At 43.3% G+C, this 129,385-nt stretch overlaps 2 long non-coding RNA genes across 2 annotated transcripts; one reads left to right on the top strand and one right to left on the bottom strand.

The window, feature by feature from the left end:
• Positions 1-9,704: 9,704 nt before the first annotated feature.
• Positions 9,705-19,301, bottom strand: LOC311581371. Its single transcript, XR_014773759.1, has 3 exons — positions 19,014-19,301; positions 18,387-18,552; positions 9,705-10,152 (listed from the first exon to the last, which is right to left on the bottom strand). It is a non-coding gene; the product is annotated as an uncharacterized lncRNA (long non-coding RNA).
• On the top strand, positions 18,485-67,849 carry LOC311581373. The gene is made up of 3 exons (XR_014773761.1): positions 18,485-18,540; positions 20,088-20,248; positions 67,735-67,849. It is a non-coding gene; the product is annotated as an uncharacterized lncRNA (long non-coding RNA).
• Positions 67,850-129,385: the final 61,536 nt, after the last annotated feature.

Below are 129,385 nucleotides of genomic sequence, written 5' to 3'. Positions count from 1 at the left end.
TTCCTAAATTCCCCATATGGTCCATTTCATTCTGGCTGCTGGACGGATATGTAGCCAACGGACACATGGAGTGGTCAGAACTTTGTCTTTACGAACGTGACCTGGGAGCCCTCACTCCTGATTCAGATGATTGTCCACTGACTTATAAAAGGACCAGAGCCCTCTTCTTAACCATGTGCACTGCTTTTTTTTTTTTTTTACAGCAAATATGGAGCTCCCAGGATGCCATGATCCTGTCTTCTCCCATCACTTAGCTCTGAGTTCAGGTGCAGGCTCTGTTTTTGTCCTATGATTATTTTTTTACTCCCTTCAGATCCAGCTAGGGGAAAAAGAGAGGAAAGCTTCTTGCAAAAGCATCCACACACATTAAGGCTTTGGATGAATGCAACAAGGAAAAGGACAATGGGAGATCATTGGGAAGGTTAGAGAAGAAACTGCTGACTAGGGCAAAGTGGAGACACTCAAGGAAGGATTGGTTCTTACTGTCCAGTGAGTTGGACCCTAAGCCTCAACTTCCTCATCTAAACTAAGATAACAGGGATGGTAGACTCACGATGAACTTTTTGTAAGCATTTAATATCTAGTCAAACATGACTTGATATTATTATTATTGTCATCATCATCATCACTACATCATCATCTATATCATCACCATCATCATTACCATAACATCATCAACCTTACAGTCATCAGTCACCACCATCAACATAGTCATTGCCACCACCATCACCATCATCACCATTTTTGTCATCAACCTCAACACCGCTGTCATCGCTGCCATCATCTGCATTTGCTGTATGATTTTTGTAATTAGTTTGAGTTGGGCTGTTAATTATAGCCAAATACTATATACATAAATAGTACTTCAAATACATCTGTTGTACCACCCTAAAACTGTTAGTAGTTCCTGTGTGGGGAGCAAAGAAATGGTGCCTGTTTGAAGTTTCCTGCAAATAAAGTAAATTCATCTTTTGGATTTCGATCTGTTAGCATGCAATTAGCAGTTAGTTGGATATAGTATGCCCTCTTGCAGGTTCTGTGTTTAAGAGATGTAGGATCGAGTTCACCGTGGTCTTTTTTGCTCATCAGAAAATGTGCGGTATATGCTATTTCCAACACCAGTGCCTGCAATTCCTGCATCGTAGAGGCCATGCTGTTCTCATGGCCAGAACTTTGGGTTTGGGGTCCATGGACGTACCTTCTGAAAATACTTTTTTTCCCTTGAAAAGCATTTAGTTAGTGTGTGTGTGTGTGTGTGTGTGTGTGTGTGTGTGTGTTTTCACATGAACATGCATGAGCATGGGTGCATGAGTACCATGGCACATATATGGAGGTCAGAGGGCAACTTGCAAGAGCCAGTTCTCTCTGTTTACAGAGTGGGTCCCTGGGATGGCACGCAGGTCATCAGGCTTGGTGGTGAGAGCCTTTCCCCCACTGAACCTTCTTGTTGGTTCCGGTTTCTTTTCTTATTTGATATCTTCTAGAATAGAAGCCTCATGATGTTGTCTCCTTTTCATGTGTCCTTGATGCTTAAGTGTTCAAGTGACAGGAAGTGCTTATTAAATGAGTGAGTGGATGATTGAAAGAAACATCAGCATTGGAGAGGAGCTAGTGAAAAACAATCTGTAGAGGGAGAAAAAGCAACACCGGAATTCCTTTAGATGGATTTGTATTAAAGTGACTTCAAATGCCTTGTAGTTATCCCTATAGATTAGTGGACTTCTTAATGCTCATTGGAGGTGCTTCCTTTGCAGTAGGTGATTAACCCAGAGATGCTCCACTGGTCATGGTGAATGACAGAACAAAAGACTAGAGTCCTCATCCCTAACTAGGACACATATACCACATCCCTCCTTCCAAGGCTCAGAGATCCCTGTGGAAGAGAGGGCAGAAACAGTACAAGAGCCAGAGGCAGTGGATGACTATAAGGAAACAGTATTTTCCAGACACAGCAGGGCGTTTGCACATGTGAATTCATAGTGCTTGTAACAGCATGTGCAAGACTTGTGCAAATTCAAGCCAGACCAAAATCTCGGTGTGGATAGGGGCGGTGGCTACAGAGTCCCATGCCTACTGAGGAGCTATTGGCAATTGAGAGTTGCTGGGGCAGAGGGTGTCTACTTTCTTAGGGACTGTGCCCTCCTGTTGGCCAACCACCCTCCTGGGGAAGGGCGTACATCTAAGAGTATAGCAACAGCACACATTGGTGTTGGTGGGTTAAGAAAAGAGATCACAAAGTGGAGTGGGTGGGGGAGGGGCAGGTCTGGGAGGAGTGGGGGAGGGGCAGGTCTGGGAGGAGTGGGGGAGGGGAGCGAGTATGATCAGAACACACTGTATGAGATTCTCAAACAACTGATAGAAATGAGAAAAGGGGGAACAAAATCGAGCCCAGAGAGATGGATTATTTGTCTAAGCCCAGTTTCTATGGAGCAGGAAACCACTGTCTGTTCCATTGCTCATCAGTCTCAATGGTTGTCACTCTATTCACCTCCACGGTATGACAAAATGACCAACCACATGAGCTTTTTCTCCCGGTTTCAAAATTACTATGTTGCTATGTAAAATGGATATTTTTCCAAATAATAGTTTTATTCTCATTTAATCAGGATTCAAAGAGAATGCTAAGAATATCAAAATAATCTAAGATTCCACTCCCATTTGGTAGTACCTATTGTTATTTTGATAAATGTCCTTTTAGAAAACACATGTACATAGGGATATATTTAAAACTTATATTTACTTATATTTACCAAGAAGGACCTCGGGGCATTAATCATTTTGTTACTTCCCTTTCCTTTAATATTATATCTTAGACATAGCTTTGTGTCCATTTTATATGTATATATACATACATATATATACATTCGTATATCATCTTTTAAAGCTTGTTTGTGTTCTGCTATATGGATACATCATAATTTATATATGAAATACCACTTATGCTTTTTGCTGGGAACTGTTAGGGATAAAGAGCAAATTCATGATATCTTTTGTCCCTAGATAGCATGGTAAGTGCTGTTGGACAGGCTTAGAGAGCAGGTGTCACTGTATATGAGGTTTCTGGAAGCAGGCAGGCATTACGACGTCTTCGGTAGGGTTGGTTAGGTGCAGAGGGTGGACTCTTGCTTTGGCGTACAGTAGGGATGTAAAGACATTGAGACTGTGAGAATTCTTCATGGCATGGCTCGAGAGCACGTGAGGATGACAGCTATGCCAAGTGAGAAGGACTTGGGGGAGGCTCTGGTGGAATTTGAGAGACGGATTTGATTTCAGTGGAAGGATAAAGGGAAGCAGAATTTTATGCAGAGCACATAGTATTGATGTTCACATAGAGATACATGAGTTCAGCTTGTTCAGATTTGTCTTAATTAGGGATTTTATTGCTGTGAAGAGATGTCGTGACCACAGCAAATCTTATAAAGGAAAGCATTCCATTGGAGCTTAGAGTTCAGAGGTTTAGTGTTACATGGCAGCATGCAGGCAGACATGGTGTTGGAGAGGTAGCTGAGAGTTCTATGTCTGGATCCTCAGGCAGCAGGAAGAGACACTGACACTGGGCCTGGCTTGAGCATTTGAAACCTCAAAGCCCACCCTCAATGACACAATTCCTCCAACAATGCCACACACGCTAATAGTGCGACTCTGTAAGCTAATGGGGGCTATTTTCAAGTTTTTTCCTTCTTTCTGTCTCTTTCTCTCCCATTGCTCTCTCTTTTCCTTTTTCCCCCTTCTTTCTTCCCTCCCTCCCTCCCTTCCTCCCTGACTTACTCTCTTCTTCTTCTTCTTTTCTTCTTCTTCTTCTTCTTCTTCTTCTTCTTCTTCTTCTTCTTCTTCTTCTTCTTCTTCTTCTCCCTCTCTGTGTCTGTGTCTCTGTCTCTGTCTGTCTGTCTGTCTGTCTGTCTGTCTGTCTGTCTCTCTCTCTCTCTCTTTCTGTCTCTCTTTCTTTGTGTCCATGAGTCTGTATGTGTTCATGTACATGTGTATGGAAGTCACAGATTAACCTCATTTTTGTTGAGACAGGATCTCTCACTGTTCCAGGACTTCTGAAGTAGTATAGGCTGGCTGGCCACCAAGTCTCATAGATTGGGCTCTACAGCACTGGGTATACAGGCTAGTGCTACATGTCCAGAATTTTACATGGGCTCTGGGGGGTCCTCATGATTGCATAGTGAGCACTTTACCCTCTGGATTGTTTCTCTAGCCCTTTTCTTATGAGCAAAATCAACAAGTCAAGTCACATTGGATACAGAGAGAGAGAGAGGGAAAAAGAGAGAGAGAGAGAGAGACAGAGACAGAGACAGATACAGAGAGAGACAGAGACAGAAACACAGAGAGAGATAGAAACACAGAGAGAGACAGACAGAGACAGAGAGACAGATTGAGAAACACAGAGGGAGGCTTCTTAGAACTGAGGGTGTTCTAACAATAGTTTTAAGTAATTCCACAGTCTTCGGGAGGAAACTTGGACTCAGTGGGCCTAAAGGCTGTCTTTATTATAACTAGTACAGGACTGAGGGAAAGCAAACATGTCAGAGGGATTTCTGGAGAGCTATGTGGGTCACAGAGTAAGAGAAAGCCAGATGCCAGGAAGAACACAGACTGTCCAGTCTGCCCGAAGAGTAGTGTGGCCCTCATCAAGGCATGAATCCATTTCATGCATGGGGCTAGGAACTCACCCACACAAATAACTGAGCTCATTTACAACCTCTAAGAGATTATGAATATTTGATGGCTCTTGAAGGATGTCCTCAGAAGTGAGCAGAAAGGCTGATCTTCAGAAACTAAAAGGCGTTCCAGCAAAATCGATCAGTGTTGTAGTGCTGCTCTTTACCCACAAAGCCTTGAACTCACTATGAAATGTGCTTCTGAACACCTGTAGAATTGTGCCTGGAGCCAACGGCCATCAAAAATTCTGCTATTATGTTTCTTGGATGGGTCTTCATGGCTGCTTTGTCTTTCTGCCTCCCCTGACCCTCAACATTCTTTCAAGTGCCCACTTGGCAGCCATGAGCCATCCATCAAGCCCTTGACAATTGGCCTGGAAAAGATGACTCAGGGCTTAAGCCTTAAATGCCAACTCTCTTCTCTCCACAGCAGAAGCAAACTTACCCATAAGGGACTGTATTTAAAAACATTCCTCTATTTCATCTGCCCTTTGTCTTGCAGAGTTGGCTGAAAGAATGGGAAACTTTTTATCCCCCTTAAACATTAATAAAAATAGTTTGATAGTTAGTAATCATAACTTGTCAGAATCAGGTGGAGTGAGAACTTTAACCACTAGGGCCAACGCTCAGAATGACCTCCAGACATGGTTGGGATTGCCTTGTTTCTTCTCTGAAATGAACACTGCCTAAATGCCAGAGAGTCTACCAACTAAATAGCTAGAGCTTCATTGAGCTATTAATGTTTGAATTGTGAAAACTACCCCTATTTTAAATAAGTTTCTGTCTTAATTCACCATTTTCTTCAACACATTAGAAGAGTTTTTTTTTTTTAACTCTTTGTGTGGTTCTAAGATACTAAGAGTAGAGTAACATAAGGAAGAGAATTCTAAGCATATGAAACCTCTGTGTCATTGGCTGGTGGATCAAAAGTTGTTGATGCCTGCTGTCCACCAGACATGTTCACTAGTTCTAAGAACATCGAAAAGGGTGGACACAAATAATGTCCATGGATATGAAGACAAGGGTGGGGGAATCTCGTGCTGAGATGGCTCAGGGAAAGTTCATCAAAGAGAACAGCGACGGGTTTCTCAAAATTCCCCAGGTGAAGGAGTGAGCCATCCCACACTTTAAGGTTGGTGCTCATCCATGCCTGTTCTTTCTTGTGGTGTGTTGTGGAAGATTTTACTTGTAATTATTACTTTGGGAGGTAGCAAAGTGACCCAGTGGCAAGCTAATGAGACCATGTTGTCACATCAGTCTTTGCAAATCCCTTCTCATTTTAACTTATGTAATTAACTGTCCCAAATTCACCCTAACCTTCACTTGAAATTTCTCCCCTTTCCTGATATTTACCATAATTTATAAAGTCTCAGATGCGTATGCGTATTTGAGAAATATGTAGAGTTAATTAGTGTGTATAAGTGTTTGAAATTGCATAAAACATATTGTGCTTTGGCACAGTTCCCTTTGTAACTTATTTCAGGAAACTGAATATGATTTTGACAACAGCATTAGAAGTAAAGTATGGGAAGATTATTTAGAATCCACAGATATCCACATTGCTGAGTATAATTTTTTTACTGTTGCAGAGTTCTCTCTGCCTCTGTAAGCAACTATTCACCCACACCATTTTAAAGTAACACTAATAAACTCAGTTGTTCACCAAGTTGGACTTGGTGGTTCCATACTTTTGTCTGTTGCCCATTCCCTGTCTGGGGGGTCAATAGATAATCTTTCTCATCTCCCTAGGAATAGTGTCACACAGCAAACATGTAAGAAGGTGTAAGCATCTCTGTGGTCCAGTCAAGCAAGTGGCATCCTCCCAGCTTCCTGCTAAGTAAGGTCCTTGCTCAGAGGTGACATTGTATAGAATAACAAATAGGCTTGCCTAAAAGTTCCTTCCTGACTTCCCTCAAGGATGGACTGTGATCTGAAATTGTACAGTGAAATAAACCCTTTTTTGCCCCCAAAACGTTCTTTTGGAAGCAGTATTTTATCACAGCCCCAGAAAGGAACCAGAACAACATGTAAGCATGGATTAACAGTTCCATTCTTTATCTTAGTAAATGATGAAGTCATTATTATTAATTTCACATTATCCTTCATTTGTATTTTTGATGACTAATAAAACAAAAGGCCATGTTATGTGATTATTGGTCACTTAAATGCTGCTACCGAATGAAAGAAACAGGCATTAGCTAAGAGTGGGGGTACATGCTTGTAACCCAGCACTCTGGACATTGAGATCATGAGCTTATGAAAAACAAATGGAGCCACAGCTTTCTTTTCTTTTTAAAAATAATTTATTCAGATTACCTCTTGATTGTTAGCCCCTCACTTGTATCTTCCTGTTCCACCTTCCTTTCATCCTATTCCCCTACCCTAGACCTCTGACAGAAGGGGACCTCCTCGCCCACATATGACCACAGCCTATCAGGTCTCATCCAGATAGTCTGCTTGCCTTTCCTCTGAGTGCCACCAGGTTTCTCCATCAAGGGGAAGTGGTCGAATAGGGGGCATCAGAGTTCATGTCAGAGTCTGTTCCCGCTCTCACCACAACCATGGAGAATGTGTTGTCGATTGGCAAGATCTGAATAGGGGGTCTAGGTTTACTGCATGCATTGTCCTTGGTTGGTACAGTAGCTTGTGAAGCCCCCCCCCACCCCGGGTCCAGATCTGCCAGCCTAGATGGTCTTCGTGTGGGTTCCTGAACCCTCTGGGTCCTTCTATCTCCCAATTCTTCCATACTCCTCTCACCTGGAGTCCAATAGCAAGTCCCAGCATCTGTCCCAATCCCCGACTGAGTGAAGATAATCAGAGGACATTGATGTTGGGCTAATATCCACTTATAAGTGAATACTGAGGACCTTCCCCATTGTGTCAGTGGAGAGCTCTTGGGAGAGTGGCTGGTCATCTTCATCTTGCAGTGATAGAGACCCCGTCCATGGCCATATGGATTTCATCTTCCACTTGACAATAGTGATGTGATACTTATTCCCTTTACCTAAAACACACAAGACAGCTTAGAACTGGGAGGTCTTGGCTCCCAAAGGGTAGACACAAGGAGAACCAAATGGAAATTTGAATTAGAGAGAGACAATATGAATAAAAAGTCTCCAACACTTCAATGACAGAAAGAACTGACAGAAGGAGGAATCAGTGAACAGGAAATTGCAACAATTGGAATTACACAATCTGAAGAGCAGACAGAAGAATAGGTGGAAAATTGCACAAAGCCTGAGGGGCTTGTGGGACTGTAACAAGGTTAATGCTTACGTCACCGGAACCCTGGGGAAAGAGGAATAACGGGGAACTAAAGAATATGTTCAAGGAGATGGTGGCTGAAAACTTGCCGCATTTTCCCAGAGACATAAACTCAAAGGCTTAAAATGATAAAGTGTCAAAATTCAGTAATAAAGCCCAAGTTAAAAATATAGTTAAAATTTTTAAATAAAGGCAGAGACAAAACAAATCTGAAAAATGAATCCTGAAAGAAAGAAAGAAAGAAAGAAAGAAAGGAAGGAAGGAGGGAGGGAAGGAAGGAAGGGAGACCCCTCTACTTCTACTCACAGGAGAAACAAAACCAAGAGATCATTTCTTGGCAGAAACCACTGAATTTAAAAGCAGTATGGTGTCCTAAGTCCTGGAAGGTCATGGCTAGCATCCCACAATCCCATGACAAAAACTACCTTCAGAAAACAAAGTGGGGAGTCAAGATATTGCCAGATGTCTTGAGCACAGTTAAGTGTCATGGGCGGTTCCCATTGTCAACTTGACCAGACTTGAAACCACCATAGAAACATGCCTCGGTATCTATGAGAAAGTTTCCCACAAAAGTTTGACTGGGCAGGAAAGACCAATCTTGCAAATGGGCAGCACTGTCCCCAGAGGCTGCTGTCCCAGATCAATGACAAAGGATTAAAGCAAGCTGGGCATAAGCTCTCATCTCTTGCTGCTTCCTGACAGCAGATACCATGTGACCAGCTGCCACCTTACCCTGCTGCCATGCCTTCTCTGCTGGGATGGACTGAACTTCTTCAAACTTCAAGCCAAAGAAAAACCCTCTTTCGTTGAGTTTCATCAGAGATTTGGTCACAGGAAGAGAATGGTAGCTGATGTAGAAACCAAGAGAATGTGTCTTTGGCATAGGATTTAGTAATGGCCAGGGGAAGGCAACAGGAAGATCTGTAATAGAAAGAGCCTGAAATGGGGGGAGGGGAGCAAGGGGAGAGAGGTGGGTGGCGGGGGGTGGGGTGGAGTGGGGAAAAGAAAAAAGAAAGAAAGAGAAGTATGGGCAAATATACTAGACTCTTACTGTCCCATAAAAGTTTTTGGGGGCTGTTTTATTATTTGTTTGAAACAGGAACCGTGCATCCCAGGCTGTCGTAGAACTTGGTTTGTAGTTTAGGATTACCTTGAACTTCCAATCCTCTTGCCCACCCCCCATGTAAATGCTAGGATTATAGGCATGAGCCATCACGACATCTTTCTTCTGAAAATTTCCAAGTCATATCTGCTGTAAAAGTCAATACCCTAACACTGTATGATGTGGTTTTAATTGAAGACATATCTATTACATGTGGAAATGGGTAAAAGAAGAAAAAGTTATTTTTACCTTTATTTTCATTTACCTTTATTTTCAAAGTAAAGACAATATGCGGCCTATAGGAGACCTACATAGTAGAATACTTGACTTCCCAAAAGGCTATGAGAAGAGATGCATGTAAAATTGCTATGGCAAACATCAATGAGACTTTTGACAGCATCAAAAGCCTGATCCACGGGTTGGAGCAGGATCGTCACTTAAAAGCATTTGCTGCTCTTCCAAAGGAGCTGGGTTTGATTCCCAGCACCCATGTGGTGGGTTCACAACTATCTATAACTGTAGTTCCAGGGGGATCTGACACATCTTGCCCTCTGTGGGCAAAACATGTGCATGGTGCATGTGCATGCATTCAGATAAAACACCCATTCACATGCAATACAGTGCAAAACCAGAAAACATAAAAGGAAAACCTGGTTAACTAATTTCATCACAGCCAGAACTTTTATTTTGTGGAAGAGCCTCTGGAGAACTGACGAAGGAAATAATTATAATCAATGTATCTGACAAATGAGAATCTGGAATTTATGATTATAATTTTATTCTCAAAATTCAGCACTGTGATCTTGCTTTGTTTCTGTGTGTCCTGTAATTTCATCCAAAGTATTTCACAGGTATGCAGAAAATGTGGCAAACTCTGTGGCCTAGGACTGATTTTCAACACTCTGCATTAAGGTTCTAGAAGTTGGTGTCAGCTTCTACTCATAGTTAAGTCTTGCTGTCATTACAGGAATGTCTTCACTTTTTCTCATTTTAAAAATCGTTTTGGATTTAGGAAACATTGGACCACTCCCAATGCACCACATGACCAGAAGATCCAGCAGAGACCAAACACTGTGCTATATCCTGTATTCTGCTGTCATTGCCTTCCTCTTTCACCTTTCCCTGAAGAAAAATATAAAATAAAATAACCAAAGCAGTAAAAAGAAATAAAAAGAAATTTCAGCAGTCGTAAAACAGCACCAAAAAAAAAATTCCAATTAGGATTGGGACAAATGACACGAAGCACCCATTGACAGTGGAGTACAGCAGATAAGCAGCACACAAGCAGCTTAAAACACCAATGAGGATTAAAATCTCAGTGAGGTGCTAGGACATACCCAAGAGTCTTAGGAAAATAGTGACAGTCTTATAAAAAAAAAAATAGGGACAGGAATGGTGAAGAAGAGGAGAGACTAGATCAGTCAGATTTCCTTCGTGAGAACATGAGATACGAGTTAGTTTGGGTGAGGGTAAGGTCATTGAACCCGAGCCTGGGAGCAAGCCAGCAAGCATGATTCCTTCATGGTTTCTGCTTCAGTTCCGGCGTGAGCTCCTGCCCTGGCTTCCCCAGGGATGGGTTTTGTAAGCCAAATGTCTTCGTGCCTTTAAGTTGCTGTTGGTCATGGTGCTTACTGCACCAACAGAAAGCAGAGTAGAACACATGCTCATAACAGCCCCAAATTTGAAACAGTCCAACTGCCCTTCAGCAGTCATACGGATAGATAATAGGAATGTTCATGCTACCATATATTAATCAGCAACAAAAAAATGAGTTATTGATGGGTTTGTTGATCAACAGTGGGGTTCTAGGCAATGCGTTCATGTCATGTTTGTGAAATTAATAAAACAATTATAATAGCGAAGAGCTGATTAATTGGTTGCCCAGAGTTCAGGAAGGAATGAAGGGTTGGGGGCATGGTCAGACCAAAGGGGTGTGGCTATACAGCGACAGGATAAGGAAACCCTTTGCATCTTGACTATATCAAGGCCAATGTTCTGTATGGTTTAATAAGACTTTACCAATGGAAGGCATTCACGGGATCTCTGTAGCATACATTAAAAGCTGTGCGTGAATCTGTAAATATTTCACCATCAAAAATATAAATGAAAAAAAAATCCACAAGAGATGTAAAATTCATCAATAGATAAGAGCATCTAGAAAATTTCAGAGCTTGCTCCTTGTGTACTTTTGGTCGCTAAAACAAAACAACAACAACAAAAAAAAAATCAAAGGAAATAATGTGGCCACTTTGATCCATGTGCTCTGTTGAGAGAAGAAGAATCATCTTTTATCTCCAGGGAGAGCAAGGAAATCCACACTCTCACACTAATTGCCTCAGCTTCTGAGAAATTGCATGTTGCAACAGCTATTTAGATGAATAATTCAATTGTATAATACTCCCTCACTTTGGGGGATTAATCATATCCTACTCAGGAAATGAGTCTAGAGTGAGCAAGAAAGAAGGTATCGATCCTTTCTTTATATTCCTTTTATCCGCAGTGTTTACATATAACCTTTGGGTAGTTGCATCACCTATGGTGGACTCATCCTGAAAGTGATGTGTGAAAAACAGGTATGGAAGAGATTACAAACACGAGCTTTCTGGCTTCAGCTTGGGTATGTAAAAAAAAGCTACATATTTTTGTCCTACCAAGAAACAGACAAACAAACAAACGTTAGGCCAGGGCAAAGACAACAGTCTTTCCTTAGACTTAGTAGAGATTTCAATCTAGGCTACAGACCACGGGGGAGATGTGGAGAGGGATGTGTATGCAGAGACACAGATGAGCTCCTTTCGATAGAGTTCCTGGAAGAAGAATCCACTGAGAAGGATTTTCTATGAATTGCTGATGGCCGAGGGAAACAGGCTTGAGGGTAAGAAACTCTCGGGGGGCCTGGCCTAAGGGTGAGTAGATGCTTGACACTTCCCTGGGTTTTATTTCTGAAAACATCTCCAGATACTTAGAGCCTCAACTATAGAGAGCTTCCCTTTTGGTTGGGGTAGGGTGACGGAATAAATGAGCAGTTCCCACGGGCACAAAGTAACTGCAACAGCAGAAGGGAATGCTATAAAAGAAACCTTTTAGAATCTTGTTTGATCTTGCTGGAGGACCATTGACAATCCCCAAGCTCCCGTAGCCTACCTGACAGGGTGAGAAATGTTTACCAATGCCATGTCCTAGGAGCATGAGCCCACTATTACATGGTTGTGACAACATCCTGACCTCACAGAGTGTTTCCTTTCCTCATATACGTTACCACCAGCCAGTAGCATCCCATGGGAGAACACTGTGTTAGGCCAGATAGAACTGTCAAGCTCAGACTCAAGGAATCTGTAGAAATAACTAAAATCAACAGGAATACAGGAATCAGAAATGAAGTCATCAGAATAGTTTGAAACCAGGTCCACCTACACCAAACATTAAACACAGCCCAACTACTTGTCAGATTAATACTTAAAATTCATAATAAAGGCCTATTTGTTTCAGCTCCTGTTATAAAATATCCTATCAGCCCTTCAACAAGGACAAGAATTAACAAGGCATGCCCAAACTCTGGAAGAAAACTGAATTCAATACGAGGAGGCAATATAAGCATTACGGACCAGATTCAAACATGGCACTCATGTCGGAGCAAGGAATTGAAAGGTGACTGTTGAATGCATCGAGGACTCCAGAAGACAGGAAGTACATAGTATGTGAGCACAGTTGGGTGACATCTTCACAGAGAAAGAAATGTCCGGAAATAAGTGCAGCATACAACAAGCTGAGAGCCAGCGTAATTCTAAGTGGAGAAAAACTTCAAAGCATTTCCACAAAAATCAAGAACACAAGACTGTCCATTCTCCATTCCTTTTCAAAATAGAGCTTAACAGCTTAGCTAGATCAATAACGCAGGAGGCATATGTAAAGGGAATGCAAATAGGAAAAGCAGAAGTCAAACTGCTTATTTGCAGCTATGAATTCTACATGTAAAAGGCCCTAACCATTACACCAGAAAACTCCTGCAGATGACTAACTTTGGCAAGGTGGCAGGATATGAGCTTAACACACAGAACCAGCAGCCTTTCTGTAGAGCAAACATACCAAGAAAGCAATCTCATTCATACAAATGCAAAGGAAGCAATCCCATTCGCAATAACCTTAAAAAAAAAATACCTTGGCATAAACCTAAGCAAGGAGGTGAATGACCTGTACAATGTAAACTTGTAAACACTGGATAAAAGAATAGAGGAAGACATGATGGAAGTGTCTGTAGAACAGAAGATGAAAAGATCTCCCATGCTCACGTCTGAGCAAAATGAATATTGTCAAAGTGGCCATCCAACCCAAAGTGGTCTGCCAGATTCAATGCGATCTCAATCAAAACTGCAGTCCCATTCTGCATAGAAATAGGAATAGAATACAGCAATCCAAAACTATCTCTGGAAGGACGGAAGATAGTCAGCGATGTCCTGGGCAATGTGAATGCTGGTGGCGGTATCTCACCTGGCTTCAAGTCAGATGGACCCATTATCCAGCTTCTGTGTATGTTTCCAAATCAGTTCATACCCCCTTTACTTTGAACTCTAATCTCACACCCAAAAGATTTTGGTACTTTTCCTCATCTTGAACGGTTGTTCACTCTTAAAAGTCCAAGTTAATAAAAAAAAACCATCTTATAACCATCTTGGCTTATAGTCCTCTAACAAATATTTGGCAATATTTTTAACACGGTCAGCGATATATTTTACTTGTTTGCTGCTATTTTTCATTGATAGGTGAGGAGAATGAATTAATAAATAATGAAAAATAGCAACAAACAAGTAAAATATATTACCTGCCATGGCAAGATATTGCCAAATATGTTGTTAGATTCCCAGAGGGCTTAGGATATAGTGTGAGGTTATAAATGTGAGAAAAATCCCTTATAATACGACATGGAACATGGTAGCTTGGGGACAATATGGGGCATTGCGACCCTATCATTAGAAATGAAGAACTGGACTCATCCAACACATAGCCCAGGAAGAATTTTCCAGATGAAGGGAGGCCTCCGTTGAGTCTAGAAAGCAGCTTGAAGGACGATGGCGAGTGTGAGTGGGCAGGCGCTGCTGAGGGGGACTCATTTATATCTGAGAATAGTATTTATGGAGACACAGCCCTGAGGGGCTGCGGTTCGCCTTACTTTGGTTTATTTACATGACGTCAGCATTGCTGCAGAATAGGGATTTCTGTGAATATTGCAAGATGAGTAAGTGAGCAGTTTCCAACCTCAAGCTTTGCTTTTTTTTTTCCCTGAATCAGTGAGTATAAGGGCCTAACAAGAAAGGATGCTGTGTTACTTGGGATCTCATGGCTACTTATTTTCAACTGTCTATTAACCATCATATGTCTGTCTAGTTATCATCATATGTCTTGTATTTTTTTTGAAGCAAACTTTTCCATTTCTTCTTTTTGAATACAAAGCATGGGAGAGAAACAATACAGAAATTTCAGCTGAGAAATCACAAGAGACATGTAGTGCTGCTTTGTCTGCCCCAAGTTCTCTCAAACTGAGCCTAGTGAGATGGTACCTGCTTCCAGGGCCCTGCCTGGGACAGCTCAGGAGCGCATGGTTTCTCAGGCTATAGCTAGGAGTCTTACCTCAGCATCAGCCACCCATATGTCTTATATTAATCATCCATCTACATACTGTCTATCAACTACTGACATGCCATTAATCTACCTCTACCTATTATCTCTATTTTATCAATCATCCATTAACTATCTGTTTGTCTATCCATCCATCCATCCATCCATCCATCTATCCACCCATCCATCCATCCTTGGTGGTTTGAATAAGTTTGGCCCTCATAGACTCATGTTTGAATGCTTGGCCCATAGGGAGTGGCACTACTAGGTTACGCCCTTGTCAGAGTGGGTGCGGCCTTGCTGGAGGAAGAGTGTCACTGTGGGGGCAGGCTTGGAGGAGGTCTCCTATGCTCAAGATGCGCAAGCTCTGCCTAGTGCGGGCCAGCCTCCTCCTGGCTGCCTTCAGATCAAGATGTAGATGTTTCAGCTCCTCCAGCACCATATCTGCCTGCAAACTGCCCTGCTTCCTGCCATGACGATACTGGATTAACCTCCGAAACTGTAAGCCAGGCCCAAATACATGGTAGTCTTTTAAAGAGCTGCCTTGGTCATGGTGTCTCTTCACGATGGAAAGCCTAGCGAAGACACCATCCCTGTCTTTTGGTCACCTATCTTTTATTATTTATCTCTGACTTCTGCATCTATCTTCCTACCCATCTACCATGGAGCCATACATGTGTTTCGTCATCTTTCAATTGGCTCATCCAGGTTAATCTGTCTTCCTGCTGCAGATGATTAACTCTTACTAAAAGGAGAAATACAGTTTTCAGATGGGAAGGATGGCACCTCTCTGTTCTTATATTCTTTCCTTTTTATTCTTTCTTGGGGGAACATTTTATCAATTCCTTTTAGGAATCTAACATAATGCATGGTCCTGTCTTCATCAATGAGACAACTGAGCAGACATTTAAGCAACTCAGGGTCTCCAACTCAACCTTCCAGCCTCGCCTTTGCTGTAGATGGCCTCTCTGGCCTTTATAGTGTGGCCCCTTGTCAGCTTTTAGGTACTGCCCCTCAGCCTTCTAAGCCCTTATTGTAATAAATAAAAGGAAGATGCTCCTGAAGCCAATACCTGTTAAGAGGGTGAGAAATTAAGAGTCTGCCTTGTGTCTGTCTTTAGAGTCTTGCTTCATAAGGTTTGCCAGAGGCAGTGTCACACTTTTTGTATGCTGAGTACGTGCAACCTCCCCAGGAAGTGTCACGGAGGGTCCTCAGCTACCCACGTGGCAACTCACCCACCTGTCACATTTCAGCTAACACATCTAGGCTAAACTATTCTCATTCTCCAGGCAACTATAATCAAACACAACTGTGTTTTGTGGGCGGTGGAACTAACTGACTTAGGTAATATGATCTTTAATTCTCATGATACTGGAGTTATGAATGTCAAAGTAGGAATAGTATTATTTTAGATTTTTATTTATCTTTTAAGTTTTGTACAAGTATATTGTGTGTTTGCTGAGCATATCGGTCATATTTGAGTCTTTCAAAGTTTTATTTATTTTTTTCTTCATGGGGCTTTCTATTAAAAAAATTTTTTTACAACTATTTATTTATTTACTTGCTTGCTTCCTTCCTTACTTAGTGGGGGAGGTTCATAGATGCATGAAGCAAGATGCCATGTGCAGGTCAGGGGATGTTCTGCTACAGTTAGTTCCTTCCTTCTGCTACGTGGGTTTCAAAATACAAGCTTAGGTCCTCATGCTTGGTAGCAAGTGCCTTTATTTTCTGAGCCATCTTAGATGCTCAGAAACAGAACCAAAAGACAAACCAGGGTTACCTCAAGTCTCAAAGAATTCCTGTGTGTGTGTGTGTGTGTGTGTGTGTGTGTGTGTGTGTGTGTATTTAAAGGAATTTTACCTGATTTGACTTTTAGTGTGTGTGTGTGTGCATTGTGTGTACATGTATGTGATGCGTGTGTTTGTATAAGTGAGGGCATTCACATGTCCAAGTGCATGTGTGGAGGTCAGAAGACAGCCATGGAGGTTGGTCCCCACCTTCCACTTTGAGGTATGATGGTTTGACATTGCATATACGAGGCTAGCTTGCCCTTGAACATCCATGGGTTCTCCTGCCTCTGCCCCCCATCTTCTTAAGAGGGAGCTGTCATTAGAAGTACTTGCTACCATACCTGGCTTTGCCTGGGTTCTAGGGACCTAGACTCAGCTCCTAAGGCTTTTAGTATGTAACCCACTGAGCAATCTTTCCACATGATTTCAAATCTGAGGTTAAAGACTGCTTCAGTGGCTTTGTTCCCCAAACAGAAGAAGTAACACTTTAGTGACAATGCTCAACGGCAAATGTGGAAACTCGGGGTTACTCTCCTTATGAGATCTCGCAGAAGAAAACACAAGCCTTTTGCAGCTCACCAGTGGAGCAAAGGCCCAGCAGAGCATTTTTTCCTTTGGAGTTTCTTGACTATAGCCAGACATGCCCTGAACTGCAGTAAAGACAAGCGGCTTGGGCCAGAGGGAAATTCACAGGCTTCGTTCGTTACAGATTATAATATGGTACTACCATGAGTCACCATGCCTTAAAGACATGACTCCATTGTTTAAAAATCCCTATGGCTATTAATAACCATAGGCCACAGTCATGGAGTTTTCCCAAAGCTCCAAGGCAATTTCTTTGTGTCTTTCTCATTGGACAATAAATCATCTTCCTCGCCAGTAATTTCTGGCCAGCGTTCTTATCCCTACAGACAGACTGAGCTATTGAACAGGGACAATCAATGATGGATGGACTTTGTCACCAGCTTCCCTGATCATTACTTGTACTGAGTGCGGGACATGTTCTCGCCAGTGCCAACCCAGCGCTCTCCTGGGCATTAACGGTATCAAGTCCTCTTGGCAGATGAGGGCGCAGAGATTGGCAAAACTTGCCCGAGAGCTCAAAGCTATTCTGAGCAGTGCTCTTGTACCATTTGACCTCCCAGCAGTGCCCTGCTCGGCTGAGAAATACAAGTGGGAAATTCAGACCGGTTCTGGTGACTTAAGCTCTTTATCGCTCATTTGCAGACACACACAATTACAACCGTGGTATAAAGTGGTTCAAACAAATTGGAGGGATTGATGTTGCAAGTGTAAATAAGATTCTCATTGGAAATCTCTCACATGTGTTGTCTTTGTGGCTGGCAGTTTGGTGTTTGGAGCCTCACACATGTTCCTGTGCTCATATATTAGCTTACAATGGGACTCAGACTGAAGGTCCTATAATACTGAGAAATAGGCACGGACTAGCCCTCTCTGAAGAAGGTGCTTTTGTTCATGGACCTGGGAGGAGCAACATGCTACCTTGAGCAAAGCTTGGCAGTGAATTAGGTTTTGCCTTGGGGAGACTGATGGGAGCTGGGAGGAGTCAGGTTGTATCAGCACAGAACTCATTGGAAAAGGAGGCATTGTAGGCATGGGGTGGGGTTCAGTGGCGAGCCCTGGTGGGGTTTACCTTGTCCATTAGCTTTGCTCAACTTGTGACTTCAGCTGTAAGGTCACCACTCAGCTACTAGAGAATGCTTAGAGTTGCTTGATACAAATTCAGTCTAACTTATTGAAAAGGAAGGTTCGTGTAGTTTCTTAATTTTGCCCCACCAGCGTTGAATTTTAGTTTTCAGAAAATTAATTCTGTTGGGTTTGATGTTCAAGATAGAGAAGTGGGAGAAAAAATCTGAACCATTTACCATGTATTACTACCCACCCCCCCACAGGCCATTATTAACCATTATATTCTTCCTGTTAGCTACTTACGTATTCTTTCCCTATGTTTCTTCTAAGAGTGATGGGTGAGGAAGATGACGTCATAGAGAACAGGAAAGTCAGCTGCCAAGGCTTTGCTGAACAGGGCGGTAGGCAAGACAGAGGGGAAGGAAGCTGCAAGAACAGGGAGCCAGCTTTCTTTAAGGTAGTGGTTACCCTTCAAGAAGCCAGATCCAGAAATCAGGCTATGTCCCATCCCCTCACCCCCAGCCCCACCCTGACCACTCTCTCCAGGACAGAGTGAGAAGCTTCCCCTGCTGTGACATCCCATGCAGGCATCCAGTAGTTCTCAATTCATGATATCTGACTTCTCCATGAACTTTGTCACTTAAAATTACAACAAATGTTGTAATAAAGCAGGTGACAGGGAACTTCCCACCAGTTGTCCTTATAAAAGCCTGATGCTCCCTCTTTGCACTCTGAAGAGGTCCCTCCTGCCTCCCCCCCCCCCCGTCCCCCCCCAGCTCACTCATGGTTTCTCTCTTCCTTCACCCCTCTCTTGCTCTCCCTCTAATGAAGTGTCTCTGCAGGTTATAACGGGATGCTTCTCCTTCCGCTTAAGGCTCCATCATGTTAGGTCTCCAATTATTACATTGTTTCTAATGTTCTTCCTCTCACCTGGAGGGCTGGTGATGGCCTTGAGCCCCATCTCCTGGGAAAAGGCATCTTCTCGGGAATGGTGCTCACCTTCCTTTCTCCACCAACTGCTACAGCTTTTATGATATTAACAGAGGAGAACGAGAGTGGGAAGGAAGGAGAGAAGGGAGGGACGCCATGGAAGATGCACATGGAGAGAAAGAGAATGGGGATAAAAGGGAGGAAGAGGGGGAGGAAGAGAGAGGTGAGAGGAGGAAAGAGGAAGGAAAAGCTGAATTTTAGGGGGAAAATATCAAAACCAGAGGGTATCACCAAATAACACTTAGAAACAGCTAGATACGTTTAAAAGAGAAAACAGACTAGGGGTGTGGCTTAGTTGGTTTTGGGAAACCAAATGTGGTGTCTGCCTGTAATGTATTTGAGGCCAGCAGGGCTGCATGAGACTATGTCCCCCAAATAAACACAAATAACAAAAGCCAAATATACAACAAAAACCCCACTGTGGCTGGAGCACACATGGCACACACAATGTCCTGCTTGTTCAGCCCTGACCTCTGGCTTATTAAATTCTGGGTGCAAGGGCATAACGAATTCTGAGCAAACATTCAGCCTCTAACAGGTTCCCAATGTCTTGGACACTATGCTAAAAACTGAATATGTGTTATTTATTTAACATGTCTTTTTTTTACAATCTTGTTCAACATGCATTTATTCTAGAAGCATGAGCTTGTTGTTCTATAGTGTATGACAGAAGAATAGTTTTTTAAAAGGAGAAGAAGCAATGACGTAAATGAACAAAAATTCATTACCTGTTCAGCATGGAAAATGTTCTAGCGAGCTCTTGGATACAAACCAGAAACTTGGAACAGGTCGTTTGGGACTATCAAATTATGAAGTTACTTTCCCCTGCTTACGTTTAAGGGTGTTGTGACAACTTTTGTTGACTGCTATGTAGGCTACAGATTTCATTAAGGATTTTTGAATATTTATCTTAAACGTAATTAATGTTTAATTAATTAGTCTCTTCCAGTGTTTTGCTCAAATTTGCAGTACATTCTGCCAGACAAGAACAATCTTTTCTAAAATGTATTTTAGGTTTTGAAACACGAACCCGAGTAGCCGGGATGAACCTTGTTTCATCAGAAATGGCTTCGAAGGAGGCTAAAGACTGAGACGCAAATAACCACGGAACTCAGATATCCAGCTTTCCTCCGTCTTGCGCTGTCACGGCGGAAATGGCAACACTGTCACAAACGGTGAGTCCGTCTAAGCGGGAGAGCCAGTGGGTCAAAGGTTTAAAGCTACATCTGCTTCCGAGGAAGAGGGCGTTTAACACATAAAAATGAAGTAGGCTTAGTAACCAGAAACAGAGTGTAAACTGTAAAGCCCTGCCGTGGACATTGCTGTCGGCGTCTTACCGCTCGGGTCTAAGCGGAGAGGAACTCATCGTTTGATAACTTTTCAGAGGTTTGGTGGGATGCTGCTGGCCAGGGGCCAGAGGAAGGTGCATCTTGTGCTGGGGGAAGACATGAATGTTCAACCGCACTGGTGAATTAAACGTTTCCACACAGCTAGGAATGCGAGGGAAAGAAATAACGAGGGGCTTCGGGTGACAGACGGGTTTTAGGTTGTCAGGTGAGTGTAGACACTGGCTGGGCTGCCATGTCCAGGTCCATGCAATTAATGTTTTCCTTGGTTTAGATTTAGTAGTGGCTGATGGGAATTTTTTTTTTTCCTGAGAATGCCTCAAAGAGACTGATGAGACATCTCTTGTTTCCTTGACAAAAGGGAACAGGACATCAGCCGCTGGGAAGGGACGGAGGAGGGGATCAATGGCCTTGATGTTTGTTATTGTTTTCTTTGCTCTTTGCTCGATTAAGGAGAGGAGCTCAAGGTCTGAGAGGATACAGCCCAGCGTGCATGAGGGGCACCAGTAGTGGGAGCTGAGGTGGCTGGTATGAGAGCCCAGAGCACCCACATTCACGGTCCAGCATCCCTCCCTGGTTAAATCTCTCTAGAAACCTGCCACCTTAAGTGATGCGAAATCCATTCACGTTGACAATCGAGATTAGCCAGGAGAACCATGCTAGCCTAGCAAGGCAGCCTGAGTCTCACTCAGGCTCTCTTCCCAAATCTAAAACTTTCCATGCCAGAGATGAGAGGCACGTTCAAAGAGATGAGGAAAATCGTCCCAAATCATCGAAGCATTATTATTTTTCTATAACACAGCACCTCAACACGTTGGTATTAGGACCCCAAGCATTAGTTCTGCTCCGAGGTCTGTGGTTATGGCCTGGGTTAGCTAGGTAGCATGGCTGCTAGTCTCTCTGGGTGTGTTCACATGCCGGAGATCGTCCACCGGGCGTCATAATTCCGTTTCCTCCAGCAGGCTAGCCTGGACCTACTCACAGGGCGACCTCAGATTTCCCAGAATGCAGCAAAAAGAAAGCCCCGCCCCCCGCCCCCGCCCCGCCCCATTAATGCTTAAACACACACCAAGCTTTTGCTTGTTTGCGGTACAGATGACTGAGCAAAGAGTAGATTCCAGGGGCAAGAAAACAGAGTCTACCTGCAGACTGGACGTGTGCAAGGGTGGTATTTAAAGGAGAGCACCAGGACCTAGGCTAATTCTGTATCTATCCGAAAAGCAACGAAGCTAGTGTAAAGTTATTTTTTACATTTATTTATTTCTAGGGCTAGAGAGGGTTGGGGGGGGGGTCAAAGGACAGTTTCAGGGAGTCTGTTCTTGTCTGTTGTGTGGGTTCTGGAGATCAACTCGGGTCATGAGGCTTGGTGACAAGTGCCTCTAACCCCTAAGAAATCTCACCAGCCTCTGGAAAGATGATATTCTAAAGAATGTTTATGGCCTTCCCTTTGGATATGAGATTATGGATATAATAGTTCCTAAGTAAGTCGGGTCTCTCTCCAGGAGTCTCTTGCTGGGAGAAGGAAAGGCTGAAGCCTGGTGTCGGCCAGGGACTGGGGTGGTCCCAGGGAAGGGAATCACAGTTTTGACAATCTGCCTGAGCACCTTGCATGTTAGCTTGGAGCAGAGACGAGATGGGCTCGGTGGAGATGGGCATTCAACCTCTTCGCTTGCTCCCCTTCCCAGCGTGGCCACATTGAATATGTCTCTTGTCTCTCCTTTTATATCACCTGTCTGTTTAATTGGCATATTGAGGACCGGGTGCCAAGCTCAGCTTGTTAGTGTTGACAGATTCCAGGCTCTGACTCTTAACTCCGGTCACACCTTTTGAAGCCCCATCTGTCACCGTGTGGTAGAGCCAGGCTTTGAACACTAACTCCAAATCCATGCCCCGCCCCCCTCCCCCCCACCCCCCCACCCCCAGGCTGGCCTCACAGTGCATCTCAGAAACAGGTTCCTTCACGGTGTTCAAGAATACCATCGCAGTTTTGGAGTGATCTTCAGCCATTTTATCCCATGATCCCTCACTCATCCTAATTCTCATAGGTCTTAGGGTGGGCTAGGATTTATGCTAGAAAAAATTGCTCATTGGAGAAAACCATGGTCACCTCTTGGCCTTTCAGGCTTGTAACCAATGATGTAGCAGGAACAGCTGCGAGAGCTTATTGCTGCTGCCTCCATCAAATACCCTCACCTCCTTTGACTGGAGCAATGACAAACTTTTTATTTTTAACCTCTGAATTATAGAAGAGGCCCTTTATTTCTATGGTTTTTGTTGTTTTGGTTTTTTATGTCTCCTACAATGTCTGCATGTGTGTGTGTGTGTGTGTGTGTGTGTGTGTGTGTGTGTGTGTGTGTTTAAGGAGAACTAAGTTACATGCGCTGAGGAAGAAATACGTTTTGTGCTGCCTTGATTATTTTCAGCAGTATTGGGGAAGGGCTGTGGCGGGCTGACTTGTCCTTGAACATGCACAGTTGGGCCAGGTCTCACTCACTCCCTATAACGTCAATTGCTTTGCAGTTTAAAAGGCTTTAATTTATGCATTTTTCCTAGAGCAGTAATCTTGGAAGATTATAATAGTAAGATATTCATCATGATTTGCGTATTTTTATTTTACATTATTGGTGTTTTGCTTGCATGCATGTATGTAAACCATATGTGTGTCTGGTACCTATGGAGCCCGGAAGAGGGCATCGGATCCCCTCGAAGTAGAGTTACAAACAGTTGTGAGCCTCCACGTGGGCGTAGGGAATTGAATCCAGGTCTCCTGGAAGAGCAGCCAGTGCTCTTAACCACTGAGCCACCTCTCTGTCTCCGTCAGTCACAGTTTTGAGAGTTTATGGTCATCTTTTCTTCCTGTTTTATTCATTCTTTTTTACTTCTTCTTCTTCTTTTTTTTTTTTCACTTCCGTCCATTTGCTCCTGGATCCAAGATGACACACTTTTCCGTCCCTGGTTTCCCATCTCCCCAGAGGCATAGCACGTGTGCTTAAGAGCTGCTTAGCATATGCATGCTGTCAAGCAAGCACTAGGCACTGAGCTCAGGTCCCAGCACCCACACAAATGTGGGGTGTAGTAGTGGGGCATGTCCAAAATCCCAGACATCCCTTATGTTTACATAAAGACAAACATTTGTTCTGACTTCCTAAGTTACTGTGCCCACCTCCCACCAAATTGCTGCCACTACTGGTGCGTTTGGTTCTCCCCATGGCTGTACCTGAGCTGGAACCTGAGTCAAGCATGTGCTATGGTGCTGTGTAATCTCCATTTGGGTTTTCTTCACCTGGAGAATTTAAAGGCTTGCTTCGGCAACGTGTTTCGGATATTGCCTATTCTTGCGAAAGGATCAATTGATGTTACCTGTTATAGATTTTGTAGTCCCTGATCTCTCTGCCTCTGTCAGTCTGTCTGTTTCTCTCTTTGTGTGTGCGTCCCCCCCCTTTTTAAAATCACTTTTCATGTTTTTTTTTCAGTGAAATTTCTCACTGAACCTAGCTCTTTCCTCAGCTAGGCTGGTTGATCAGTGGGCTTTAGCAATCTGCCTGTGTACACATGCACTCCTGCTCCCAGAGCAGGTGTTACATGCACATGCAACCATACCCTCCATGTATGTGGATGCTGGGGATCCTGGCTTATTGAAGCCCTGTCCCCTATCTTTTATGTCAGCTTGGTTCTACTGATTAAATCAAACAATAGAGGCCAGTAGAAAATCAAAGGAGAATTTCATATTTCTTCATATAAAGAAAAGTGCTCTGAATTTTGGAAGTGTTTACATGGGGCGGTTTTCTTTATCCTGCCAACACAACATCTATTGTCACTAGTTCAGGCGCCTTCCTTCAGGTACAGTAATTTTCTCTGGCTTTACTGCAAAGCTAGGGCTTTCATCATCCATTCTAGACGTAGATTTAGAGCAGTGAGAGCCATTTCCACAAAGCCAAGGGGAATTTGCCAATGGAGAACCTGATGTGACCTATCCCTGATTCTCTAGGCCTCTGTATCCCTTTGGACAAGTCAGTCCTCACAATGGGATGCTCTTTAGCTTTTTCCTTGCACCCTCACTGTCATGTGAGTCTATTCTGGTTTCCTGATATATTTTTCCAGCCCACTGCCACCTACTTTGCCAATTGTCTTCCTGGAGGCTTTAGAAACCCCATAAGTGTTATCATAAAGAAATTTCCTTGTGTGCATCCTGTGTGCTTGTTCTTTATTAATACGATGACATTAAAGTGTTAGTGACGCTCTGTAAACTTTCTGTGGGGGGTGACTGAATAATGTTACTCATTCACCGAACAAATAAAGTAAATAGCAACCCAGCTAAAATTATAGACATCTTGACTAATGCTACAGGAATGTATGTTAAAATAGTGTGCATTCAAGCGATAGACGTAACCTCCAAAGTTGAAGCAAAAATACTGATAGTCTGCGACCTTTTAATTTTTACCTTATCATCCTTGCAGACTGTGGAAATTAGAATATATCTTTTTTTTGGAAAACCCCTGGACTCAAAAGAGATTTTGGTTATTAAGCTCATCAGATTTATAAGCTTATTAATTTGGGAAGAATCATGTTGAACAGTTCAGTTGCTTTATAGTAATAGAATATAGTGGTAAATTAAAATGATGCATTGTTCTGTAATAACTCTCTTGATGACGCTTAGAAGAAGTTATTTTTTGCTTTATATCCTTCAGCTCTAGACTTACCCCAAACCATACAGTTTATGCAACATAAGCCCCATATTAAAATTTAGAAAATAGCCTGTCATCCTAGCCCTGAGGCATGAGGATCCAAGACTGAAGGGTGAGACCCTGCCTCAAATGGGAGGAAAAAGAGAAAAGGAAAGGAAGGAAGGAAAAGAAGGAAGGAAAAAGAAAGAGACAGAGAGAGAAAGAAAGCTTGGGACATTGAGAGTGAGAGACTCAACACCACATTGTGAATTAACAGCAAAAGTTAGCTCAGTTTTTTTCATTGTTAACTAGTATTTTTTAAAACACGCTATGTAATTAAATGGTCATATTTTATTTCATTTTTTTTTGTAGTTATATTCCTCCACTCCCTGTCCCCCCGCTTGTAGAAATACAAAAAAGCCACATAACACTGTTAACACAAAACTTGGGGCCAGTGGAAGAGACAGACTTTTCCCAGGCAGAGTTGGAGTTTGGGTTCTGTGTGTGCAGTATGCAAGGGCCGCAGCCAGAACCCAGATGAGTCTTTTCCTCTGGTGTCGTGGTGGAGGAGGGGGAGGAGGAGGAGCAGGCGGCAATGACATGGGCCTCCTGGAAGGGAAGGGTGTAAGAGTTTAAGATGTGACAGTGGCACTGTGTGGCCTATTGGGTAGGGTCAGGAGAAAATGATGCCAGATGACTTTGGGGATTGGAGAAAGGAGCCCGGAGCAAGGCTTCGCAAACGATTGATTGGGAAAGCCAAGGCCCGGGGTTTATAGCGGGATAAGGAATGGAGTCAGAGTATGGAGCAGAAAGAGAAAAGATTGAACGTGCACAGTAGTACTACTGGGAAGTGGAGCCGGGGTATCAGGAAAAGAGCTGGGAGTGTGGGGTACAGAAGGGAGTTTGTTATTGGGGCTGAGAGGTTCGGAGCAGGGGACTCGGGAGTGAGGTCCTGAGAGGATGGAGGAAAAGGCCACTTCAGAGGGAGTTGGAGCTGAAAGGATGTGGTGGTGATGGTGGTGGTGGTGGTGGTGAGGGGTGCTGGGGGCATGGGGATGGTATAGGGGGTGGAGGCTGGGGGCGGGGGATGGAGGATGGTAGTGGGGAGGTGAGTGAGCAGCAGGGTCAGAGGCAGGGGAGGAGTCTCTTGATGGAGTTGGATTGTGTAACAGAATTTGGAAAGTGACACAGGATTGAAGGGAAGGGAAGGCACCTCTGGCCACGTACCACCTTACTGTATGTGTAATTGATATATAAGGAGTGAAATGTAACAGAACATGTTATTACATGTCTGATGCACGTAGTAGGTGCTTAGTTCAATGGTCAAATCGACATATGGAAGAAAAGCTTGCCCTCTGTGGTGGCATTTTTAGATGGGATGATGTGTCACAAGCATAATGTTCTCTGACTTAAAATAATCATTTTTACATGTGCGGATGCCTGCATGTTTGTGTATGTGTGGCGCCCACAGCAGCTAGAAGAGGGCATCAGGTCCCCTGAGACTGGAGTTACAGAGGGTTGTGTGCCATCATGTATCTGCTCAGACTCACACCTGGGTCCTCTGCAAGAGCAGCAAGTGCTCTGGACCTGGAGCCATCTTTCCTGCCCCAATTTTAAAGTTTTTCTCACTCTGATGTTTGATATCCTAGCAAGCTTGCAACTGGCAAGCCGAGTCACTCTTCGTTGTTTTAATTTCTTCATCATTAGAAATTATGTCACCCAGGAGGGCAATCAAAATGACCAACTAACAAAACTGTCTCTGGAATCTTTCTGCACCATGTAGATCCTGTAGACACAGTTTCACGGTAGGATTTGTGTCTTAAAGGGTCATGTCTCAGGGAAGAGCACTTGGACAGGGCTAACCTTGACAACTCACTAGTCACTATTGGGGCGCCAGCACAGCACACATGGGGACCCAGTTTCCACAGAAACAAGCAGAGGTGACACCTGATACTGCCTAGAGTGACTTTGGCATGACACAGGGGTTCAATTTAAAGACTGCCTCAAGGATCTCAGTATCTCTGCAGTGATGAGTGTGACCTCAGCAGTCAACAGCAGTGACACTGGACAGGCAGTCGACTCCATCCCAAGCCCTTTATAAAGAAAACACGAGCACACGAAATCAGTGTGCATATCAGGAAGCTCAGAGGAGTGTGGTTTTATAGACAAATACTTTAGACCTCCGCATGCGAGAAAGTGGGGCGGAACAGTTGATAATACTGTACACCAAGTCTGAACTGTGCTAGCCCCACTTCACCTCCCGTCCCAGTTCCTGCCTTCAGGAACTGGGCATTTTCTTAGCGTTCTACAAAATGCAGTGGTCCCTGGAGGAGGGAAAAATGGGACCCATGAAATGGCTGAATGCTCAGAATTCATCTTGAGGTTCAGTGCTGTTGATGTAAATTGCCTCTGTAGGACCACCTAAGGGGAGCTTTCTTTGGAAAGTCTATTTTTAGCTGAGAGCCTGGGAGAAACAAAGAGTCAGCAGAGTGTGCTCTTGCTTGACAAATGACAGAATGCAAACACCCTGGAGTAGGCTTTTACCTCTTGCCTTCAACCCCACACTTAAGGGGATTAAGGTAGAGGCTGAATATTAAGGCAGGTTCCCCGGAGATGACTGTACAGTCTCAGTGTGTGACATGCTTGAGAGCCCAGTGCTTCTCAACTCCAGCTCAGATTTCTCAATTGTAAGAGGTTGGAAGAGATCAGGGAATTTAGACAAAGCAGGATCCTCTAAGCACAGCGCATCAATCCAGTGACAGTTATCTGCACAGCAGCTACCCACTTCTGCGCTTTAGCTCTGTCCCTCATCAGCAGGCAAAAGGCCATTAAAATCTTTAACCCTACCCATTAAGCCTTCTTTCTGCCCTCTCTTGTCCTTAAAGGAATGACAAACAAAGCCACAAAGGAAAAAGAACAACAACAAGAACAAGAAAAAGCAAAACAAAACAGGGTGCCATCTCTTGTCTGGATTATGAAACTCTATTCCCAGACAACTGTCTTTTTTTTTTTTTTTTTCTATCTCTCTTCTCTCTTGCCCTGCCTATTCTTCTGAAAATTGCCGAAGGGGTATTTCCAAAACAAACTGATCCTGGATCTCTTGCAAGTCTTCAATATCCTCAAAGAAAGAAACCAGTTTTTGCACTCATGGCTCTGGACCCATGCCTGACACAAATTTAACTAATTGGGAAAGGACTGTCATTCATTAATACGCATGACGGCACTTTCCCATAGACCTAGGTGGAGGTCTGTGTGTGAGTCCCTCACCAAGCTCTCTCCTGTGAACGTTCACAACCCATGTGACCTCACAGTTCACCGAGCACTCTACTCTTCAAGTGTATGCCTTGGAGGTTAGGATTTCAATACTCAACAAGGTTTAAGATGAGTAGAAATGGCTAAGCTTTACCCACAGGTCCCCTCACCTCTATGGTCTACTAGCCAAGCTACCTGTCAAAGATGTCCTCACAGGTTGCTCTTTGAGATCACTGATATCAGACATCTATGACCAAGAAGATAGCCATCTCATGTGACCCCAGGCTGTGCTCACTATGAACCAACATTCCACCCCCCTCCCAGTCTCTCTCTCTCTCTCTCTTTGATTTTTCAAGGCAGAGTTTCTCTGTGTTAGCCTTGGCTGTCCTGGACTCACTTTGTAGACCAGGCTGGCCTCGAACTCACAGTGATCCCCCTGCCTCTGCCTCTGCCTCTGCCTCTGCCTCTGCCTTCCAAGTGCTGGGATTAAAAGTATGTGCCACCACGCCAGCTCTCTCTCATTTCTTATAGTCAGTCATGGCTCTATGATTTGGACATGTTGTTGTAGTAAATATAAAAATATCTAATAATGTTTATTATAAAATTAGCCTATAATTATTACAGTATTATCTAACCCACTATCATAGTCAATAAAGACATGGACACCTGTTGTATTTTAGAATAGCCTCATTTAACCTGGGACTGGGCAGATGTTAACCCTCTAAACTAACCTCATCACTTCCCAGCCCCCATCCCAGGCCATCTGCTTTAATCATTCCTGTCTGGACTACTTCCTATCCACAATCCCAAAACACTTGCTAATGGTCTTCATCTGGGCTGCTTGCCTCCATCCATGCAGATCAAGCCACGTGCTTCTCTCCATGCTAACCCATCAACAACAAGACCTCTTGTTTCTTTCTTCCTCCTCCTGTACCTGTCTCCTCTCCCTCCCTCCCTCCCTCCCTCTCTCTCTCTCTCTCTCTCTCTCTCTCTCTCTCTCTCTCTCTCATGGTTTCCTGACCCTAGGCCTACTAACCTCGAACTCCACCTCTCTCTCTTCTGCCAAATCCCAAGCTTCAGAAGTTTTCTTGTTTTGTTTTGTTTTGGCTTTTGTTTTTGTTTTGTTTGTTTTACCAATCAATTTTAAACAGGTAGAGCAAGGTTTACGCAACAAAGACAGGTGTACACAAGAATGTGCTCCTTTGAGGAGCAACTAGGTTTTGGGGGCCAGTAATTAGTATCAGGATACATAGCACCAGACTAACCCCCAACACCTGTCTTAGTTACTTTTCTACTTCTGTGAAGAGACACCATGAGCAAGGCAACTCCTAAAGGAAGGCATTTAATGGGGGCTTGCTTACAGCTTTGGAGGGATGAGTCCATGGCCATCATGTGGGGAGCATGGCAGCAGGCAGTCAGCTGTGGTGCTGGAACAGCAGTTAGAAGCTCGCATCCAGATCTGCAAGTCGGAGGCAGAGAAAGGGTTAACTAGGAATGGCATTGGGCTTTGAGACCTCAAAGCCCACCCCCAGTGATACACCTCCTTCAACAAGGCCACACCTCCCAATCCTTCCTAAACAGCTCCACCAACTGAAGATCAAGCTTTCAAATATATGAGCCTATGGGGCCATTCTTATCCAAACCATCCCAAGGGAGTCCGTAGGATTCAAGAAGATGTGATAGATAATAATATATTTGGTCTTGTAAGTATTTCCCCATGCTCATAACCTGATCTAACTGACTGGGGTGGAGGCATTTGTGATTATTTCAGAACTATGTGTTAAAGATGTCCAAGACTACATAAGCCTATATCCCAGATGACCCTGCTTTGTGCTCACACATAAGTGAGACAGAGACTTCTATAACATTTAAGCCATTTTTTGAAGTCTCTTTGCTACAGGTGCTAGCTGTATTCTAACACAGGAGGCCACTTACTTGGTGGCTGGTGGTGAGAAGACACCAGTGGAAAGAAGATCTGAGTTAAGACCTAAAAAGAGTTAAGGGTCTTTTGACATTCCCAGCAAGCAAAATGCGCAGGGTGGAGGATCACCTGTATTGAGGCCAAAGGTCCATTTTAGGAATGAAAAGGACCCAAGAAGGTAAAGAAATGGGCCACTTCACACACACACACACACACACACACACACACACATTGATGACTAAAGCTGGTTCCTACAGAACCTTTTAATACTACTGGGAACCCGAGTCTCTTTTCCTGAGGGCCACTGGGGAATCTTTGAGGGAATTCTAACCAACAGAAGCAACTGAATGCCTAGAGCTACTTTCTCTCCATGGACACAACACAGATCTTTGAACACATTTGCGTAATCCACAGAATGGAGGTGCCTAAGAAAATTAAACACAGTCAAATTCCCTTATTCCCTTTTCTTCCTGGGCCAACACCTTGGAGTTGGGGATTTGTAAGATTTCAGAGCCAGGGCATAGGGCTGACGAGATTGCGCAGTTGGAGTCCTCTTCCTGATGCAGAGGAATGAAGCCCCTGTCGTCTTAGCCCCTAAGTTCTGCTTACCCCGCTTCTCCATAGAGCCCCCTTCTCCACCTCCAGTGAGGAGTTTGAGGAATCAGTGCATGCTCCTCATTAATCTCCTCATATATTTATGGGACAAAATCTGCTGAGATCCTACGTTGTGCAAAGGCATGTCTTATGTTCTAGGATGTTCTAGGATCTAATAACATAATAGTGAATGTGGCAAAGACTATTCCTAAAGATGACTGTGCTGAGGATGGAACCCAGGACTTTGTGCATAAAAGGAAGTCACTTTTCCCCCAGCCACATCCATAGACTCCATTTTAATTAAATTATATATAGTAGTAGTAGTAGTAGTAATTGTTAGTGTCTCTCTCTCTCTCTCTCTCTCTCTCTCTCTCTCTCTCTCTCTCTCTCTCTGTGTGTGTGTGTGTGTGTGTGTGTGTGTGTGCGCGCTAGAGAAAGAGAGAGAGAAAACACTGACCTAAGACCTGAGTAAAATGTGAAATAAGTTCTGATCCTACCAGAGGAGGAGTCTTCCAGGAAGAGAGAGACACAGAGGGAAGCACTGAGTGACAAAAGTGTGTGGCATTCTTTATGTACAGTGTGACATAAGAGAGGACAGTAGCTGCCTAAACCATTTGTACCCAGAGGACTGTGGTCTGACTCAATACTGTGCTCACTGAGAATTAAGCTAAGAACCTTAGCACTGGAAGATGAGACAGAGTTTTCTAAAGTAACCCAGCCAGTTACCACACAAACAAGTAAATAACAGTGATACCATGAAGAAAGTCCCGGTACCCAGAGCTGTGATAATATATATTTTTAAATATCTAATTTCCAAGAAAAAGAAGAGATAAAAATAAAAACACAAAGGGATAGGAATGTATGAGCTGCACACTATAAAGGAAAACAGGTAGCAGAACAGTCTTTAAGGGAGATTAGATTTCAGATATATTTTCTTTAGAGTATCAATTATGTTTTAAAAGTAAACAAGCAACAATTAAAGCATCAAGGGAAGATACTATATCAATCAGTTCACTGGACAGAATATGTCAGTTAAAAAGTGGAAGTTATATTAAAGGTTAAGCATAAGTAATTGAGTTTAAAAGTAGAATAAGTGAAATAAAGATGTAATAAAAGGAATTAATGGTAAATATAAAATTATAGAGTAAATAATAAGTGTGAAAATAGATAAGTAGGGGTTATAGAGTCCAAAAAAGATACAATCCAATGAATGAAGGAAAATAGACAGAGGCTAAAAGAAACATGAGACACCAGTAGGTGTCCGTAGCCCTGTGATGGTAATGCCAGACTGGAGAAAGAGAAATGAGTAAGACTTGACTAAGAAATAATGAGTGAGCACTCCCCACCTCTGTTAAGTAACAAATCCAGGAAGCTCAACATGCCCATGTAGGATAAATGTATAGAAATACTCATAAATAGATACATTATAATAAAAGTGCAAGAAGTAAAAGTTGGAAAAAGGAAGAAACCGGCAAGAGAAGAATGACTCATTGAAGAGGAAACCTATGATTTTTACACAAGCTAACCTATGACTTTCCCATAGAGATGATGGAAGTCAGAAGACATTGGGATAATATGTTTAAAAGTGCTGACCATGAGGAAATTACTGTCAGTTAAGAATACCATATATTCCATTATTTTCTGGAGGCAAGTCCTTGTTTGCAGAGTCTGGTGGCAGTCACATGCTGGTGGTTTCCAAAGCTACTGTATGAAGAGGATGCTGAAGGCCATCACTAGACAGCATATGGCAACATAAGGACTCTTGCGTTCACCTATTCGGGCACAGAAGAGATAGCTGCTGCCATCCTATGAAAAAGAGGATCTTAAGATGAAGAAAGCAAATAGAACAGCAATAGAGCAGTGATCTTACATTGTCTCATTCTCTTTAATGTTAAGTCTTCTAAATAGAACATTCATCTTAGTTAAAAAAAAAAAAGAATACCATATATTCAACAAAGATGCCTTGTTAAAATAAGGGTGAAATAGAATGAATATTCACAAACTGAATTAGTTTCCAGTAAATTTAGCTGATAAGAAAAATTAACAGTCTTCTGGCTGAAAGCAACCGATAAATTGACACCCACTGGACAGGCATCCAAATCCCCATGAAAAAGCAAGGAGTACCAGTGACCTGGAGGTTCCTGTTCTTCCAGAGAACCCCACATAATTTCCCAGTACTCTGGTTGGGCTGCTCACAACCACTGGTTAACTGCAGATCTAGGAAATCAGGTGCCCTCTACTGTCCTCTGCAGGTATGTGCACTCACATGAACATAGCCCCTCCCCTCAACACACACACACACACACACACACACACACACACACACACACACACACATAAGTAGTAAAGTACATCTTTAAAAAATTACAATAAGTGGTAATTTATGTAATTATGTAACACTATAGGGCTGGCAACATTTTAAAGTATAACTATGTCATAGTTCAACAAAAAGGGGAAGGAAAACAGAATTCTAGAAGTTATTATTTCTGTGTCTAATTTCTATGTCTAATTCATGTGAGCTGAAATGTTTATTGTATGTCCCAAAGTAATCACTATGGATGGCTAATAAGTCAGCTAAAATTATCAAACATCATAAAATGCTATATTGAAAAATATCCATTTAAGCTGGGCAGCGGTGGTGCACATGCCTTTAATCCCAGCACTCGGGAGGCAGAGGCAGGTGGATCACTGTGAGTTCGAGGCCAGCCTGGTCTACAAAGTGAGTCCAGGACAGTCAAGGCTACACAGAGAAACCCTGTCTCAAAAAACCAAAACCAAATATATATATAAATGGATATATATATATATATATATATATATATCCATTTAATGCAAAAGAAAGAATAAAGAAAAAGTATAGCAATGATAAGAACAACAAAGCACCCAAACCATAAGATGCAGATGACATAAAACCAAATATCAGATATAAATCCAACTATATCAGTAAAAACACTGAGTGAGTGTGAACAACTCAATGGACAGGGGTTATGAAAGTGGAAAAAATCACCTAAATGCAACTATATGTCCTCCACAAGGACACACTTTTGATTGAAAGATACAACTTGAAGATAGAGAAAGGATATGTCACATAAAGAGCAGCTACAAGAAAGCCAAACACACTAATATCAGATAAAATATGCTTCAAGCAAACTTTGTTACTTGAGACAAAGAAGGACATTTTGCAGTAGTGAAAGGATCAATTTAAAAACATTATCTATTATAAACACATAGTCACTAATAACAGGGAACAAAAATACATAAAGCTAACCTGACATAAATCTCTGGACATATGGCAACTCAACCATAGATATTTCAAGACTCCACTTCCAAAGACAAATGGAACAAATACAAAGAAGGTATGGGAGCTGTATCCCGGTAGGGCCATTTAAAGATTAGATTTTTCTCTCACTGCGTGAGTTTATATTTAAACTTGATAACAGAAACTACTGGGACTACCTTGGGCAGATGGCAACCGGGTGATAGATCTTCTGGGTGGTGAAAAGACCAATATTTATCACTAAGCAATGACTCCTACTCCTGTGGACTTCTGTGTTATTGTTTTCGCCATTGTCCTTGTTACTTGAGATAGTATCACTGTGTATCTCATGCCAGTCTGGAACTCAGGCTGTAGCTCAGGCTGACCCTTAAGTGTGTGGTCCAGCTCTTCAGCTTCTGGAGTGCTGGGATTTAGACATCATCAAATAGGCTATTTGCTATCCTTGAAGGCACTTCAAGTGTACATTTCTTTCCTATATTTCAGAAAGTTTTCTAACCAATGCACTGTGGGTATATACTACTAAAGAAACTTTTACTGAATATATGTGTGTGTGTTGCATATTATTAATAGAGGAGAATAATGGAAAACTCAAAAAGAAACAATCAGAAAACTCAAAATAAAATGAGCATAGAGTCAAAAGACTTGAATCAAGCCAGCTCTCTTTAAAATATTAGATATGTAATCTTTCCTTTACCTAAAAGTGGAATGAAATGATCCCAAAATTTTCAAAGGACTAAATATAACAATGTAAATGAAATGGAAATGTGAGGATTTATGATGAATGCTTTCATTACTCCATGAATTATTCAGTTTATCTGTGAGCCTAGGACAGTTTCACCCGTCACTTAGCGGCATGCAATTTGGTGTAGCTGTCCTAATTGATTATTCCGAAACTGAGGGATTGGAAAAAAGAAATGATTAACAGATTGTGTGACTGAGAGAAGCGTCTCTACAATTCTGTTTCAATTTTGAAAAACCATGGAGAAAACCTTCCTTGGTTGTTAGTCTTGCATACCATGGGATAGTTTCTCTTTCTTTTAAAAACATCCTTTCTGGACTCACATGTAGCCTGTGGCTGATAGTCCTTTCCCTCTAAAGCTAAGAAGTTCCATGTTCAGTTTGCGTCCACTCATCTCCAGCCAAAGCTTCCGATCCCAGGGCGCCAACTGCCACTCAAACTTTCCGTAACTAGACTTTATGTTCCTTTGCCCGCTTCTCTGATCTATTTGATCCCATTGTTTATATCGCTCTCACTCTTCTCAGAGGAGCAGGAACGGGGTAAGGATAGGTTGCCTAACACATCATTGAGTCGTTGTTTTCATTTTTTTCACCTCCTCTGGGTTGGCTAAAGGAACCACCCCATCGCAGACTTCCTATCCCTCTGACCTGGTCTCGCTTACACTTGTCATCAGGAGCACAGTGACACATCTCTTACACAAAGGTCCTCCTGTGCTCATCATGGTGGAAGGATACTGGGGAGCGCAGTGTGCCTATGGAGCCACGTCATCTTTCCTGATTTAGATCAAAGTCCATGGGGCCAGCTGCACCAAGGGTGGTGCCTGAAGGAAGGGCACAGCGAGGCATGATTTTTGTTTGTTCGATGTGCCAACACTGGGTGGAAGGAGATGGGAGGAAATTGCTAAAGTAGGGAATTTGAATTTAAAACTGGGTGTCAGCTTAGAACTTGAATTAGACCTAAAGGAGACAATGGAGTAAATGTTGTGGACATTTTGGCAGATATTCCTGGTCAGAGAAAAAGAAATGGAGCAAAAAAAAGAAAACTGAAGGTGCATAAGAGTGTTGTCTAGTGGCAGTCCCTTTTGTAGCATCACCAATTGCATTATGGGGCAGCAGGATTTGTAACTTTACGATGGCTTCAGTTATTGCTCTCATTGCAGTGACAATATACCTGACAGGAAAGGAAGGATTTGTTTTATCCAACAGCTTTGGGATGAGCCATTATGTCCACGATGTCCACTGTGGTAGGGAGGAATGGTGGTGAAGTGGCTCTTGACACTGGTGGCAGGATCATTAGGTTGGCTGCTCACATCTTGGTGGCTCAGAAAGAGGCTGTGCAGCAAAGCTTAAGGTCCTCTGCCCAGCTGTCCCCCTTCGCCACCTAGGTCCTACATTCCCAAGGTTCCCCACGCTTTCAAAACAGCACCACTACCCAAGACAAGTTTTCAAACACATGAGCCTATGGGGGACATTTTACATTTAAACCATAATCATCCAGAGAAGCTGCCTCCTCAGCCCACTGGCCTTGAAGATAACATTCTGATGTGAGTCTTGTCAAGAACGCCATCAGATCATAGCCAGAGTTCACTTTCTTCAGGGAAGAGAAGAAATAAGAAGGAAGGAAGAGAGGCCCAGATGGAGCCAGCGAGGGGAAACGTAAGGCACATGAGAAGTATGTGGACCCATGTGAGCCCATTGTGGGGTGGCTCCTGGCTTTTCAGCTCCTCTTTGCCAGAGGCAGGAGATGAGCCCTGTTCTAACTTGCTGACTGGAACCAGCAACAAGTCATTCTGGCTCCCTGGCTCCCAAGCAGCACATCATGGTCTCCCCAGGGAAGCGTTCCTATTCAGAATGAGGTGTGTGGTGTTTTATTCTGGTGACCAGCCGAAGTTGAGACTTCTTGAGGAGAGAGCTCAGAGGAGCCTTGCCAGAGGTTGTGGATGGAGAGAGTCTGTCTGTCTTTCTGTCTGTCTGTCTGTCTGTCTGTCTGTCTGTCTGTCTGTCTATTTATCTACCTATCTATCTATCTATCTATCTATCTAACTACCTATCATCTATCTACCCTTATCCTCTTTCTCATTCTTCCTCATCCATCCTCTTCCTCCTCCTCTGCCTTCTCTCTGTGTGAGAGAACTGGCCGTGTTTATCTGGCATATGGCGGCTCACCCTCAGACTGCCTTTACTAATGCTGCTGCTGCCAGCTGGGGTCCTGCCATCAGTTCCTGTCAACAAGCCATGAGGAAGTAATAGGTGCAAGTGTTTTCATTCATATTCTCAGGGGTGAAACCCCCTGCCCCTTGACCCCTGATAATTAGAATGTAGATGTGACAGATATACGCCTTGTGACTTAGGAAACAACAGAGTGGATTAAGAGCTATATAAAAGTTTCAAGGTGACCCAAGGAGGCACATGCCTATTTGGCTTAGACACCTTGCCTTCGGGCTGCGTGATAGATTAAAATATGGTTCTGATGAGATGGCTCAGTGGGCGAAGGCTCTTGCTCCTGAGATTGGTGGCCTGAGTGTGATTCATGGGAGCCACATGGTGGAAGGAGAGAACTAACTCCTTTAAGTTGTCCTCTGACCTTTACATGCACTATGGCACCCACGTGTACACACACACACACACACACACACACACACACACACACACACACACACAAATATAATTTAAAAAAAACCCCAAAACAAACATGCCTGAAATACAAGGAATAATTACTGAGAACATACAGACTTCATAATCTAGAAGGACAACACAAATTAAGATAGTTAATTTATTGTTTTATTATAGTTCACTATACACAACCATATTGGAAACAAGAAGAACTAGAGTTTTAATAACTATATTGAAACACACACACACACACACACACACACACACACACACAAACACACACACAAACACACACTTTACAAAGAAGGTTCAGAAAAGAAGTAGCTTGTTACTAAAAAAAAAATAAAATAAAATATTGGATTATTATCTAACCAAACTCCAATATCTCTGAATGTTATTTTTCCCAAATCCAATTAATGTCCAATGTAATTGCTATAATTTGTAGTCTCAGGGCCCAAGTTTGATGCCTGTAAAGAGAAAGAGAATGTGTAAGGTAACTGATTGAAGTCTTAACTAAAATTACCTTTAGCTCTGACACAATCAGTATATATTCATTCTAAGTTTTCGATAAATGGTGGTTGTGTAGTTTATAGACAGTAATTAGTAGGTATTCCAAGTGCTGTAGTAGATACTGTTTGACAAATGTAAGCAACATCTATGAAGGAGACAGAGTATTTTCCCTCTTAGAAAGGTCTCTCTTGCTCCTTAAAGCCTCATATGGAGTCCTTAGAGTTATTGGGATAGCAGGTGATGCATGTGACATCCAATGATACAGGTTCGGTTTTTCTGGTAAGCCGCCCCTGTCACCTGCACCTCCATCAGTGATTCAGAGGACCCTTGAACATGCTGCGGTGCCCTGCTACCTTGTGCCCCTGTTGAGCATCCCTGTGTGCCTTGTAGAGGTGGCTCCTCTGGCCTCCAAAGCCCAGCTCCCTCTACTGGACCAGACTGTTTCCTTAGCCTCACTTCATCTTCTCTGAGTGTCCTCTATGCCACTACCACTGAACTGCCACTCCCTCAGGGTCAACTCAATTTAGCAGCATCTGATCTTCACATACGCCAGGTGCCTCTGTCTTTTCTGACACCTGGCAGGGTGGGTGATGGCTTGGATGTTGCCTCCACCTCCTACCATCATGGCCTCCCTGCTGTTCCTTCTCTTCTGTACTCTTAGACTCTTGGTTGGTTTGGCATAGCCCCTCACTAATCAATGTGGTCCCTGCCCTTCTCCAGTTAGAAAGTATCATGGTCAGACGTGGTGGCTAAGTTTCTGTGACCACACATCTCTTCCCAGGATTGTTTTTTTTTTCTTTTGTCTTGAGTCTCATTGTGGCTTAACCCTGCAAAAGGGTCATATTTTTCTTTATACCAACTTTGATTCTCTTCTCTCTCTCTCTCTCTCTCTCTCTCTCTCTCTCTCTCTCTCTCTGCATTTCTTCTCTCCTCTCTCCTCCCTGTCTGCGTGGTGACTTCTTGAATTGGCTATTTCATTGGCGGAGAATACCTGTCACTAATCTTCCTGTTTCAACATCCCAAGAGCTGGGGTTACAGGCTCGTGTGTGTGTGTGTGTGTGTGTGTGTGTGTGTGTGTGTGTGTGTGTGTGTGTATGTGTGTGTGGTCTACTTGTCTGATCTTTATTCTCCGTTCTTTTGCAATGGAGGCTGCGAGACGACCTTGCGCCTGTTTGCAATGCCCTCCAGTCCATCGTGCTGGGATACTGAAGACTGACACTTATTACATGATACCTGTGTGGTAGGCACAGGACAAGAGCCACAGAGGACTGAGTTAATCAGCAGATAAGGGCACTAAGAATGGGAAGGCTCCTGTGGCTTTATCCAAGGACACACACTTCATGAAGGGAGTATAGGTGCATCTCCAACCCAAAGCCCCCAGCATTTTACTAAACCACATGCCTTCTATTGATAAAAGTAAAACGGAGAGGCTAAGTGAGTTTGCTGGGGGGGGGGGGGGGAGCCGGGAGTGTCAGCTTCATTGAATATTTATGGGCTTTTGTTTGTTTGTTTTTCTTGTTGTTGTTTTTGCTTTTTGTTTTTATTAAAACACATTGTCTTAAAGTATGAACAGATGGAGGTAGGGGTCAGCACACATTCTTTTAAAGAGTCAAATACCAAATATTTTTGTCCTTTTGTCCTTGTCTCCATCCCACTCATTCTGTCTAGAGACGCTGTGTCAACGAATAGGTGTGGCCAGAGACACTGTGCCAACACAGATGTGGCTGTCCTGCAAGAAACCATGATAGGAATGTTGTATAATTTTCAGGGAAATACTCCTCCCCTTTCCCAGAGCCATTAAAAATGTAAAAAACTATGCCAATTACCCTGGCTGTGTGAAAATTGGGCAGGGGAGGGAGGGGAGAGGGCAGGAGGGGGGGGGAGGAGAGCGAGAGAGAGAAAGAGAGAGAGAGAGAGAGAGAGAGAGAGAGAGAGAGAGAGAGAGAGGGAGACAGAATATGCTGTGATGGTACTTTGAACATTATACTCATCGACTCTATCCTTGGTTTCAAAACCCTGCTTGAGTTCCTGCCTCGACTTCCCTCAGTGCTGAACTATGACCTTAGGTGTGAGCCCAGTAAAGCCTTGCCTCCTTTTCCCCCCCTCTGAGTTGCTTTGCTTTTAGTCACAGAAACAAAACTAGAGCAGTAGGGCCTTCTGTCCCTTATTTTGCTATTTAGATTTTCTTCTTCTTTTTTTTTTTTTTTTTTTTTTTTTGCCATGAACAAAATGGTACTGGGGAAGTTCAGTATTCAGTGTTGCAGCTCATGTCACATACATGCATTGTTTGCCAGTTTTTGTTGGCTTATTTGTATGTTTGTTTGTTTTTGTCTTATGGCTTTCTGGTAATTCCACTTTGCTATGACCCATGCTACTGAACTTTCCAGAAAAATAAAGGACTATAGTCTCTTAAGTCTACTTTAAATAACAGACCCCAGCTCCCCAGAGGATAAATGGTCAAGTCTTTATAGCAAAGAGTGGGTATCATGATCTGCCACAGGTAGTGAGAGTCAGGAAGCAGCGTCATCCACATCACATGCCTGCTATATCAGGGATCCACAGAGAAACAGAGTTAGTGGCGCTTGGGAAGAGTCAGAAGCCCTAGAGTCCAGAAGTCTGAGGAGCAGAGCCTCTGCGGCCAGTGGGGCAAGGGTAATATGGTGTCTCAGCTCCAGAAGGCGGACATTCCTTTCCCTAGAATACCACCCAGGCCTCAGTAGACCAGATGACTGACCCTTGTCCATGTTGTGAGGGCCATCTTCTTCATGCCTTACCATACCACTGAGGGAAACTGCTCTGGAAACAGCCTTAAGGAGACACTGAGAAGTGATGCTTTACCCAGTTGTCAGGGTATCTCTCAGCCCAGTCAAGCTGACAGAGAATATCAGCTGTCACACCAGCCTTCTATTAATGATACTAATCTATCTTTCTGTTGATATTAATTATGACTATTATTATGTGACCATGAAAGACTTAATTCCTTCCCAAGGGAAAGAAGGCTCCAAACCCTGTAATTTATTGAGCACATCTACCGTCCTGATCTTCTTAGCGAGATGGAGACATGTTGGCAGGAAGAATAGGGGAGACTGGTGTTTTAGTTGCCAACACATCCATCAATGATGCAGCAACTGTTTATTATGGACCAAGTTTAACTACACCTGCGTGGAAGTGGTTGCTGCTAGAAATTAGAACAAGATGGCTGGGGTGACAAGGCCAAGAACAGAGTAATTAAGATCTTGTATCTCATGTCACCTCGGGTATGAGGTAAGATGGGGTGGGAAAAAAGTACTTAAAACTTTCTAAGTCCATGTGTGCTTATCTGTAAATAATAACACTGGCAACTTTGTTGCTGCGTGGTGTGGGGGTTAAATGGGCTGCTACATTTGGAGCTGTATCTACTGCACATGATTGCTGAGTTTCATAGCTTTGTCCTGAGCCTGCATGCATTTCAGATAGATGCCAGTCTTTTTAAAACATGAGGAAAGTATTCAGAACTGTGAAATTATTTTTCTCAGGGCTATGCAGGCGCAAAAGATAGAGGAATGGAGGAAAAGAGAGGGGAGAGAGAGAGAGAGAGAGAGAGAGAGAGAGAGAGAGAGAGAGAGAGAGGGAAAGGCACAGAACAAGAGAAATAATTCAAACTTGAATCTGTTAAAAATTTTTAATATGAAAATGCCTGCAACCACCACAACAAAAGCCCACTACTGGCAAAAGCAAAAACCACACACCAAAATTAACCAGATTCAAAATCTCTACAACTCAGTGAACTTCTGTACAGTTAGAATAGTGTCTCTGAAACTGCGGATAAGGGCATAAAACAAATGTTCTGTAGTAAAAGTGTAAAATACAATACAAAGTATTCGTGGGGTTTACTATGTATTTTATGTGTCTGCCTGTTGGCATGCATATGTGTATAGGTATACGTGTGCAGTGCTGGAGGTGGCCACAAGAGGGAGTCAGGTCACCTAGAATTGGAGTTAGAGTTGCAAGCCATCATCCGGGTGTTCAGAACCCAACCCTGGTCCTCTGTGAGAGCAGCAAGTGTTCTTAACAGCTGAGCCATCCCTCCAGCCACACAAATGTCCAATGATGTTGGGTCGTTTATCTGCACAAGAACAGTGAAATTCAATATCTGTGTCAGTCTTAAAGTCCAAATGAAGAGTAGAAGATCCTGAACCGTGCCAGGATTTCTGGATTTCAAACACCTTCTGACTATCTGTCAGTGCAGGCTGGCTTCTGTTGCTCTTAACTTGCCTGGAGGATGCAGCTTCTATGGAGATTGATTTGTGACTCCCGGCATCACTAAACCACTCATCTCAATGTAACCGTGTGATTCGGGAGAGCTGGAACTAAGCCATTTTGCCAGAAAATGATTAAGACAAACTCCAGGAATATTGTGAGCTTATCAGGAAAATCAATTCCTTTAACAAGGAAGTGAGTCACTATTGATTTTTTTTTCTCTCTCTCTAATTAGACTCTGAGCCCTGATAGCTTTTAGTGAGTGATGGCAGTTTGCTTTCACCAAATGTATTTTTCACTTTGCAGTAGAGTAGAACACGCTTTCAAAAGCCTGTGCCTCCCCCGTGTCTCCTCTTGTTTCTTTCAGTTCTTGAAGGTTAGCATGGAAGCTTTCAAGACACCTGCCATGCTGGGGCCAGGACACAATGGAGCAATCTCTGGGCGTCCTGTGATGTGCTGGTGCATGGAGGTGGAGAGGGGGTTGGTACACATGGCAGATGGTACACGGCAATCACTAAGAACAGCTCCTATGTGACCACGGGAGTCAGTAAAGTAGCAAGCAAGCGGCTTTCAATCCAAGATGTCGGCATGCACGTGCCACGAAGTGTACAGCTAAGGTAGGAACCAGTCTGCTTCCTGGCAGCTCCTAGCTTCCCACATCCTAGTAGACGTGCTGTGGTTTGAAAATGAAATGACCCCCCCCCCCCCCGTAGGATCATGTGTGCAAACAAACACCTGGAGCCCAGCTGTTGTGGATGTGTGGGCAGGTGATATAGCCTTTAGGAGGTGGGGCCTTGCTGGAGGAAGTAGATCGTTTGTGGCAGCACTTTGAGGTTGAATAGCCTGGGCCCCACTTCCGGTTCTTTGCCTCTGCTTCCTGACTTCCAGGCCAGCCTCAGGGTTCCTGACACTATTCCTTTCCCACCGTCATGGACTATACATCTGCCCTGGAGTTGTAAACCAAAATTTCTCTCTTACCTTGCAGACAAGGAATCACTGATGCAACAGGACTGACAGGATCAGATCCTGCCTGTTTGCAAGGAAAGCCTGTTGCCAGGGTTGGTTCTCAGGGTCCCTTCTGGAAGAAGGGCTCTGAGTGTTGGCATGGTTGCCTGGACAGGGCAGAGGCATGGGACGTGGCATGACACCAATGTGACTCTTGCTGTGTGCCGGTTCCTGTGCCCGGGGCCTTGGCACATGCTGAGTTGGTCATTACCTGTTGAACCACGGTGACATTGCAAATCAAGGTTTGGATTTCATTCTGAATTTATCCCATAGCAAACGTTTGCACTCACAGGGACAGGAGACAGCTTGGATGACTCCCATGGCAGGACCGTGAATATGGACTTGAGGCATCCAGGTCATGAAAACTCTGTGTTTCTCTTTCAGATGTGGCCACATTGAATAGATGACCCTTTTCTTCTTTTCTCTGTTTTTCTCTCTCTTTAATCAGTCTATCAAAGGTGGTGGCTGAGCTTGCCTGTCCCTAACACCTCTGGTGACAACTTGGATGGAGTGTGTGGCTGGTAGCTGATGCTCACTGACTCGCAGAACAAGTGTGCCATGCTAGTGTCATATGACATGGACATGTGAGGACCCTGAAACCCTTGACAACCTTTCTGTAAATCTAAGATTGTTCTAAAGCAAAGCTCAATTAAAAATTAAATGAGAGCTGATTAGGTCCAAAATGTCTAGAGAGACTCCTGGCAAGCTTGGTGGAATGCCACCGTGAAAGGAAGAGAGCAGAGCTGGTTCATGAGGACAAGCCAGTGACTCTATTATTATTGTTTAGACAGTTTATTCAGATTATATCTTAATTGTTATCCCCTCACTTCCCATTGCCCCCCTCTCCCTCTTTCATCCTATTCCCCTCCCCTAGGCCTATGACAGAAGGGGACCTCCTCCCCCACCATAATGATCACACCCTATCAGGTCTCATCTGGATAGCCTGCTTCCCCTTCCTCTGAGTGCCACCAGGCCTCCCCACCAAGGGGAAGTGGTCAAATAGGGGGCACCAGAGTTCAGGTCAGAGGCAGTCCCTGCTCTCCCCACAGTCATGGATAATGTGCTGCCTATTGGCTAGATCTGAATAGGGGGGGGTCTATATTTACTGCATGCATTGTCCTTGGTTGGTACAGCAGTTTGTGCAGGCTCTGCTGGGTCCAGATCCACCAGCCTTGAAGGAAATCTTGAAATTTGCAGGCAAAATGGATGGAACTAGAAATGATCACCCTGAGTGAGGTAACCCAGACCCAGAAAGACACTCATGGTATATACTCACTCATAATTGGATATGAGCCCAACATGGAAGTCCTTTGAGTGTCTTCACTCAGCAGTGGATCAGGACAGATGCTGGGACTCGCTATTGGACTCCAGGTGAGAGTGGTATGGAAGAATGGGGAGATAGAAAGATCCAGAGGGTCCAGGAGCCCCACAAGAAGCCGGTGACTCTTAATGATGACCTTGCAGGTGTCAACAGCCAACTTTTAGTCTCCCGCATCTCCCTCACTGAGGAAACACATATTATCACTAATTTCACTGGGTGGTTTCTTTTTTTTCACCACTTAAGATATCATAATATTTATATTTAACTTTTAGTTAATGATACATTTTGTTAGCTATCAAATATTCAATAATTTTTTCATTAAAAGAAATCACTTCTAGATTATATTTGTTAACATTTTTGTGAATGTTTCTGCACCAATACTAAGAAAGTTGCTTACATTGTTATATCATAGGGTGGTTTTTACAGGTGCTGCTTATATTGTGGAAATATTTCTTCTTTCCTTATCTTTCTCAATTTCTAATTACCTATAGCTGGCACTATAGTGGCTTTTAACTTACATTTTCTGTTGCAGTAACATTTCTAGGACTGGGCATGGTGGCTCACACCTTTAGTCCCAGCACTCAGAAAACAGAGGCAGGGGGATCTCTATGAGCTCAAGGCCAACCTGGTCTACACAAAGATTTCCAGGCCAGCCAGAGCCACATATAAAGCCCTACTTAAAAAAAAAAATAAAGAGAATGCCATTAAAATTAACATCTATGTAGTCAGAACTCAGATGAGCCCATCATTAGATTTAGAAACTTGGCTTATGTCTGTCCCCAGTTTTACCCTATTCCTTCCTCTTTTGTCTACGAGTCCTTAAAATTTACCATAATCGCTTTATTATGATTTTGAACACATGTATTTCTGTGTTTAAGTTAAACATTGGTCAGTTTTTGCCTGCCTTTGTTTCATGTGCCTAGAACGTCACTGAATATATTGTTGTGAAGTTGTCTTACTATAATTTTGCCTTTGCTGATGTGTTCATTATTTTTGACATATCCCACGACTTGCTAATCTTCCTGACTCTTGAGGGATATTTAGGCGACTTGCGGTCTTCTTTTCTCATGTCCCTGTGTGGGTGTACACACACCTTCATATATGTGCATGTGGAGGCCAGAAGCCAATGGCAGGTCTATTTCCTAGGTACTCTCGGCTTTATTTTATTTTATTTTATTTTATTTTATTTTATTTTATTTTATTTTATTTTATTTTGAGACAGGGTCTCTTATTGAATCTGTAGCACTGTGATTCAGGAAGAGTGGCTGGCCAGCAAGCCCCAGGGATCCACTTGTCTCTGCCTCCCTAGCATGGGGATTAGAAGCATGGGGGCACTGTGCTCACCTTCTCACGTGAGTTCTGTGGGGTTGGAGTCTGCTCCTCAGGCTTGTGTGGCAGGCAGTACACGAGTTGAGCCAACTTTCCAACCCCAAATGCCCATTTTAAAGATCTGTATGTACATATACATACACATGTATGTGTGTACATGTATGTGTGTACATGTATGTGTGTACATGTATGTGTGTACATACTAACTTCTTTTGATATCCCATCTTCTAACACTCACAAGTTAGAGCTCCATCACACACTTTAGGGATCTGAGGTCAATCCTCATGCTGGATCAGTAAGGGCTCCGAGCCATCTCCTCAGCTCCCATGACTGTGTGCGTGTTCTTAGTTGGCTACAGGAGAAATGTAGATTTACATTTACAGAGTAAAGTGTCTCGCTCACACTCAGGGTGACATGGCTGGCATCAGCTGTGCCGCGCTGACCTGTGCTGGTAGAGCAGATGCAGCAAGTTCTCGCTGATCTCCCGCAGCTGTGTGGCAGCATGTTCCTGCAAAGCCAATGCGAGAAAATAAATCTCGTCTATAAGACTTAAAAGAAAAAAAAAATCATTGTCAGTGTGGTCTGCCCAGTGAGAGCATATCTGTTTATGAAGATGATGGGGGAAAGTTTTGCTTTCGCAAGAGGGAATCGCTCCTCTGTGTGCCTGAAGGATGTTGTGAAGGACCGTGTGTGGTTTTATAGAACGTGGGAAATAAGGGTCATGAATTAACAGAGGAAACCTGCAACTGTAAAGGGACCTGCAACTGCAGGTAAAGGCACGTGCCGCTAAGGCTGATGATCTGAGTTTAATCCCTGGAGCCCACGTGGTAGAAGGAGAGAACAGATCCCGTTAGTTGTTGCCTGCCTTCCAGACACACAATGTGGGCATGCACACACCTACACATGTACATATACGTATGCTTAAGGAAAAGCGTGTGTACAGTGTAAGGGTACAGATTGTCAATTTTTCAAAAACTGAGCATGCCTGCACGCACAGATGAGAGAGCAGAGCGCTATGCATCCAAGCCCTTCTTAGGCTCCTGTTCAGATGGCACTCCCTCCCCCCCCTCATCCTCCACACCCCACCACCCTCCTGACTTTTAACAGCACACATTAGTACTGGCTCTTGGCCCTTTCTATAAACTGTACATGCCTTTTGTGTCTGGTTTCTCTCATATTTCTTCAGGGGCGCTGTTCATAACGTTTCACGTAGCTAACAACCCTGGCAGCACTATTGGCACACGCACAAGCATCTTAGAAGGCGTTATATATTGAGATATGTTTCACGTTATTGAGGTGTCTGACTGCTTTATTTTTATTTCTGTTGTTGTGATGAAATATTCTAACGAAAAGCAATTTACTGGAGAAAAGGTTTAACTTCGCTTACATTTTTCAGGTTATGGTCTATTACTATGGGGAAACCACAGTGGCAGGGGTGTGGAACAGTTCGTCACATGACATCCACAGTCAAGGTCTTGAAGAAAGACACGGATGCATTGCATTCTGGTTTCCTGGGTAGTGCTCATCTGTATTTCTCCATTTCTGTGCAGTTCCAGAGCCCCTGCGTAGGGAATGGGGCCACTCACCCTGGGCTAGATCTTCTCACAACTGTTAATTTAGCTAAGCTAATGCCTTACAGACATACCCACTGGCTAGCCCAATGTAGAGAGTCTGTCATTGAGACCCTCTTCTCAGGTGATCCTAGATCAGTGGTTCTCAATCTGTAGGTCATGACCCCCTTGGAGGGTCAAATGACCCTGTCATAGGGGTTACATATCAGGTATCCTGCATACCAGATGTTTACGTTACAATTCACAACAGTACCAGCATTACAGTTATGATGTTATAATGAAGCGATTTTATGGTTGGAGGTCACCAGAGCGTGAGGGGCCATAGTACGGGGTTGCAGCGTTAAGATGGTTGAGAACCACAGCTGTAGATGATGTCCAGGTGACAACGACAGCTAGCCATCACAATGACAGTGACTTCTTCCTTTAAACTGTTCCTCAGTTTGTACTGATTTTTCAATCCAGACAACTTCCTTGCTCCACAAACTGCTCTCAGTGGGCAGGGTCACTGACAAGCTCTTAGTTTTAACATGCTTCTAATCTGCAAATGTGAACATGTTTGTAACCGTTGATGAAATCCTGTCTGGAAAAGTAGTGTAACCGTCATTTTAATGCATTAAAAAAAAACATGAAGACAACAAAAAATGGAGAACCCGTGTGTGTGTGTGTGTGTGTGTGTGTGTGTGTGTGTGTGTGTGTGTGTCCCCGTCCAGGTGTGTGCACCTATGTGCTGCCAGCTCCCCAATTCTTGGATTACAAGCTGGGGCTGCCTCGCCTGGCTATTTACGTGGGTCCTTGGGATCAAACTCAGGTTCGTCGGGTTATGCAGGAACTACCGTACCCACAGAGATATCTTCTCAGGCCCCTTAACTGACTTTTTAGCAAAATGAAGACATGTTTGAAAGTTTTGCATGGTTTGCAAAGCGATCATGGTAAAACAGTAGAATAAGGGGACTGCTGACAAGAAGTCAGAAAATCTGAGCAAGATCGCTCCCTGGAACTGTCTCAACCCAGAGGCCCGGCTGGCAGCCCCCATGGCAGCCCCCATCTGCAGCAGCAGTCACTGGGGCGTGGCCAGCAGTGGGAACACCTCATGCTGCCAAGAGAGAACACAGGAGTCAGTTAATGAAGCAGTTTTAAAAAGCATCCCATGATGCGAGCAGGTCACAGGTGCCGGTGCTGGTTGACTTGGGAATAAATTAAAGCTAAAAATTGGCACTTACAGGACAAAACCCCAATTCACGGGAACTGTGAGAGGCAGGTAAGTGGCTTTGGCAACAAAGCAGCTGCTTTTAGCTGTTCTAGGCAAAATTTAACCTCTTCAAGTGAGGCCGGCAAATAAAAAGAGTCTTTCGTGAAATTCTACAAGTGAAATAAAGGAAACAGAACAGCAGCAGTAGATGAGTAAAAAAATTACAAAGCTGGGACCACCTCACCTGGCTTTGTACCTGGGTCTCCAGGATCGAACTCAGGTCATAAACAGATGTTTATGGCTGGAAAACACATCTGTTTGTAAAGTCCTTTCGTGAAAATTTCAAGGCTTGAGTTAGATCCTCACAACAGCAAGACATGGAATAAAAAAGTGAATTCATTGCATGGGAAAGTTAAATCCAGTGCAGGTGAGCTTTTAGTCACCACAAGTCGCCTAAGGAGCTTGGGCATCCTTAGTTTGTTTATTCCAGTGGCAAAGGGGAAGCGATGGGTATTGATGATTCATTGCAAAGAGCCTTCCTTCTGGCTTTGCTGGGTCTGAATCCAAGTGTATGGCCAGTGTGCCAGTGTTTCTGTGTGTTTGATTGCTCACCTTTACTATTCAGGCTTGTCTTCAGACTTGGGGATGCCCTGACGATTACAGAACCATACCTTTTTTTCTTCTTTTTAAAAATTCAATTGTGAGTAACTATGGCCACCAAGTATGTAGCTTTTCCCACCCAAGAGGAAGCCTGTGTCTGTCCCTTCAATCTATCTGGCATGGACTTTTTGATTTATAGAAAGTGGGGACAGTGGCATTGTACCAGGCCAGGCCCTAGTTCTCCAGGGACCTTGCAATGTCCATCAGTTGGTTGACGGTTGGATATGTTACCTGACGGAGTTGGCACTATAGAGAGAGCATGGAGTCAAAGCCAGGGCCAGAGGCGAGGAGCATGCCAGGCCCACTCCAGGCATTTCCCCAGCCGTATGGCATTCTGCGTGGGAATGATGAGCACTTTTCCAAATTACCTGGTATTCTTCAACGTGCCTAGTCACAGCCAAGGCAGGAGGCTGGCGTCCTCCTGTGAGCAGTTCTCAGCGGGACTGATGCGTAGGAAAGGAATGAGTCAGGAACGTGCTTCCTGTGCCGATGGATGTGGCGATGGCTTTGGGTTCCAGGGCACTAGTCTGACCATCACAAAGGGACACAGTGTCTCCAGGGTCCCCATGAATATGGTGGGGTCCACTCCCGGAATCTCCTTTTGAAGCTCGCTGTCTGATTCCACTGCTTGCCAGTCAGCAGGCTTCTCTGTTGCAGTGAGAAGTGATTTCTATCTCCATATTTACATAGTTTCACTTGGCTTTAATTACACTAGTTGCTCCTATACCAGTAATTTACCATTAGTACACAAAGAAAAGTTCAGATTATAAAAATCACTTATATTCCAGTATTTGAAATAACACATATCATTAACTGTTATCATCTGTGCATGTGTGTGCCCATGTCTGTGTGCATGTGTGTGTAGGTGCATGTGTGTGTGTGTGTGTGTGTGTGTGTGTGTATGTGTGTATATATGAGATGGGGTCTCATATGTCTCATTAGTACTTACTCTGTAGATAAGGATGGCCTTAAAGTTCTGTTCCTCCTGCCTCCAGCTTTTAAGTGCAGGCATAACAGGCATGAGGCACCTCCATGCCAGGTACAATGTGCTGCTGGCGAGAAAGCCCAGGTCTCCTGTCTTTCAGGCAGTCACTCTACCAGCTGACCCTCATCCTCAGCCCTCATCCGTAGCTGCATATCTTCAAAACTAGAGCTGTAACGAGCTTCTTGCTCTACCTACAGATTCCTTCTATGACAGTGTATCCACGTCTGCGAGCTACATTGGCCCTGCATAGAAATCTATGCATGCCCATGATTTGTAGACTTTTTCGTCTCTCATGACACAAATGGGTGACTGCTAACTCAAATTTCCTAAATCTTAGAAATAACGTGTTTGAAAAGTGGATCACTGAGCTCTCTAATGAGAAATATTGCCCAGCAAACAACAACAGCAAAAACCAGACTGTACTTTTAGATGCTTCATTTTGGAGTCATTTGTTAGTCACCATTTCCTAAATTCATGGGACACTGGAAAAATTTAAAAGACACGAACAGCCTCTGGACCCCCTACTGAAACTAATTAAAGCAAGGGTCTCCAGGGCAATCTCCAGATGCACTGCTTGGTAGAAGCTTGCAGAGCTAGTTTCTGACTGGTGGATTTGTTTATTGACCCAATTAGGAAAGCGCCAGAAATAAAGCAGTTTCCAAACCCTGTTCCCATTAGCTGCAGACAATTAGCATTTGCAACTCTAAAGCATGTTCTAAGATGAGCAGAAATGGATGTCTAGAGACATAACCTCCTGTTTTATTTCCAGACAAGGCATCAGAATTTTATTTCAGCCTTAAGACAAAATTCAAAAGCCCCTAATAAACAAATGCAGGTTTGTGGAGAGATAGCTCAGCAGTTAAGTGCGCTCACTGCTGTTACAGGTGACCTGGGTTCAGTCCCCAGCACACACTGCAACTCACAACCACTTGTAGTTCCAGATACAAAGGATCTAGTGCCCTCTTCTGGCCTGCTTGGGCACTGCATGTTTGTGGTGTACTTCTGTACACAAAGGCGAAACAATCATATACAAGAAAGAGAGAAAGGAAGGAAAGGAAAGAAAGAAAGGCAGAGGTACACTAGAGGGAAAGCAGAGAATCTGAGCACTCACAGGCCAGTGATATGAACAACACACAGCACACACATTTCTCCCGCGGTTGCAAGTGCTCTCCTGCCATGCCTTAAACACATTTCTTCCTGACTCCAAAGAGCTGTGTCTGTCTCACACACATCAGGCCAAAGATATTAAGCCTTTGGATCAGTTCTGCTAAAATAAACATAATCACGTCTCTTCTTGCCTGTCTTTCTCATGGGCTTGTGGGGGTCTTTGTGGTAAAGATCTGTGTTGCGTAGCTTTAACTGCACTGGACACATAGGAAGAATTGTCACTGTTAGCTATGCATTGTGTATTGAATTAAATATATGTGGTTCAATAGTTAGACTCTTTATTCTTGCTGCCTATCTTTTCTTGGTTATTGACAGGGAAACAAGCTGTGTTTCTCTGCTCAGGGTTGTTTGCTATGTAGGGAACACACATTAAGCCGTCATTTTTTTCTTCTGGGTGATCATATGGAGGCCAAGTGTTGGTACTTTAGATGCTGAAGCATGGGACAACAGTCATGTGTCAGTTTCCTAGCCTGCAGTTGGTGAGGACAGGTCACAGGTCTGGGATTTGGAGTGTAGGATACTTAATTTTGCTATCAGGAAATTGCTGAGCCCTCATGAGTTGAAAGGCAATGGTCCTAGATGACGGTGCTCGCAGAGGTAGGGAGACACCTCCTGGGGAGAATTGAATTTAGGAGTTGAGGTGGTCTGAGCACACCTGGAGGGAAGGTGACTCCAAACTTGTCAAAGACGATCACGTTCCAAGTGCATCCGTACACAGCAGAGAACCAGACCTGAATATGCCACTCTTTCTGGGACTGTAGTCATCTTGGTAGAAAGTCATACTGCAGGATAGAGAACTCCTGATGTCTGGGACACGCTAGCTACTTATGGATCCAGGTTCTGTGTGCTAAGCTCGGGGTAGATGGATGGTAAGAAGCCAGTGAGCTTGAACGACCGAGGAAGACACAGTTCACACCACAACAAAAGTTGCTGTGCCAGGAAAGAGAAGCACTGAGGGACCGAGGGGGCACTCCATGGGAGAAAGAGGCACCAGACGCCATCTTGGGTAGCGTAGTACCATTGAGCAGATGAGGAGTCACTGCACGTATTGAGTTATATGTGAGGAAGAAAGGGAACAAGGGCGTGATCAAGAGTTCTTCAAGGAATTGCTGTCATAATAAAAATAACACAAAAAACCACATCAACGTCCCTACTTAGAGTATCAACACGGCAGTAGACTAATTTCAAAATGAAGCACTTTAAAAAGAACAGAAGTCCATAAGGCACCAGAGAGAGCCATGGAGGCAGGATGGAGCGACTGCGTGTCTATATAGGGGAGTTTTAGAGCCATACATGGATCAAGAGCCAGAGTTTTCTAGAGCAAATGAAAACGGATGAACAACTCTCACAAGCGGTATCGGCCTTCCCTTCTGAGCGTGGACAGGACGGATCATGTCTGGAGAGAATGACCTGACTGTCCTGTCAGGAGGATACTTCATGTCACTATAATGAGTGCTCTTCAAGTCTTGTCCTTAAATTTGGGCAGCATCTTCGTCCGCACTCTCTGGGCCTTTGTCCTATCAACTTCATTCTGATGACGGTGGCTCCAGGGTTGACCTTTTCCCTTCAGTGGGAACTACCATTCTCTGTCTTGTTTTCTAGATTTCAGTCAGTCTAGATTTTAGGGAGATTCCAATAAGATGTTTGGAATCCATTAAAGAGGCTGGAAAGCCACCACAAGAGTTAAAAAGGTCATACAGTCCTCGAAGGCAGATGACACTGCTGGTCACTGTTATTGTTGAGCCCAGAGCTCATTCAAGGATGTGTTCAGTAACCAGTACCGTGATTTGGGCAGCCAGGGCACATGCCACTCTGTGAGAAGTCAGACACAAGGAAGCTTGGCTTCTGTCAGCTGCTGTGAAAGGACCGGTCATGCCTCTCTAAATGCCCAATAAAGTGCATCAACTTTCTTCTGTCAGATGGAGAGAACATAGTATACATGAGGCTGTCACTCAAATTCACTTTCTCCTCAGGGATTACCAGCAGGGATGACCTTCCTTCCTACAGGGCACTCTCTAAATCTGACAGGGTCTAACGGTGCATCAGGAGGTTTCTTTCTACAATACTTTAACCATGTTGTATTTGTTCAAGGAAAATTTACCAAGATTCACCGAGCTGGGCCCCACACCTCCACGAATCTTAGAACTGGCGTCTTCTCTGCCCCTACACACAAGTTCTCCCTTAAACATGACAAATAACATCTATGTATTAGTTGGATTGTTTAAAAAAAAGATATTAATGAGGCTCCTACAATGATATTCTTATAGGTCTGTCCCAGGCAGAGTGAACTAGTCTCATATTTGTTTATTTTACAGTGAAACGCTTCTTACCATGTGGTGGTTATCAGGCAGGTTGGTGTTGTCACATTACCTCCTGGGCTACCTTAAGGCAAGACCAGGTTGGAAATATTTAATCATTATCTACAGAAATAGGTGAGTTCTCAGGTTGACCTATTTACCACAGTTTATTTATGTTCCTTAAGAAGTTAGTGCTACTTGTAGCTTTTTGTTTGTTTGGATTTTGGTTTTTTGAGACAGAGTTGCTCTGTGTAACCTTGTCTGTCCTGGACTCACTTTGTAGACCAGGCTGGTCTGGAACCCACGGGAGATCCACTCGCCTCTGCCTCCTGAGTGCTGTGATTACAGGCATGCGCCACTGTGCCCGGCTGTTGCAGCTCTTTCTGAGTCCAGCTTATTAAAGATCTTGAGCAGTGGGGCAGAGCATGCCTGGCTGGAAGCCCTGTGAGCTCCCACCTTTCCCAACACAGCCTGATTTTCCATTTGCAGTTTCCAATAGATGCCACCTAGGGGTTCTTGTGGTGCAGAAACTTGTGGAAAAAATGACAGTGCAGGGTGTTCACGTCCAAACCGGCTGAGTACACAGCCAGGTCTCTGCTCTTCTGGAAATCATCAGTCCATAGCTATAGTTGAAGTCCTAGAACTCTGTTTCTGAGGTCACCTAGGTAAAAGACACACACACACACACACACACACACACACACACACACACACACACACACACAAGCACTGTAATAGGACTCTCTAGATGAGCAGAATATATATATATATATATATATATATATATATATATATATATATATAACGGTTTTTTTTTAATTAGATTGGATTACATAGGGTTGAATAACCCAGCAATGTCTGTCTTCATGGCGGAGAGGCTTAGAGTAAGGTAGTTGCTCAGTCTGCCATGCTGGGTGCCTTGGAGTCGTACCTTGGTGCTGAAAGCCTGTAGCATGTCTAGAGATTGGTTTTGATCTTCAGTCCCTGATGGAAACCAGGACAGGCTGGGTTCTCACAGCCAAAGGAATGTGACAGCACCAGTTGCAGTGATGGAGTAAATCAACTTGCCAGAGAGATATGGGAGCAATGAGGCAAAAAAGCAGAAGACTTTCTCCCAGACTTCCTTTGACCTGGGCTACTATTGGAAGGGGAAATTCACATTTACACTGGGTCTTCTAATTTGAAGAAAAGAGATCATGAAAATGCCTCACAGATGAGTCCAGCTGCTTATCTTTCAGTTTGCTGTAGATCCAGTCAGGCCGACAGCCAAGGCGAACCAGCAGACACCGTCTAAGCTAGGCTTCTACTGCTGTGAAGACACCATGACCAAGGCAACTTAGAGAAGAAAGTTTATTTGGACCTTACAGTTTCTGAGGGTTATAGTTCATATCCATCATAACAAGGAGCATGGAGGGAGGGAGGGAGGGAAGGAGGAAGGCAAGCAGGTAGGTAGTCATGGCAGGTAGGCAGGCAGGCAGGCAAGGCAGGCAAGGCAGGCAGGCATGACAGTGGTGTAGTTGCTACAAATTTACACATTGATTCATTATCACAAGACAGAGAGACATAGACACTGGGGATAGTGTGGGCTTTGAAACCTCAAAGCCCACCCCCAGTGACACACCTCCTCAAACAAGGTCATACCTCCTCTCACAAGGACACACCCCCTAATCTTTCTTGAAACAGGTCCACCAACTGGGGGCCAAATATTCAAATATATTAACCATTCTCATTCAAACTACAACATAGGCATACAAACATGTGATGTAAAGCTTATGACTTCTACCCACGCTATCCCTCTGCTTCTCTGTGCCATTAGGACAATTTGATTCTAAAACAAGCAAGCCTTGAGTATGTTTGACTGTTTTAAAGCTTTGAGAAAAATCTCCACTTAAGCTATATTTTAAAATACCAAATTCTGTACTTCATTTCCTGCCTGAATCTAAGCAGAACATTTGCACTTCTGTGCGCATTTTCAGAGTTTTTAACGAATCACTTACAGGCCCTGCTCTCTATAGTTGTTTTAACGTCTTATAAATGAATAAATCTTTTTTTTTTACTGATTTGCTTTCATTATTATTTATGCAGAAGTGTGTGCCTGTGTGGGGATATGCACAACAACTCAGTGCAATACACATAGAAGGCAGAAGGCAGAGCAGGCTCCCGTGGAGCTAGAGTTAGAGACATGAGTCTAGGAACCATCTCTGGTCATCCAGAGGAACGGGGAAACACTGTTAACCACTGAGCCATCGCTCAGCCCTGGGTCTTGGCATCAGTGCCTCGCCTCCTAGATTTAAGTCCAGAACAATTCCCTCTGTCCTACCACCGTCTTCTTCCTTCCGGCTTCTGCACCTGAGTCTCTGCCTTAGCAACATCCAGAAACTTAATGGGTTCGCTATGCCCAGTGCCATCCAAGGGACATAAGAAGTCCTTACTTCAGTCATGTCATGCATTCATTCTATCCCTGCTGGGAGAATTCCACCTCACCAGATGCTCTGAGTTGACTCCTATGGGAGTGTGAGCTGAAGCCATTCAACCTTTTCTCTCTGTAAGTGCATCATCTTGGTCGTTTGTTGCAGTAGCGGGAAGCTGACTGATAGACGCTTTGGCTTCTGGTTATGGATCTTTAGCACTGAGTTGGTGTTCCTATCTGGTTTTGTACCTTTAGAAGCAGTGTTGTGAAGAATTCCATCTTCGCAATGCTGAGCTCTCTCACTGTCCTTCATTCATCCCCATCTATTCATTGCTTCCTACAGTAGCATCTGGCGACTTCTCTGTAACAGTCACACTTAGCTTTTATTAGACCCCCACCCCCAAAGTATCTCATATTTCATGTCCTTACTGTGAATGAGAGCTTAAAATACATATTGTTGGTTACTGTTGGCCAATAGAAATCCTATTAGTAGTCATATTGCAGCCAGAAATGCATTCCCTGCTTCTTGTACTCCATGTAGGTGAATGTGTCTTTGCACAGCTGCTCAGTCTTGATGTACCTAACCTTTGTACCATCTGCCTCCTCCACCTCACAGTCTCTTCTTTCACAGTGTATTAGTGTGTTTCCAAATCCCTTCTTTCCTTCCCATCTTTAACACTGGTGCCTTCCATTTTTTGTTGTTGTTGTTGTTGTTGTTCCCTTTTTGTCATGATCCCATTTTTAGCAGGAATCCTTTTCTGTCTTAGCTCATTTCTAGTACATGGTGATATCCAGGCAGTCTCTGGGCTGCGCCTCCTCTATCCTTTGTGGTTTACAAGTTTTCTTTTCTTTTCTTTTCTTTTTTTCAGTTTCCTGTGTTTTCACATCATGAAAATACAGTCCAAACCCTAAGGGTGCTACCATATAGAAGTTTCCATTTCTTGGCATTTGCTGTCTATCTTTCTGTCCATTTCCCCAGGGCTCTCACATGTACAGGGTCCTGGCTTTGGGCTGACTGTGTTAGCTCTTACTGGCAGGCACAGGTGGCTGTGACTCCCAGAGCTATGCAGAAAGCTTAGTCAGACAGCTCTCTATGTTGCAGGATGTTTGATCTCATCATGAAACCCGAGAATGTGAACTGGGAAAACCTGTTTCTACTCCTAGAGTGGCTCAGCCTAGCACTCACTGTTAACCAAAGAACGATCTGTTTATTGTAAACAAATATTTGTGACGTGGCTCAGCCTTAGCACGTGACTTTAATTCAAAGCTTTCTATAAACAGAATTAAATAAAGTTAACCCTAGGTCAAGAGGTGGAGCAAGTAATGAGCTGACAAGGATTAAATAGAAAGGAGGGACTTTGAGTTGGAGGGTATTTAAAGTAGCATGCAGAAGAAGATAGGGCTTTTGGCATTGGCTTTTGACATCTTCCTTCTGAGACATGAGCTGTTAAGAAGGTCAGCTGAGTGCTTTCTCTACCTCTCTGAGCTAGTAAGTTCTTACCCCAACATCTGGCTTCCGAGTCTTTCTTAGTAAAATTGAATGTTGGGATTTTCTTTCTTTATAACAGTAATCTAGATAGTCATAGCCTTCCAGCTTTCTGAGGTTTTCTGTTGTTGTAATAGTTTTTGTTTTTTAAATAAAGATGTAGTCTCTTGGAAATCATACCATGCTTGGTTATTGCCCTAAAGACAAACAATTTCAGTTTCACCTAGAGCTAAGAGGATTCAAATGTAGACTTCCAATGTTAGCAAAATGTGCTTTCTTCATTTTTAGCATGTACTATGTACATTAGCATGAACTATGTGCATGTAGCATGTACTATGAATTTTTAAAACATATTTCATTTTTATCTCTGCATATTGTTTTGGAGAAAGAATCTCCTCAAGCATCAGTTCCCTTGAGTTATCTGCGCATATCTGTGTATTCAGAAGAAACTACGAAGTGCAAAATAGAAAATGATAATTGGTCTCAGGCAAACAGATCCTATGACGTGCTTCAGGACACTGGGAAGGAAGTCCGCTGAGTACTTGGCACTTCCTCTCTCGTTTTCTCCAAGGAACTGCTCTCTCCAGCATCTGTACAGGAGGAAGTGACACATTGTACCTTTTGGTTGCATGGAAATTCATACCCATATTTCTTACTTTTCTTATTGCTGACAAAAGCCCCTGACAGAGTAGCTTAACAAAATAAAATAAAGTAAAATAAAATAAAATAAAATAAAAGGGGTTGGTTTGCCTTACTGTGTGCACAGTCGGCCATGGTGGGGAGTTAGGAGCAGGGACAGGAGCTACCTGGTCACATTGCCCCTGCAGTCAGGAAGCAGCACAGAGAGATCGATGTTGGGGCTCCTCTTACTTCCTTTTAATTGAAGCCAGGACCTCAGGAAATGGGAGGTGATTCCCATATTTATGGGGGGCCCATCTACCCTCAGTTAAATCTTTCTGAAAACGTCCTTATAGACACACCCACAAGTATTGCCATGATGATTCTAAATCCAGCCACACTTACAAGGGAGGTCAGCCATCACAGGGCTGCATCCTAGGATTCTTCCTGACGTTAGACACCTCAGAGAGCAGTTGGAGAATGGTGCGTGTGTGTGTGTGTGTGTGTGTGTGTTGTCCTCAAAAATAAATAAATAAATAAATAAATAAATAAATAAATAAATAAATAAATAAATACAAGACTTGTAATACTAAATTGAGGAAGCTGAGACGGCAGTGGCAGAATGCAGCCGGGGTGGGAGGGCAATGGTGATGATTCTAGAAGGCTGCGGGTTTGGTTGGACAAGTCTTTTTAGATTAAAAAAAAGAAAAAAGTTTTCTCTTGGGCTAAGGAGGCAGTTCCATGGGTAAAGACTCTTGCCTAGCATGCAAGAGGTGCTAGGTTCAAGTCCCACTACTGCAAACCAAACAAACCAACCAGCCACTGTAGAGCTGATGACTGTAATTTTGCGGGGAAAAGATCACAGTGGTGAAGGAGGTCTGGCTGCGTCTCTCCTTCTTAGGACTTCCTGGTTATTTTCAGGTTCCTGTGTGTATTGTTTTCTAACACTTGAGGGAAAATAAATGCTTTTTATTTTTATATTTTACTAAAATAAGAACAGTGTCATACCCTGTGACAGCTGGCCCCTTCTGGCACCCAACACCAGGACCTTAGTGCTAGTTTCCCATGCTAGGAATCACCCTCTCTGGCTGGCTCCACCCTGGACAGGCGATCAAAGGTCCTCTGACCCCTGCTGACCCCTGCTCTGACCCCTGCTGACCTCTGTTCTGACCTCTGCTCTGACCCCTGCTCTGACCCCTGCTGACCCCTGCTCTGACCCCATTCCTTAGGATTCCGTTGCCATTCTGTCGTTCTATAAGAGGAGAAGCCTCAACATTTAACACATACAGGAAATATTATACTGACTGATATGTTGTAGTTCTGTGTTTAGGAGTACATATGCATATACACATACATGCATGTAACAATTAATAAAAAAAGAGGCCATTAATTTGAAAAAGAGCAAGGAGGGATACGTGGGAGGGCTTGGAGGCAGAAAAGGAAAGGAAATGATATAATTATATTATAATCTCAAAAAATACAGGAAACAACTTTTAAAAATGTAACACCAGCACTCTTTCACAACCTGTAATGGTGCCCCAGGAACATGTTTCCCCAGCGATGTTGTGATATTATTTCCGTGCTGGTTTGATACAAAATAGAATTGTGGAAAGGCAGCTATGCAAATGGAACAAAAGGGCTGAAGACGCAATGGAGTTTGTTCCGGGAGGTCTCCCTGCCCTGCTTGGCCATTCACAGGTGCAGCCACTCCATGCTTTGTAATGCAGTGCGGCAAGTCGGGAGGGTGGGTCCTAGACAGGAAGTCACTTTGTAACGCAGTACGGCAAGTCAGGAGGATGAGTCCTAGACAGGAAGTCTCGAACTTGCCGGAAGACTCACCAAGTCATCACATCCAGCCTTGCACAGTCTCCATTAGCCTTGAGCTAATGTGTGTTTAATATAAAGCGCACTGTGCGTTCTCAACTGAGATTAGCTCCGTCTCTGTTATCTCTGGTGTTTCCAGAGAGAGAGAGGCAGGCTAGTGAGGCAAATATTCAGACCCCCCCCCCAAAAAAAACAACATAAAATAAAAGAACAGCACCCACTCTGCAGAATGCATAGCACGTTCTAACCTGGGAATTATTTTAGACAGAAGGAAAATAAGCCACCTCCAGAGACAGGACCATTTCTATTATTAAAAAATCCCAAACAACTTTCCTAATAGTTCTGGCTCTGAATCTTACAAATCTCCATCGTATAAACATAAGCAAAACAATCCAAGTGTTGCTTTCTTTAGCAAGGTCCTTTTCTCTTTGTTTTTATTGGAGGGAGGTGTATTTTTTTTTTTTTGATACAGATTCTCATCACATAACCCCTGCTGGCCTCGAACTCATGACCTCTGGCCTTGACTTTCTAAACACTACGGCTGTAGCCTATTTAAGAAACAAAAAGAAACAAAGAGTTTTTCCTTGGGTAAAGTTTCGGGAGAAGAAGGAGGCCAGGTCTTTAAAGAGTCCATGCATAACTGATGTGCAAGGCTGTTGGTGCAGTGGCGGAGGAGATGGGGAGACGCCCACAGCATCAAGTGAGCACAGAGCTTGGATCCTTCTTCCTACACGTTCCACAGGGAAACCCCATCAACTCCACTCTTCTTCCCTCATGGCTTGTTTAGAGGTGATGCAGAGTGGGTGGCCAGGAAAGTCCAACATGACGTATTTCCTCTTCAGATGAGATTGCTGTGGACACCAATCTTTCTGCAGCTGTCAGTTCTCCACAGTCTGGAGCCGGGGACATTGAAGCTTTGCTCTAAGGGCCAAAGTTTCACCAGTGCCTCACACTGGTTATGTGCAGCACCACACGTAACCTGTTGGTGACTGATGATAGTAAACATTCGTTTTTGGAAAGTTCGAATGACAGAAATCTTTGAGTACAGTAAGGTAAAAGTGAGCATTACAATTGAGTTCTGAATTAATGTTCTTATGCAGTATTTGGTGTGTGTCAGTTTCTGTTCTAGGTTTTGGGCATTGTTCAGAGAGAGAGGGAAGAAAAAAGCCCTTGTTCTCTGGGCCCTGTATGCCAGCCAGGAAGGGCGACCATAACCAAGACAACCTCGCTCTAAGGAAGGCAGCTTTATGAGGGGGTGTTTACATATTGCCATTAAACCCCAGTCACAAGATAGATGAAGGCAAGATAAGGTGAGCGGCTGAGGTCAGGTCCTCAGAGAGGGCTTCTGAGAGGAAGTGGCAGGTGAGCTGAGCTCTGCCACAGGCCAAGGGAAGAGAGAGTTGGAAAGACTCCACACAGCAATTTTCTGACCAGAGCAAGTGTGGCAGTCACTGCGCATGGAGAGCCGACCCTTTGCCCCTAAAGCACATCAGAGAAGCATCCAAGAGGACACGCATGTGCCTGTCTGAGCAGTGCAAGCCTGGACCAGAAGGGGGATGGGCGTTTTACCCGTTATCTACCTGGGGGATGATGGGCTGGGCTTTATATGGCAGTGTCCTGTTTAGTTGAGTGGGACACTGCTATTAAATTATGTTAATGCCCACCAATGACAGTTTTGTTCAGATTTTCCAGATTCCCCTTATTTTCCCAGGTGAATACTGCCAGGTACTGAGACATCTGAGGTAAATCTCAGGGCAGACACAAAACCAGATCACACCGACAGCCCCAGCCGCTGTCATTCTCTTGGAGAATGACTTCTTGTTCTCAGCTTCTCTGTATGACTGTATAGGTGTGCTGCTGTTTTTAAACTGTTACTTCAAGGGCAGAGTTAGAGGAGCTGTTTGCAACAGCCTCTCGTTTCCAGTGCAGAGTCTCTTAACATATTACAACTTCAAAATGTATTTTAAAAATGTGTAATAGTAGGTATCCAAAGAAGCAACAAGCAACCTTCTAGGCTAAAGTCAGAGAGGCTTGGTCTCTTTAAAAGGTCATTTATTGGAGCTGGAGAGGTGGCTCAGTGGTTAAGAGCTCTTACTGCTCTTGCAGAGGACTAGGATTCAGTTCCCTGTGCCCACAGCTGCCTGTGTCTCCAGCTCCGGGGGATCCGACACAGCTTTCTGAACTATGCAAGCACTGCATGCAGGGGTACATGGACATACATGCAAAGACACACCCATCCACATAACAGTAAGTCTTTTAAACATTCACCCATGCTCAAACCAGCGTTGGGTGCTGGCTGACGTGGTCGCATGCTGCTGACATCACATGCTGCTGACGTGTCGTATGCTGCTGATGTCACATGCTGCCGCCGTGGTCGCATGCTGCTGACGTCATGTGCTGCTGATGTCGCAGGCTGCTGACGTGCTGCATGCTGCTTGTGAGTACAGTTGGTGTTAGAAACCAGCTGACACTTCATCCCATCTTAGTAGTTCTAAAAATGTTGCCCCATCCAACTCATGGATTTTACCCAGAGAAATGTGAAAGAAGAAGAAGAGGAGGAGGAGGAGGAGGAAGAAGGAGGAAGAAGGAGGGAGGAGGAGGAGAAGGAAGAGGAAGAGGAAGAAGAAGAAAGAAGAAGAAGAAGAAGAAGAAGAAGAAGAAGAAGAAGGAGAAATTAAAGCGTGGAAAGATATTCCCTGACATGAAGATATATCCCTTGTGACATTATCTACAAGGCAGGGGGATAAAATAAAACGGAGGCTCTTCAGCAGGGACCAATGGCAGATCATTGTTTGGAAGCAGCTCTTGATAAACCATTACGCTGACATTTAAATTAATGCTTAGATGGTGATGGGGCTTCGTGGGAAAAATCTAAATGAGAACATTTAAGCCAATAAAGCAGGAAGGAGTCAGGCTAACCATAATAGCTTTTATAGTAATGTACTAACCTTGACAGCCCTTTAAAAGTCCTATCAACACATTTGAAGTTGGCCCAGTGTTGCTCTGTTGTCATATTAAATGTTTCCTTTTGATGTGTTTTCATCTGCAGCATTCTCGTAATAAACAAAACACACCTCAGCAGACACTGTATCTGGTGGCCTGCTTTGATGTTGGCGTTGACCATGTCCTCCCTGAGGTCCCTCCTCCTGTTCAGGAGATAACCTTACTTTGAAATGGGGAAGAGCCGAGGCAGCCAGGAAGGGGATGAGATGGGAACTTCCTATAGTGTTTGCTTTGCTTCCACATGTGGACCCTGGTGACCCACTCCTAGTATGTGCTCCCCCCCATTTCTATAGGAGAACCCCCTTTCTGAGTCTGCAAGGCTGCAGATGGCCTGAAGTGGGAAGCCTCCATTTGTAGCACTTGGGGAAATGCGACAGATGCCACCACTGTAAGAGAACGTTTCCAGGCACCAGCCAAAAGGCCATGGGAGAGGTTTGATTCTTCCGCATAGAGACACCAAAAATAATTCTACTTCCTTTCTATCTAGCCCATGGTTGTCAGTCCCAGTGGGATGAAAGATTAAAAATTAAAAATAAGGAAGAATCCCTGCAGCTCTGATTGTCTAGTTGGCCATTGCTACCAGGACTGGCTTCAAAACGGTCTTCCTGCCAGACTGCCAGCCGCATGCACACACCAACACAGCATATGGCAGTGAGGCTGGTAATAAAGGATACGGGTCAGCAATGGATTACACGTGTGTACACATGTGTGCATGTTTCTGTGTGCTAATATGCACATATGTGGACTCATGATGCCAAGGCTTCATGTCTGATTCAAAACTATCCTTATTTGTTTTTAAGTTGGAATTACTGTTTTATGTACTAACCTTAATAATATGACCCTATTTTTTTAAACAAAGCAATTTTTATATATGTTAAGTTTTCTCCAAAGATGAAACAGAACTCCAAATATTAGTGGACTCTAGGTGAATTCGAGGAAGGAAAAAAGGGATATGATTTTTATACTGTGCCTGCATTATTTAATGTTTATTATGGATATCTATGTTACATTATATAAAGCAAGTTGCAAATTCATTATAAGAATTTACTACCCTAAATAGTACAAATCAAATAAAACAAAAAGTAAGAGCAGGTTTGGAGAAACAGCTGGTTGGTGAAGTCCTTCCCTTAGAAGCCTAAGAACTTGGATTTGGATCCTGCATCCACATTAAACAAACAAACAAACAAAACAAAATAAATAGGTGTAACAGAACATGCTCTTAACACCAGAGATGAGGAGCAGGTTCCTGGGGCTCCCTGGCCCATCAGCCTAGCCACTCAGTGAGTTGCCAGGCCAGGAAGAGACCTTGGCTCAAAATAAAGGTAGATGGCACCTGAGGAATGACACCTGAGGTTTGTCCTGTGACCTCCCCATCATGCCCACAGATGTAAGCATCCATGCAAACATGTCTGCCTGTGTGTGTGTGTGTGTGTGTGTATGTGTGTGTGTATGTGTGTGTGTGTGTGTGTGTGTGTGTGTGTATATAAGACAGAGACAGAGAGACAGAGAGACAGAGACAGAGCAGGGGAGGGAGGAGGAAGGCAAAATTAGAACTTTATTTTTTTTTTTTTATCAGTGGGCCTGGGATTCTAAACCCAAACCCTGCTAATAAAATAGCTTGGTTGCTCTAGTCATAGCTTCGGCATAGAGGTATGGGCTTATGATTTAGTTTTTGAAACACATCTGGGAACAGTTACTGATATTCAGGATACGACAGAGTAACTTGCTTGGCTCCCAAGTTAGTCCTTCCCCATCCAACCCAACTTTCTACCGTGTCCCATCAAGTTGTCTTTGTATTATGCGGACAGTAGCCACTCTAGTCGCCCGGATTAGTGTTTTATCTCACTGGCTAGCAAAGCTATTTTTCAGGCATGTTCCATTACAACACAGCCCATGAGAGTCAGAAGCTATTTCCGGGCTGGGTTTGTGCTTAATTGATGGGCTTCCATCCTTCAGTTGGGCATTTTGTCCTGTGTCAGGACTTTGGGGTCAAATTTTGCTACTTCAAAATATAGCACTCCTTTGGGAGTTGGGGGTCAGGAGAGTAAAAGCAAGTGGGACACAAATATTTTCAAAGCACACATGAGAAAAATCTATAAATTTTTTTTTGAGTGCCAGAGTTTTGCTCTATGAAGTCATCCCATGTGGCCACTTCCTCCCCTCAGTTGTCAAATGTTCTTTGGCATTTAACAGTTTATGAAATACTTTTAAGGTAATTTATTCTTGGGTTTTCTATCACCTTGACATATTGTAAGTAACTATTGTAAAGATTTTCAGATAGATTTTTTTTTTTAAACTTCATTGTCATTGAAGGGTCCTATGTAAGTGTTTGTGTGGTATATGTAGGTATTCTTATGGACGTGTTCATGTGTGCATATGGTGCATGTGTACATGTGGGATGTGTGTGGATCAGATGCACATGGAGGCCAGAGAATGACTTCGACCGTCTTTTTTTTTTTTTTTTTTTTTTTTTTTTTGGTTTTTCGAGGCAAGGTTTCTCTGTGTAGCCTTGGCTGTCCTGGACTCACTTTGTAGACCAGGCTGGCCTCGAACTCACAGCAATCCACCTGCCTCTGCCTCCCGAGTGGTGGGATTAAAGGCGTGCGCCACCACCACCCAGCTTCAGCCGTCTTTCTTGATCACTTTCCACCTTATATATTTTTTTGAAATGGGGGTTTCTCAGTGAACCCAGAACTCATCAGTCAGGCTAGCTGGCTCGCCAGTGAGCTTCGGGGTTCTATCTGTCTGTACCCCCTGCCCCATACAGAGATTATAGGTGCTAGCAGTTGCTCCTGACTTTGTATGTTGGTGATGGAGTTCTGAACTGAAGCCCCATGCTTGTGCAGCAACTGGGCCATCTCCCTAGCCTTCTCTCCTGTGGTTTTTAAGGATGAAATTCACAGAACTATGAATTACATACGTGCTTCCTGGTGACGGGAGCCTCTGCCATGCGCTCCTCAGGGTTGATGGTAGTTTTGAGGCTTCGGTGTTTTTCTCTGTTTTCAAGGAGAGAGGTTGGGCTGTTGTGTGCATTAGGCCACAGCAGGTCTCCACAAGCACAGTTTTAAACCCCATTAAGGTCCTGCAACACAAATGCTTAGCTCCCCGCTTTTTAATTGCCAATTTCAACTTCTTTATTGCCACTTACCTGGAGCCTCACATTTCATTTCCCAAATGGCCCTCGAGGTCACTTATTTTCCAAACACAGGGACAACGCCAAAGGAGGACTGCTAGCATGGAGAGAGAGAGAGAGAGAGAGAGAGAGAGAGAGAGAGAGAGAGAGAGAGAGAGAGAGAGAGAGAAAGCAAAGACATCTGAATACCTACTTGTTCCATGCAGCATTAGAAACTCATTGTGTCTACAGGGCCCACAGGGCTTACTGGGGTATTTAGGGCAGCTAGCTAATGCCATCTTCAATGCATTAAAGCAGCGCTTGGAGCTGGCCCCTGCGTGCATTCATACGCTAGTGTCTGGATATTCCTGTGGGTACATTTGCAAGCCTGTTATTTGCATACGTGAATCTACATGTTCATAAAATCAGACCAGGGCAGGAGAGGCTGATCGATAGTTGTAACATGGGAGAAGAGGCTGGGGGAGGCAGGAGAGGTTGATTGACAGCTGTAACATGGGAGAAGGGGCTGGGGGAGACAGGAGAAGTTGATTGACAGCTGTAACATGGGAGAAGAGGCTGGGGGAGGCAGGAGAGGTTGATTGACAGCTGTAACGTGGGAGAAGAGGCTGGGGGAGGCAGGAGAGGTTGATTGACAGCTGTAACGTGGGAGAAGGGGCTGGGGGAGGCAGGAGAGGTTGATTGACAGCTGTAACGTGGGAGAAGGGGCTGGGGGAGGCAGGAGAGGTTGATTGACAGCTGTAACATGGGAGAAGAGGCTGGGGGAGGCAGGAGAGGTTGATTGACAGCTGTAACATGGGAGAAGGGGCTGGGGGAGGCAGGAGAAGTTGATTGACAGCTGTAACGTGGGAGAAGGGGCTGGGGGAGGCAGGAGAGGTTGATTGACAGCTGTAACGTGGGAGAAGGGGCTGGGGGAGGCAGGAGAAGTTGATTGACAGCTGTAACATGGGAGAAGAGGCTGGGGGAGGCAGGAGAGGTTGATTGACAGCTGTAACATGGGAGAAGGGGCTGGGGGAGGCAGGAGAAGTTGATTGACAGCTGTAACATGGGAGAAGAGGCTGGGGGAGGCAGGAGAGGTTGATTGACAGCTGTAACGTGGGAGAAGGGGCTGGGGGAGGCAGGAGAGGTTGATTGACAGCTGTAACGTGGGAGAAGAGGCTGGGGGAGGCAGGAGAGGTTGATTGACAGCTGTAACATGGGAGAAGAGGCTGGGGGAGGCAGGAGAGGTTGATTGACAGCTGTAACGTGGGAGAAGGGGCTGGGGGAGGCAGGAGAGGTTGATTGACAGCTGTAACGTGGGAGAAGGGGCTGGGGGAGGCAGGAGAGGTTGATTGACAGCTGTAACGTGGGAGAAGGGGCTGGGGGAGGCAGGAGAGGTTGATTGACAGCTGTAACGTGGGAGAAGGGGCTGGGGGAGGCAGGAGAGGTTGATTGACAGCTGTAACATGGGAGAAGGGGCTGGGGGAGGCAGGAGGTCCTCTGCTCTTGGGACCTGATCTGCATTTTCTGCAGGAAAGGCTGACTTCAGACTCCACTGATCAAGACGTAATGGCTTACAGAGAGAATGTGTGTTTTCCAAAAGGCTTCTTGTCCAAGGCAGTAAGTACATCGCTCTCACTTAGAGCTGGGTGATGTGTTCCCAGAGAGAGCTCAACTAAGGGTGCCATTAGCCAGTACTTACTCAGGGCAACATGCTGTACACCTTCGTCTCCCTGCCCTTCCTCTCAGGGGCCGAGATGACGGTGCGCCTGAAAGCCGCCTCATCACTTTGTTTACTGAGACTCACTCTTCCCCTCTTAATCCTGTGACAAATTACAGTTTGGTAGCAGTCTTTAGTGTCACCAAGATCCCATGTATACCGACTGTGAGGAAACCCACTTGTGACTCTCTGGTAGGGAAGAGCACACACTTGTCCTATCAGTGTGTTCACCTTTTCCCCCTCGGGAAGCATCTTTCTTTCTGTTTTTATAAACTGCTTCACTTTAGAATGACTTTGAAATTTGTTTCTTTTGTCAAAGGCCTGAATCCTGGATGGAGTCTTCTAAAAAGAAATCTCCAGGTGGCAGCAGCTGGTGGGGGGTGGGGGGCGGGGGTGAAGGGGGTAGCTGTGCTCCTTCTGCTGGTGACAAAATAGTGTAACAGGTATACCTGCAAGTGAGTGAGGAAACGCACTCTTGGCAGGACTCGCGCTGACTGGTGATTTGAATTCTGTGTCTCCTCTGGTGATTTATTTAACTTTTGATGCAAAGCAGCGCAGACACAAGGAAGATTTACGCTCAGTGAACATCGACAGGGGCTATTATTAAACTGCTTGGCATGAAACTGGTGCAAAATGGAAAATCACGAATTTTTGAATGTCCGGTTAGCTGGCGTTAAAGCTAGCACCCAAAATGTAAAATTTATATCCACACAACTGACCGGTGGCTTTGTGCATGGAAAATATTTAAAACCAACTCTAGCTGGGCAGTGGTGGCACATGCCCTTAATCCCACACTCAGGAGGCAGAGGCAGGCGGATCGCTGTGAGTTAGAGAACAGCCTGGTCTACAAAGTGAGTCCAAGACAGTCAAGGCTACACAGAGAAACCCTGTCTCAAAAAACCAAAACCAACCAACCAACCAACCAAACAAACAAAAACAAAACAACAACAACAAAACCCAACAACAACAAACCCCAGATCTATCCTCACACTTGAATTCCTGGTTACCTTCCCAGTTTGTCTCTCAGGATTTGAGCTGCAGCTAGCCTCTTGTTATCCTCCTGCAGCAAGCCCTCACGCCTGGGACTGGTTCTAACTGTCAACTTGACTCAACCTAGAACCATCTAGGAAGAGGGTCTCGGGGAGGGCTGGACAGTCTGTGGGAAATGGTCTCAGTTGTCTTGGTTACTGCGGTAAAACTCGGGCTAAAAGTGGCTTGGCGTCCCGGGCTGTAAGGACAGAGAAAGTGAGTTGTGTACTACGCATGTGTGCATTCATTTCTCTAAGTCTTGACTGCGGGTGTGATCTGCCTGCCTTCTTCAAGTGCCCATTGCTTTGATTTCCCCACAGTAATGGACTTAAAACCTGCAACTGTGTGCTAAAATAAACCCTCGCTCTCTTAAGTGGATTTTTGTCAGAATATTTTTCTTTTCTTTTGTTTTGTTTTTCAAGAGAGGGTTTCTCTGTGAAGTACTGCCCGTCCTGGAACTGGTTTTGTAGTCTAGGTTGGTCTCAAATTCACAGAGATCCTCCTGGGTCTGCCTCCTGGGTGCTGGGATTAAAGGTGTATTTCTGTTTGTAAAGATGCACTTGGAAGCTTTATGGCCCGACAGCTCTTATGCTGGAATGGTTTAAGATACTGTCAATCACTGTGAGGTTTTGGTTGACTGGTTTGGTTTTGTTCCGTTGTTTTTGGTTTTGAGACAGGGTGTTATTCCAGGTTAATCTGGCCTGACCCTCACTAATGTTGCTCAGACCCAAATTCATGGAATCCTCCTATCTCCGCCTCTCATGTTCAGGAGGTACAGTCATGAGCCGCTGTGCCCAGCTTTGTTCATACAGAGTTCCCAGAACTCAGGGCTGATCAGTTGGCTCAGCGGATAAACGTTTTTGCCCCTAAACGATGACAGCTCGAGTTTGATGTCTCCAGAAGCCAAGTAAAGATGAAACTCAAGAATCAGCCCTACAAAATTGTTCTCTGACCTCCACACACACCCTGTGCCATGTATGTGCCACCCCACCCATGTAACACACACTTACACACACCTACACACCTATACACACACCTACACACACACACAACTAAATTCGTGTCTAAAGCTTAGACATTGTTTGAGGCCTGCTGATGATGGGAGGTCAAATATTTTGCATCTATACCTTGGTAAGACATTTCATTCATGCACTTATTAAATTAACGCTGCATGTTTGATGGTGTGCTAGGTGACAGTTTTCAGTGGTGATCCAGCCAAACTGCAAGTACAGATCGTCACACTGTCTGTGGTGTCTTTTCTACTTCCCTGACCCCATTCTGATTGAGGTATTTCCTAGCAATGTGACCTTCACAAGACATTTATTTTCCTCCTTTAAAAAAAAATCCCATTTTTAACATTTGTTTTTGAGACAGAGTCTTAGCCTAGGCTGGCTTGCGACTTACCACCTTTCTTCCTGAGCTACCGAGGTGCTGAGATTATAGGCACGCTCCATCATGCTGGATTCTCTTTAATGTCCTGAGTCTATTTTTCATCTGAAAAAATGTACTTGCTTTACAGCCCTGATGGAGAATTGAGCCACTTAGCCTGCCATTTAAAACTGCTGATTAGCAGCTAGCAATTAGTGGTGCCTTAAGTGTATTTACCTCTGAAAGACGCAATTCTTCTGCCAGCACGGTGGTCTCTCCTAGTTTCTGACAAATTGATAATTTGGTCAGAGGACTGAGTATCGGGGCCCTTGGAGGAATAAGATGAAATGTCGCTACATTAAGCTTCAAGTACCAAATACATAAATTTACTCAAAACCAGAACCATTATGCACTGGTAGTAACAACTCTGGGGTGGGTGTTGACATTTAACAAAAAATTATGACATGAAAATAAGTATGATCACAAAATAAGTATCTTTATTTATTCTCTGAAAAATTGAAACAAAAAAAAATCAACCTCTACACTTCTTAGCAGTGACTCTCAGAAAAAATTACAACTTAGTGCTCTGGAAAGCAATTTGCAAACTTGTGATGTGAAGGCAGAAGCTCCTGGCGGGGTCCTGGGAAGCAAGCTGAGCTGAGCTAGCTTGCCTTCTGTGTCTACGGTGTGGACTGAGGGTCAGAGCCTGCCTGCCAATCAGAATGCTGCCTGTCACTTCCTGTCTCATAGCTTGAAGAGGTGGGTGCTTAAATAAGTAAAATCTTTTCACTGATGCTTGGAAAGAGCCACATCGCCTTTCATTTTCAAAAAAGAAAACAGAAACGAAACAAACCAACCCTTCGTCATCTTGTCCTTTGGACTTGGAGCTTGTCCTGTATTTTCTGTGTGAACCATGTGAACATGTGCCTGTTGGAAGGGCATACGTTTTAGTTAGGGTTTCTATTGCTGTGAAGAGGCAACATGAGCACAAAAACTCTTATAAGGAAACATTTCTTTGGGGCTGGCTTACAGTTTAGAGGTTAGTCCCTTGTCATTACGGTGAGGAGTTTGGCAGCGCGCAGGCAGACATGGTACTGGAGAGGGAGCTGAGAGTTGTACATCTGGGTTGACGGGCAGCAGGAAGAGAGAGTGACGCTGGGCCTGGCTTGAGGTTCTGAAACCTCACAGCTCATCCGAGTGACACACTTCCTCCAACAAGGCCACACCTACTAATAGTGCCACTCCATATGAGCCTATGGGAGGTATTTTCATTCAAACCACCACAGTGGGGAAAGCAGTCAAAACCTCTAGAAAAGAAAAATGGCAGGTACATAGCAAAACTGTACACAGGCTTTGGGGGGGGGATGCTGCAGGCTCTAGGTGTTTGGACCCTACTCACCCTGAGTCCTATAATCTTCCTGCAGGAATAAAGATATTCTAAAGAGATGCTTGTTTCTTTCCCTATAACTATTATGATATTGAAACAATGAACTCCATGAAACTAGAGTTTCTCATGGAGTCTCATGCGGGGAGAAGGGAAAGGCCAGCCTGGTGCCAGCCAGCGGAGACCCTGTCTCCTGGACAGTGGGTAAGCACCGTCCTCATTACTCATCAGCCCGCAGGGATCTGAGATGCTGCTGCTGCTGCTGCTAAGGACAGGGACCAGGACTGCTTACCTAGCACTGTTCTCTAGTTAAGCTTTCTATATGAAGATGAACTCAGTGAAGGGGCAGAGTGGCACAGGGCCTTCTGGTCCCTCTTCCCGACATGCCTGTATTGACCACATCTCCCTTTTCTGCCTTCACTCTTACTTGTTTGGTTGCCTTATTGAGAACAGGTAGCCGATCCTGAGTTGTTAGGGTGGCCAAGGCTCAGAAACGGGCATAGGATATTTCAGTTTCCCCTGTATACAGTTCCCATGAAGTCCTGGGTTTGTTTTTGTTTTTGTTTTTGTTTTTGCGGTACAAGAGTTGAACTTAGGGATTTCTTCAACTCTCAGAAAACAAACATGCTGATGGGAGGCAGGCAGGGCAGATTTTGATTTCCTGTCCTCATTTGCAGATGCATTTCTGCCCTAATTTCTCTTGTGGATAATCTGCCCCTTCAGCACATCCTGCAGGCCCAGAGTATCCAGTGCCAGGACCCTGGGACACAAAGCTGCTTTGTAGTCACCCAGGTGAGCTGAGCCTCTGTGCCTGCAAAGTGGCTGTGTGATGATTCCACACCTTTCCCTGGAGAAGCTCCTGCAGCCAGCGGGCTCTGGGGTTACCACTCTCATTGAGGGACCTTTTCCTAGGAGCAGCTGTCCTTACTGCCTGCCCTGGCCTTTGCACTCAACCTTATAGCTGAAGGAAACAAAGCCTGTGGCAGCCTCAGAGCCAGTGAGCAAGTTAACTCAGGAGGGCAGTGTTGGTGGATATGCCAAAAGCCCTTGAACTTTTAGCATCGATCCTAGGCTTCTTCTGCCTTTGGACTTGTGTGGTTCATCTTTGAAACCCAAGCCTGTGGATTTGCACTTATTACTGGAGAAGTTGAGAGCCCTGGGGAATTCTACCTGGTGAATTTCCGTTCCTTCTCTTTCGGGATGCACCCTTTCTTAGGTTTAGGCTTGCATTCCTCCAAATCTTCCACGGCTCCCCTTCTCTCATTGTGTGTGCAGATGTCTGTCATATTGGTCTCCCCTTCCTCGTCATAGGCGTTTCAGAACAAGAGTTAGTGCTCTTAATCCCAGGCTCCAGTGGGCTCCTTTGAACTGGCCTGACACCCTTTCCTTATTGCTGAGTAAATTTATAAAGATGGCAGAGCCATTCAGACTTACCATTTTGTGTATATCTCTGAGAATCACAAGAAAAAGTCAAAAGAAGCTCTCTCTCTCTCTCTCTCTCTCTCTCTCTCTCTCTCTCTCTCTCTCTCTCTCTCTCTCTCTTCCCCCCTCCTGGTGTGTGTGTGTGTGTGTGTGTGTGTGTGTGTGTGTGTGTATGTGGCGAGCTACTTGTTTCTTGGATGTATCTTGTACTTCTGCCTTGCGCTCTAAATGCCTTGTATGCAATTCTTCCACTTACTCATACAACAGCCTTTGATTTGGCATTTCTCTTGATGTCCCCACTTTAAGAATGAGGAAGCTGAAGGCTCCGCTTCAGGGTGTAGACAAGGAAGGATGGTAGCCCTGGACAGCTGGATCCACAGCTGTGCTCTTACAGCTCATCAGACTGCACTGATGGTTCAGTGATGGGCAGACTCACACCTCGACCAAGACCGCTTAGTTACCCATACCCTTTGCCACGCTTTAAGCCTAATTCTCATGCCAGAAACCCTGAAGGATGAATGTGGGGGTAGCTGGACGCCCCCATTTTTTCCTTCTTCTCACATCAAGTAAACTGCATTCTATCCTTTTCACCATCCAGTGATGTCTTAGTCAACATATTGGGAATGTGTGGCCAAGCCTCATTTGTTGGGATTACCGGAACTCTAGTGTTGACCCCCTAAAATCTCTGGTAAGATCAATGCCTGGAGGGATACATTGGAAATAAAGTGTCTCAAGATTATTATACTGTATGTGAGATAGTATTGGTAGGTAGACAGTGACAGGAAAGGGGGGAGGACCATGCAAACCTGAAGCAAAACCTCAAGAAAAGATATAAAACAAATAAACCGACAAAAAAGAAAACAAAACCTAAACAATAAAAATAGTTTATATGGAATACGGCATAGAATGTAGGCAAAGGGAACAAAGATGACATGGGGGAGAAAGGGATCTAGCCAGAGAGCAGTCTGTTCAGAGTCACACTTATTTACTGTAACATTAAGTATAAGTGATCTATAGCTCATAAACAAATGCATAAAATAGCAAGCGGTTTCTACATATTGAAAAGAAGAGAGGGCTCAGTGGCGAAAATTCCTTATTGCTCTTGGAGAGGAGCCCAGTTCATTTCCCAGCACCACCCACTGTCAAGAGTCTAAGCACTACCTGTAACTCTAGTTGGCCCCTGAGGGCAGGACACTGCGTGCACATGTGCACACACACACACACACACACACACACACACACACACTTCACTTCTACATTTAAAAAAAAAACTATAAAAACTCACTTCTAGATAAGAAAACACAAATACATTACATTTAAGAGCCTGGGAAGGTAGAATGGTGCCATTACTATGAGGGAAAATATAGTTTGTGTAAAACCTGTTACCTTGGAGAAAGGTGCCCACATAGAATCATGCAGGGTGAGTTAGTGAAAAACATATAATAATCCTAAGCTTTAGTGTGGCCAGTCAAGTTCATACAACTTCACCAATGTTTGAGAGCATGGAAGGGAAAATTTTTAAAAATTTGTAACTATTTTCAAGTATTTTAACTCCTTCAACCCCCAAATGTTAGAACAAAAAGATAAAAGAATAGAAAGAATATGAAAGAACCATATAACACAGACATCTTTCTGGCAAAAATTTATATTTATAAAATAATTTATGTATAAACTATAAGAACATAAAGTCTTTATAACTGTATAATTGAATGTGGGACCAAGAAAATGTTTTTATGAGATTTTTAAAGATGCAAAGCACACAAAGACTTTATAGGGTTAATTAGAAGTCAAAAGGCAAGGATTTCTGGGAGATTCCCAAATATTTGAAAATTTACTAATAAAAGAAAAATTAAAAAGCAGTTAATATTGTATAAAATTGAAAACATTTCAAAAATTATTATATGCACCCAAAATGCCACTCAGAAACTAAAAGGACTAAAGGCTTGTATTAGGAGTTGGATCACAACTCAGTCATTTCCATTTCCCCTTTAAAAGATTGGAAAAAGCAGGGCATGGAGGGTCACATCTTTATTCCCGCACTTGAGATGAAGATGTCAAGAGGTCTTTGAGAGGTAGAGGCCAGCCTGGTCAACATAATGAATGCCTGGACCACCAGCACCACATAGGCAGATTCCGTCTTTCTCTCACACAATAACAAGAACAACAACAACAAAAAAAAAAAAAAAAAAAAAAAAAGGAAAGAAAAATAAATATAGAAAAATGAGGAACAAAACCCAGAGTAGTAAAAGGTTGGTGATAATAAACATAAGAGAAAAGCCTAGGCGATAAACTCAGGAAAACAAAATAAAAATGACATAAGATAAATATCTGGTCCCTTAGATTAACCAGCACAAAAGAAAGTATATAAATAATAAACACTAAGAATAAAGAAGAACATTATCTGATTATAAATTAGATTACATATTATACATGATATTTTAAATTGCAAAAGAGTAATTAGATATTATTAAGCTAACCTTATTTAATTTGACTAGATAAATTAGATTGATTCCTCAAAATTCATGAACTTTGAAAACTAACCAAAGAGAAACACATAGCCACAAAATAATTGCATCTATGATACAATAAAAATTGGGAACCTCGGATGGAGATGGCCCCCCTGGTGAGTTTTACCAAACGTTTTAGGATATGGCAGCAGTTGTATTAATACATTCCCTTCTGATAGTCTCTAAAAGGAAGATTACTTGTATGATAGTCCTGTGAGGAGGATATTTTTCTGGTTATGAAGTTATCTGTTCCATCACATGGGAAGAAACCTGCCTACTCCCTAGCAGCCCCTAACACAGATGTGTAAATTCTTGACCCTATCCATCTTCAATTTCTAAACAATAAACTCCATTATAACCAAACAGAGACTACATGAGAAATGGAATACTCAAACACCAATAGATATAATTCAATACTTGAAAGAGACTCACAAAGTGGTGGTTATCCCAACAGATCGACCCCCATCAAATCAAAAAGAGAAAGAAACATTTTTATCTGGAGTAAAGCTTTTAGCTACACAAACCGCTATGATGGTACAAGAGTGAGCATCCCCCTTGAGGACACATGAAAAAGCAGTGATGCCCAGATCATTTCCTTGCGTACTCTACAAGAAGAGCCTTGCCAAAGCAATGGAACAGTAGAGACCAAAGGAAGGGAGCATCTTAAAAGGCACAATTGCCTGCCTTTGAGTGACAGTTTGAGTGTAAAATAATTCAGAACCACCAAAACAATACTAGAACAAATCACCCAGTGTCATCAGGCTATAGGATCAGTATACAAAATCAACAAGTTCTTTACACTAGTAACAGCCAACTGAAAAAGAAATTGGAAAAGGTACTTACCATTCATAACAGACAGTCTGTAGCTTATAGCTGCCACGCCTGCCCATCCTCTTCACATTCAGGAACAAGTATTGTTTGACTTCATCTTCTTTGTTCCCCATCTACCTACTAATCAATCCAGAGGAATCACACTCCTGCAGTGATGTTTCCGTGTACAACATGGTACCTTGGAGGGGTGGGGAGCTTTCACCAAAGACCTCAGAACTACTCCCACTTCCCGAGCATCAGAAAAGAATATGTGTGTGGAAGTGGTTAAAACCTTCGGTTTTACAGATACACCCTATCTGTTTTCTGACTGTCTCACTTCCTGTCATTGTCATTAGAGTGAAACGCTGCAGTAGATGAGTGGACCAATGGCCCAGACAGTACTTGGGTTCCTGTTTAATGGCCTCCCACAGTCATAATCCTAACCCTGGATGTCTTTCCAGTTCTGTGGTGAACACTGTTGGCTAAAAGGTCATCAATTTAACTAAAGGACACAGAATAGTCATGTTTTGTGTTTGGTAGATTTTGACCTTTTTTTTTTTTAATTTAAATTTTAAAGTTTTTTTTTTTTTAATTAGCCTACAGAATAATGAGCTTCATTCTAACACTTTCAAACACACTTTGTCTTGGTTGACCCTCCTTGCACCCTAACTCCCTGCCCCCTTATGCTCTATAAAGTGAACCCTTTCTTTCCACTTTCACACTACAGATATTCCACTACCCTCTTTCTTCCCATAATCACCTCATTTTCTTCTGTCATGGTCCCTTTCTGGCTTCGTAAACTCAGTCCAGCACAATTTGCTTGCTTACGTGTTCCAGCTTCTGACCACCATTTCCTGTCACCTTGGCATGTTACCAGACCTCCCCAGTCAGAACTATCTCTGACTTCCCCAGATTTCTTGTCACCTCGTATTTATCTCCACTCTGCACCTTCCACTGTCTGTCCTATCTTAACTACAGCCCTATAGCCAGAGGCCACTGCCTCAGCCATTCATTGGACGACATTCCGAGTTCTTTCACTCAATGGACGCCCTCTGCTTCTTTACACGTGTACTTTGAAATGTTAGCACTTCAGAACTGTGTTGACTTATGGATAAATGAATGGCACACCAGTAAGAACAACAACAACAACAACAAAAAACTCACGCACACACTTGGATGCATGGAACCAGTGCATATATATTAGCACTGTGGGCCTATTCTATATGTGCCTGTACATGTGTGTATGTGTGTGCATGCATGGGTTTATGTGTGTGTGTGTAAGAGAGAGAGAGAGAGAGAGAGAGAGAAGAGAGAGATCTGTGCACACTATCTTAGTTCAGTGTGTCTTTTCTCCTGATGTGAAAGTTTCTGGTATGGAGAGGGGTGGGGCATTTGGATAATGAGGAAGGTGGTAAGAATCAAAGAGAACAAAGAGAATCCAAGGGAAAATACTATGGTAGTCAGTGCTTCAGGACCTGGCCTGAAAGCTCTCCCTTTATAAGTAGTCAGAGAAGAGAGCCTCCCATCAGTCTGCATGGCTGTATAGACAGGATTATGCTTTAAATCCTTTGATATCTTATGCTCTGTGAGGCCTTAGACCAACACACTTATGCAGCAGCCAAGCCATGGTCTAAGAAGCAATGGGACGCCCAGCGTGGGCTTTCCACGGCCTCTACAGAGCAGCATGGATGGATGGCCTCATGTCGCTGATTGGAGGGCAGCTTGAATGTTAATGGGATGGATTATTCTTATGAATGTAACAGCAGTCCACGATAATATATTATTACACTCCCTTATACTGAGGACATTTGCACTTCAGTGAGAAATGCCCATTTTTTTAGAGCATTACATTAGAGTGTTACCAATGAAATCTATTTGTCTGTCTGTCTGTCTGTCCGTCTGTCTACCTATCTATCTGTTAATCTATTGATCTATCAGTCATATATACTCTGTCTCTATTATCTGCCTTTCAGAAACCTATCATCTATCTTTCTTCTATTGTCTGTCTCTCCATTCCTCAATACATATACATACTGTTCTAACACACATACACATGTATGTGTGTGTATGTATGTATGTATGTATGTATGTATGTATGTATGTATCTATCTATCTATCTATCTATCTATCTATCTATCATTTAGAGAGAGAGAGAGAGCTGGGATCCATAGATCAAATAACATGTCTTTGTTTCTCCAAGTTAGGTTTACCTCTCTTAATAGAAAAATTCCAGTACTCATCCATTTTGTATACATTTTATTGCTTTATTTTCTTTCTTGCACATATCAGATTCCATTGTGTCACATGTTCACTGTCAGTCACCTATTGATGGACATCCAGGTTGATTATATTTTCTTACCGCAGTGAACAGAGCAGCAGTAGATATGAATGTGTACATGTCTCTGGCAAGATCTGGAGTCTTTGGGGTATATTCTCAGGAGTGGTATAGCTCAACCATATGCTAGTTCTATTTTTGGTGTCTTGGGAAACCTCCATACTAATTTCCATAGTGGCTGCCCCAGTTTACACTCGTACCAGGAGGGAATAAGGGTTCCTTTTACCCCGTGTGCTCATTAGCATTTCAACAAATGACTTTCTAATGTGCTTGTGCAATTCACAAGTCTCTCCTGGATTTGCACTGCAGTATTAACAACAACTGGAATTTTTAATGTAAATATAATGAGGGCACAGGGGCATCAAATTGTTTGTTAGATTTACATTTTCTTTTACCTAATGAAATTGAACTCATATCTCAACTTCTGTAGTTTTTTTGGATATTCTATTGTTTGAAACATCAGTTCAAGTGTTTTTTGTTTTGTTTTGTTTTTTCTACTTGTGAGTCTCTGTTGTGGACTATAAGGGCAAAAGCTTAGCTGGTTGGTAGGTTCTGATGGATTCATTGTGGATGAGGACAGTAACTTGTCCTTCCTTCCTGTAGGTGTAAGTCACTGTAACAAACCGTGTGTGTGCCACTGGTGTGATTTTGACACGCGTATGACTCTTTTTCGGGGCAGCCCATATTTTCCAGTGACTTCTCTAATTCTTATGCTCTTTGTTTTTTGGTGGGTCGGTTATGTTCATTCACCTTTTCTGTAGTGCTGTGGGGTAGACCCCAAGGCCTTGAACATATCAGGCAAACATTGGCCCTCTGAACTACATCCCAGCCTAGTTTTTACAATCTGCTTTTCTTGCATTCCTTCATTTATTCATCTGGTGTCATGAGTGCATGCATGCGTGTGTGTGTGTGTGTGTGTGTGTGTGTGTGTGTGTGTGTGTGTGTGTGTGTACACCTGCCTGCACCATGGCCACAGAAGAACTTGTGGAATTAGTTCTTCCCTTCTGCCATGTGGGTTCTGGGGATCAAACTCATGTCATCACCTTTAGCCCCTGAGTGACCTTATTGGAATAGTTTAGTGAACAAAAGTTCTTAATTTTGATGTGGTTATGCATCCACCTACCTGTTGCTTTTTGTCTCACTATTCCACGGCCATGAGTACATTGCTAGGACTTTACTATTTGTCTTATCCACTTAGATTAGAACTGTCTCTGGCATTAACTTCTGTGTATATTGTAAGTTGGACATCAAGAATATTTTTCTATTGGTATATAACTGACCCAGCATCATAATTTTAAATTCCGTCTACTCATCGTTCTAAAGTGTATTGCTCTTAAACGCCTACTTAAAACAAATATCCATCTCTTTTTAGCTGCTTCTAGAATATTCTCTGTCTCTGGTCTTTTGTCTTTGCACTCATGCAACACTATAGACTTAACAACTCTGGACACAGGGCAGTGTGGGTCCTCTAATTTAGACTTAGCTCTTCTGCAAAACTGTCCTTGAAACATTTGGTTCTTGCATTTTTATATAAATATTAGAATGCACTTGCTAATTAAAAATAACCTGCTGAGGATTTATGTGTGTGCGACTCAGTGAACTTCTTTGGGGTTGCTTATGCGAGCATAGGTGAGATGCTGCTTACAGGAGTGTAGGAACTTACTAGTGGCCACACCACTGAAGAAATGCTTCTCCTTCCTCCAGAAACCATTAGCTGTTAGTCGATTCTCAGGGAGGGTGAAGCCTGATGAACCACTCCCTCCCCCAAATTTTGATTTGGACTTCTTAGTATTTCTGGAACACTGTGAGGACATTTTACATTTTTATGACACAGTCACTTAGATCCATGGTTTATATGCCCCAGCTGTAGAGATGGTCTGTGACTCATGTTGGTTATGTTTTGTGGCTCCCAACATTGTATTATTACAAACCTCTTAGATTTTGATGAATTATATCCAATTATTTTTCCCATGAAATTCTAGCTCCTATTTTTTCATTAGAAATAAATTGGTCTATTGATTTCATGACTAATTAATTTTGTTAAATTCACTCCTTAATTCTCATAGATTATAGGTTTGTTTTGTCTTTACCAGGTTTTGTCTTCTGCCTTCAATTACTGGTTTTAAGTAATAGGTATACATGAAATGAGATTCTAAATAGATGTTGGAATTTTATTTGAAATATAAATTATGCATACTATATTATACAGAAATTTCACTCTATATGTATAGTACAAAAGTAATTAAGTCCTGAAATGATTTTAAAGATCAGAAGAACTAAAAATAACCTTTTGAAGGTTGAGTGTTAAAATAATAAAACTTACTTTATTATGTACATTTCTACTGCTCTCTTCCTTCTCCATAAAATGCAAACTAAATGCTTCCAGAAGATGCAGACAGGGCTCTCAAAGTTTCTATGGCTGTGTTTTTCTGGCTAATCTCGTTTTATTTGTTCCCTGTGTGCAAGTTTCAGTCACATAAACACAGTCATTTGATGCTGAAATTTGAGACAATTGCTCTGCTTAAATCCTTGGTGATCTATTACGGAGGAAAAGGGTTTTATCTTACCATGAACAGATGGTGAACAATTTGATCTGATTGCAACCAACGTTCAACTCTTGCTGCTGCTAGAACTAAAGAGAGGGAGCTGTCCTTTGCTTTCTTGAGTTATAATGTTTATGGCGCTGATAAAACTCTTCCTACAAGTCAATGATGACTACCTGAGATGATCATCATCATTTCTAGGACCCTGCTTTTAAAAGAAATATATTATGTCCTCTTAGGAGGACCAAATACCAATAATCCATAGGCTACAAAACACCCTGAATTCCTCCAGTTCTGCCTGGCATAAAAGTCATGTGTGATGAGGATGCTCTATGTTACCGCTCTCCAAACAAGATGGCGGGTCCTACTGTAGCTCATTTCTGTTGCTGTGATAAACCAAGGTGACCTAGAAGCAATATATAGACAAAGAAATGGTTTTTCTGGCTTAGCGTTCCAGGTACGTCGTAGCAGCGAAGTCATGGTGGTGGCAGTTTGAGAGAACTGTCACATTACCGCTGCAGTCAAAGGCAGGAAGGAACAAGTGCGCGCCCCCTGCTTGCATCGTCTGCTGCTCAGCAGGCTTCCTTCAAGCTCACACAGCTCAGGGAGGGGCCCATCCAACAGTGCCACCCACAGTCAGCCTGAGACTTCCCACCTCAGTTACCTCGCAAAATAATCCCCCACAGTCCAACCTGATCTACGTAATTCCTCATTAATTCTCTTTCCAGGTGATGGATTCTAGGTGGCATCAAGCTAACAGTTAAAACTAATGAGCACAAGTCTCTTTTTTGAAAGTGGGCGAGGCCTGGTGGCACTCAGAGGAAGGATAGCAGGCTACCAAGAAGAGACTTGATACCCTATGAGCATATACAGGGGGAGGAGGTCCCCCTTAGTCACAGTCATAGGGGAGGGGAGTAGGGGGAAAGCAGGAGGGAGGGAGGAATGGGAGGATACAAGGGATGGGCTAACAATTGAGATAATTGTTATCCCATGAATAAATTAATAAAATATTAAAAAAAAAAAAAAAAAAGAAAGAAAGTGGCAAAAACTGATGCTCAGCGGCACTGAGTCCATAGTCCATGATACACAGCCAGGAAGTAGAAAGAGCAGCTACGGAGTGACGCGACCCACTGATTTGGCCAGAGCCTTCCTTTGCTGTACTTTCAGCTGTCTTCATGGAAAGGGGCCATTGCCCCCGTGAAACACTTAGGCGGGCAAGCAGGGAAGATGTGGTGCGTGTCTAGCATAAAGAAGGATTATGTGGGCAGTTTTTATTTCTGCCCGCTGGTATACCTTTGCTTCAAAAAGCAGAAGACAGAGCGCTCAGCTCAAGGCTGCAAAATGGGCCCGGAAGGCGGAAAATTCCTTTTAGCTCCTTGTGTTCTTTCAACCTCTATTTTGATCTCTGTAGAATACACGTTTAAAACTCTAAATAGCAGGTAGGGAAGAACAGACAACGGTCTAAGATACGAAAACACCACATAAATACAGGAGAGAAAAGTTTGCTCAGGGAAACAACGAGAACTTCCCAAAGACGTCTCCTTTTACAGGTCTCTTTCAGTGTTAGCATAGAAGGGAAGTGTCAATACATTTCCTCCTTTGAAAAGTGGCTTTGTTTGGAAAATTGAAACATTGTGAAGATACAATGGAATCCTCGCTAACATGGTTCCTACTGTGGGCTGGCTGCGGGGGGGGGGGGGGGGCGGGGGAGGGGGGGAGTGTAGGGGCGGTGGGGGGTGGGGGGTAGCGTGGCCTCTGAGTGGGGTTGCCCTATCCTGTTTCATTGTTGGTTTCATTTGGCCACAGCAGGAACTGTGCTTACTTGTATCATTCTAATGTTAAATGTCAACAGTGGGCATTTATATTTTTATTTTATTATTATATTTTTTATTATATAAAATCATATTTTAATTTTTTATTTATATTATTTACATAAAACAACATTTATATTTTAATGTTTTCTCTAGTCTAGTCTGTGTTTATCACACAGTAGCCACTCGATACACATTTGATGACGAGTGCTTTTAAATTCTAAAGAAAGATGTAAAATTCGACATCAGGATAAAAGATTGATAATAAACAGTAAAGGATTTTATACTAGTCTGTTATTTCTACAATATTTTCGTGAAGTTGGACTGATTTCAAGCTCGTTTTGTTAGCGGTATAAAGCATGGCTCAGAAAGAGAAATTGCTCACCTGCTGTTCAGGTCATGAGCCAGGACTGGAGTCCAGGTGTGAAGGCCTAGAGTGTTCACACTCAGTCTCGTCAGGGTTACGGTATACCTTTGAGAGGTTTTTGTTGTTGTTGTTGTTGTTATTGTTGTTGTTTGTTTGTCATTTATTTTTTAATTTATTCACTTTACATCCTGATTTTAGCCCCTTCCATGATCTCTTTCTAGTCCCTCCCTCCCTCCCCTAGTCCTCGGAAAGGGGGAGCCCTCCTCCTCTATCATCTGACCCCAGCCTATCAAGTCTCATCTGGACTGCCTACATCCTCTTCCTCTGTGGCCTGGCAAGGCCACCCCACTAGAGGGAAGTGATCAACGAGTGGGCACCAGAGCCCATGTCAGAGGTAGACCCCTACTCCCCATATTATGGGACCCACAAAGAGACTGACCTGCCTATCAACTACTTCTGAGCAGGGGGTCTAGGTCCTCACCATGCATGGTCCTTGGTTGATGCATCAGCCTTTGCATGGCCTCTCGCCATCCCATGCCTAGGTTTGTTGGCTGTATTGGTCTTCTTGTGGCGCTCCTGTCCCCTCCAGGTCTTGCTATCACCTAACAACTCTTCCGTAAGACTCCTTGTGCTCCACCCAACAGGGAGTTGTGAGCCTCAGTATCTGCTTCGATCCCCCACTGGGTTGAGTCTTTCAGAGGACCTCTATGGTAGGCTCCTGTCCTGGTCCTGGTCCTTCTCTTCAGCCGCTTCTGGTGTCTGTTCTATTTGCCATTCTGAATGAGAATTGAGCATCCACCCTAGGGTCTTCCTGTTATTTGGCTTCTTTAGGTCTGTATATTGTAGTGTGATTATCCTGTACTATGTAGCTAATATCCACTTAGAAGTGAGTATATACTATGTATGTCTTTCTGGGTCTGGGTGAGAACATCTCACCCGTGATGTTCTTCTCTAGTTCCATCCATTTGCCTGCAAATTTCAATATTTCCTTGTTTTTAATAGCTGAGTGGCTTTCCATTCAGTTTCTTTATCCATTCTTCACTTGAGGGACATCTAGGTTGTTTCCAGATTCTGGCTATTATGAATAAAGCAGCTATGAAGATAGTTGAGCAAGTGTCCTTGTTGTATGGTAGAACATCTTTAGGGTATATGCCCAGGAGTGGTATAGCTGGATCTTTTCTGAGAAAGTGCCAGATTGATTTCCTAAGTGCTGTACAAGTTTGCACTCCCACCAGCAATGGAGGGGTGTTCTTCTTTCTCCACACCCTCTCCAGCATGTGCTGTAACTTGAATTTTTGATCTTAGCCATTCTGACGAGTGTAAGATGGAATCTCAGAGTTGCTTTGATTTGCATTTCCCTGATGACTAATGACGTTGAACATTTCTTTAAGTGTTTCTTGGTCAGTTGATATTCTTCTGTTGAGAATTCTCTGTTTGGCTCTGTGCCCCATTTTTAAATGGATTATTTGGTTTGTTAGTGTTTAATTTCTAGAATTCTTTATATAGTTTGTATATTAGCCCTTTGTTGGATGTAGGGCTGGTGAAGATCTTTTCCCAGTCAGTAGGTTGTCATTTTGTTCTGTTGACAGTGTCCTTAGCCTTACAGAAGCTTTTCAGTTTCATGAGGTCCTATATTAATTGTTGATCTTAGAGCCTGAGCTATTGATATTCTGTTCAGGAAGTTTTCTCCTATGCCAATGAGTTCAAGGCTGTTCCCCACTTTTTCTTCTAATAGATTTAGTGTGTCTGGTTTTATCCACTTGGGCTTTAGTTTTGTGCATGGTGATAAATATGGATCTATTTGCATTTTTTTCTATGTGTAGATATCCAGTTAGACCAGCACCATTAGTTGAAGATGCTATCTTTTTTCCATTGTACGGTTTTGGCTTCTTTGTCAAAATCAAGTGTCCATTGGTGTGCAGATTTATTTCTGGGTCTTTAATTTGATTCCATTGATCCACCTGTCTGTTTCTATGCCAGTATCATGCAGTTTTTATTACAGTTGCTTTATAGTGCAGCTTGAGATCAGGGATGGAGATTCCTCCAGAAGACCTTTTATGCAGGATTGTCTTAGCTGTTTGAGTTTTTTTCCCATATGAAGTTGAGAATTGTTCTTTCAAGGTCTGCAAAGAATTGTTTTATCATTTTGAGGGGGAATTGCATTGAATCTGTAGATTTCTTTTGGTATGATGGCAATTTTTACTATGTTAATCCTACCTAACCATGAACATAGGAGACCTTTCCATCTTCTGGTATCCTCTTCAGTTTCTTTCTTCAGAGACTTGAAGGTTTTTGTTGTTGTTTGTTTTTGTTTAGTTTTGTTTTTTGGGACAAGTCTTTCACTGTCTTGATTAGAATTATGCCAAGACACTCTACTTCTTCTTCTTTTTTTTTTTTTTTTTGTTGTTTTTGTGGCTATTGTGAAGGGTGTTGTATCCCTAATTTCTTTCTCAGCTCATTTATCTTTCTTTATTACATTTAGGTATGTGCCTTGTATCCCAGATCTCTCCTAGACTTTTAACATGAATGAGTATTGGATTTTGTCAAATGCTTTTTCAGCATCTAAGGAGATGATCATGTGGGGTTTTTTTCTTTCAGTTTGGAATCAGTCCAGAATTCTACCAGACCTTCAAAGAACAGCTAATACCAGTACTCTTCAAACTATCCCACAAAATAGAAACAGAAGGAACATTACCAGACTCATTCTGTGAGGCCACAGTCACCTTAATACCTAAACCACATAAAGACCCAACAAAGAAAATTTCAGACCAGTTTTCCTTATGAACATTGGTGCAAAAACATTCAATAAAATACTCGTAAACTGAATCCAAGAACACATCAAAAATATCATCCACCATGACCAACTAGGCTTTATTCCAGGCATGCAGGGATAGTACAATATACATAAATCTATCAATATAATCAATCATATAAACAAACTGAAAAAAAAAAAACCTTTGAGAGTTTTTAATGACGTCAGAGATTGATAAACAACCAAAGCAGCAAGAAGCACGTGAGCTCACAGATGCAGCCGTGCGTCATGTAGAACAAAATAGTGCTTGAAAACAGTGGCCAGAAGCAGGGGTTGGGCCTGTACTATCAGCCAGTGGGAAATATTAAAGCTCCAAATGGGTCAGACTGCAGGACGCTGGGCTTAAGCATCAGCCTCCCTTGTGTTCAATTTGGGAGACTTCCAATGGGTCCAACTCTGCCAATGACCCTTCCCCAAATGGCCCTCAGATATTCAGTTCTGTGCTTTCATCCAGCCTTGAGCTGACACCTCTAGAGCTTTACATCAGAGAAATCTGCCTAGCAGGCAACATTTGCATCATCTTCCTCCTTAGGTCGTTTTACCAAACCGTAATCTTTGTAATGCTTAACCCTAAATTATTTGAATAAAAATTGAATTATTGGGGCCCTCTACATTTTCAGCATTTGATATATATATATGATATATAATTGTATATATGGCATAATATATATATATATTTGTCACATATAGTGTGTATATGCTTGTGTATGCTTATAGATGAATGATACATGCATAGTTCCTACAGTTAAAAAATTTGCAATTTGGGGAGAAAAGTAGGCAATAAACAAACAAACAAATGTGGATGAATAAATATATAAACCTACTAAGAAATAATGGAGCTAATTTTAGTGGTTAAAGTAATAACTTTAATGTACTAGCAGTGTGAGGACCCGGAAGCAGAAACCACTGAGGAACTGCTGGTTGGCTGGCTTTTCAGCTAGTTGGAGAAGAAAGTTTGAGTTGTGGGTAAGTTGGCTGTAGACATTTCCCCAGATTCTTGCAGAAGAAGTGGCAACAGGAAGGGGAAGGAGGTGGGGTGACTTCCTGCCTTCCCTAGATTATTTGGGTAACATTGGCTTCCACACAAAGATGGTTATTCTTCAAAGGATTACAGCTGAAAGAGGGAGCGATTCTCAGCTTGTTCTCTCAGAGGCTTTCATCTTGTGAAGACCTTTGCTTAGAGTGAGGATGCTTTTGCTCCAGAAACGTGTTCATTTTGCTATTTTGTTGAAGCTCAGGCCAATCTTACTTTTCTGAACAGATCTATACAAACTTCCTGCAATCCTGAGTCCCTCAAAAGTGAGCAATTTGCTGGTTGATTACAGTTTTAGGGCTGTAGAACTCTTAATAATTTTTTACCTTTTAAAGGTAAAGAAACTTAAAATTTTGTGTAAAATTGAACATTTTTTTTATTATGAGGAACTACTTTATTTGTCCTCCTTCTCCTCCCCCTTTTCCTCTTCTTCTTCCTCCTTCTCTTCTTCCTCCTGTCTTCCTCCTCTTCTGGACTCATTCTGTAGATCAAGCTTACCTTGAACTCAGAGATTCTCCTGCTTCTGCTTCCTGAGTCCTGGGAGTGAAGCTGTGTACCATACCTTTTTTTGTCCAAAAAATTAGGCTTGTATGGAAATCAATGTAAAACTCAACAGGGTCTAGAAATAAACTGTCCTTATTTCTGGTTTCATTGCATTACATAAAAACGGCAATAGGAACCCACGGTTTGTTCTGATCCATCACGGGAAACACTGTGGACCTGGTGGACTTCTGGTCTATCCCCCAATGGCTACAGTACTTTAAAGCAGATTTCATAATGGGTCTTCATTTTGGACCATCTTTTCTGACCCTAATCTTTTAAATCTGCCCAGATTTCTGTAGCCACTGTGTAGACCACCAAGATTCTTAGCCATTCTCACTCTGCTCTGTCTAGGTAGTTTTATGAAGTCACTTCTTCTCAGGACCTTGTGTCCTGGTTCTCTCCGGTAGAGACACTTGAGTTTCCCACAGTTTCCCAATATTCATTCACCTTCTCCTGTGCATTTCTTTGGGCTCCTTTTCAAATGTCTTAATTGCTAAGACAGCTCTCTTTTCTTTTGCTGCCCTCTTTAAGACCTGTTAAATCTGGGTGTGTCGTTCTCTCTTATGTCACTTTATCTGACTTTTACGATCTAATCCTCCCGTAATATTTACACAGATTATTACATTTCAAACTTTCTTTTCATAAATAGGCCTTTCCCCTCTAGCATAATCAATTTACCTTTCTTTATTCTCATACAAGATGTGACTTTTTAAAGCATGTGTGTCTACTGAATTCCAGGATCAATCTTTTTTTTTAATAATAACACATTTTTATTGAAAATTAAAAATAATTCATATTACATCTCATTTTCTATCCCATCCCATGCATCCTCCCATTCCTCCCTCCCTCCCACTTTCACCCCAATCCCCCTTCCCTATGACTGTGGCTGGGGGGACCTCCTCCCCCTGAACCAGGATCAATCTTAAGCTTTTCAATCATACTTCTTTTGAAAAGATCCAGAATCCTTGTGCATGCAAGAATTTAAATTTTTTCCTCATGTCATACTTAAAATAAGTGCAATCTTCTCCTTTTACTTTTAATAAAATAAATAAATAAGACCCACTATTTTCTTACTTACGACTGATAGAAGGCTGAATTTAGGTGTCTGAAGTCTCAAGACATCATTAAAATTAAAGAACAACCCTGAGTTGTCCTTTGAAAGCCCGTTGGCTCATGTGTTGGAGCTTTTGGTTCTAGCTGGTCGCTCTGTACTGGGAGGTTGCAAAGCCTTTAGTCGATGGAAACTTGCTGTAGGAAGTGGGCCACTCCAGGCGGGCCTTGAGGTTTTACAGCATTACCCACTTCCTGTCCACTCTTCTTCTCCTTCTTGACTATAGACACAATATGGCCAGCTGCTTCCTGCTCTTGTCCTTTGCCTTTCCTGCCACAATGGATGATGTGTCCTTTTAAACTGTGAATCCAGATAAACCCTCCCTCCCCCAAGTTGCTTCTCATAAGGCATTTGGTTACAGCAAGAAGAAAAAAAAATTACTAATGTACCTAGTCACCTTGAGTATGTACAAAGGGGTTTCTTGGACTCCATAGTGACATCACACAAAATCCAGCCACAGATCTCTATGGTCTGCAACCAGAATGTTCAGCTGTGGGAAGATCCATCATCACCAAAGGCTGAGGTAATAACACCCTGCTCCTGACTGCCCAGTAACCCCATATGAAGCCATGACCCTGGTTCAACATTAATCTGGAAAATTGTTGCCCGTTAAAGCCCAGGCCTGGCTTGTGTGTCATTCAGTAAATATTGCTCCAGTAAAGATGGCCCCAAGAGTGTTTGTTTAAAATCCGAGTGGCCCTGTGTGCCTCATCTTAGATACTGTCCATGGATCAAAGCAGCCATAAGCCCCAGTGACTGGCCTGGGCTAGCACCTACTAAAAGTTATTTACAGTGACTTGTTAAGGTTATATGAGATTTTTTAAAAATGAAACAACTGGCCGTGCATATACAGTGTAAGACCTAAGTCATTAAGGTAAAAATCTCACAGTAGAAATCCCATATACTCAATGACTACAATTCCTATGCTTCACAATTCTCTCTCTCTCTCTCTCTCTCTCTCTCTCTCTCTCTCTCTCTCTCTCTCTCTTTCTCTTTCTCTCTGTCCCTCCACGATGTCACAGCTCAGTGCTTACACTTGCGGGGTTTGAAGGAAACCAACTACGTGGCACTCATTAATATATAGACAAATTCCAGTAGGTTTGAGGATCATATTTTTGATGTCTTTATTATTGCTACCATATTTAATTATGCAGACTACTAAATTCAGTGTGGTTTTTCTACATAGGCTCCACTCTTTGAGAGTCCTCCTCCTTCTAATGGATGAGGCTGATTCAGAGAGCCACTCACATTTGGAAATGACTGGGCACAGGAGGCATTTGTCCCATAGAGCTGTGGCCACTGTTGGATAACCCAAAGAGTCCTGTCTTGAAAATCTACTCATGGACCATCTAGGGGAAAAAAAGGCAGAGCCTTCCCTCCCTTCCATATCTGAGTCCCAGTAAAGTAGCCCAAGGGGCGCGGGGAAATCTATTAAAACAGTACTGAGTATCACGGCACAAGCCTGTAAGCTCAGAAATTGAAAAGCTGAGGCAGGAGGATTTCCATGGGCTTCAGGCCAGCCTGGACTACATTGCAAGACCCTGTCTCTAAAACAACAATAACAACAAAACAAGATTGCACTGATTTTGCTTTTGGCTGGCTTGGAACTCGTTATGGAGCCAAGAGGACTTTGAGGTTGAGATCCTCCTGTTTCTTCCTCTCAACTGCTGGGATTATACGAAGGTGTTACCTCGCTTGGTCTTTATGTTGCGTTGGGAATGTACCCAGGGTCTCTCACATGCTCGGCAAACATTCTACCAACTGACCTTTATCACTATCCCTAAAAAGAGTTACTTTTCAATTCTTTGATGGTCAGTGAGGTAGGAAACCACTTCCTATCGATCTTAGGACTTGAGAGAGAATAATTCGACCTTGAAGAACACCCTGGTTCTCCCTTTGCCTGTGACACAGAGACATTCTCAAAACTGCAATGGTCTACGGAGTCCTTAATCAAATGGACAATGTTAATTCATGGCAGACTGGTGACATCAGCATAATTATATCTTATCTCTGACCCTTTTAGTTGGTAAGGTTCATGAGTAGTAGTAATAACTTACATTTATAAGGAGCCGCACGACTTGCAAATAGCAGGGTCACGCATTACCTCATTCCCTTTAGCCAGCATAAATGTGGTCCTAGTACAGAGAAAGGAATGATTCCAGAAAATTTATGACCTTTTGCCTAATGTCCTAACAGCTAATAAAGATGCAAGGAGTGTGGTCCAGGCTTCTGTTGGGAAGCAAGCATCTTTCTTAGCCTTTCCCTCTTAGGACTTTAACAATTTCAGAGGCGTGGTCATTAACAGCGTGGGTCTGGGAGACAGGAAAGGGGGATGCAGAGGAGAACCCTGGAGCCTCTTTGCCCCAAAGAGAATGGCGAACACGCGAAGGGAGGTTGATTTTGTCTCACAGCTTTTTTAGAGTTTTCTGGCCACAGTTGATCACCTTGATTTATGAGCCTATGGTGAGGGAGAAAAACATGGTGGCACAGACATGCGGAAAAGGCTACCTTCTTTGTGGTAGACAGGCAAAAAAAAAAAAAAGAGCAAAGACCGGAAGGAGGTGACAATAAGATCTGTCCCAGGACCTGCCTCCTTACTCCAGCTAGGTCCCACCTCCTAACAATTCCATAACCTTCCAAAATAGCACCCTAGCCTGGACCAAACATCCAACCCACAAGCTTCTAGGGAGACACTTCATGTCTAAATAATGACAAATAGGAACAACAAATACTTTGTACGTAAGTGAAGAATTACCTGGAACTGAATGTTCCAACTGACTCATGAGTTACTTACAAGTTAGGGTTTTTGTTTTCTTTTCCAAGTCAGGTGATAGTTTATCACAGGCATACAAAGCCACAGAATAATCCATTAGTAAACAAACGACCTTTAGCAAGGTACAATATGCTTGATTACTTCTATTCAATGTGGCTGTAATACTGTCTCAGGCCTTCGGAGACTCATTTAAACCACTTTATCAAACACGAAAAAAATCTCCCGAGTTTAACAAAACATTGGTTTGTTGGGACAGGAGACATCAAATTGTAAAGGTGGAAATTGGTCTATTTGCAGGGCTGCTGTCAAAGTGACTCAGACCGCCTGAAAGAACAACATTGAATTTGCTCATAAATCAATCACCATCATAATGAATATGTATGCTCCAGGTTCAGCTTCAGAAAATAAGGTGAGAGTGGTTCAAGTAGACACCTGCTGTTGACATTTGACTTACACACACACACACACACACACACACACACACACACACACACGTACACACACACACACACACAAATGTGCAGATGCACCTGCAACCACATGTACACATGCCCATCCCTACACACACACACACACACACACACACACACACACACAAATGTGCAGATGCACCTGCAACCACATGTACACATGCTCATCCCTACACACACACACACACACACACGGGGGGGTGTCACAGAAGCTTCATTTCTTCTTTCTTTTTGTCCAACAAAAGTGAAAAAACTACACTAAAACTTATACATATCTTTAAATATATAAGAAGCTTCCAGATTCACCTCAACCGAGCAGCCACTCAGCTGCAGGGACCCTTCTGTCTCTCACTTCCGGTGCTGGGATCACAGACACACGCTACTGTGTCCAGTTTTTACTTGAACCCTGGTCCCCACTCTTGTATAAAAAGCACATTACTGACTGAGTCATCTTTCCTGTTCCTATCATTTTTTTTAAGGTCTTCTGACTGCCTGCTTCATCCCCGTAATCTACAGACTCCACATTATATCCACTCTCTCTGCTTTTCATTACATTTCCAGCTCCTCCTGCCATGTTTCTCTCCAAAATCACCTGTTCCCTTTCTCAGTCTAAAGCCGAGGCTGCACAGCCCTGATGATCACGCTGAATGACTGTCATGGACTCTATCACTCTTCTGTCTTTTTGATATTTCCTTTTCCAAGGATGTTTCCCTTTATCTGGCATTTATAAAAGACTTCTTTCTTCATAGCTTGGCTGAACTGCCCCTTCCCCTCAGTAGCGCTCTCCCTGAGTCTCTGTTTTTGAGGAGAACCTCCTCCCGTTCTTCCCTGGGATTCTCCAAGGCTGTCACGAGCACTCGCCACAGACGACCATCGCTTTCTCTCATCAGATTCAGTGACGATCAAGGTCCAGGGCGAGTAAGGTGCTTTGAGTGAGAATGGGCCCCCACAGGCACTTATAGATGCAGGCTTAGTTTCCAGTTGGTGAAGCGCTTGGAAGGATTAGGAGGCGTGGCCTTGTTGAGGGAGAGCTTTGAGCTTTGAAAAGCCCACATCAGCCCTCTTACTCTCTCTGCCTGCTGCCTGAGATTGGGAATTAGCTCTCAGCTGCTTTTCCAGCATCATGCCTGCCTGCCCCCATGCCCCCATGCCCCCATGCCCCCATGTCCCCAGCCATGATGATGGACTAACCCTTGAAGCTGCAAGCAAGGCCCATTTAAATGCTTTCTTTTATCAGAGTTGCCTCAGTCTCGGTGGTGTCTTCTCACGGCAATAGAACACTAAGCAACTGAGACAGGAAAGGAAGTCTGTGTGTGTGGCTTATTACATGTTCAATAAAACAGGCTGTGTGGCAATGAGCACACACAACCACCAAAACCATGTTTAAATGTGCATCAAACGTGTACTTTCCTGTAAAAAATAATTCTGGGAGCTGGAGAGATGGCTCAGGAGTTAAGAGAGCTCTTCCTGGACATTCAAATTCAATCGCCAGCACCCATCTTTGGGGCTTACAACTTCCTGTAACTCCAGATCTGAGGGATCTGATGTATTCTTCTGGCCTCCCTCATATAGAGGGTACATCACACACACACACACACACACACACACACACACACACACACACACACACGGAGACATACACACATATAAATAGAAATAAGGGGAAATCTTTAAAAATAATTCTGCTTAGTTCCATCACTTAAGAAAAATTATATATCTTGAAGTATTTTCTCCTCCTCCTCCTCCTCCTCCTCCTCCTCCTCCTCTTCCTCCTCCTCCCTTTCCTCCTCCTCCTTTGATTTTACATTTACCACAAAATATTAATTCGAATCCAGGTGTGGGTGGGTTGTTCATACCTTTAGTTCCAGTACTGGGGTGTGAGGCAAGGGCATCGCCATGAGTTTGAAACTGGCCTGGGTTACGTGATGGATTCCAGCACAGCCTGGTCCACAGAGTGAGGTCTTGTCTCACCCCCACCCTGTGCCAGTCCCTCAAGTTTAGAGGTTAGGATAGTTTTCATCAGCCAAAATTGAATATTTTAAACAAAATCTCCTCCCCCCCTTCCCTTCCCAGCTCTTGCTCATTTTAAGAGACAAGGTCTGATGTGTAAGTTCAGGCTAGCCCGGTATTCAGGATCCACTGCTCAGCCTCCTAAATACTGGAATTACAGGTTAGACCACACCTGGCTCCCAGTCTTTCTTTTTGGCCTCGAGTTTCACTTGAAATAAGAAATAAGAACAAGCTTTAAATTTGGTCTTATTTAAAACATAATTTAGGATTATACTACTAAGTATAAAATAGCATAAAGAAATAAAACTTTTTGAAGTTTAAGTTATATATCAATTAATATTAAAACTTGAATAGACTATGTTAAAAGTATATTTATCAGGGAAAGTGTCTTCTGTACTAAGAAATCCCACTCTAATTTTTTCAATGTCAGTTAAAATTGTAAAAGCAATTTTGTTATTTGTCTTCCTTGAGAATGTTACTGTGATTTTTTTCCCCTAAAAAAGTTATCTCAAATTCTCACATGTTTTTGATGAGGCATTAACATCACTTTAAAATCTCCAAATGAAAAATAAACAGGCTGACGCAGTTTTCTTTCCATCCAGTAGTTTCCATTTTACTATAATTGCATAAATTCTGTCTCCTTCTCCTAAACTTTTGTTTTCCAGCTACTTTAGATATTGCTGGCTGAAATGAGTCTGAATTTATTCAGGGAGAGAAATAAAAAGGAGACTTCTTTAGTCAATTTTAAAATATGATTATTTTTCTAGACATCAATTGCACGTGCCAAGTTTGATGTCTGCAGCGAGACAGTCTTTTAGATTGCTCCCACAAATCTCCTGCGAACACAAAGCGATGCAGTCCACACATGTTCCTCTGTACCATCTGACAGTCTCTGTGTTGGAATATTCTAAACACATTCCTGCTTTCCATCCCTCCCCCACCCCTGACTCCCCTTTTATTCCATGGGCATGCTCACAACTACCTCAGTCTCTGCATTCAGAGCATGTCTTCAAACACATCTCCCCAAAGGAGTCCCTCGGATGCACATCCTCTTCTTGTTATGTACCGACTCTTTGATCTTTTTGCCTTATTACCCATTATAACTGCCTTATCATTTCTCCCCGCATGGTCTTACTTATTTGCTTTCTGTGGTAACCGCTGACTGTGACCCCCCACAAGGACAGGTGATGTGTTTCTCTTTGGCTACTACAGTATCATCACCACCTAGCACAGACATATTCTATGTCAAAAATGTTTGATAGAAATATAATTATACCACATATAAAATTTAATTTCTAGGAGATCCATTAGAAGTACAAAGAAGCAAAATTTTAATAAGCATTTTATAGATCTATAAGATATATCCAATTCCATATCAAGGTTATTCGATATAAAACGTTATTGGTGAGATGATTTATATTTTTATTGCCTTAATAGTCTTCAGAGCCCACATTTATTTGACACTGAAAACACAGCTACTTATGGACCATCCATTTTTCTTGTGATCAGTGGCCACATGTGGCTAGTGGCTGCTTCTGTGTTGGGGAATTTGATTCTAGCTTCTCACGACGTATCTGCTGACTGCATGGGCGTTGCATTCTATTGACCATGGGCATGACGTCAAGGCCCTGTGCAAGTCCCTGCAGATGTAGTTTACCCTTTACAGATATGCTTGGCTTCTGTGTGTTCCACATCTGAGTTAACCCTGGCTGGCTACGGAGGATTGCCCTTGGATTCTGGGGCTACATTTTTGCTCAGAGACGTGGGACTGTCTATGAATGTTGCATTTCCATTACCCGGACTGTAGAAGACCTGAGTAGACTAAGAGTAGTTGATGTGGAAACAGAAGAGCCGAGCTCTTTGGCTTCCTCACTTGAGAGCTCCCTGAAGATCTGGTTGAGCTCAGGACATTGCCTGAAACCGCCATTTTGGTTCCTTCTTCCCTTTCCACACTGCATCTCCCTCTCTTGTCACCCCCAACACTTCTCTACAGATTTCTCCAGGCTTTCTGGTAAGGAAGAACCTGCTGGTGAGTCAATGGTTCTGCTTCTGGAGTACTCAGATGGTGAGGTGGTCTCATGCACAGCTGTCACTGATGCATAGGCAAGGGAGGGTCGGATTCCATGTTGGGAGCAGCCATCATGATACTGGAGTTTCCTGTCTCAATTACAAGACACAGACTAAGACTTCCTTTTCCTCAAATGTAGTAAATTTGTTTTCTCATCCCCCTGTTTTCTGTGGCAACTACTATACTTTTTGTTGTTCATGGATACATTTCTTAAACAAATTCACCACATATTTATACATGTGTTATATCAATAAACTACATGTGTGCTTCACTTTTTTCCTTCCTTCCTTTCTTTCTTCCTTTCTTTTTTTTTTTTTTTTTTTTTTTGATATAGTATCTTGATATATTGCCCACACTAGCCTCAAATTCGTGATCCTCCTGCCTCAGCCTACTAAGTGCTGGGATTACATGTATAGACTGCCATTCCTGGCCAGGATGTATGCATGCATGTAGTACAGTCATCCATTTAGTTCCTTTCTCTTTATATTTATATATTTTTATAAATTCTAAATGTGTTCATGACTAATTGTATTCATTAATGCAACTCAATATATTTTATCAATTAAGTGTATATTTCAAATCACTTTTCTTCCCTTTGTCAATTTAACTCCTACCTGTCTCCTCTCTCTAGGTCCTTGATAAGACTATCTGTGTAAGTTTTGCCTGACAAATTACTTTGGCCCTGACTATATAAGTGGAAAGTAATTGCAATTTTGAATCTAAATATGTTTAGTTAGGGCTACTATTGCTGTGATGAAACACCATGACCAAGCAACTTGGGAAAGGAAAAGGTTTATTTCACACACACTTTCCTACAACAAACAGTTCAACACGGAAAGCAGTTAGGGCAGGAACTCAAGAGGCAGGAACTGATGCAGAGGCCATGGAGGGGTGCTTCTTACTGATTTGCTCATCATGGCTTGCTCAGCCTGCTTTCTTATTGGAAGCCAGGACCACCAGTCTAGGGATGGCACCACCCACAATGGGCTGGGCCCTCTCCCATTAATCACTAAGAAAATGCCTACAGGCTAGTCTCATAGAGATATTTTCTCAATTGAGGCTGTTTTATTGATATAAAACTAGCCAGTGCAGAATCTACATGCCTTTATTTTTTTGTTCTTGCTGTTCTTGTGAGATAGTTTTACCATGCAGTTCAGCAGGCAATCCTCTTGTCTCAGCCTCCCTAGTGCTGGGACTTCAGGCATGTGTGATCCATCACCCCGGGTGGGACATATGTTCTTTATCTAGGCTCTAGAATGGGTCTCAATTTAAATGTTTGTGCACTAATGTACAGATATGTCTGGGAAGGAGACCTGGAGCTTTCATCAGCATCCCAAAAGACACCTATGGTAGTTAAGCATTAGGATCAGCTGTGCAAGCATGCATTGTGTGATATATTTGCATACATGCAGTTTCCTCTTTGCAGCCTCTCATTGTTTTATTAGTAGTCAATTAGTCACCAGTTCTCCCACATGCTAATTATCCAAGGGCTGGGCCCCAGCTTCACCCCTGGCTAATCCCCTGCTGCCTAGTTCAGCAGGACAGGAAAGCAGTCATTAATAGCTTCCTTTTGAAAGATGACTGTTTTCTCTTTTGTGTTTAGGAACTCTCAGTGGAGCTGATTTAATATTCTCCTACTTCTGTCTTTGACCCTCTTCTGTTAGATCTTGGGGGAGTTTCAGGACAAAGATCTTCCTTCCTCAGTCCAGATGACACATAAATCACTTTGGACCAGTTTATAAACCTGGATGCCCTGGGCAGGCACCGGCCTGGATGACAATATCCACTATGTCCTCATCTGAGGAGTCCAGCATCCTCTATGCTAAGCCAGGAGTGTTAGGCACACATCTGGGATTCTTATCACTGGTCACTGATATTATTTTGTTCAAAATTCTGAGTTAATTGGCAAGTTTCTTTTTTTTTTCCTTCATTAATTAATTTAATTAATCACTTTACAGTCTGGTCACAGACCCCCCCCCCTTCTCTCCTCCCAGTCCCATTCTCACATCCCCTCCCATAGTCACTCTCCCCTTCCCCTCATAGAAGGCTACCAACCCACCTGGCACATCAAGTCACTGCAGGACTAATAAGTTCCTCTCCCACTGAGGCCAGCCAAGGCAGCTCAGCTATGGGAAAAACGATCCAAAGGCAAGCAACAGAGGCAGAGACAGCCTTCCGTTTAGCCTTTTGATATTCCTCTGTTGAGAATTCTCTGTTTAGCTCTGTACCCCATTTTTAATTGGATTATTTTGTTTGTGTTTAATTTCTTGAGTTCTTTATATATTTTGGGGATTAGCCCCTCTGTTGGATGTAGGGTTGATGAAGATCTTTTCCTAGTTTGTAGACTGCCATTTTGTCCTACTGATAGTGTCCTTTGCCTTGCAGACACTTTTTAGTTTTATGAAGTCCCATTTATTAATTGTTGATCTTAGTGCCTGAGCTGTTGATGTTCTGTTCAGGAAGTTGCCTCTTGTGCCTATGCATTCAAGCTATACCCCAATTTCATTTAATGTTAGATTTAGTGTATCCGGTTTTATGTTGAGGTCTTTGATCTACTTGGACTTGAATTTTGTGCAGAGTGATAAATATAGGTCTATTTACACTCTTCTACATGCAGAAACCCAGTTAGACAGGCACCATTTGTTAAAGATGCTTTCTTTTTTCCATTGTATGATTTTGGCTTCTTTGTCAAAAATCAAGGGTCTGTAAGTGTGGGTTTATTTCTGGGTCTTTGATTAAATTCCATTGATTGACCTGTCTGTTTTTATGTCAATACCATGTGGGTTTTATTATTATTTCTCTGTATTACAGCTTGAAATCAGGGCTGGTGATACCTCCAGAAGTTCTTTTATTGTTCAGGATTGTTTTAGCTATCCTAGAATTTTAATTTTTCCATGTGAAGATGATAATTGCTCTTTCAAGGTCTATAAAGTGGTGGTAGTGCACACCTTTAATCCCAGCACTTGGGAGGCAGAAGCAGGCACATTGCTGTGAGTTTGAGGCCAACCTGGTCTACAAAGCGAGTCCAGGACAGCAAAGGCTACACAGAGAAACCCTGTCTTGAAAAAACAAACAAATGAATGAATGAACGAATTATGTTGACATTTTGATGGGATTGCATTGAATCTGTAGATTGTTTTTGGTAAGATGACCATTTTACTATGTTAATCCTCCTGATCCATGAGAACAGGAGAACGTTCCATTTTCTGGTATCATCTTCAGTTTCTTTATTCAGAGACTTGGAGTTCTTGTAATACAAGTTTTCTACTTGCTTAGTTAGAGTTACACTAAGATATTTTATATTATTTTTGGATATTGTGAAGGGTGTTATTCTTTAATTTCTTTCTCAGCCAATTAATCACTAGTATAAAGGAGGGCTACTGATTTTTTGAGTTAATCTTGAATCCAGCCACTTTGCTGGAGGTGTTTATCAGCTGTAAGAGTTTTCTGGTAGAATTTCTGGGGTCACTTATATATACTATCGTCTCATCTGTGCATAGCAATACTTTGACTTCTTCCTTTCCAATTTGTATCCTTTCATCTCCTTTAGTTGTCTTATTGATCTAACTGGAATTTCAAGTACTATATTGGATAGCTATGGAGAGAGTGGGCAGCCTTGTCTTCTCCCTGATTTCAGTGGGATTGAGTTAAGTTTCTCTCCATTTAATTCGATGTTGGCTATAGGCTTGCTATATGTTGCCTTTATTGTATTATGTATGTACTTTGTATCCCTGCTCTCTCCAAGACTTTTAGCATGAAGGGATGTTGGATTTTGTCTAAGGCTTTTTTTATTATTATCATTATTTTGGCATCTAATGAGTTGATTGTGTGGGTTTTTTCCTTTTGGTTTGCTTGTTTGGAAAATTACATTAACAGGATTTTCATATCGAACCATCCTGCATTCCTGGGATGAAGCCTACTTGATCATGGTAGAAGATGTTTTCAAAAATTAGTCTGAAATTCTCTTTTTTTGTTGTTGAGTCTTTGTGTGGTTTAGGTATCAGTGTGATTGTGGCCTCATAGACTGAGTTTGGCAATGTTCCCCCTGTTTCTATTTTATGGAATAGTTTGAGGAGTATTGGTATTAGCTCTTATTTGAAAGTCTGGTAGAATTCCCCACTAAAACTATCTGGCCCTGGCCTTTCATTGGTTGGATATTTTTAATGACTACTTCTATTTCCTTAGGGGTTATATGTCTATTTAAATTGTTTTCCTGAATTTGGTTTAATTTTGGCAAGTGATATCTATCAAGAAAACTGTCTATTTCATTTAAATTTTCCAATTTTGAAGTAAGAGCTAATGATTCTTTCCTTTTCATTGATGCCTATTGTTATGTCTCCCTTTTCATTTCTATTTTTGTTTGTTTAGATATTGTCTCTCTGCCTTTTAGTTACTTTGGCCAAGGGCTTGTCTATCTTTTTTATTTTGTCAAGGAGTCAGCTCTTGGTTTTGTTGATTTTTCAGATTGTTCTCTTTATTTCTAATTGATTTATTTCTTACTGATTTCAGCCCTGAATTTGATTATTTCCTGACATGTACTCCTATTGGATGTGTTTGCTTCTTTTGTTCTAGAAATTTCAAATATGTTTTTAAACTGATAGTATGAGCTGTCTCCAATTTCTCTATGAAAGCACTTAGTGCTATAAATCTTCCTCTTAGAACTGCTTTCATCGTATCCCATAGTGTGTTGTGTCTTCATTTTCATTGAATTCTAGAAAGTCTTTAATTTCTTTCTTTATTTCTTCCCTAACCCAGTGGTCACTGAGTAGGGAGTTGTTTAGTTTCCATGAGTTTGCAGAGCTTCTGTTGTTTCTGTTGCTGTTCAAGTACCGCTTTAATCCATGGTGGTCTGATGAGATACAAGGAGTTATTTAAACTTTCTTGTATCTGTTGAGGCTTGCTTTATGACTGATTACATGGTCAGTTTCAGAGAAGGTTCCTTGAGGTGATAAGAAGAAGGTATACTCTTTTGGTTTGAGTAAAATTTCTATAGATATCTATTAGGTCCATTTGATTCGTAACATATGTTACTTTTGTTATCTTTCTGTTTATTTTCTGCCTCAATGATCTGTCCATTGGTGAGAGTGGGTGTTGAAGTTTCCCACTATTAATGTGTGTGGTTCAAAATGTTATTTAAGTTTTAGTAATGTTATTTTACACATATGGGTACCCTTGCGTGGAGATGTCATCTTGGTGAATTTTTCCTTTGATGAGTATAAAGTGTACTTCCTAATCTCTTTTGATTAGTTTGGGTTGAAAGTCTTTTTTATTAGATACTTGCTTCTTGTGTCCATTTATTGGGAAAATCTTTTTCCAGACTTTTACTCTGAGCTAATATCTATCTTTGTTGCTGAGGTATGTTTCTTGTATGCATCCGAATCATGGGTCCTGTTTCACATTCATTTTGTTAGCCTGTGCCTTTTTATTGGGGAATTGAGTCTATTGATATTGAGAGATATTAATGGCCAATGATTGTTAATTACTATTATTTTGATGTTGTTGGTGGTAGAGTATATGCATGTATATGTGCATGTGCCCGTGTGTGTGTTCCCCCTTATTTGGTTTTACCTGTGTGGGGTTATTTATTTCCTGTGTTTTCTTGGTTGTAGTTAAACTCCTTGGGTTGGAGTCTTCCTTCTAGATTTTCTGTATGGCTGGATTTGTGGATAGATATTATTTAAATTTAGTTTTGTCATGGAATATCTTGTTTTCTCCATCTATGGTAATTAAAAGTTTTACTGGTTATAGTAGTGTAGACTGGCATCTGTTGACTCATAGAGTATTCAGTATATCTGCCCAGGCCCTTCTGGCTTTAATAGTCTCTGTTGAGAAGTCAGGTATAATTCTGATAGGTCTACCTTTGTTACTTGGCCTTTTTGCCTTGCTACTTTTAAAATTCTTTCTTTGTCCTGTACACTTAGTGCTTTGATTATTATGTGGCTGGAGAATTTTCTTTTCTGGTCCCATCTATTTGGTGTTCTGTTAGCCTCTTGTATGTTTATAAGTATCTCTTTCTTTGGGTTGGGGAAGTTTTCTCCTATGATTTTTAAAAATATTTTCTAGGCTTTGTATCTTGGAATAATCTTCTATTCCTATTATTCTTGGGTTTGGTCTTTTCATAGTGTCCTAGATTTCTTGGAAGTTTGTGTCAGGAACTTTTTAGACTTAACATTTTCTTTGATGGATGTATCATTTCTTCAATGGTATCTTCTATGGCTGAGATTCTCTCTTCCACCTCTTATATTCTGTTGGTGATGCTGTGTCTGTAGTTTCTGTTCTCTTCCCTAGATTTTCATCTCCAGGATTCCCTTAGTCTATTTTTTCTTTATTGCTTCTATTTCCATTTTTGGGTCTTGAACTGTTTTATTTATTTTCTTCACCTCTTTGATTGCATTTTTCTGTATTTCTTTAAGGAATTTATTCATTTCCTCTTAAAGGTCTCTATCATCTTTTATACAGTTGAATTTAAAGTCATCACCATGTGCTTCAGTTGTGTTAGGATATTCAGGGCTTATTGTAGTAATATAGCTGGGCCCTGGTCGAGCCATACTGCCCTGGATCTTGTTGACTGTGTTCTTACTGCAGGCCTTTAGCCATTCAGCTGTCTCTGGTTGTGGCTGGATGTTCCTGATGCAGAACTCATCAGGAAAGTAGTGAGGAGCCTTGGACCTGCCAGTGGAGCTCAGGGGAAGAGCACACCTCTGTTGGCAGTGTACCAGGTGAAACAGGCAGAGAGGGAATTAGTAGCTATAGTTCTAAGCTGATGTTCCTGGAGACACCACCACACCTGCTGTAGGCCTCCTCAGGAATGCATGTCATGCAGGCCCAGGGACAGAGGGCAGCTCACCTCTGCTGGCTGTGCCTCAGGTGGGTCAGGCAGGCTTGACAAGTTTCTTAAAGTGGTGAGTAGCCACACTAATTTAGCCAACGAAGTATCCTATTACTGTCATCAATGTGCTACTAGAAGAGAAGAGAGTGGCCGTTGTTCCCCTTCTCTGGGAAGTGTAAAGAATGCCTTGGGGTGATTGTAATGCCCATGGCAGAGACCACTGCCACTGCTGGAGTACAGTGTGAGTGGGCAGTGTGCTTGATCAGGAATGATCACCACTGGTCCATCCTAAACAGACACAGGCAGGAAGCATCTATATAGGAGAAGCAAAGGTTTTAAGGCAGGCTGATGGAAAATATCCTAACGCTTCCAGTCTGTTCTCTCAGTTTATGCCACCTGCCACCCACTTATTTCAGGACAGGTGTTTTGGTAGATCGAAGGTGCAGTTAGAATAAAATGTCTTGCTTCAATCTCTCTCTCTCTCTCTCTCTCTCTCTCTCTCTCTCTCTCTCTCTCTCTCTCTGTGTGTGTGTGTGTGTGTGTGTGTGTGTGTGTGTGTGTGTGTCTGTCTTTCTGTCTCTCTCTGTCTTTCTCTCTGTGTCTGTCTGTCTGTCTGTCTGTCTGTCTCTCTCTCTCTCTCTTTCTCTCCCTCTCCCTGAGGGTGTGTGTGTGTGTGTGTGTTGAGCATACATGTATATGTCCATGTTTGCATGTGACTGGGCATACATGAACATGTGTGAGGCTACATATGCATGCATGTATGGAAGCTATAGATTGACATCAGGTGTCTTCCTTGATCACTCTCCACTGTACTTACTGAGGTAGGGTCTGTCAGTGAGCCCAGAACAGGCCAATTCAGCCAGTCTATCTCTCTGAAAACTTGCCCTAGGAATCCGATGTTCTCTGCCTCCCAGCTGACTGCTGCATCCATTCAGCTTTTGCATGGACCTGGGCTCTAAGCTGTCATCACAATTGTGCACCAAGTTCTTTACCCACTGACCATCTCCCCAGCCCCAGTCTCTTCCCCATGAAGTTTGTAGACTTGATAAGGTAATGGCCTTACAACCTTAAACAAATTCTTTCTCTCGCTCTGACTCTTAGCTTCTTAATTTTTACAACAAAAGCCAGCTAATCTCAGTGCTTATTTGGAACCAGGACATGAATCAAAGGGTTTTTGTTGTAGGTAGGGTGTACTTTGTATATAGCACAACCTATAAGGATCTGGGGATTAATGGTAAAAAAAAATATGAATGGTGATAGTCATGATAAGAAACCGTATTAAAAAGCTTTGACCCCACAGTCTGACTTATCTTCTAGAAAACATTGTTTTACAGGTAAGGAAACCAAGGTATACACAGATAGTCGTAGGTTGTTCCACTGTTAGGGTCTGACAGCTTTCTGTGTTCTAGAAGGCCTGAAACAACTCACTGAGCACTGATTCTTCTCACTGGACATAGACGTCAGCACGATACAGAAGGCAAGCAAGAGCTGTGTTAGGGGGACAGCTCAGAGAGAAAAGGCACTGTGTTAACCACTGTTCTGTTTCTGTGATTTATTGTTCTGGTGCCGTCTTTACACCACAACCAAGGCAACTCCGATAAAAAGAAAGCATTAGGTTGAGGCTTGCTTATAGTTTCAGAGGGTTAGTTCATTATAATCATGGCAAGGAATGTGACGGCACGCAGGCAACATGGCGCTGAAGAAGTAGCTAAGAGCTACTTCCTACATCCTGATCCTAGGAAAGAGAGAGAGAGACAGAGACAGAGACAGAGACAGAGTGAGAGCGAGAGCGAGCCACCAGATCTGGTGTGGGCTTTTGAAACCCCAAAGCCCACTCCAACAAGGCCACACCTCCTAATTCTTCCATGACAGCTCATCTACTGGACACCAAGCATGCACATGTCTGAGCCTATGGGGGTCATAGTCACTCAAACCACCAAAGGTGCTTGCCGTCAAGCCTAATGGCCTGAGTTTGATTCCTGAATCTCATGTGACAAAATTCATTCCTGTAACTTGTCCTCAAACCTCCACATGTGCTCCAAGGCACCCACAGACACTTACCCAAATAAATAAATGAGTGATTTTTTTTTTAAAGGACGTCTTTATGCTATTGTCAGACATATGACAAGGATTTTATGCCATCCCGTCTGTCATGCAGACCTGAACTTTCACTCCCATCCGGGTCAAGAGGACACTTGATGCTGTTTGAGGTGCTAGGCGTAGGAGCTCACAGTTAGCCGCACACATGCCTGCACAGTATGCACACGCCCATCCAGGCAGATTGGCTTCTCATTTGTTAGGCAATCGGGGCATCTCCCTGCCGCAGCCTCCCGCTCTGCAGAATTGGAAGGAGAACAACGAGCAAGCAGAACCCTATCAGACGCTTGAACACACAGATGAGAAAATGAAATTACAGAGCACCGAATTCACGTGAAGTTTGGCAGCTTGCGATGGACTCATTGGCCTGTAATTACTTTGAAATTGACAACAATATTGTAATTACCCTCAGAATTATAAATACAGCCCGAGAGTGTGCTAAGTGTGATCTAAAACAAGGACCACAGGAATGGCTTCCAGATGGGTTCTCACAAGCAGATGGAGACCATGCTCACTGAGTTCCCTGACTCCAAAAAAAAAAAAAAAAAAAAAAAAAAAAAAAATCTCAAAAGAGTGTGAGATGGAAGCCATGTCCCTGGTGAGGACTGAATCTCATTGTGTCCGCAGGCAGTACATCAAGAAGCAGGTAAGATTGTAAGGTTGGTGTTCTTTTGTTTGGTTGGTTTATTTCTCAAGGTAGGGTTTCTCTGTGTAGCCTTGCCTGTCCTGGACTCACTCTGTAGACCAGGCTGACCTCGAACTCACAGTAATCCCCCTGCCTCTGCCTCCCCGAGTGCTGGGGTTACAGGTGTGCACTGAGATGGTGGCTAAGGTTGGTGTTCTGTTAGATAAGACTGATGTACTTATATACGGAACACTAGAGGCGCCAGCACCCAGAAGGAAACCCACAAGGAGACTGGGAAGGCCACATCCTGTGACCCAGGGAAAGAACTGTCACCACCTCACCAGAAACCTGCCTGAGAGGCACCATCATCCTGGACCTTCAGGTCCCTGAACTGTGGAAGAATAAATGTTTGGTGTCTAAGTCACCCAGCTGGGAGTATTTGTTACAGCTGGCAGAGTCAACAGTGCAGCAACATTTTGATTAAATACCTTGAAGTGTCTCAAGAAGTCTGCAAAGATATAAGCAGGGGGGGGGGGGGAGGAAGGTGGTGTTCTTTTTTTATTAAACATTTTTTATTTTTTACATGTAAATTTGTATTATTACACATATATACAATACACATATACACATATATACAATCAGGAATTATGGTAGAGATCTGCATGGGCTGTACACAGGAAGAAGGTTGCATGACCTGTGGGACCCACCTTTCCAGGGGACAGAAGCAAGCCGTAGATAGACTAGCTTTTCAGAAGGAAGTCATTTAGAGTTAGGAAAAAGTGACACAGAGAATTCAAATCCAAATGTAAATAAGAAAACCAAACAATGAAGCAACAAGGCTTCAAGACAGACGCTGAATCCATGGGTATTTCTCTATGTGAACGTAGGTGCACGTGGGTTAGGGAGACACACTTTATATTTGATGAACGATGGTTGAATAGAGCCTGAAAGAAAGCTAGTGCAGAGTGAAACCAATAGTTTCCAAGAAAGTACAGTGATGCTCCAGGGGCCTGGCCTTCCAGAGTGTTGGGCTCAGGGCTAACACTGATTGTCTCGGCTTATAGTGTGTCTGCATGCCTGAAGGGCAGAAGGAAGAATGAAGCATACTCAGATTTTTCCTGGAAATAAACGACATGGACATCCCTTGAGCTCCTCGAAAGCCTGCTGTTAGGATAATAATCTCTACAGTATTCTGATATATGAGAAATGGGAACTAACTCACTTCTCATCTCATCTTTGGGACTGAAAGAAAAGAACTCACCTTAGCCAACAGTTAACAAGCAACCCTCTGTTTTCTTTCTTTAAGGATGACTGGTGAGCACATCTTTAAGGCCCACTCCATAGTGGGAAGTGCATAACCTGGCCAAGAACCCATGTTTGGGGAGCTCACAGACCTGGCGGGGCCCTGCTATTATCATCCTGCTAAGTGGACACCAAACTGGCCTCTGTGCCTAGACACAGCAGCCCTCAGAGCTCACTAGGGAAGTTTCTCTATGCAGTGCTCGGTGGTGAGCCCAGAAACTCGCAACTGGGCTAAGTGCGGAGAACTGTTCTCATCACAAAGGACATGTGTATACCACCCTCTGGGCTCAGGAACCATCATGGGGGAGGCGTGGGCAGACTGGAGCTGAACAAAGCTTTCTGTATACAGCTCACGCATTCAAAGCAGCTGAGGTTGCCCACCCAAGACCTGGCCAGGATCAAGCCAATCAACATGTTAGTACAGTGTGAGGTGGGGCTCAAGAACCTCCTCAGGATGGCTACAGGGTTGGGGTGGGGGAGCGTGACTCAGCTTTCTTTAAGGATGTGGCACATGCTCTGGTGCATGGTCCCAGTCATGAATTGGGCAGCACAAATTGGACTTAATGAATTTTTTTTTTTTAATGACACAATGTTGGGAGAGCATGTAGATCTTACTTAGGTTCGAGAGAGGAGTCGGGGTGAATGTTACCAGTGTGCACGGTATGAAAGTCTCAGAGTTAGTGAAAATATTATATATTATACTTAAAAGAAAAAGGAGGAGGTGGGGGGGGGAGGAGGGGACCATCCAGAGCAGAGAATGCTGAAATTGTACTGACAGGACAAGTTCACACTGCCAGAATCCAAGTCGTGACGTGGTATTGTAGCACAGGACCCACATCTCTTTCATAAGAAGTCATCTCAGGTTGACTTTGAATGGAAGAATCTCAGCGCACACTCTTCTGTGTTTGCTGGTTTGGTTTAGCTTTAATTCTATGGGCTCGTCTTCCTGTCTCTCAGGGCCAGGCTTAGCACCCTGCCTAGGGGCATTTGCGTCCTTGGCCTTCCTGGTTCTCCTCTCCCATGTCCAGCTGAATTATTTCTCCTCAAAAGACATCCTAAAATGGCTGTTTGTCTGCTACATGTGAGCTGCGCACAAGAAGGATTTCTCAGTGGAAGGGTTATTTCTCCCTTATATAAATACACATAGGATTAGAGATGGTGAGTCCTCGCAGCCCTGTGCCTGGATCCCGTCATCCTCTTAGCTCTGATACCGTTTTAAAAACAGGTGCTTCTCCTAAGGGTTCCGGAAAGAGGTTGTGGGGGGTCCAGAAAGGGAGGAAGTGATTCTGCCTCAGCAAAGGGAAAAGGCTGAGGCGGAGATCACCCCTGAAGAACTGGGAGGCTTTTAAACTCTTTGTCTCTCCACAGCCTGCTTGGATGATTTGGATGGAGTCTTGCCTTCACATTTTCCTTCTCCAGGCTCTAATGAATGATAATACTTCTCTAGCCTTCTATCTCGCGAGCTCATTGCCACGGAGCACAACTGTTGGAAAATGTTGAGCATTACAAAGAATTCCTTGAAAGCCAGTTCCCTGGCAAGACAATGAACTATTTTCTGTCTTTTCTTTCTGGTTTCTTTTCTCAGTATATCAGGGGCATTTAATGGGAAGGAATAATAAAATCCAGGTGCCTTATTATAAATACATAATAGCAAAATGACAGGCAAGGAGCAATTGTTCTGAGAATAAATGTTAAATACCAGGGTCATGATGCTAATTTCTAGTATTCATGATCTTTGGGTAAACACACAGAGTTCTAAACCTGCAAGAGTAACTGCGGGCATTGAGAGTAGCATGGCATCTCAAAGCCTCCTGTGCTTCCTGGTGGGAGAGAATGGTTTACGCTGTGGATAAGAAGCTGTTCTTGGGCTTCTTGGCTTTCCATCCTTGCTGGAAGATGAGTGGAGATGGCCTCAAAATACTTAGCCCAGATCACCCCCAAGGAACAGGCAGCTTTTCCAACTCCATGCCAAGAGGGCAGTAGGCAGCAATGTAAATGTGAAAGAATAGGTGTCTTGGCTTGGGGTCCCAGAGAAGGTTTGTGTGCGAGTGATGTATTAGGATGTGCTTCTAGAAGGATCCCGAGAAGATGCTGGAGAAGCCCCGAAGGGAAAGAAGTCAGCAAAGATGCACAGGAACCCGTTCTTAGCCTTAACCCACCACAATCTCTTGAGGCCAGCTGTGCCACGAGGCGGTGATGACCCTGGGAAACCTAGGGAGCAAGAAAGAGGCTTCACGCCCACATTTCTCTTCCTGGTGTCTCCCCAAGAATCCATAGTACATGCCTCTTGGCATGCTGACTTCTTATGGTGTAGGTAGATGGGATTGAAGAAGACTCAGGACGGTTGCAAACAAATGTTTGCTCTTCAGAGCAAAAGGGCAAGATGGCAGGCTGGTAAGATGGCTCAGAGGTTAAGGGCACTGCCTGCTCTTCCAAAGGTCCTGAGTTCAATTCCCAGCAACCACATGGTGGCTCACAAACATCTAATAATGTGATCTGATGCCCTCTTCTGGCCTGCAGGTGTATGTGCAGACAGAACACTGTGTACATAATAATAAAGAAATCTTTTTTTTTTAAGTGCTAGATGGTGTGCATGCACATGTGCGTAGGTGTAAAGAAGCCCAGGTGCATCTTGGTGGAGGAGGAGGCGGGTGTAGTGTCAGTAGTGTGACGACATCCAGGTTGGCTACTGAAGCAGGAGTAGAGGGGAAACCGAGTGTGCCTCACCAGGCTCCATGACAAGACCAAGTCCTCAACAAGCTTGCTGAGAGTGAGTCTAAAGTGCTTCTCTTAGGAGATGGTGGGACCCTGCTGTAAAGTCACAGCTGAGATACACAGGCCAGGTTTAGACCTGGAACCCCTGGGGTGAGTCTGTACCCTACGAAAGTGGAACCAACCTTTTGAGATGTCCTCCGAACTCAGACTTCTCTCTGGTCAAGCCTAAGCGTGTCATTCTATTGGGGAGGCGGGGGATAAGATGGTAGGGTACTTGCCACTCATAACTGGGAATGATTCTAGGGTAGAAAAGAGGGAAGGCATCCACACAACCTGTGCCTGGAGCTGATGACTCCCTTCTGTTTCTTTCTTTCTTTCTTTCTTTTTTGTTTTTGTTTTTGTTGTTGTTGTTTTTGTTTTTGTTTTTTGTTTTTTGAAACAGGGTTTCTCTGTGTAGCCCTGGCTGTCCTGGAACTCTCTTTGCAGACCAGGCTGGCCTCTGCCTCCTGAGTGCTGGGATTAAAGGTGTGCGCCACCACCACCACCCGGCTCCCCTTCTGTGTCTTATATCCACCCAAACCCTTCACAGCTTTTGTATTCATTGCTTCAAATTCATTGACTTTTTCCTTTTATTTCTACTCTATTTCTGTTCATGTCTGGTTCACTTACAACACATTAGCTTGATGGTCTAAAGATCTTGATGAGCGATTTTGCCACAGTGTGTAAGTAAGATTAAGAAAATTCACTTCAGACTTGTTTATTGAATGTTTCTTTATACAAGATAATTTCTGCCAAACACTGAAAGATTCAACGTCTCTTTTCTGATCCTTCTCCTTCAGGCACATACGGTGAGGAGCAGCTTTGTAGCTCTATCTAAAGTCTAGAAATAGGGAATCTCCTGGGAATGTGTTGCACATGCTAATTTAATAAAGCCCCCCTTTAAATAGCTAGTTAAAATACAGGACACAAATATGCTTGAGGCATGGTTCTACTAAAAACTCACTGATTTTCCAATTCCGTGTTTTCCTTTTCAAAGCCCAGCAATTCTACCAAAAAAAAAAAAAAATCTTAGCATTCTCTGCCAGCCACCATTCACTTACAGGAACATGAAGGCCCACTGGGGAGGGAAGAGAGGCATGCGGAAAACTGGGACAAGCTCGGGAATTTTCCCTAGCTCTGCCCTGGAGAGTCCCAGCTCTTTGAGATGGAGTATATCCACACAATGGGGGTAAGAGAATCAATTTTCCAATGTGACTTAGATGACAGATGTTCAGGGAAAAATAATCTCATCTCTCGTTCTTTCCCAGTAAAATGTTCAGCTTAAATTTCGTTTCTAAAGGTTTCTTTTATTTTTTGAAATTATAATATAATGACATCATTTCCCCCTTCCCTTCCCTCCTAACCCTCCCACAAGCCCTTCCTTGCTTGCCTTCAAGTTCATGGCCTCTTTATTTCACAGACTGTTGTTACATGCATAAACGTATATGTGCATATATACATATACACACACACGTGTGTGCGTGTGTGTGTGTGTGTGTGTGTGTGTGTGTGTGTATGCCTAAATACAACCTGCTTAGTCTGTTACTTGTATTCTGTTTTCAGGGCTGCCCATTTGGTGCTGGATTAACCAATTGGTGTGCTCCTCCCTGGGGAAGACTGTCTCTTCCACTCTCAGCATTCCTTAGTTGCTGGCCTCTCTTGTGTAGGCTTGAGGCCCCACGGTCTTCCCTGGTCCACTTTAGCATTCCTATTGTTGTCTTTGCTTAGCTCATGTTTAGACAGCCATGTTGATGAGAGTTTATGGGTGTGGCTTCTGACCTTACTAGGAGACAGACGGTCTTATAGCAGACTCCCTCTTCCTCTGGGTCTTAGAATCTTTCAGCCTTCACTTCCACAGTGATCCCTGGGCCTTATACGTGGCCTCCAGAGCTCTGCATTTTGATTGGTTGTGAAATTTTTAAACTTTGTATTCATTCTTTGTGAATTTCATATCATGTACCCCAAATCCCACTCATCTTCCTCTCCCCTCCTACCTGCCCTCCACCCTTGCAGCCTCCCCCCTGCAACAGAGGGGGGGAGATCTCATTATGCAAACTGTAGTGTGTGACAGTGTGTCCTACAGCATATCCTTTAGTCTACACTTCTTTGCTTGTAAATGTTTATTGAAATGGCTCACTGGTCTATGAGGCCTCTGGCTTCTGATGCTTTACCAATACTAGCACCTCCCTGGGACTCCCTGGTGATCTGTGGTTGCCCTGTGTCATGGAGATCCTGTAGTGTTTGATCTGTAGGACTAGCTCCTTCATGCACTCCAGCAGTTCATCAATGAGGTAGATGTTGGGATGGGTCTGAGAGGTATCTGAGCTGGTTAGCCCATAGGCTCTCCTACTTTCATGTCCTCAGGGCTGGCTCACCAGCAACCCCAGCAAACAGGGCCAGCTCTTCCCTGCTTCCCAGGTGAGGTACAGGACCTGCTCTCCCAAGTGTTGCAGCCAATGAAAGACATGGCCAGTTCTCCCATTCTCATGACCCCAGGGCCAGCTCTCCCACATGCCATAGAAGGCAAGGGATGAGGGAGGGCAGGAGAGCATCTCTCCCTCATCCATACTACTGCCTAGCAGATAAGAGGCAGGGCTGGCTCTCCTGCACTGCAGCCCTCAGGGCTGGCTCACCTGCAATCCCCATACCCACAGCCAGCTCTACTGTGCTGCAGCAGGTGAAGGGCAAGACCAGCTCTCCTGTTCTCATGACTGCATTGGGGTCAGTTCTCGTGTCTGCTGCCAGTGGTGAAGGCAAAATTGAGAGAAGAGATCTCCTCCTCATGGATGCTACTACATAGCAAACATGGCAGGGCCAGCTCTCCCATGCTCACGTCCTCAGGCCAGCTCACTTGAAACCCCCACAGCCAGGGCCAGCTCTACTTTGCTACACGGGGCTAGGAAGTAGCCAGGCCAGTGTAGTTGCATTAGAATAGATGAATATCAGCCCAGCTATAGTGCTTAAAGCTTATTAATAAATGTAATAGGTCTCCATGTCATTTTTGGGAGCTAGAACAGGCACAGAAAAGCCCATACCATATACTTTAACAGTGTCTCATATATTTGACCATGACAGAGCAACTTTAATAAACACATTTGTTTCATATCTTGTAATGCATAAGTAGAGTGCAGGTTTAATCTGGAATTTCAAATAAAATGCCATTTTCCCCATTAAACACATGCATTTATTATGCTGGAGTACGTGTGTCTATTCTCTTAGCAAGACTTTTGCTTCCTAACCCAGTCAACATGTGCCTCCTTTCCAGTTGCCAAGGAGACTAACTTTGCTAGCCCTCTCAGGCATTGCTGTAAGCTCTGATGGGCCCCCTGTGTGCATTCAGAGAAACCATTCACTTGGATGGTTTTCAACTGGAAAGTAGAATCAGCAATAACGGGGGGTGGGGGGTAGGGGCTGCCTAGATTGTTCTTCTTCAGGGACCCTGGAGAGCAGGAACTTTATTCCTGGCAGGAGCGAGGCAGAGTAGAATGACTGGGACTGTATTTCTTGGCTCACTGTGGGAAACCAGTGACTATCAGGGAAGGCTCGGAGGGAACGCGGAAGGAAGTGACAAAACATCTGGCTTCCCAAACCCGTTCTGAAGTAGAGCATACAAAACAGAAGTTTAAAAGGGCTTTAAGATGATGCTTAGAACACACTAAGATCAACATTCCAGGGCCGTGGGGATGGCTTAGATGGTAAACTGCTCACCTTGCAAGCATGCGGGCCTGATTTTGATGTCCAGAACATAATTAATGCTGGACATGGCAGTGTGGACCATAATCACAGAGATGGGGAGGCAGAAGCACAAGGGCCTTGGGCTTGCTGTCATGTTTGCGTAATCTAATTGGTGAGCACCAGGCCAATAGCGACTCCGCATCAAAGAAGGCTGGTGGCATTCCTGAAGATGACACCCAAGGTTGTTCTCTGACACACACACACACACACACACACACACACACACACACACACACAGAACACACACTGGCATATATACAAATAGACACATAGCTACAAATACATAGACCATTTTCAACAATATAGCTGACTCCTCCCAAGCAGGGTGGAGTAGCCTCTGTGGAGAAGTAGCCCCTGTGGAGGAGTAGCTCCTGTAGAGGAGCAGCCTCCGTGGAGGAGTAGCCCCTGTGGAGAGACATCTAAGGACAGCACTGGCAGACTGTAAATTGTCAGCCAAGAGCAATGCAGCAGCCAAGCTATACACGTTTCTGGTGTCAGAGACATAGCTGTGTGCAGAGGGACAGAGTGGTTATAATTCTATACAAAGCCTGGGAAGCACAGATTGAAAAGAGGTTGAATCCACACAGTAAATAAGCTGCATCCTAAGGAAAGAATTTGTCCTCTGTGCTTTGAAAGAGAAATGCCCCCAGCTGTTGGGCGCTTTGGGGGAAGGTTACGGAACCTTCAGGAGATGGAGCCTCGCTGGAGGAAGCATGGGGCTCTTCTCCGGATGTTCCTTCTCTGCTTCCTGAAGGTGGCGCGTTGTGATCAGACAGCACCTACTCCCACCTGCTGCCCTGTCTTCTCTACCTTTACAAACTCTATCTTACAGGAACTGTAAGCTGAAATAAACCCTTTCTATCCCAAGCGGTTCTATCAGGGAATTTTTGACAATGACAGGGGGGAAAAAAACCCTAGTACATTTTCTCTTGATAGACAGTCACCCAGGTTTTGAATATGAAAGTGAATATAAAACAAGGGGCTGGAGTGAAGATGCCCAGTGGTTAAGAGCACTGCCTTCTCTTCCAAGGACACAGGTTCCACTCCTCGTTCCCAGCAAGTACAATGGCAGCTCATGCCCGTCTATAACTCCAATCTCATAGGATATGGCATCCTCTTCTGGCCTCCACGGGCGTCTGGCATGCACATGGCAATCAGACATGGGTATAGACAAAATCCAAACATGCCTTGCTCAACCTGTCTGGAGAAGACGACCCTGATTGTTACCAGTAGTGGTAAAACCAGGAGAGTAAAGAGGTTAAGAGTTGATGGGAACTTGGGGGACATTCTTTATTTACATCCATCTCCAGATGATGCGTCATAGGCAGCTGTGGTGATTAATCTTGGTTGTCAACTTGACCTCTTCCGGAGTTAACTAAAACCCAAGCTTCTGGGCACTTCTGGGAGGGGTTTTCTTAATCAGATTATTTGAAGCAGGAAGATCCACCTTAAACTGGGCCATGCCTTCTTGGTGGCAGCCCAGATGAAAGGACATGGTAGAAGGACACTTTATTTATTTATTTATTTTTTGCCTGCTTGCCCTCACTCACATTGGTAAGTTCGTCTGTCCTGTACCTGTGGCCAGTGTTGAGTCTAGCATCTTTGGAAGTCTAGTGTAGGCTGAAGACCAGCAGCTCTCCAAGAATTCCCCAGGGTTCAGTACCAGATAAGGGTTTGCTATACAACTACCAGATTCTTGGCTTGTTGGTTGTGAGACAGCCATTGTTGGGCTACCCAGACCACAGCCTGTGGGCCCATCTAATACATACATACATATATATACATACATACACACATACATACATACATACATACATACATATACATACATATGTGTGTGCATGTACATATATGCATATATGTATATATGTACTATCAGTTATTTTTCTTTAAAAATCTTTATTTTTAAAAATATGTACACTGTATTTTGATTGTATTCTTGCCCTTCTCACAGCTCCCTTAGAGCCTCCTCCCCGCCTCCCTACCCACCCAACTGTGCGTCCCCTCCCTCTCTCTAGCTCTCAGAAGAATGTGTCAGATGGTGGCATCACTACGTAGAGTTGCTCTGATTTCCAAGTGTAATTCAAAGTCTGTACTCATGGGCCTTCTGCATCTATGACTGAGGGTAATTCCCAGAGCCCCTGCCACCGACTGATGGGGTGTTGGTACCCATCCCACAGATAACAACTGTTGTAATGATAAAAAAAAAAAAGTGTGATGTTTGAGAATTGTCCTGTGTCCCATAAAGGGCTTTATAACAGGGTGTTGCTTGTATGCGGCATCTCTGTTTTCCCCTGTGTACTGATAGAGAAGTTTCTGGAGTAGAAGGGGGTCTCCAGAGGAGAGAGATTGAAAATAAGACACATTAATACAGAAGCTTCTCAGACAAGGGCTAGTGCCTCCTGGTGTGCTTCCTGATCATGGCCATTAAGTCTCAGGACAGGCAACTTTTGTTCCCCAGGTTTCTGTCGCTAGGGTCTCCTCCAGGACGATGCATGTAGAGCAGTAAGTGCTAATGAGTCACAGAGAGAATCAAGGGAGGGGTTCTTGAGTTGTTAGTGTGTCTGTTCAGTGGAATGAGAACACAGGCCTCTTTCCTTGGGGTAAACTTACCCAGAGTGTAAGTGCCCTGAGTAGTGGTAAATCCAGGGCCGATTGTGGTCCCACTTGGCTCATTGCCTAGGAAACCACGTGTAAGTTATAACTCCCACAGTACAGGCTGTGAAGCAGTGGTCATTAGCTGAGAGTACACTTCCTCCCCCCCCCCCACCCCCCATCCCCCTGTCCTCAGTGCAGACTCACAGGGTAACCACCACGTATTACTTTACACCCTTGGCCATCTTTCTATAACTTTCCTGGGTCCACACCTTCAGAATAGGGTTGACACTTAACAGAGGCTCCAAGCCTGTTCCCTTGAGATCCGCATCTCGGGTGAGACATTTCAAAGCTGGCGTTTCAGCTGTTGTGGTTTTAGTGTGAAGTGGCCCTCAGAGTTACAGTCTGAACAGTTTGCCTCCAGCCGTGGTGTTGTTTGGAGTGGCTATGGGACCATCAGGAAGTGGGACCTCGTTGGTGTAAGGGGGATTGCTGTGAGGTAGACTTTAGGGGGTATAGCTGGCCACTTTCAGGCCAACGCCTCTGCTTCCTGGCTGCTGAAAAGGAGCAACCAGAGTCCACGTGAGCTACCCGCCATCACGACTTTCCCATCCCGATGGGGTATATTCCTTCAGACTGTGATTCAAAATCTTCCTGCCCTTTAATTGCTACTTGCAGACATTTTTCACAGAAAAAAAAAAAAAAAAGAAGTAACTAATAAATCAGGATTCTCTTAAGTAGTTTTCTTGTACCTGCCAAGCTAAAAGAATATATTCCGGGGCTGGAGAGACGGCTCAGTTAGTCAAATGTTTGACTGCAAGCATAGAACCAAACCCACAGTTTGGGCATGATGGCACAGCTTTGTAACTCATCTCCCGGAAGGTGGAGACAAGTGGGTTGTTTGTTAGGCTGGCAGCCATCCTGATCGTGCTGGTTAGTTCCAGACCAATGAAAGGCCACTTATGTCCTTTTTTCTCTGAGGTTGACAGTTCCTGAGTGTTGCCTCTGTTTTTTAACAATTAGACTTTATTATACAACCCAACTATCTTATACAGGAGGCGGAAAAGGTTAAAGGGAAACAAGAATAAACCTTCCAGGCATCAGTTCCATGGGACAGATCCCTGGGTGTCTCCAGGCCTGCACGCTGGTCCTCTCTCTGATGGAAGCGATCTGCACCCTGTGGTCCGAACCTGCAGCCTTCTCCTCTGTCTCTCCACCTGCAGCTCTCTCTAGGGCCACAATCCCTGGTCTCTCCTCTGGTTCCCTCCTCCCATTGATGTTCGATTAGAAACACAATATCTGGAGTCCCTGGTGTGTTTCCTGAGTTCCAGACCCAGGATGGCTCCTCCCAGTCTATCACAATGTCCATCTCTGTGGGGTATCTGTGGTGTTTCCAAGAGGCAAAGCCCATCAAGACTGCTTTCACCTGGGACAAAGCCTGCCATCCTTCCACACCTGAGAAACAGCTCCTGAAGATAACTTGAAATTATCGACTGGCCTCCATGTGCATATACATGTGTACGCACCACACACACACACACACACACACACCTTATCCACCTTCCCCTTTCACACTAGTGTATACCACTATTTAGACTTCAGGGCTTGATATGAGCATGTCTCGAACTTGGAAGGAGGGTGCTGGCAGGAAACGACAAGCATCTAGACATGTGCAAAACATCACAAAAGAGGGACCCCTTCCTGTTCCTGTCCTGACTGCTGAGCACGCACTGTGCAGGTGCAGAGGGCCAGTGACTAGCAACAGGCTGGAGCCAGAGCAGGGGCTGAGCAGGGTGCATCTATTTTTGGCCTGAAGCCTGTTGAGTGGACATTGGCAGCTCTCAGCACAACATGACACCTGCCGAGTGGGAACTATGGCAGATGTGGTGGCACTTTGCAGCCATTTACGAAATAGCCTTAAGTCTCAAGGCAGTGGTCCTGAACCTGGGAAAGGACTCTTCATTTGCATTTCTGGGTGGGAAACAAGGACCACTGTGACTTCTCCTCATGTTCTGATGGAGATGCAGCTTTTAAAGTCTTTTGTCTTTAGCGTTAGCATCAGTCTTATAAGAGAGATTTGATGATCATCATTGCAGTACTGGGCCAGAAATGTCACACAATGGATTTATGATAACCCTGACTACAAGCTTGGATCTGTCCAACGTTGTCCTGTGCGTAGAGGTCACTCTAGACTCCATCTGACCCTTTACCTCTTCTTTTTAAATCGTTGATTATAAGTGTCCCCCTCAGCCCTTAGATGAGAGCATAGGCTTGTTGAAGAATCTTTTACATTTTTTATATAAATCTTTGCAAATGCTTGCTTTGGTTTTTGTTGGGATTTTGTGTGTGTGTGTGTGTGTGTGTGTGTGTGTGTGTGTGTGTGTGTTTGTTTTTTGTTTTTGTCATTAAGCAGTAGCACTGTTGGACAAAAGGTACTCAGTGTTATAAAGCCAGCTTTAAAGATCTTCTACCAATGTTTTCACTGATAGTCTTTTTTTTTTAAGATTTATTTATTTTATTTATTGCATATGAGTGCTTTATCTGGAGAACAGGGTATCAGGTTACATTATGGATGGTTGTGAGACACCATGTGGTTGCCGGGAGTTGAACTCGGGACCTCTGGAAGAGCAGGTGGTACTCTTAACCACTGAGCCATCTCTCCAGCCCCCACTGATAGTCTTAAAATATCTACTATGATTCTCCTATTCTATTAGAAACTTTGAGATCTAGAAAACTCCCTACCAGACCCAGATTCACACTCAATATATATCCATCATGCAACAACCAAAAACCTTGATGTGTTTTGTTCTTTGCAACACCCCACACCCCCCGCATGCCACATTCGCTCTCCCAGTCACATACCCGGTATATCATAATAACGTGGTTTAGCTGAAGGTAAAGCAGGCAACCTTTTAGCATAGTAATGTATGATGTGTGCATTTAATGACATTGGGTCATGTTTTTCTGTGTTAGGTAAAATTTATCAGAAAACAACTGTGTTTGTGATCTAGTATAATCTAGTATAATTCACAAGTGGAAATATCAGTGTTGACAATCCACAGAGTCAATACATTAGTATTTACTTTTTTATGATGTTTGTGTGTGTGTGTGTGTGTGTGTGTGTGTGTGTGTGTGTATGAATGTCTTTGTGTATATGTATGCCATGCACATCTGAGTACCCATGCAAGTCAGACGCTCTACTGGAGTTGAATTTCAAGCAGCTGGGAACCTAAGTTGGGTCACCTGGAAGACAGCGAAGACTGAATCCCAGAGCCATCCCTTCAGCCTACCCCTATATAAGTGTTGAAAAGCACAGAATCAAACAGTGAATTTGGGTGAATCCCCAACCACGTGGCAATTTGTGACCTCAAGCAAATGTCCTTCACCTCTTCAATCCAGATAAAATATCATCAAACAGGGACTCACAGTAGTGGGAGTTGATAAGCGTGCCACGCCATAAGGGCATTTAGCGAAGGAAGATGTGAATAATACGTCACATATTCGGGTGCAGAAGATAAGCAGCTGTTTTGTGCTCACTAGTTTCACGCAGCTGCGGCTGTTAACATCATGGCCTCAAACTTGGAATTGCAGAGCTGGCTTCAGCTCTGGAGTTGACTTTAGAATGTATTCCTGACCTTTAGCCATCTCTAGCATCGACATGTTTGTGAAGACCTGATGAGGGAACACCGACGAACTCACACACTGTCTGAACATGGTCAACATTACTGTTTGTTGAATCAGAAACCTCAATTACCCTTAAAAGATGGCTTGCTGTCCCACTATTATCACAGGTTTCTGCTTTCAGAAAGGTCTGGAGGTTGATTGTTCAGCCTGTTGAGACAGAAATTGAGGAAATAATAACACTTTTACCTTGAAGTGTAAACCAGCACCACCACTGTGAAGGATCATTAGGCATAGTTAGTAAAGCCACAGTGCATATTTCAGTCAAATAATAGTATCTCTAGAGATTTCTTAACACATATACGAAAGAAAGAAAGAATGAAAAAGAAAGAAGGTTACCCCAGAAGATGTGTACAAGAACATTAATTGTAGCACAGATTGTGAATGTAGAAAAGTAAGAAAGAAGCCATGTTACTGGTTAGACTTTTGTCAACAAGCTACAGTCATCTGAGAAGAAGGAATCGTAATTGAGAAAATGTCTCCATCAGATTGGCCTGTTAAGTCTTTGAGGCATTCATCACCATCCTCATCCTCATCCTCATCCTCATCCTCATCATGGGAAGGCCCAGCTCCCTGGAGGGAGTGCTAGCTCTAGGTGTGTGATTCTAGGGTGTATAAGAAAGTAGGCTGAGCGAGCGATGGAGAGCAGGAGAGTGAGTGGCATATCTTTTTGCCATTTGTACTTCAGTTTCTACCTCCAGGTTCCTGTTTGATTCCTGCCCAGTCTTGTCTCGGTGATGGATTATGGCATGGAAGAGTGTGTGTGTGTGTGTGTGTGTGTGTGTGTGTGTGTGTGTGTGTGCGTGCTCAGACAGAATTTCACTTTCACTTCAGTTGGCCTAGAACTTGTGTTCTTCCAGCCTTAGCCTCCACAGTAGCCGGGATGCATGTGCTCACCACCATACTTGCTTCTCTGAAACAGTATCTTTGCAGGACCCTGTCTCATGCCAACATCTGCTTAGGAAGCCTGCAGTGCACAGGTAAGGGAAGGATGCTCTTAGCCTCACTTTTTTTAAAAGAAATATATTTTATTAGTTTATTCTTATTACATCTCAGTGGTTATCCCATCCCTTGTATCCTTCCATTGCTCACTCTCTCCCATTTTCCCCTTACTCCCCTCCCCTATGACTGTGACTGAGGGGTTTTCCTCCCTCTGTATATGCTCATAGGGTATCAAGTCTCTTCTTGGTAGCCTGCTATCCTTCCTCTGAGTGCCGCCAGGCCTCCCCATCCAGGGGACATGGTCAAATATGGGGCACCAGAGTTCATGTGAAAGTCAGACCCCATTCTCCACTCAACTGTGGAGAAAGTTCTGTCCATTGGCTAGATGTGGGTAAGGGTTTGAAGTTTACTGCACGTATTGTCCTTGGCTGGTGCCATAGTTTGAGCAGGACCCCTGGGCCCAAATCTGCCTATCATAATGTTCTTCTTGTAGGTTTCTAGGACCCTCTGGATCCTTCTATTTTGCCATTCTCCCATGCTTCTCTCATCCTATTGGGACTCTAGATTGACCTCACTCTTTGTCTCATGTTTTCTACACATTTTCTGAGAGAAGGTGATTGGTTTTCCACCTGCAATTTTTTGTTTTATTTTATGTGTATGGGTGTTTTGGGTGTGTGTCTGTGCATCATCTGTGTCTGGTGCCTATACAGGTCAGAAGAGGCTATCAGATCTCCTGAAACTGTATTTACATATGGTTGTGAGTTGCCATTTGGGTGCTTGGAACTGAATCTTGGCCCTCTGGAAGAGAAGCCACTACTGTTCCGTGCAAGACATCTCTCTAGCCTCTGTGAATTTTTCTGTCCCAATCACTATTTTTGATTCTGACTACTCTTGTTACCCCTTGTATAGTCATATGAGACCCCCCAAAAGGTATCTGAAGGCAGGACCTATGTTTTATATAGATTATTTATTTCTATTGTCTCTTATATTACTTGATACATAGTGTCTGATGAATATGTTTGACTGAATGAACATCTCATAATGCAGTTAATAAAAGGACACGTAGGAACAGTTCTGTTTCCAATGAGTGTGGCTGTTGTCTGCAGCGGAGATCTCTGATGACTTTTGTGACCCTGTGCCTTCAACCCTTGAACCTCCAAACTCAGGGGCACAGACTACAATGTGATAGGCTTTGCCGTAGTCTGGATAAATAGAACACTAGCGTGGCTTGTGTCGTCCTTGCAGTTTTTGGAGCCTAGCTTATCCTAATATATTCGATACCAAGACCTCACTTCTGTGACCAAGCCCTCATCTCATCACTAAGCAGCAATGAGCCTTCCACATTTCCATGTGGGATGGAACTACACATTTCTCCAGTTCCTAGAACACCGCAGTACACGAAGACCCTGTCCAGAGCCTACACCTCCTACACAGAGCAGCTGTGTCCAGTGACATCTGAAAGACTGTTGTATAGGCTCAGGCCTATCACCCTATTCAGATCACTTTAGAAAGATGGCCGTCCACTTCACCTCTTCCTGGAACCCAACATCTCCCTTTGTCAGCTCCATTTCCTTCTCTTTCCATCAAAATGCTGCTTCCGAGAACGTTTCCTAGAAGATGGTTTCTGTGGTTTCAGATGGTTTCAGTCTGCTTTCCAAGAATCCTAGCCTGAGGTAGTCGATGCCAGGAACAGTCTGAGAAAGATGTTGAGAAGAGATTTGAGGTTCATATCTCTTGCTATCCCCTGGCCAAAAAAACTACATGTATACTCCCAGTTAGCTCCCAGTGTAAATGTCATTAAAATATAGATCCCGAATACTCAACTGAAATTCGTGTACTAGAGAATACACAATCAGAAAAATGCTGTTATTTTTAAAATATGTGGAAGATATTACATTTCCTACTATGCATTATATTGTGTATGTTACATATGTGTATGTATAATATATATATATATAACATACATAATATATTATGTATGTTACAAGGATAGTGAAATTATGTCATTGTTGTTAGATGTAACCAATCTGTGGAAAAAGAAGAGAATTCTTTTTTTTTAAAATAATTTATTCAGATTATACCCTATCCCCTCACTTGTATCTTCCTGTTCCTCTCTCTCTCCCTCTTTCACTCTATTCCCCTTCTCTAGGCCTATGACAGAAGGGGACCTTCTCCCCCATCATATGATCACAGATTATCAGGCCTCATCTGGATAGCCTGCTCTCCTTTCCTCTGAGTGCCGGCCAGGCCTCCCCACCAAGGGGAAGTGGTCAAATAGAGGGCACCAGAGTTCATGTCAGAGGCAGTCCTTGTTCTCCCCACAACCATGGATAATGTGCTGCCCATTGGCTAGATCTGAATAGGGGGCCTGTGTTTACTGCATGCATTGTCCTTGGTTGGCACAGCAGTTTGTGCAGGGCCCCTGGGTCCAGATCCACCAGCCTTGATGGTCTTCTTGTGGGGTTCCTAGACCCCTCTGGATCCTTCTATCTCCCCATTCTCCCATACCACTCTCACAGAAAGAAAATTCTAATCATGGTTAACCAACAATTAAAAGCTTAGCATGTTAGCATGTACGTCATTTCTTGTTTTTATAGCCACAGGGAAGATGAAGCTATGGACCAAGATTAGCTCTTCATTATAAGAGAAGGGAAAGTCTAAAAATCATAGTTTCATTTAAGGTAGATTTTCTATGATTACAAATTATAATCTTTTAGGAAATAATGAATGGGACATTGGTTTGTGGGATCTGTGTTGATGTATCTCAAGCATTACTCATCTTGAAGTGGTTCACCGTCCCTTTCTTAAGGGTGCCTTGCTTGAGAATGATACCACGCTCTGTGAACTTCAACATGAAAATTCTCCTCTGGATCACTCCTACTTCCTACCCAACTACAAGGTCAATGGCTTGAATTACATTATGATAGACCCGGGTTGGTGGCATGCTAAAGGAGAGAATGGAGCAAGAAAGCCATTTGTCGCAGGAGATGCAGGGTCTAGCCAACATTTTATGAAGGACAAGAACAGGTGTAAGAGATTGCACTCTGTGTGTGCGTGAACAAGGAGACAAGTTTGGAAAACGTTCAGTGACAACGGCGTGTAGGACTCATTGGTGCCTGAACTAGGTTTGGAATCACTAGGACTCTGCTTCCTCATTTCCAGTGAGACCCAAAACCCAAGTTCTATATTCCTGGATTATTCTATAGTCAGTTAATTATTCCTAGTTGGAAAGATTCGTCCAACTTGGAGGAAATGGTCAGATTCCCACCAAATCATAAGCTATAGCCATTGGTCAGATCATCTAAAATTCTTCTTGTAAAAGGAAGAGATGGAAACAGGAAGTTACCATATATGATGATGAAAATTAAGAAGAAAGAATACTGCTGTGATGGGGGATAGGAATAATATATTTACTATCACAATAACACCTCTGGGTGCCCACTGTTACACCCTGCCCAGTTTTCATAGTCGATAGACAAGTGCAACAGCCTTGCTCCAAGAAGGCTGCTGTAGCCAGAAATTCAGTATTTTAAGTATGTGGGTGTGGCTCAAACCTCAGTATAAAAATTGAGCCAACTAGAGATATAACCAGGGGTGAAAACCTCAGAATGAACAGTAAAGGACCTTCTTTTCTGACCTTATGTATTTGAATGTGGAATTCTACCTCAAAATCTTTCAGTAGTCACATATGGCCAAGTAAAGCAGAGAGGGCTACACTTCCCCTTCAAAATTGAATATGGTGCCTGGCACAGTGGCACACTCAGGAAGGCAGAGGCAGGTGCATCTCTGTGAGTTCCAGGCCAGCCTGGTCTACAAAGCAAGTTTAGGACAGACAGGGCTACACAGAGAAACCCTGTCTCAGAAAATAAAACAAACAAAATATAAGCAAACAAAACCAAAAGAAAAAATTTGAATATGGCAAGAGGTATCTTTAGTGGCACCAAGATTGCAGACATTGAGGGGTTTGGCTCCTCACAGATGGAGAGTACTGAGTAGCCTGTTCTCAGTTGTCCACTTTCTGTGGGATGTGCTTAGGCTGGGAGTCATTGCACCGTCACTCTGGTGACTGAAGGGGAGTAATCAAGGTTCAGAACATCAGCTTGAACATCAGCTTGTGTAGCTTCAGGGAGCATTGGAGCACAGGTTGAGGACTTTGTTGAAAGAATATAGAAGTCCAACTTCTCCTCTTCCTCCTCCTGCTCCATCTCTTCCTCCTCCTTCTTCCCTTCCTTCCCTACCTCCTCCTTCTCCTTCTTCTTCTTTCTCTTTTTTCCTCCTCCTCCTCCTTCTTCTTCTTTATTTGGCTTCGCTGTTGTCTTAAGAATATCCACTGCAACGTTCCCTCAGAGCAGCCTTTCTGGTCCTCCTAATCTGCAATAAGAGCCTTGTGGGGCAATGACTGGATCTTTCTGGTCTTTGTCTTTACCAAGCCCTTAGCTTGGCCTTTGCGGCTCCTTGGAAGGTTGGGAATCCATATTTTTCTGGATAGCCCCAAAGAAGGACACCCTGTTTTGTCTTTGGTCATCCACACCTCAATATAGGATTTTATATTTGTTCAAAGCACATGTCTTCCCATTGTGCTCTCCTCTTTAAGCAATCCTGCCCAGGTCACTCTGGGGTCACCAATCTCTGGGATCACCTTCTGTGTGCAGCTTTTGATGCTGACAGCATCTTTTTACCAGCCTCCCTGGTTTGAGGGTTGCTGATGAAATGCTACTAAATGAAAAAAATCAGGGTGTCTTCCCCCTGCGGGAGCTCGAAAGGACTAGACTCTGCTACAGGGTGAGTTGTAGATCTGCAGTATATAAGACGGAGAAAACATCCTTGTGTGCTACAACTATCACAAAAAACTCTATAATTTTGGAAATTATCACATGAAGGTGTAATAGGCCATTGGTTACAACTCTGGAAGCTGGGAGCAGAACGGAGTGAAAACAACAAAGCAGATTTGATGGGAAGATGGGATTTTAGATGGGATTTGGGCTCTGTAGAAAAATCCCATGACTGACAGATGAGCTAGAAAATACTTATTTCTTCAGTGCTACCTTTGTCTTCTGGTTCTTTTTTGGCCATAACCTCTCAGTGAAAGCATCTAGGACTCCCAGATGCATCACAGGTATATATAAACTCTGTGCTGCTTAGGGTTGACTGTAGAATATAAATTCTGAGTGACAAACTAACATTTACAGGTTCTTTTTTTACTCCTTAGAATATGCGATCTCCGTTCTCCGTGCTATCCCAATGACATCCAGAGTGTATTTGGTACAGAGTTGAGAACTTTTTTTTTTTATTAATTTATTCTTGTTACATCTCAATGGTTATCCCATCCCTTGTATCCTCCCATTCTTCCCTCCCTCCCATTTTCCCCTTATTCTCCTCCCCTATAACTGTTCCTGAGGGAGATTACTTCCCCTTGTATATGCTCATAGGGTATCAAGTCTCTTCTTGGTAACCTGCTGTCCTTCCTCTGAGTGCCACCAGGTCTCCCCCTCCAGGGGACATGGTCAAGGACAATATAGAGGGTAAACTTTAAGCCCCTACCCAGATCTAGCCAATGGTTAGAACATTCTCCACAGAGTTGAGAACTTAATTATTACACTTGTGTTATCTTCCACAAACCAAACATAATAGAATTGGTACAATAAAAGTAAAAGAAAAGGGAAAATTCTATGAATGTATTACATATAAAAATTGTATCTATAATCTTACCAGACAACTTATGCTTTAAAGCATAGAAAATGAACAGAAGTAGGACTATGTTACATTATGACAAAAAGGGCCAATTCACTAAGCAAAAAACATTTTTAAATATGCATTATGTGTCAGCATCATTCCATTTACACCCAGCCTTATAAACTCAAAGGCTCATGGGACTTGAAGTGGAATATTAACACATCAGATTCACAAACACCTTTCAGGCTTCACTCTATTGTCTAAAATAAAATAAAGGCAATAAAAATATCATCCAGGATGCAAATAGAGTACACATCATTAGCCAACTTGGGTCAAGTTGAGAATTTCAGAGCATGCCACTTAACAGCAGCACGAGACACTTCCTTCTTAAATCCAAGATGGAATACTTTGTCAAATGCTGCCACATTTGGAGTCATAACACAAATTTTAGATGTTTGAAAATAATTGAAAACTTACAAATTTTTGTTCTTTAATGGAACAGAACAAGAAACAAGTAACAGAAAATCAGCTGGAAGATCTCAATATAGTTGGAAAATAAATACTCTGCTTTGTGCTATTTATTAGTGACCCAAGGGTCAAAAAAGAAGTCTCAAGAAAAAGCATAAAATATTTTGACATAAACAAAATTGAAAAACTAAACCAGCAAAATTTATGTCCCTCAGCTCAAGCAATGCTTTAACTCGGGGGGGAGTCACAGCCCCAGAAACTTACATTTGGGGACTGTGGTGTTGCTTGGTGACAGGTGTTCGACTAGCATTTGAAAGTTCTAGGTTTTGTTCTCGGTGTGCCTGAAACAAAAACCAAAATGCAAGTTTGATTTGATTTGTCCAGCCTGAGAGGACAACGTAACATAGACTAGAAAGCATAAATACCAAACAGTGTTTCACAGATCTGAAGGCCAGGCATGTGGCGTCCGAGTGCTGATGTGTTAGTACTTTCTGGGAGTTCTGAGGGGGAAAACTCTTCCAGAGCCTTCTCCTTGGCTGAAGCTGGCTGTTTCCATATCTGCATGGTTTAGCTACGTGTGTACCTATATTCTGTGTTTTCCTCTTTATGAGGAGAAATATAATGAACACCATATTGGACTAGCGGCTACATTTCTTCAGTATGACCTCATTACTGACTTAACTAACTAATGTTCTATCCCAAATAAACCTACATTTCAAACACTTCCAGGTTTCGACATACAGGGGATTTGGGGAGGATACAACCCAACCCAGAAAATCTTATACCAGGAAGAGAATCTCAAGTCAACAACCCAAGGGTCTACCTTAAGAGATTCCCAAAAGAAAACCAAAGGAGAAGAAGCAGCAAAGATAATGGAATAAATCAGATTAAAATCAATATTCATAGCTGGGTGCAGTGGTGCACACCTGTAATCCCAGCACACAGGGAGGCAGAGGCAGGCAGACCTCTATGAGTTCAAGGCCAGCCTGAAGGTCTACAAAGTGAGTCCAGGACAGCCGAGGCTACACAGAGAAACTCTGTCTCAAAAGAAAAAAAAATAATAGTGAAGAGTATTTAAGAAACCAAGTTCTTACTTTTTAAAAAAGATCAGTGTAATTGATACACCACTTTATACGGTACAAACAAACAAACAAAAAATGCAAGGCATACAAATAACCATTGCAGCAGATAAGAATGAGTAACAACAGAGACTGCTCATCCTGTGAAAGGATAATAAAATATTTCAAAGAAATGCACAATGAAATTGGATAGTTCAGACAAAGTGCTTTTACTTTTCAAAAGTTGTGACATTTATAGTGAGTGTCAACACCTTGACAGGACCTAGGATCAGCTTGCAGACAACTCTGGGTGGGTCCGAAAGGGACAACAGGGACTTCCTAGACTGGACCATCTGTGGTGGGAAGATTCACCTTTAATATGGGTGACATCATCTTCTGGGCTGAGAGTGAGACAGACTTCAAACAAGAAAGCAAGCTGAGTATTCATTTCCGTCTCCTTGCAGACTGGCTGCAATGTGGCCAGCTGCCCAACCTTCCTGTCAGCACATCTTCCCTTCTGTGATGAGCAGTACCTCCAAACTGTGAGCCCAAGCCCCACCCCCTTAAGGTGAGTTTCCTCAGGTTATTGTCATACCAATGAAGAAAGTGACTAACATGCGACTCAAACCCCAAAATAAATCAGTGAGGAACTTAAAACTATTGACGAAATTGAGATAATAGTTAAATCAAGTGAATAAATGAAATTTGAAAAGTAGAAACCTCCTGAAAGATTTTGCTGACAAACCCCTGCATGGTCAGGCGGTCCGCCCTGAGCTCAAGACTTCTGTAGCTCCATTATGCTCTACACCTGAGTTACAGGAGACGCAGAAGGCTGCCCCCTGGTGGTGGGGAAGGGAGAATCCATTCACATAGATTTCCTGTAATAGCTGGCTACTGGGTGCCCCAGGGCTTCCTCCTGTGTGTGCCTTTCTGCTCAGGGTTTCCTCTCGGAATGTGTGGATGGAGCTTGAACGTTCTTTGAAGCGTATACACTCATGTGTCCTAGAGGGCAGCGGATCCTTTTGCGTCATGTCTGTGTATCTTTAGTGTGGAGCCACCGTAGAGGTTTAAAGAGTTAAACCGAAATGACTAAGACATCACTCACTGTCTATCTTGCTTGCTGATGTAAACTCGATTCTTGGAAGAAACTGCCTCAAGAATGCCACTTGAACTTTTAATAAGCAGAGCACTGCTGTAATCAATAGGATCCCTAGAAGAAAATAAATTCAGGGACACGGTAGGAGAAAATTTAGGGCCGGGTAGAACGTGCTTGCTCCATGCTGGTGAAAGTCCCCCATTTATCTTTTGA

The sequence above is a fragment of the Acomys minous genome (genome assembly GCF_964271855.1).
Source record: "Acomys minous genome assembly, chromosome: 13".
Classification (NCBI taxonomy): domain Eukaryota; kingdom Metazoa; phylum Chordata; class Mammalia; order Rodentia; family Muridae; genus Acomys; species Acomys minous.
The sequence above is the reverse complement of the archived record's forward strand: the minus strand, read 5'-3'. Positions and strand labels throughout refer to the sequence as shown.